This window comes from Amphibalanus amphitrite, unplaced genomic scaffold (genome assembly GCF_019059575.1).
Source record: "Amphibalanus amphitrite isolate SeventyFive unplaced genomic scaffold, NRLGWU_Aamphi_draft 001359F_arrow, whole genome shotgun sequence".
Lineage (NCBI taxonomy): Eukaryota > Metazoa > Arthropoda > Thecostraca > Balanomorpha > Balanidae > Amphibalanus > Amphibalanus amphitrite.
In genome coordinates this window covers 3,872-145,833 of record NW_024882852.1, presented here as the reverse complement: position 1 = coordinate 145,833, position 141,962 = coordinate 3,872, and the positions used below count along the sequence as shown (strand labels likewise).

The 141,962-nt window shown below is 50.3% G+C and overlaps 8 protein-coding genes and 1 long non-coding RNA gene across 13 annotated transcripts in view; 5 read left to right on the top strand and 4 right to left on the bottom strand.

Moving 5' to 3' along the window:
- The window catches only part of LOC122372426 (proline-rich protein 36-like), an 8,165-nt gene extending 1,211 nt beyond the window's left edge, over nt 1-6,954 (top strand). Inside the window, exon 2 of the mRNA XM_043349579.1 lies at nt 5,217-6,954. Within this exon, the coding sequence (XP_043205514.1) occupies nt 5,348-6,205 (858 nt within the window). The 5' untranslated portion in view covers nt 5,217-5,347 and the 3' untranslated portion in view covers nt 6,206-6,954. The remainder of the gene's footprint in view (nt 1-5,216) is intronic.
- Nucleotides 6,955-11,293: 4,339 nt separating this feature from the next.
- LOC122372431 (cell surface glycoprotein 1-like) lies at nt 11,294-31,198 on the top strand. Of its 2 annotated transcripts, none has more exons than XR_006254875.1 (2): nt 11,294-11,576; nt 26,837-31,198. XR_006254875.1 is itself a non-coding variant. In XM_043349582.1 (2 exons), the coding sequence occupies exons 1-2, from the start codon at nt 13,945-13,947 to the stop codon at nt 30,158-30,160; spliced, it is 3,357 nt and encodes a 1,118-aa protein (XP_043205517.1). In that variant the 5' UTR covers nt 13,872-13,944; the 3' UTR covers nt 30,161-31,198. The 2 variants fall into 2 exon arrangements, 1 of the variants encoding a protein (XP_043205517.1); XM_043349582.1 differs by lacking the exon at nt 11,294-11,576 and adding an exon at nt 13,872-13,977.
- Nucleotides 31,199-33,378: 2,180 nt separating this feature from the next.
- On the top strand, nt 33,379-41,431 carry LOC122372429 (eukaryotic translation initiation factor 3 subunit K-like). Its single transcript, XM_043349581.1, has 5 exons — nt 33,379-33,754; nt 34,711-34,930; nt 39,396-39,512; nt 40,162-40,261; nt 41,217-41,431. The coding sequence occupies exons 1-5, from the start codon at nt 33,702-33,704 to the stop codon at nt 41,369-41,371; spliced, it is 645 nt and encodes a 214-aa protein (XP_043205516.1). The 5' UTR covers nt 33,379-33,701; the 3' UTR covers nt 41,372-41,431.
- On the bottom strand, nt 36,199-39,021 carry LOC122372430. The gene is made up of 2 exons (XR_006254874.1): nt 38,499-39,021; nt 36,199-37,194 (listed from the first exon to the last, which is right to left on the bottom strand). It is a non-coding gene; the product is annotated as an uncharacterized LOC122372430 (long non-coding RNA).
- Nucleotides 41,432-42,170: 739 nt separating the features above from the next.
- Nucleotides 42,171-45,241, bottom strand: LOC122372421 (proton myo-inositol cotransporter-like). Its single transcript, XM_043349570.1, has one exon. The coding sequence runs from the start codon at nt 44,830-44,832 to the stop codon at nt 42,997-42,999; it is 1,836 nt and encodes a 611-aa protein (XP_043205505.1). The 5' UTR covers nt 44,833-45,241; the 3' UTR covers nt 42,171-42,996.
- A 1,511-nt stretch (nt 45,242-46,752) lies between these two features.
- Nucleotides 46,753-54,777, top strand: LOC122372423 (mitochondrial import receptor subunit TOM70-like). The gene is made up of 11 exons (XM_043349573.1): nt 46,753-47,185; nt 48,197-48,370; nt 49,294-49,501; nt 49,967-50,126; nt 50,594-50,798; nt 51,193-51,327; nt 51,690-51,821; nt 52,115-52,207; nt 52,603-52,699; nt 53,207-53,330; nt 53,640-54,777. Exons 1-11 carry the CDS (start codon nt 46,958-46,960, stop codon nt 53,800-53,802), a joined length of 1,719 nt encoding a protein of 572 aa, XP_043205508.1. The 5' UTR covers nt 46,753-46,957; the 3' UTR covers nt 53,803-54,777.
- Nucleotides 54,778-54,817: 40 nt separating this feature from the next.
- On the bottom strand, nt 54,818-60,063 carry LOC122372424 (DNA excision repair protein ERCC-1-like). 4 transcript variants are annotated; one of them, XM_043349574.1, is made up of 3 exons: nt 60,033-60,063; nt 56,117-56,498; nt 54,818-55,819 (listed from the first exon to the last, which is right to left on the bottom strand). In XM_043349574.1, exons 2-3 carry the CDS (start codon nt 56,486-56,488, stop codon nt 55,424-55,426), a joined length of 768 nt encoding a protein of 255 aa, XP_043205509.1. In that variant the 5' UTR covers nt 56,489-56,498; nt 60,033-60,063; the 3' UTR covers nt 54,818-55,423. The 4 variants fall into 4 exon arrangements, with proteins under 4 accessions (XP_043205509.1, XP_043205510.1, XP_043205511.1 ...); XM_043349575.1 differs by lacking the exon at nt 60,033-60,063 and adding an exon at nt 59,834-60,025; XM_043349576.1 differs by lacking the exon at nt 60,033-60,063 and adding an exon at nt 59,875-59,914.
- Nucleotides 60,064-61,187: 1,124 nt separating this feature from the next.
- LOC122372432 (inactive tyrosine-protein kinase 7-like) lies at nt 61,188-113,922 on the top strand. Its single transcript, XM_043349584.1, has 17 exons — nt 61,188-61,324; nt 65,447-65,755; nt 97,147-97,434; nt 101,931-102,072; nt 104,969-105,108; nt 105,582-105,754; nt 106,096-106,210; nt 106,874-107,022; nt 107,589-107,718; nt 108,414-108,692; nt 109,024-109,171; nt 109,593-109,720; nt 110,110-110,319; nt 111,011-111,277; nt 111,610-111,866; nt 112,226-112,377; nt 112,531-113,922. Exons 1-17 carry the CDS (start codon nt 61,291-61,293, stop codon nt 112,943-112,945), a joined length of 3,336 nt encoding a protein of 1,111 aa, XP_043205519.1. The 5' UTR covers nt 61,188-61,290; the 3' UTR covers nt 112,946-113,922.
- Nucleotides 113,923-122,703: 8,781 nt separating this feature from the next.
- On the bottom strand, nt 122,704-129,442 carry LOC122372427 (proline-rich receptor-like protein kinase PERK9). The gene is made up of 4 exons (XM_043349580.1): nt 129,341-129,442; nt 126,829-127,733; nt 123,872-124,080; nt 122,704-123,494 (listed from the first exon to the last, which is right to left on the bottom strand). The coding sequence occupies exons 1-3, from the start codon at nt 129,368-129,370 to the stop codon at nt 124,074-124,076; spliced, it is 942 nt and encodes a 313-aa protein (XP_043205515.1). The 5' UTR covers nt 129,371-129,442; the 3' UTR covers nt 122,704-123,494; nt 123,872-124,073.
- Between the last annotated feature and the right edge of the window lie 12,520 nt (nt 129,443-141,962).

Genomic DNA, 141,962 nt, shown 5'->3' with positions numbered 1-141,962 from the left:
ACATGAAAGTAACTACTTCGTAATTGCATGGTACGGCCCCCGTAAAACCGAGTTCTCATCTGCCGAGATGATAATTGAATTAACTTAGTGCAGTCCACTTCTCACGAATTAGGTTTCTAGGCTAGAATAATTTAGTTAGGTACATACGCTGGGTGGAATAGCGGAAGCCGACTGAATGAAACACATAGGTATAATTACATTTTTTTACAATTAGGGGAGAGTGGGGAAAGATGCCCAGGGTTTTACTATGTCATATATTATTCGAAAATGACGATCGGAAAGCAAAAACTTCGAGTTTCAACGGAAGCCAACATCATTTTTCTCCAAAAATATCACACTTTCGTGCCTGAAATATGATAACTTTTTTTGCTATTAACCCTCGCACGACCAGGCCATTTCTCATAACACGAACGGCCAGGGGGGGGGGGGTTGTTACGACCCCCCCCCTGGCGTTTCGAAACGGAAGGTCGTAGAGCTTAGCGGAAAAAACCAACAGATTGCTCTCAACGAGATCTCGCGATTGGTGGTATATTTTTTGGTCCTAGGTCAACATTTGACCTACTTTTGACCGGTCAAAGGTCAAATGTTCGGAAAAATAGATTTTTTTCAACTTTCGGCGGCGATTGCGGCAAAACGGTGGGAGATATCGACTTGAAACCTTCACTATCGTGTTCCTTGATCAATTCTCTATCGTTTGGTATGTATTTCGTTTCCCTAGCTCTAAAAATGGCGCGTTGGGAGCGCCGGAAGTCGGCAAGGTCACAGTCGGCGGCAGAAATTCGAAAAATCAAAATTTAAATTTTTGAAATCTGATTGTATTTTTGGATTTGGGAGGTCCATTTGCTCCCTATTGAAGCTAATATTGCTGCATATTCCCATTGAGGTGACAAGAATTAGCAAAATAGTGGTTCGGGCGCTTTTCAAAAATAGTACCGGACGCTGTTCCTCTTGTGACGTCATAGCTCCGTGACCTGACCTGACCCGGTCAAATTTCTTATACCATATGATAGCCAATACTTGCCCCAACATGCATGGGAAGTTTCATCACGATCCATCAACCGATGTCCGTACCACCGGCAGGAAACCTCGGGCGTTGGCACTCAGTTTGTGAAAATCCGGCCGGAGGCTGTACCTCTTATGACGTCATAACTCCGTGACCTGACATGACCCGATCAATTTTTTTTCGGCAAAAGATGCGCAAAGGTTGCCCCAGAGGGTATTGAAAATTTCAGCCCGCTACGACAAGCCGTTTAGCGTGCACTTCGAAAAAACCTCAGGGGGGGGTTGATACAACCCCCCCCCCCCTAGGCGTTCTAGGGTTAATTAAGCATTTTCCTGAAGAAGTGAAAGGGGGCATCTTACCCCACAGGGTGGGAAAGACGCCCCCTGGCGTTGGGGAAGATGCCCCCCTGCACTATAAGTGACATAAATGGGCACGTGAATCGCCTGAACGAATCAGTAGTCCCTTCGAGCCTGCAGTAGACACCAAACGTCATCGTAAGGGCCCTCAAAAGTAGTCGTAAGGGGCTTCAGAGGTCATCGTTAGGGCCATCATAGTCCAGAGCGGCCAAACAAGCCTCCGTGGTGGCGTTCGGAGACCACTGTGGGGCCGTTATAGGTCTTCATGATGCTTGAGGGCCCTCGAGCCCATCGTGGGGACCTCAGATGCCAGCGCGGCCCGTGGAGCCAACGTGGCAGCCCTCAAAGAATGTCGTGAGGGGCCCTGGAGTCAATAATGGGGCCCACAGAGGCCGTCGTGAGGGCTCTCAGAGTCAGATGCCGGCCAAAAAGTCGCTGTGTGGGCCGAGAGACCGGCATGGGGAGCACCCGACCGTACTGGCCTCTCAATAGTCCCAGATCGGCTTTTGTCTCTCATCACAAGTAGGTATGTAATAAATGATTTGACGGGCTGCTTGAAGGACAGCCTACGGATTTAGGGGGCGTCTTTCCCCATCAGGACAGGGGGCATCTTACCCCAAGGTACCGAAGTAACATTAAATCAGTACAATTTGTTAGCCATAAAACTACACCCTGAAACAAACTGTTTGGGGCACAGTACACGCATGTTAATGTATCATGACTATAGCAAGGGACGCAAAAATTATCTACCTTCTTTGATATTTACAATGTTTTGACACCAAAATATTTTTTGAAAGCAGCAAATAAAAAATATGCAATCACCAGCCAGCCGTTGCCCAAATGAGCTTCGCAAATTTTTGTGCAGTTAACAAGGCAGGCTTCCGCTTTACGCTAAGAACATTAATTTCCAGGTTCGATTCTTTGTTTCGCCGCTTAGAGGGGGTGGGGCGTCTTTCCCACCCTGGGCATCTTACCCCACTCTCCCCTACATTAAATGTTGTCGGCAATCAGACCCGGGGTAGACATGCATATAGCATGTTCAGTGTTCACCTGTGCTTACCCATGCCTAAACGATCGATTATAAACTATCTGGCTATTCGTGGCTTTCTTATCGGTTTACCAAAGTCAAGTCATGTCCCAGTCCACATAGGCGCGGGAACCGGGGGGGGGGAGGGGTGACAGTGGGGGCAGCTTGTCCCCCCCCCAACTCTAGGGCCGGGGGGGGCGGTGCCCCCACAACTTTGAGACGGAATATCGCATTTGTTTGCAAACGTTTTCTTTTTTTGTTGAAAAGGCCATGGGAGGAAAAATAAGTGGCCTAAATCCGGTATGAAAACTAGATTTTGGGGTACCATAGGTTGATTTCTAATGGTATGCCCCCCCCCCCCCCCCCGTCTGAAAGTAGTTCCCGCGCCCCCGCCAGTCCAGTCAATAAGCTGTTCTGTTCAAGTCTTTGTCTCAAGAACATTAATCAGTGGTTAGAGGCCGATACGAGCATACGTACTGATACATAAAAGCCTGATATGCATAAATGGTAGCGCTTTTACTTTACCTACCTTTAGTAATGTACCGTCAGTCATGGACTTTCTCACCATGAACTTTCCTGACCAAAAACCTATACGACTCATTTTCGACGCGTAGTCCTTGTATTTATTACATCCTACACTGCACAGAACTTTCGCCTATAAAGCTTATACCATTCGAAGGCTCTCTTTTTGCCGTTTAGCACCGACCCGCCATATCACTGCCCGATCACGACTCACGTCACCTCATCGGTATGTGCTGAGCACCGCCTATGACGTCACACGTTTGTGAGCTGTGACGTCATACATCCGGCGCCTCCGTTCCGGAGTGTTCACCGCGGACAGTGTCCAGCCACGGATTAAATAAACTGTGCATGATCCAGCCATGCTTTGCATAAATGTATACAAATGACATCATGGTGGCGAGTGGTGCTGCTCATGCGATAGTCGAAGGACAATCCCGCGTCCCCCCCCCCTCCTCCTCCTCCTCCGCAATAAAGCACAAAATCCATAAATGTTACCTATGCTGTTTTCATAAAAGGGCAAAGGCAAGAGATTGGGTTACAATAAAATCACCTTTAGACTTAAAGGTGCTGCAAATTATTTTCCCACCACTTTTCTGGACTTCCTACTCCCATGACTTGCTGATTGTTCCATACAAGCGGAATGTAGCTCTGGGAAACCTCAGTGGCCACAGACATCAGTATTGCATGCGGGGGCTTCGGGACGACAATGGACCAAGCCGATCAGAGGGGAACTGGGAAGTGGGAAGGGCCGTCTGCCCTAGGGCGGAGACGGCACGGCGGCCTGGGAATTTTGCAACAATCCCAAGGACAATCCTATGTAGCGAAATATCTGATGAATCGACGAACTTTGAGCATCCAATCCACAATATATAACTTATGAGGGGGATGAACTTGACTTGTTTACTGAGTTTGATATTTGCTCAAAGTAGGTAGGTAACTGATTGAATCATAAATACTAGCATGGGGCGTCTTGCATATACCTGCGTCGGCTAAGACGGTTATCCCCGGCGGCCTACACATACCTACCTATATCCATAGTGTAATAAATAACCATAGTTATCCATAGTTATTATCCATATTTATAATCCATAGTTATTTATTACACTATGCTATATCTATGGATTTATAGATGGATGATTGTCAGATCTTATATTATAATTATAATTTATAGATATGATATATCTTATCTTTGTTCTTATAAGAGAAGAAACCATTAAGATTGAAGGTGAAAATATAGGTAGGCATCTTTTATGCGTAGGCAGTAAATAAAAATTAGGTATTCAAAATTTACAAATGCTTCATTCATCGTTCTAAACACGCGAAGGTCTTCTAAGAAGATAAGTTAAAACATGAATTATCATTATCTTTTGTCAGCCTTATCCTATTCACACGCATCTTTTACCTTCCGGAACATTTCATATAAACCATGACATCCAAAAGAAACACACAGTCCGCCACGTTCTACCTACCTTGAATGTCATAAATACCACTTGACCTTTAGTCCCAAAGTGCGAGATCAAGGAGACGGCTTGCCCAGGGTATATTGACGGCTTGCCACCCCTCGCCTGACACTGTCACACACGCGTGTCTGTCCATATGTGCGACTACTGCAGGCTGAATTCGAGCGGCCAGTTTCCCGGTGGACCAAGCCCCACAATGGAGTGTATCGCGGTTTAAAACCGGTTCTGGAAGGGATGCACGGTGCACAGTGCACACTGAACCATTCACCATGATACGGCAGGGCGCGGTGCAGGCTGAACCAGAGCGGCGCCAGTGCGGCCGAAGGAAAAAGTGGCACTCGTAAAATGGTTGGAGTTTTGGCGTTCTGTTCTCTCAGTCCCGTCTAGCCGGCAGGGCACGGCCATGTGGCCATTCACCCCACTTGCGTCCCATTTGTAGCCGTGCTGTGGCGAGCAGCTCGAGACCGAAACCTTCAGCTGTCATACGACTGTGATCCGAGTCGCCACTTGCCACAGAGAGGACCCGACCGACATCCTCCTGGCACTAAATGAATACGTGTTAGCCGACAACGGCGAGTGTCGAAAACCGAAAGGAACTCGAACAGAAACAAGTTTCCACATTGCAGAAACGAATACCTATGCCTATATTTGAATATATTCATGCTAAATGCATTTTACCCCGACTTACGTTTCGTACCTACATACACAGACGTAAATCCAGTAAGCTCGTCAATTTGTAAGTCAGTCTTAGACCTTCAGATAAGCCGTTTTTTATATGTTTCCGGATTTAAAAGGGCGTCAATGTGATCGCCCCCGTTGCTGACCTGATCTCGTCCTCTGGCCCACAGTCTCACGGTAGCTGACAGTGAGCTGCCCTGCTGTAGCTGCGGCAGGCGCTGTGCCTTGTGCAACGAGCAGCGCTGCCATAGTCGGCGGCAGTCCTGTGGTAGCCTCGGTCTGCACTGAGCCCCGAGCAGCCATGTCCGCCATGGAGACCACGTTCACCGTGCGCACCGACACCGACAACGACGCCATGCAGGTGCCGGACGGCATCGAGACAGTCGTCGTCAACGACGACGCCGAGCAGGTGATCGTGCCGCCGGGCGTCCAGATCATCCGCCTGCAGGTGTCAGGCAACCGCGGCGGCCACAGCCAGCCCAGCTCCAGCTCACTCCGCGACCTGCTCGACGATTACACGCGCGCGGATCACTCTGTCAGCACCGACACGACGCGCGTCAAACGGTCGACGGCGACGGGCACCGCACGCGCTCCGGCGATGGCCGAGAAGTCGCTCTCGCTGCCCAGCTGTCCGCCGACGCCGCCCGGCTCTCGATCCGCCGGAACCGACGCGCCCGACTTCCGCGCGGCTGTGAGACGTCCTCCGACGGCCGAGACCATTTCAGAGCCGGTCAGCCCGGTGACCGCCCCGGCGACGAGCCCAGTGACCGCTACTACCGCCAGTCCGGTGACCTCTCCTCCAACCAGTCCGGTGAGCGCCCCTCCGGCCAGCCCGCCGATGGCTCCGTCAGCACCCGCAGAGGAGGCGCCCCCGACAGACATTTTCAACGACAGCACACTGAAGGTTGACCGCGAGCGGGTCATCAACCAGCAGCCAGCGTCGGCGTCCGTGCCTAACGGTCGTCTGGTCCGGTACGCCGGCGAGACGGAACAGGAAATGAGGGACCCGCTGGTCGGTCACGGCTCGACCAAGATGAGGAAACTCGACTCATTCGGCTGGAGAGAGGAGTTCGAGAGGGGAGAGAAAGAGAGCAAGCCGACCATTCAGAAGTTTGGCCGAGCCGTGGCGGACATCATGTGCTGCTGGCTCGGAGTGTGAACTGGAGGCTAGCCTGGCTCTGACAGGAGTAGGACCAGAGCCATGCTGCGGGAGCGCTGGTCCCGTCGTTTGTTATTTATGGACTTGCAGACGCGGGGGCGGGGAGGTGACGAGGGACAGTGCAGGAGGGGAGACGAGCAGAGCCAGCGCGGACGGATGGGCGCTCTGCCGCGCCGCGGGCTCCTGCGGTGGGCGGCGCGACCGCCTGGACCGGGTCGTGACGTCACGGGCGAGGCGCTCCGCTCGCCGTACGAGCTGTTCAGGGCCCTGCCCAGTAGGGTTGTTCAAAAAAACCGAATTTTGGAAAAGTATATGGGCTCATAGCTCATGTGGTGCGGTATTCTTTTCTGAGTCCAATGATACCCCTTTTTTCGAAAAGTATTACTGCTAGGCGCTGCTCAAACGGCTTAAAGAGGACCATGTTACGCCCGCCGACCGGCCGGTGTCAATAAGGGCGAGAATTCGACGCCGCACGGCGGCGGCAGCGCCTTATCGGCACCGCGCGCCACGACATCTGCCGGGCGGCCGGCTGGGCGGTGGGAAGTTATAAGTGCGTGGTCTTATTGCACACGATCGGGGTGAACTATCCCATGTTTTCGGGGCGGACAGTTTCAGTCCAGCATCGGTGCGTCTGCCACGGTGGTCTTTGTCGATGGTATAGAAAATAACTCAAGCAGAGCTCAGAAAAGACTGAATGATTCCGGGTACTTGCCTCGAAACAATCCGTTTCAAGAATACAGCTGCCTTCTTATCGTACTGTATCACTTGTTAATTCTTCAAAAAGCAAGCTCTGAGCAATAACAGACTTCTTTGCATTGCTGTTGACAATTTAAGTTGCTTTTGGACGGTGGCTCGCAGCCCCAATATGCTGCCGCGTAACTCTATTCCAACGACGAAACGACAACGTAGCGAGAATCGAAAATTTAACGAAGTAGGTACAACAGGAGCTGGCAAGGCTCCTGCATTGGTCTATCCGTCATGAGTGACACACCGGGGTAATGTGTCACGTCAGGGCAGAGCTGTGTTCTATGCCGGGTCTGGATTCGGGTCTTGATCGGCATCGGTGGGCACGGCCGCCCTGGCCGGACTGCCGGCGTCGCTTATGCTCGAAGGATTGGATAAACGGCGCTTGATTTATATGAGTAGGTACTCCGGCGAATGTCTCTACTCATGTCTCACTTCGTCACACTGTCAGGGTGGCCACCCTGTCATTCCCAGACATGTTATGTTTTCTTTCGACCCGCTAATCTAAGCTACACCTGGCGTCGATTCTGTTGCCCCAGCATCTGACATCAACGTATCTGAATAATGACATTGGTGACGCCTATGCTCGTCAAAGCCACCCCCAAACTTGGGCCGATGACTGTCGGGTCTCCTCCATATTCTGTCCTTGTGCATATTGCATTGCCAGCCCCTGCTGTACGTATATCGTGAATTTTCGATTCTCGCGAAGTTGCCGTTTCGCCGTTGGAATAAAGTTGCGCGGCAGCATATTGGGGGTGCGAGCCACCGTCAAAAACTAACGTAAATTGTCAACAGCAATGCAAAGAGGTGTGTTATTGCTCAGAGTTTGTTTTTTTGAAGAATTAACAAGTGATACGGTACGTTAAGAAGGCAGCTGTATTCTTAAAACGGATTGTTTCGAGGCAACTACCCAGAATCACTCACTCTTTTTTTGAGCTCTGCTTGAGTTATTTTCTATACCATCGACACAGACCACCGTGGCAGACGCACCGATGCTGCACTGAAACTTTCCGCCCCGAAAACATGGGATAGCTCACCCCGATCGTGTGCAATAAGACCACGCACTTATAACTTCCCACCGCCCAGCCGGCCGCCCGGCAGATGTCGTGGCGCGCGGTGCCGATAAGGCGCTGCCGCCGGCGCGCGGCGTCGAGTTCACGCCCTTATTGACACCGGCCGGTCTGCGGGCGTAGCATGGTCCTCTTTAAGCCGTTTGAGGAGCCCCTAACAGTTGATACTTTTCAGAAAAAAGGGCATCATTGGTCTCAGAAAATGATACCGCACCACATGAGCCATGAGCCCATATACTTTTCCAAAATTCGTTTTTTTTTTTAACAACCCTACTGCCCAGGACGGAATTTGGACGCAGAGCCTCGTGTGACCTTGCGATTGGTGCACCTTTCGCATAGTGAATGGGCGGTCCGACCGAGGATTGCATACGATGGATTCAATTATTTTTCGCTTATAGGTCAATGCCGGTCCCGTAGCTCAGTTGGTTAGAGCGTTGGACTCCGCGTGGTGAGAGCACGCGTTCCCGGTTATGACAGTCCGGGTTCGAAGCGCGACGGGCGCTCGACATTTATGGGCCTCCTGACAGGTATGGTTGCGGTTGGTGGCAGGCCGTAGCCAGGTGAAGTCAGCGAGGGGACCGGCCGTGCGCGGCTATGTGCGCACGTTAAACTTTGGGCTCTAAATTCTGCCATAGAATCGGAATTGCGCGATCGGAGGGTAGAGGGCAGGGTCATCGCAACAAGCTTCGCTTAGCGGTGGCTCTGTCCTTGTGAATCCTTCCCATCAAAAGGTTCGGACTAAATTTATAAAAAAAATCTCATTTTTATATAACTCGACTTAAACGTTAAAAAGTTCTATTTTTGTAATATTTCTTTAAACAGAAGATGCTATAAAAATGATGGATATTGTAATTTTGATATGCACGACGTTTGTTACCGCAGTAAGATCAATGCTTAAGAATTGCAAGGAAGTTATTTGTCGCTGGCAACCGATAGACGCTGAACTATTTCGACTTCAAAACAATTATTTAAAATGGAACTTTGGCCAAATTATGGTTAAATAAAATTGAATCGAAATTGGCCTCCCACCCCACACGATCAGTTGTTTAGGATCGTCATTGCCAGCATTTGCCCCGCTCCACTTCAAACGTTTTGCTGATCATTAAAATATTGCTCTTTTCGGTGCAAAATTCAAGGGTTGTAGCCTGTATGTACGATTTATAACTCATTCGGCTCATAACTTATCCAATGATCGTCCTGTCAATTTCTGTTGTCGCCTGGGTCTTGTGTCATGTGCATACAAACAGTTTTCTGCGTTTTTTCTACGTTATAGGCTGATCGTATCGGTATTACCTATTTGACTCGAGCGCTGCATCATTCATTGTTGCTGATTACGTCCTTAGGCTAAGAATACCTAGGCCCGTTTACGGGTTAGCAATGTGTCTTTAACTGGACCACCTTTGTAAATCGTGTGGTGTTATTCTTAACTTCCATGTGCGTTGACCGTTGTCCGTAATATGTGCTCGCAATGGGCGATAATGTTGGCACAAAATGATTAACGCTTCTGAATGTCACAAATGGTTCCGACACCAAAACGGCAGTCTTGATGAGTGGACACAGTGTGAATGAAGCAAAACAAGTAACAACCCAAAGTTCGAACCCAGCCTCATTGTTGCAATGTGCTGGCAAGCCTATTGCCTATTGCCTACAGCAGTAGCGGCGGAACATCTTCAATTAAGGGGAGGGGGCACTGCCGACTTTTGGTCCCATTCTTTCCATGCAACGCCAATAAGGCTAATGTAAAATGCCCAAATAAAATGGGGCACGGTGCCCCGGTGCCCCCCCCCCCCTTCCGCCGCCTATGGCCTATAGCTACGTTGTACAGTTGACTGCAAAATGATCATGTCCCACTTTCCACAGGCAATCAGTTGCCTGGAGGCCTGGAGTGATAGGCTGTGCCGCATCAAACGGGCTGAATGACACAGTTTGATGCTGTGACCTAACGCTCACCATTTATACGCTGAACTGCAAAATAAGCGGAACAACTTAGCGTTCAAGTTAACTGATGGCTTCTGAAGAGTGGAACATCATTCTGTAGTCAACTTTGCAGTGTTTGCTTCACTCAGTTGAGCTAAACGCGACGCCACAGACCGTACTGATGAGTTCATATAGGTTTGTGTTCGTTTTAGAAATGACGGCATTTATGTTTTTCCTTTGTCGGGCTGCCTTTACACAGCTTTGTCGATTACTTTGTATTCGTATGTAATATGTAGGTATGTCAGCTCTGCTGCAACTTTTTAACGCTTTATCTCGCTTTTCGGGTAGATTTTTCAGGAAACGTCTCATATCGCTCGTGACTCGGACTCGTGATCGGCATGATTTCGATTCGTTCGTAATCTGTTTATTTTTTAAAGGAAAATAAAATAATTGAATTTGTATCACATCTTTCAGACAAAATAAGAAGTACAATGGGATTAAAAAAACGCATAAAAGCATCGATACCTACATAAATATCATATTTACTCGCTTGTTTACGTTACACTCACATTGCCAGTGACATAGAGCGATAATCCAATCCCTCTCATTAAAAAAGTGCGTCTGTGAAAGAACGATATTGGCTCAGGGAGGCAGAGACGATTGCAGATGTCTCGTCATGCTTGGACGTCGTTCTTCCAGGCACCAGACGTCCAATCCGATCCTCGCGTTTGTGACATTAAAATAAACAAAAACACTGCAAGCGGCCTTCGGTCTGACTTATGGCCAGTCCAAACAGTGTGTGTTAATGTCACAGTCAATGTCTTCCTTTTCAACCTTGATTATGCCACCAGCGCAGTTTTAGTGATACGTTTTTTAGCCAAGATACCTTTTAACTACTTTAGGTACGTTTTAGCGGTTGAGTTCACCGGCTGTGGCTGTAGTCTCACAGGTATAACTTTATAGACTACCGACTACGTAGTTCTGAGTTGTCGTCTCCGGCTAGTCAACACCAGAACTCCATTCGCGAGGCCCCCGTCCATGATATCGTGTGTCCTGCGACTGAACCAGACTGCCCTCGGCCGCTGATGTTCGCTCATATCCATTCGGCCCAGTTTGTGACTGTCAGACCAGTGGCGACGTCAGTGTCGAAAAACAAGGGACGCCACATCAAACCCTTAACAAATATCGCGACTACTGTGTACAAACTACAAGCGGCTTCCCCTCTGTAATTCTATGGAATCTAGGTAAAATTAACCATGTTGTTAAATAAGTGCCGCCTCCCGAGTCCCGACCTCTCGGGCCCCTCGACTGCTGCCGCCCCTGACGGCGTGCGCTCCACGCGGTGGGGCCCGTCGCCACATTCGTGTAAACCGTCTGGGCCAACACGGCGGGGCGGCCGGCACACGCCACGGCTCGACGCACCACGCCGGCTTCTCGTAGTAGTGCCGTACGCTGTGGACGAGAGATGGTGAACTAGACGTGTGCGCTGCCGAGAGATCGCGACGGAGTGGGACTGGAAGTGAGCTGGTTCCGGTGCGACTCAACTCGTCACGTGGAGCGTCTACCCGCCATCTGAGACTACGTAGGCAGGAGCTGAGGTCGACAACGGTGGTCCATCGGATACAGGAGTGAGTTTCAAGGTAAGAAGTTCCGAAATGGACACCTTCCGTCAACCTGCAATAAGGCTGATAAGTGATAACGTACCGGAATGCACACATTTTCCAATGTTACCTGTTAGATGTACATATAATTGCAATACACATCGAAGCACGCATTTTACATCCCCGAGTGACACCGTCTCGGTTACCGAAGCTGGTTGAGCTGTTGGCACGGGTGGTCTGCAGTAACGTAACGTAACTACTCTGTTTACTGACGTGACGGCCGAGGTGTCACTCTGACAGCGTTGGGCTCACTTCCACTGGTGGTAGTGACAGCAGAGCCGTGACAAGACGACACAACGGGGCTGGGCCGTGCCGTTGTATGTGACAGTTCAGGTTATATGGCTGCAGGTGACCGCAACGGCCAAAGAAGGACCTACCTTCTGTTATAACATTGTCGAAACGGTCCTTTGCTGTGCACGTCTTTGGTTTCAAATCAAAATGACGGTAGGGAGAAATGATGCAAAGCACGCGCGGTATAAATTACGGATCAACGTCGTGTACTTCCGGAAGAATGCTTTGCCCTTTGTCCACCGGCCAGATACCGTGCCCAGATCAGGCTCGTCCAAGTGATTTATTTCACTGTAAAATAACTATCCATTCACTGCAGTGGCCAGACGCTGCGTCGGGCGTCCGTCCATGCGTGTCCGAACAGTGTTTATTTCCCCTGTTACGTCTCTGCCGCATCAATCGGACGCCGAGAGCGTGTCTGTCAGCGCGGGTGTCGGACTGACACGCCCTGCTGGGAGATCTGTCACCTGTCATCGGAGGCAAGGCCATGTGACCGAGATCACACCATCCGTCCCACTTCGGTCTCGGCTGGCGGTCCACGCCGGGCACATACGGCCCAAACAAGGGGCACAGCGTCGTCAATAGACTCACCACTTTTTAGTTTTATAGGCGCAGAGCAACGAGGTAACTTTATGAAGGATCATATTTCATATGCATTGCAATTTCCCACGTTGAGTTAGCAAAGCACCTTAACAACCTTATACCCACGAGGGTTGTGCTATATGGTTTCGTCAATCGTCATACTCACCTAAAGGCTTTACAAAATAAATGCCGTCATTGACCAGCTGCTTGAATTAATCAGACAAATGAGCATTAGGCATATATTATTCTGTTCCCATGCTGAATACCGAGGCAATCACAAAAAGCCCACAGGATTGAATAATTATTGATACTAATCTCCCATGACATGTTTGATCGTCTTTGGACGAAGATAACGTATGTTCATTGTATAGTCGACTACAGAATGATGTTCCACTTTTCACAGGCAATTATTTGCCTGGAGTGGTAGGCTGTGCCGCATCACACGGGCTGCGTTCACAAATTATAGCTTTGTCCCAATGCCCACAATCGACACGCTAAATTGCGTGATAAACGGCACAACTTAGCGCTCCGGTCAACTGATAGCTTTTGAGGAGTGGAACATCATTCTGTAGTCGACTATACAGCTACGGACATTCACTTCGTCGCGCGAACGTCTCATCGCGGGCAACCAATAAGACCCAATAGAAAATCGCCTATCCGGCCAAGTTCCCAGACGCTCGACTGCGACTTCCATTCCCCGGTGAGTCTGCACCTCCAGTATCAAGTCTGCACCTCCACATTCACTATCCGCGCGGAGCTGTATCGGCCGTCGCCATCGCTCCATTCAATCTGCCAGTCAGATCAGCACCACTTCTCTGCACTTCAGCATTCAGGTGCGGGATGACGCAACAGCTCGGCGTCTGCGGTCGGTGCTGGTGCCTGTCCGGCCGCCCTGTCCAGTCGGTCCAGCGTCGTGCGGCGTCAGAGCCGTGCCGTGTCCAGTGCCGTTTCCAACCCCGCGGCAGGTCTGTTCGGCAAGGTGTCCGGTGGCCACTGGTCAGAAATTGATCCAGCTGCAGCGGCAAGTCTGTTCAATATCCACTTATCCAGGCTGTTCAGTGCCGCTGCCGGCCGTTCACGATCCACTGTTCAATGTTCAGTCTGTTTAGACTGTCCGGTCCCGTGTTCGTACTGTCCAGCGCCTCGGCCGGTCCGTCCATTGCCCACTGTCCAGTCTGCTCAGACTGTCCAGCAACGTGTCCGTACGACTGCCCAGCGCCGCGGCAGGTCCGTCCGGCGTCACCGATCCTGACGTCACGCGGTGACCGTCCCCGTGCCGAGGAGGCGCCGCCAATCCAGTGATGCAGCCCCACCGGCCGTCGGCCAGCCAAATAAACGGCGGCAGTGTAGCCGCGAAGGCCGCCGCGAGGGGCGTCGGGCCGGCGCCGACGCTCAGGGGCAGCGCTAGTGGCCGCCGCGGCCGACGCGAGTGCGGTGTGGACTTGGGGTACGCCCGCGGTACAGGAGGTACTTGAACATGCAGACGGTTCCAGAGACGGCCCGTGGTACGGTGAGTGACGTAGGGAGGGGGGGGGGGGGGAGGGTGCTGCGTCGTCACACAGCTGCTACGCGATCTTTTCTTACGTGATACCTGCTCGAGACAGGGGCAGAAGCTGATGCAACTGCAGACATTGCAACATGCTGGTTTATGGGACCGTCGGGGGCGACCCGAGCAAATTTATTTATCTTTCTGAGCATGCATGTCCTAGATATATTGAAGTAGGTAAGTCGTACAACGGTAGGTACAGTACCTACTTCTGAATTTCATCGGTATTCTCAACCAGTTTTCAACGTTCCAGTCCAGTTGTCATTATATTTTCTTAATAGAATAAATCCGATGTAGGTTATGTAGGATTTAAAGCGAATAAGTTTCCTTATGCGTGTGCTGTTAATTACCATAAGAGATTTGGAAGCGATTACAATAAATAAGGCAGTGCCATTGAATAATACCTACCTACCTAACCTAAGGAGGGCTATCCTCAGAGGCGGATCCAGCTCAGAGTTTTTTTTTGGGGGGGGGGGGCAAACCATAACAATTTAACGATTCTTTCCATGCATCGTCCATAGGCGTAATGTTAAAATCATGCCGTTTGGAGGGGGGGGGGGCAAATGCCCATTTTGCCCCCCCCCCCTGGATCCGCCACTGGCTATCCTCATCAACTTACATCACATCTTGCCCAGCACTCGTCAAAATGCATCTTTTGCGCCGTTCTATCTCAGAATATCACAGATCAGACGACATTCGTTCGGTAGGTATTTAGCTATCATGTTCAATGCACCTCTGCAGCCGGCCCCTTGTTAAACCGTTTAGTGTGTTCAACAACCACGGATTGAGTTTGTCATGTCCATGTTATGCCTATAGATTATTGATTCAGGAAGGGTGCTACTTAAATAGGTAGGCATTGAAGATGCAGCGTGCCATGGATGGTGGCGGGAGAACACGGTCTAACAGCTGGGACCTGCAGGATATACATATTGCTACGACTCACGCCCCTACAGCTGTGCAATGCCACGGCACCTAAACGCTGTTGATGTTATGCAGGTGCATCGAGTCCTCACTGAAAATTCACGCATTACGATACAGCACAGCACGCACCAATTGAGCCGGTGCATCGTGTGTTGCATACTGCATACAGAGTAGCAAATAAGTAGAGCTAGAGTCCGGACTCACAAGGCTGAAAATTTTTAGGATGAATTAAAAGTTGGTTTGGGTTTAGAAATGCTTGTGACAAATGACAATCTCCCTGCCAGTTTGCATGCTTTTAAAACAATATGTTCCGCAATTTTCAAATCGTCTCATTTCGGTACTGGGACGGCAGCGTCCATATCCGTCTGCTCATCGTCCGCTCATTAGTTCTCGTATCTTCTCTGGTGCTACGGAATAATTATTGTGTGCCTATATGTTCGGAACACGCATTCTCGGGTAAACACCACGGCTCAGTTAACTAATGTATTAATCTATGTACATCGGCTCATTACACGCTAATACCCTAGCTGCCCATCAGGCCGGACCAACGTCCGCCAGCTCATCCCTGAGCTCCTCTTGGCGAGCCAACCGCTCAGCCCGAGCTCCACCCGCCGAGCAACCCGCCCAGCGTCTGCCGCCGCCGGCGATGCGCCGCATTATATAGGGGGGCTGGGCGCCCGCCGACCAATCAGCGGCCGCCACGTCACCTACGTCACTGGCCGGCCGAGACTGCAGGCTGCAGCGTCGGCGCACGCTGCCGGCGGCCGATACGAACGGCCGCCGCTCCCCAACATATATACGCGGGGGCTCCATTCTTGCTTTTAGATAAATGTCCCTTTTTGCACTATGCAGAGGTGTGCTTGAGTTGACTTCGCCTTGAACTTTGAAGACATCTGGGACCTCGAAAAAACGTCCAGTGTAGGTGTATAAATAAGCAACGTCGAAGGTCGCCATCAAGTCACACAAACATCAACATTCCCCCGAGCATAGCTGAGTGCCTCCAGGCTCCAATGTAGCAGTGCTTCGCAGTTCGCTGTATGGAGAACATATTCGTTTTGCCAGCTTGATAATACTAAACTAACCTGCAATGGCGCCTGGAGATGTAATGTTGATGATCACTAGGGTGGCACTTAATTTCGACATTTTTAATTTCGACCGGGACGGGTAGCCATATTGTTCTACCTCACGAAAAAATACTCTGTATGAAATTTTACCAAAAAATATTTATATTTAGAGGTAGCTCAATGGGGTCATAATTGGTACATATTGACCAAACGTACATTGTGAACGGGGATTCAGATATGTGTCGCACCTTTCCAAGCATTGCCATATTTGAGCCATAACACGTTTAAATGAATGATAGATGCCTTCCTATTTGTTTCATATCCACAGTGTTTCTTGCCGCAAGCGCGCTGTGACGCAATGCGTGATTCAACCAATGGCCGTTCAGGGTAGTTAAGCTTATTTTGTTCGGTGACGGTAGCCCGCTGCCAGGCGTGTAACTTCAGCTCTTCTCTCGTATTACGATGGCTGGGAAGGGTCACGAGATTGCTAGCACTTACCGGGGTTACATGAGCAAGTAAATGCGTATCAGGAATGTTTTTCTTCGCTGAGTATTGTGATCCGTTTGTAATACGCATTTACTCTGCTCATGTATCATAGGCGTAGGAACAGGGGGGGCCGGGGGGGCCATGGCCCCCCCACTTTCGGAGGTGGGGGGGCCAGCAATGTTAACTGGCCCCCCCACTTTTTGCTGACTTAAGTGTCTGTCTGTACCTATAGGTACCAGTGCTACCACCCGGTAACTTGACAACAATTCAGCTTGCCCTTTAATGAAGATTCCCTTTTGTTTCTACAGCGTTATTGACCGCAATTTCCTTCACTCAATGAAGGAAACCATATCAGAGACAAGACTGTGGGTCCTGGTGACAGCATTTTGTTTAATACGAGGCACGGGACAGCGAGCACTGAAAAGGTATAAGACAATACTAGCACGGTGCAGGAGAATGCGTATACAAACGACCAACGCTTGACCGGATCTGCTTGGGGTCGGCATAGTTCGTCAAAGGCGTACTAGCTGGGGGCCAGGGTGACCATGCCCCCGCCTCGGCTCAAACAGGCTGGGGGCCAGCAATGTCTGTATCTGCCCCTTCCCTTCCACTTTCAGTGCAGTGGCGGTCGCAGAGGGGGGATCAGGGCCATGCCCTTCCCCCCTCCAAAGGCTAATCAAGGGGCCATCATATCATTTGCCCCCCCCCCCCCCCAAACAACCAACGGGCCCCCATGGGCGTATGGGGCTCTGGCCCTTATTCGATTGTCACGAGGCTCAAGAATCCCACGCTAGCTATTAACAGCTCCCAAGCCAGTCTTTCAGGGTCCTACACTGATCTTGGAGGGCACTTCAGTGGCGGTCAAGCGCCGACATTGACCGCTGAGAACCCACATTGACCTCATTTGAGGGCCCCTAAACCGGCCTCAAGGGCCCAGTCGGCGTCTGAGGGCCTCACACCGGCCTCTGGTGGCCTCATTTCTGTCTCTGGGGTCCCAAGACTAACCTTTAGGTGCCTCTGAGGGTCCTGCACTGAATTCTGATTTCTGAAGACCCGATGCCGGCCTCTAAGGTCCGCATCGGCCTCTGAGGGTCCATCTTGGCCTTAGAGGTCCAACGCCGGCCCATGCCGGTCTTTTAGGGCCCCATACTGACCTCTAAGGGCCCATGCTGGCCTGTAAGGACCCGTCATTAGCCTATGAGGGCATTGTACGGGATTCTGAAGACCTGATGCCAGCCTCTGAGGCCCATCTTTGTTTTTGACGGTCTTCTGCTGGTCTCTGGGGTCCAACACCGGCCCATGCTAGTATTTTAGGGTCCCACATTGACCTCTAAGGGCCCGCACTGGATCCTGAAGATCCTATGCCGGTCTCTAAGGGTCCGCATCGGCCTCTGAGGGCCCATTTTGGCCTATGACGGCCTTCCGCTGATCTCTAGGTTCCAGGTCCCGCCCATGCCGGTCTGTTACGGCCCCACACTGACCTCTAAGGGCCCATGCTGGCCTGTAAGGACCCGCATTAGCCTCTGAGGGCCTTGCACTGGATTCTGAAGACCCGATGCTGGCCTCTGAGGCCCATCTTGGTTTTTGAGGGCCTTCTGCTGGTCTCTGGGGTCCAACACCGGCCCATGCCGGCATTTTAGGGTCCCACACTAACCTGTGAGGGCCCATGCTGGCCTGTAAGGGCCCACATTAGCCTCTGATGGCCCAAGTCGGCATCAAAATGTCTCATCCTGCCCTTTGCAGGCCCTGTACTGGTCTCTGAGGGCCTCAACCCTCACCGGCCGATGGGGGGGGGGGGGGCGGGTGCCGCCCCTCCATAGTTTTTTTTCGCGATAGCTCCGAACACGCCGGTGATAGAGAGCTGAAGCTTTGCATACCTGACCTTTGAATCAAGCCGGATCTTTTGACACCAACCGCATTTTCGGGTCAGATCAGGTCACTGACCCATGAGGTCATAAGTGAACCTCTGCACGGTCTTCAGATGTCGCAACTTCGCAACGCCCTCACTGCCAGAGGAGATTTCACAGGGAAATAAACCTTGGAGGACCTAGTACCCATTAGGAGTCTCACAACTTGTACGATCGGATTTTTCCTACACTGTAAAAAAAGTTTAGCACCCATGTCAAAAACCAGCACCCTATACCTGCTTATTTTAAGCAGGCTAAATGGGTACTACATTTTAGCACCCTTTTCGAAAAATAGCTCCCTGTGCCGGCTTATTTTAAGCACCCTAAATGGCTGCAACCATTTAGGGTGCTTAAAATAAGCCGGCACAGGGAGCTATTTTTCGAAAAGGGGCTAAAATTTAGCACCCAGTTAGCCTACTTAAAATAAGCAGGTACAGGGTGCTGGTTTTTGACATGGGTTTTTACAGTGTAAGGTCATTTTCGTGACCTCACCATTAGGTATAAGTCAATGGGGATAAACTGAAAACTTTTTCTGGCGCCGTAAACGATCTTCAACTATCTCAAGCACACTGAATCTTTCATGCACTCCTTGCAAGGTTCTATGCGTCACTTTTGCAATGTTGACCTTGCGCGACGTCATTTATGAAGTTATAAGGGTCATATAAGTTTGTCGTCAATAACTACCGATCAAATTGAGCTAGCGAGTCGGGGAAGCCATCAATGGACTCAGGAAGACCTGCCTAATCGAATGATATGCGACATGACCTCCTTCGACCAATTTCGTGACCTGGGGGCGCTGACCTGACCGTGACCCGTGGTCAACACCCTCAGTTTACCTCACCCAAACAAAAAGTACATCATTCGACGCGCCTGAGAGAGGCGAACACGATGCTGGCAAAATCGCGGCTCTGCGGCCGTTTTTTGCGAAGTTATTCACCAAAAACGGAACCGTGCCTTGAGGCACTTGACCTGACCTCAGAGGTCACCGGTTGACCTAGAACCTTAAAATCGGGTATAGATATCTGCGTCTTGTAACGGCGCACACGCTCGTTTTTCCGCGACGCGCTAGCTCAACCTGGGGCGCAACGGCGAGGGGGGTCGTACCCGCCCCCCGCCCCCTCGGCCGGCGCGTATGTAGAAAACCTATAGGTCCGGTCCGGCGAGGGTTAAACTGGCCTCCGATGGCCCAGACCGACCTCGTAAAGTCCTACACCGGCCTCTGATAGTCAATCAGCCCAGTTGCAGTGGTCGCTGATATAAAACCTCTTAAAAACGTTATAGGTCTGGCTAAGCCTAGCTGGGCCGTTCATGCTGGTTTTTATAGGTATATTGAAAAGACTCGCTTTGCACGTTTCACGCTTGCTCGTAATGAAAAAGTTGCTGGATGCCTCTGGAATTTGCATGGGTGCCAACGGCTGCGGAGGACAGGGGAACGCGTCCATCAGTTTGAGTTTATGGACGGGAGTCTCCCTGAAATTTTTAACCAATTTTGTTTTTGTTTTTGTCTCGATTTTTTTTTATCTCTGATCATGTTTGCGAAAACAAAGTGGCCGAAATCCGAGGAGAAATCGGATTTTGGGGGTAGGTTAGGTTTTGGACCTCTGGGACCTTGGCCCCCCCACTTTCGAAAACGTTCCTACGCCTATGTCATGTATCCCCGGTCACTGATGCGCAGGGGGACACTGCCAGTGTACGGCCACAGGGCAAGTCTCCGTGTCTTCGTGATGTCAGGGAGAAGACGTGCACGTGAAAAAGATAAGTTGTATTTTGCTAAGCCATTTCAGAACATTTTTCGCTAGCCAGGCTCAAACTGACAGGCCGCAGCAAACGCTGTTAAATTCTGGAATCCCTCGATGAGTGAGAGTTGAAGGATTGAGTGAAAACGCTCAGTTTTGACACAAGTGCATCGAACACCGGCCTCAATGCAGGAGCCTGCACGATCATCGAGCAGCGGCTCGAGCAGGACTTGCTCCACCTGACTTGCCACGATATTTACGAGTTTGTTCTAGACATTTTCAGCCTGCCTCGGCCCGTCCAGCGGCCCGCACGTTTTGTTTAAGCGCTTCCATAGAAAGTGGGCGTCTATAGATGGAACGAAGCCATAAACCTTCAAAAACTGTGACATGTCCCACCTCCACAACCCGCGTGATGCTCTTGCACAGTTCGGTCGTATATCCTTGACCGCCAGCACTCACGCGACAACCGTGAGATGCTGGAGCTGGCCATCACTGTCCTCGGTGGTGCTCCGAAACGAGGTATGAAGATCGCTCGCCCCGATATGCTCCGTGTGTGCTGGTTGACCAATGCCATTTACGCTATGAAACTTTACCTCTTCCGAGCACAATCCCGGCTCACTACGTCTAAGAAGAAGAGCTTCCAGCGAATCGTGACCTTTGTGGTAACAACGTACTTTTCGGCTCGATTCAATGCACCGCTTCTGGCGTCTGCACCAGCGCAAGATCTCGACTTCCTCAAGTCCCTTCTGGAGTGCGAATTGGACGAATTGGTGTCCAAGGCGACCGCCATTGTCTTCAGCCGTCACCTCTGGTATCTAAATGAGAAGCTGGTCGCCCTCATCTTCTAATGAAGGAGATAACGATCGCTGCTACTGAACGTTAGATGGCTGCATCGTTACGAGAGACGGAGAGGGCCGAGGACCCCCCCCCCCCCCGTCGAGCCCACGTTGAACTTACTATAGCTTCAGTCTCTAGCAAGTCCACGGCAGACTTCGTCATATCACAGCTGGCTTCACAAGCTTCTTCAGAATCCTCGGTATGGACACCGACTTCCTCTCGAAGGATCCGATTTTTTGGGAGGTCAAGCCATTCTACAACGTCGCCATGCGCTACATGAGGTCTTTTCACGCCTCTACGACTTCGCGGAACGAGGCATTTTGTTGATGGCCAGGAAATCGATCTGACCCCCACGAAGGATAAAGACTAACAGCAGCTCCTTTTGTAGGTCGTCGAGGAGCAAAGACGCAAGCATTCTGACATACGCAAGGCGGTCGTAACTTCTAAGAAGACAAGACTAGCCGACGAATGATGTGTACAAGTGTTGGCTGATTACGGATGATACCGCTTTCTCTTTTTATGGAGTTATGCAGTAAGTTATGCATACCTTCAAAAGAATTATGTACTCATATGTACCTAAATATCTGAGCTTTAGGTGCTGAAACGTTTCGATAAAGTCTTGACAACGTCAAATGTCATTGTGAACGTCAGAAATACACGTGGAAATTAAAATTTCGGCAAAGTTGTGTTTTTCACAAAAATGTGAACTTTGACCTGGTTGAGCTACCTCTAAATAAACATACTTTCCAAAAATATTTTACACACAACGTTTTCTCGGGTGGTAGAACAGATTGGCTGCCCGTCCCGTTGAAAATTCTCAAAACGAAATTTTAGCCCCGTTTTAGTGCCACCCTAATGATCACATGCATCAGCGGTGATCGCATGCATGCAAGTCACCAAAGGTGCGTAAAATCAAAACCGAAAGGTGAAAACTCCCCACTCTTCTTGACATAAGGTGGTTGATTACGAGCGAGCGAGCGAAGCGAGTCTTTTCAATATAACGGAAAAATCTCAGTATGAGCGGCCCGGCCCGGTCCGGCCCGGCCCGGCCTGTAACGCTTTTGAGAGGCTTATATCTCAGCAACCGCTGGACCGATTGGCCTACGGTCTTTTTTGCTGGGTAGCCCCATCCCTTCTACCCCGTAATTGACTACTTTTGATACATCTCAGTGACCGTCGTGGCACGTGCCACGTGAAAAGTCAAGGGTGTTCAAGCTGTTTTGCAAAAGTAGTAATTTTGAGAGGCTCATATCTCAGCAGCCGCTTGGGCGATTGACTTGCGGTAATTTTTATAGGGTAGCTGCATCCTTTCTACCAAAAATAGGATACTCTCGATGCATGTGGGTCACCCCCAAAGCACGTGCAAAATACAACAATAAGAGGTGTCAAATTTGTTCCCATTTTAATAACTCGGTAATTACTGGGGCGATTTCGCTGAAACTTGGCATACAGGTAGGCACCCACCAGGCAATGCATTACCATGTGTTGCGGTTAAGGTGCTACTGCACGTGCGCACGTGCAGGGGGCGCTTCCAGATCTCGAGAACGGCTGGGCCGATTGCGCTCAAATTTGGTACACGGTTGGAGACCGGTTAGTAGGGTGCCGTGCAAAAGTCGGTTTGGACCCCGTTTGCACGTGCGCACGTGCAGAATGCCGCTTCCAGATCTCAGGAACGGCTGGGCCGATTGCGTTCAAATTTGGTACACCGCTAGCGACCGGTTAGAGGGGTGCTTTGCGCAAGCCCGTTGGAAGTACCCTCTCGCCCTTCCGCATGTGCAGGGCTCACTATCTCGCTCGCTCGTTCTTCGCCCAAAAGGCGTTTTACTGGTAATATCTTCTTCAACGTTTATGTTGAAATGACAATAAACGGACCACACAACTTGAGTTCTCACGATTTCGAACCGGGTTGGTGGTGGTTAAAACATTTGGAATGTCCTTTGGCACGATATGTTTTTATGTTTCGGATGATCGGCGACGTCAAAATATGTTCCTCCTACCAGCCACAACAGAAATTTCAGACACCGGATCGCCCAGCTGATTCGGCACTGAAGAAGGGGCTCAGAGGTCGAACCGTCCACCGGCCGCCACATCAGCTGAGGCCCTATGCACCAGATCAGCACTATTCCGCCTACAGCCCGGGGCGGATATGCCCCGGCTGTGGGCTAGTGTTGCACATAGCCGGGGTTCGGAGTAGAAACCCGAGCCGTCTCCGGCGGCGGACATGCACGGTGGAGGCCCAGTGGAGGCACAGTTGGTGCCGACTGCCGGTCATAGGGAGACGATGCGAGAGCTATGTCCGCAGAATCTTGCGCAGAAAAGACCGAAAGGTGGTTTTTATAGCTAGTTATCGAAATCAAAACACTGCGAGTGCACAACCCGTCTGCAGCCTCAAACCCGTCTAAAGCCGAAAATTCAACAATGGGCGGAAAATGCCAGAAAAGCTTCACTCAGAGGTACAGATCTTGGCGTGTGCGTGTGTGATTAGACACTACTCAGCTTCTGGGATGAAATCGATCGCTGACTGTCTCTGAGATCAATGCCGATCTCTGAGATCGATGCTGGGATGTAATGGAGCATGTCCCTGCCGGGGGCTGTTTACCGAAGCGGCACACGGGTGCTGGAGCCGGTCCCGAGGTATACCGTCTGCACAGTGCACGGCTGAGATAACGGTCCCGCCCGCCGACTCATGCTGCACTGGACAGGAGGGCAGCCGGCAGGCCAGTCACGGCCAGGGGCCCGGTCGGCCAGACCCAGACCAGACCCAGACTAGACCAGGCACGGTCCGATAGCCAGGATAGACCAGAGAGCAGACCTGGTCACAACCAGCGGAGCAGGGGCAGGCTCGGATTACAGTCATGGGAAGCAGAGCAGGGACGGTCAGGCGTCTGGGTAAACCGAACATGGTCTCAGCCACGGTCGAAAAGTCGTAAGCCTCAATTTGGACAACAATTCTTAAAATATACTATTCACCAAGTAAACTAGGTTTTGGCATAGGTACACGTTTTTACCTTAATATATCCAGTGAGGTACCTGTCCATTACCTACGAGTATACTCAGAGTAGGACGAGTTATAATGCAACGTCACCATTCCGCGAGTAAATGTTATACCTACACTAAATGGAGACTACACGGACAATGGGATCATGACGCCGAATCGCGTGACCCACGTGCGACCATGTCAGGTGAGCCGGCCGCGCCGCATAAGCAGCCCTTGTCCGGCACAAGGTCGACTGCTTTCAGCACCAAAGGCGAAGGAAATCAGCAAACGGTGCAGTTCGATTGGCTGGCCGAGGCGTCGATTTTGAAGTCAAATGCCGGAGAAATATGTAATTTGCAATGAACAGCTGGTCGTATAAGACCAACCGTTTCGGATAGGTAGGTATAGGTAACGGGGCTGCACAACAGGGAGTCTGGACTGCTAATATACTCAACGATCAGTAATCATCTTATTGATCCGTACAGACAGGATGGGGAAATGACAGTCGTGAGAGTCGGAATTCGGACGTCAGCTGCGGCGTCACACATGGAAATTCACGACTGCAAGGAGCGTCACCATGCCTTTCCACTCACGGAACAGTCTGTGTATGTAGGTACACTGATACATGTATCATAAATTATCAAATCAATCCGACACGGCGCTCGACACAAACTGTAGCATTGAGATTAGATGATGGTCTTGATTTCGGGCTAAAAAAAATAAATAAAATAAAGGCAACTTATATATCATTATCGTCAATAATGGACTTGCCGCGTTTTTAAGATAACAAAAACGTTATACGCTCCGCGCAAACGGTCTTCACGACTAAACGCACGTTTGAGTGATATGATATGACTGTTTACTGTACGGACAATCATAGGCAGCAGTGTGCAGTTAGGACACGATTCAACTTTGTCAAATTCGTAATCAAAATAGTATAAGAAGGGCAGGGGCGCGGGAACTACTTTCCGACTGGGGGGGGGGGGGGCACACCATAATAGAGATTAACCTAGGGTACCCCCAAATCTAGTTTTCTCACCGGTTTTAGGCCATTTATTTTTCACCCCTCGGCTTTTTCAACAACAAAAAAAGAAAACATTTGCAAAACAAGTGTGGTATTCCGTCTCAAAGCTGTGGGGGCACCGCCCCCACGGCCCCAGAGTTGGGGGGGCAAGCTGCCCCCACTGCCCCCCCCGGCTCCCGCGCCTATGAAGAAGGGCGATAAGAAATGGGACATGCTGCTTACAACTGGATAAATATTACTCGTAATGTGTACCGTGCTCTTATGTGAATTAAAGTGACCATCCCAGTTTTGACCATAGGCGCGGGAGCCGGGGGGGCAGTGGGGGCAGCTTGCCCCCCCAACTCTGGGGCCGTGGGGGCGGTGCCCCCACAGCTTTGAGACGGAATACCACACTTTTTTTGCAAATGTTTTCTTTTTTTGTTGAAAAATCCGAGGGGTGAAAAATAAGTGGCCTAAAACCGGTGAGAAACCTAGATTTGGGGGTACCCTAGGTTAATCTCTATTATGGTGTGCCCCCCCCAGTCGGAAAGTAGTTCCCGCGCCCCTGGTTTTGACTCGAGGTAGCCAAATTGGGGTCCCTGGCTTGCATTTACCGGTTTGGGCACTCACAACATCGATAATTACTTTAATTCGGAGATATTTAATTTCAAACTTGCAGTTTTCAGATTCCAAGGGTTTGAATGTTCCCTTAGAATTTGTGACGTCATCGCAGATCCAACGGTTTTTTATCTTATCGGTAAAACCATCGGTAAAACGTGGTGGTATATAGGTACTGCTTTGCGCGCAACATCTGCCGCACTTTTAGGATGCCAAATTATTGCTTCTAAATGACGTCGTAGGAACAGCGGAGGTCCCAAAAATAAACAAAAGTAAAAGTTTAATATCTTGAAAACCAGGGAATATATTTTGGTGAAAATTGGTAGATATTCATTTTTGATATTTTGGAACGACGGGACATCGTTTTTATGCCAATTCATGAACTTTAACAATGTGGGAGGGTCCCTTCAAGTCGCAACATTATTGTACCGTTCCGAACTTAGGCGAAACATTAATTTCCCGAACGCCACAACTGAATTAAACTGCTACGTCAGTTTTGCTGTTTGCAAAGTAGTAATTCTTTCTCGATTTTAGTGTCTTGTGGACTTTAAGCAGGCAATTTGAATCGGTCAAGCGTATCCTTTTCTAAAAGGTTTTTCTTTGCAACTGAGAAAGATTTATTTTAGACAATGGTAATTTCATGATGTCAGGACACACGAACTTCTTCCATTGCTTCTTTAATCCATCACATCTCTCCTTTCCATTTCTTTGTTGAGTTTTTCTAAAATTATTAATCGATTTCAAGGAAGAGGAATGAATCTTCCAGCCATGACTCACGAGAAATAACATTTACGTTGATTGGTCCACCATTGTCTTCTTGGTCTTTCATGATGTTGAATGGAAACATCAATGTTTACCGGACGGTCCAAACAGATAATCCAAATCGGTGAACGGTAAAAGACCTGGTAAACTGCTCAGCGACTGCTTTACGGACGAACGACGTTGCGATGAAGACGGTGCACGTGACAAGTATCATGAGAACGAATGTAAACAAATCATCCACCGGGACTGTAAGCAGATTGCTTCCTTCCCATTAATCTTCTTTGCAGCGATGAATTGCAACATCCATCATAGTCACCCAGCACCCCTCCCCGGTCACTGCCATCAACCAACCAACCCTCCCTCTACCCTCACAGACACCCCTCGGCCCTCGCTTCCCCACGCCCCCCCCCCCCCAGACGTCCCTCCACGAGCTCCCACCTTCACTGTGCACACCCCATGCTCGCTTTCCCCGTGCACTGCTGAACTATGACGTGCTTCTCATTCTGTTTCAGGGGACGATGGCGCGGGGCGGCAGCGGCTCGGCGGCGCCGGCCGCCGGTGCTGCCACCTTCCGGCTGACAGAGGGCGCCACCATGACGCTGCCCGACGGCTGCACGGCCACCGTTCGCCAGGGGGCGCTGGAGCTCTCGGACGGCCAGCGACTGGCGCTGCCGGAGGCCGGCGGCAGCGTCACCATCGAGCGCAGGGTGGTGAGACCGGACGGACGCGCCGCCCTGGTCCGGCATACCATCCGCGTGGGCGAGGTATCCGCCGCGAAATCAGATGGAGACTCAACGCCACCGGGCGACAAGGGTACCGCTGAGGTATCGGAAAAGGACAACAAGGAGACCGCTGAGGTACCAGTACCGGACGACAAGGTCATCGCTCAAGGACCGGAGCAGGACAAGAACACCGCTGAGGGACCAGCACAAGACTACACAACATCTTCCGAGGCACCGGCAGAGAACAAGGGCACCGTTGAAGGACCAGTACAGGACAACGCAACGTCTCCTGAGGTACCGGCACAAGACGATAAAGAGACCGCCGAGGTACCCCCACAGGAAAACACAGCAACCGCCGAAGTACCCACACCGGAAGATAAGGGAACCGCTGAGGCATCAGCACAGAATGACACAGTAGCCAGTGAGGAACCGGTACTGGTACCGGGCAGTGCAGCGGCCGCTGAGGTGCCAGTAGAAGCTGGTGACGTACCAACCGATATCCCGGTGTCGGAAGATGAAAAAGCGACTGAAGTACTGGAGAACAGCAATAAGGCTTTACCCGAGGAGCCGATACTGACAAATGCGGCACCAATCGAGGTACCGGTACCAGCCAATGATATACCGGCCCGGAAACAAGCATCAACCGATAATACGCCATCTGAGCTACCGGAAGCGCAAACCGAAGAACCAGAGTCAACCAATGATGCATCGTCTAAGGAACCAGTAAAGAACGATGTTACACCGGCTGAGCAGCCGGTTCCCGCCAATGAGACACAAGCTGAAGAACCAGTTTCGACCAATGAGAGTTCAGATGAGGTGAAGGAACTGATCGACCAGGACTCGACCGAGGCACCTGCACCGTCTCATGGAAAGTCGCAGGAGGTCCCAGTACCGGCAGAATCCGACGTAATCTTACCAGCAAACGTAATCACAACAGCGACAGAGGACGCCGCCAGTTCCAAGGAAGCGCCGAATGAAGAGCAGACTGAAAGTGCTAATGTGCCAGACGAAAGCCTGACAGAATCACCGTCGGAGGAATCGACTGCGCCATCCACAAACAGTTCCAAGGAAACGCCATCAGACGTATCGGAAATAGCTGAGAAACTGTCGCCAGCCGAGGCCAAAAATAATCGTCCAAGTGAATCAGCAACGCTTAGCTCAGCCAAGGATTCCACCTGTATGCCTGTCGAAGAACCAAGCGAAGCACTGATGCAGGACCAGACAGGGTCACCAGCTGAGACTAGATGTGAAACAACGGAAGAGGTAAAAGATACAACACCTGAAAAAGCGGATGAAACTCAGCGTGACGAAGTACCTAAGCTACCAGCCCAAATACTACTCGAAGAAAAACGGGGAAACGACGCCGAGAGCGTCGATGCAAATGATAGCCGCTGCAAAACGGATATACCTTCAGAAAATCAATCTCAAGGTATGCAACCATCGGCCTCAGGGAGCTCTTCGTCGCCTTTAAGGTCATCATTGAAAGAGTGTCTTACTCCAGTGGCGGAAGACCAGGAACCTTCCTTCGACAACAATGCAGCGAAGCTCAGTGATAGCAAGCAACCATTCTGTGAATGGACCAGCAACAATTCGATCGAGACAAACGAGCCGGATGCCGCTGCTCAGGTTGACAAGTCAGACGCTGATAAAACATCAAGTCAAGGTGAGAGAAGCGAAGAATGCGATACCACCAAAAAGACTGAAGCTGAAACCGAGGACGAAAAAGAACCTGTCATAGAACACCGTCTGGCCCATCACGATAGCCTACGACTGCCAACGCACGTGCCACGCCTTCGGAGACGCAGCGAAGACGAGGGTGGCCAGATCGACAGACACAGCCCTTGTGGCAGGAAAGCCGTCGCGCACCTCAAGGATCCATTCAAGAAACGTGAAGAGGACGAGGCGATGCGTAATAAGCTTAACTCTATTCTGCATAAACTGGGGTACGGTATTTATGGCAGTGAAGGCGATGACAAAGAGCGTGCTTCAGGGGAAGGCGGAGGAACTGAAGCTGCAGGGCCTAAGCAGCACGGCCCCTCAGGTGAAAGTGTAGAAGGTCCGGAGGAGCCAGAGCCCGTCTCGGTGCCGAAAGTTATCAGCTACTTTGAGTCCATCACGCCTCAAAGAATGGAGAGTCCGGTAGAGAAGCGGAAGTGGCGAAGCTCCGACCGTTCACCCTCAGCGCTACGAGCTCAGAGAAGTGCGCGGTCCCCTGAGCCGTCACGCTCCATGGAGAAGTCTCCAGGAAAACAGTCCCCGTCACTGCGCCGAGTCAACTTTGCACACTCGGCGCAGAGGGTGTTGATCAGCAGCACATCTGAGCCCGATGAAATGGAACACATTCCCATCCCTCATCATGAGGACTCCAGTCCAGAAATAATTCAGCCTTGCCAAAGGGAAGTGCAACCCGTTGTTACATCACAACCAACTAGACTGAATACGATCCTCGCTCAGAGCCCACCAGATAATAACTCAGAAGATCCTTTGACAGCCTCAGATACAACAGGAGATCGCACAAAGGATGAAGACCTGCCTAAAATACCTGCAACGCCTGAAAAAGATACCGGAGAACCAAGTGATATCCAAAAGAGGGAAGCCTCACCACAAGCGTTGGTAAGCAGCGTCACGGAAGTAAACCGGGGTGAGACGGAACCGTCTAAATCAACACCAAACGAATCCCCAGCCACACAAAGCAAAGACAGCGTTGACAGTCCAGGACCAGATGAGACCGCGGAAGCCTCGGAAACCACTCCATTAATAACCTCGTCTACCGCAGAGGAACTCAACCAGCCCACATCTGGCGGAGACAGCAAGGCTGACAGTGGAGTCACCCCCCTCCAGGCGGAGCCATTGCCCCGGCCCTCGTCCGTGGTGATCCAAGGTGAACTGCCTCTCAGGGACTTCACCACGTCACGGACAGGGGACCCCACAGAACTGGAGGAAGGCGCCTCTCCAGTGCTGCTGATTGACGAGGGGACCGAGGAGGCTGTCGATGGCGGAGCCAGGGACCCGTTCCTCCCGGATGGCGTGGCGGATCGTCGCGATACCGTCAGCAAGTCTTCTAGCTGGTTCGAAGACTGCTTGTCATTCTGCTGCTGTTGCTGGGGACCTTGAGCCACCAAATGCTCCTGGGGTTTAAGGTGCCGACCAGTGAGATATGTGATGTAGGTAGTATAGGTGTACGTTTACTGAATGTGTGCATTGTGCAATGAATCTTCAGCTTCTTACGTGTACGTCTACTGAATGTGTGCATTGTGCAATGAATCTTCTGGCCAAAGCTGCGCAATGGAAACGTTCGACCTATTAAATGTATTCATATGACGCCAGCCTGGGGTTATTTGAAGTCGTCATGAGCTAAGGTAGGCTGGAATCCGAATAACATGCAGTTTAATTCAGACGGTATCAGACCGTCAGTCATCAAATATAGGAAATGTACCTACATGAACAGTAGGTACACGTATTATGAGCTTGTATGCCGCGGCCCGCCCGTGGGTAGTGCATGGTTTTAGGCGTGCGAAACAGAAATATATTTGGGTAACAATGCAGTTGTGCCGAGATGTGGATTGCAGTGTCACTGCTAACTAATCAAAGGATTGTTGAATTTGGTTGTGCGAGTGTGCGAACATGCGTTACTGGTGGAAAGGTAGCCTAGTAGTCCATTCGGTTCTTCTTTAGGCTATCGATGCTGATAGCTGATGTTAATACATCAGATATGCCTTAGTACCAATTCAAGATAGTTGCTGACGACAGTCATTCACAAGATAGTCATTCACAAATCACAAGTGCTCGATATAGCTATGCAATATGTTTATCGATATGTCGGCCGGTGGGAGAATGTTTCGTCTTGTGCCACGCATTGCAATCGAGGTAAGGTATATACTCATCCACCGAATCGAAAGCGACAGCTTTGCGCGGCAACCCTCCAATACAAGCATGTGCCTATCCATACTGTATGGCCTATCCATACCGTATGGCGTATAGCAGACCCGTATGGCGTATAGGTAGGTACCTATAATGCCTGCAAAGTGTTGTAAAAAGAGCAATAGTCGAGAAGTTGCATGTATTCATTGTCATGCCTCGTTTGTAAATATCTTGAGCGTGTGTCATTGCGAGCTAAGAAAACATATGCATAAATACAGAACTAACTGGTGATTATCTGACCCGTGGGTGCGGATGTTTTGGATCCATTCTCTGACGCATCCATCCATTTTCACGTGTATGCAGCGGTTGTTGACGGATAAATAAAGCAACGTACCGAAGTAGATGATTCAAGGAGAATGGACCCGCCGAAAACAGATAAGAAGCTATGACTTCGAGTAATCGCTATCGTAATCGCTTTCCAACAGACACACCACTAATAATGTTCAGAGGAACCAGTTGTATTCGCTCGTGGCGGACCTGCTGATCCACTCCGGAGCCATCTACGTTCCGGCCGGCTGTGCCGTCCCTACCTATAGCCTTGGTCCCTACCACACCGCATGTATTAGGGGCCAAGGTATGGCTATAGGCGATAGCGGCTATAGGTATAGGGCCAAGGCTAGGGGTCATCTCAGTGAATATAAATAGGGGTCATGATGACCCATCCCGGCCGCTCAGAAGTGATCAGTCACGTGACCGGCCGGCAGCTCCCGGCAAGGTCGGCTGCATAAAGTAATCTTGGGCTGCATCGCCCGAATATCAACCGAAACTCTGGCATTCGGAACCATAAACGGCGTAACTCCAAAGCTGCTTGCCTGATCAAACCAAAGGAGGTACAAAACGATTCCGCGTCACAAGGCGAGGGACAGCAACTAAAAATGACTCCCTATGGCATGACCTTCAAGATCAAAGTCAAGATCAAGGCTAAGTATGTCATGATCAAAGGAAGGGTTACCCCAGCCAGCAAACTCGTTTGGCTCAAATCCGTTTTGCCTCGGCAACTACGACATTCCAGGATTGGGCCGGTGTACATAAACGGAACGCCGTCGAAACAAAGGTTGCCGTAGTGCTCCGGAGTTGGTGTGGTTTCGGACCGCTAAGTCCGGCTCCCTGCCACGGCGTGCTACGGCCGGGTCCGGCTGTCTCGTAGCTAGCAGCTGCCTGAGCTGTTCTGGCTCTGTGGCTGAAGTACGGTTGAGGTACGGCACGGCTGATACGGCATAAGTCCAGCCGTGGTGCGGGTGAGCTCTGGGATCACGTGTCAGCTCCATTAGAAATAGAGCCCCAGACCTTGCCCGTACCTCGGCCTGTGTAAAGGGCCGGGGCTAGCCAGAGTAAAATCAGACACAGCCCTGGATCAATTTTGCTGACTGGGACGCTGCAAAAATGTAGTCTCTTGATTATCGGATACTATGGGAAAGTACCGGATACTTACCACGTCACGGCGCAGCTGGGCGCAGCGATGACATCAAGCCCAAGGCTGCATAACAGATCAAGCCCGACCGAAGGAGGGCTGCAAAAATAGAGTCACAGACTTGACCAAGACCGACCAAGACAAAGAGGGTAGACGAAGGTGACGGAAAGGAAGAGGATTTGGTTATATAAAACATCTACTATGAACGTCAAACCCCTTGAGACCCCACTTTTTTGCGATAATTTTTAAATGCGTCAACTTTCGTTGACAATATTCTGGCAATGTATGTTTCAGAACCTGCCGAAACTTTTATTACTAAGGTATTTTGACGCCAAACGATTATGGAAGGTACTTCTCATTCACTCGTAATGCTAAGGTCAATTCAGGCCCGGGCAGAGGCTTGCGCTCGGCCACACTCGAGCCCCGCCACCAGCGCCATCTGCTCTACATGCCATCTACCAGCGCCCGCTACCGCTACCAGCTACCGCCCACCATCAAGCCTGAATGGAGCGAGAGACGCGAGTGACCGGTCGCCGGGCAAGGAGCGCCGGAGGGGTAGGGCGGAGCTTAGCGCTGACGTCATTACGTCGCTCCGCCCCATGAGCGCGTAGCCTCTACCCAAGCAGCAGATTCGTTCCGTGAAATTTAACATTACGAGTGAATGAGAAGTACCTTTCATACTCGTTTGGCGTCAAAATACCTTAGTAATAAAAGTTTCGGCAGGTTCTGAAACACACATTGCCAGAATATTGTCAACGAGAGTTGACGCATTTAAAAATTATCGCAAAAAAGTGGGGTCTCAAGGGGTTTGACGTCCATAGTAGGTAGGCATCCGACTGACGAGAGGGCTGAACCGATTTTAGCCCCTTCGGTTCTCAACGGCTAAATAGGTCCCTTCCGCGTGGCGTGTTGTGTTACTTTCAATAGATTGAAATTTTAAGTAAGTGACGATAGTATCTGTAAGAATTTTGAGTGACGATAAGCCACCGATAAGCATAAAACAACAGTAAAGGTTGAGTAAAAAACAACCACTTGTAGCAATGATAGACTATTTTTGGTAAAATAAATTATTTGATGACGTCACAAGTTCTGATGGTGATTGTCCATCCATAATATGTAAGCACTGCTAGAAAAGCCATGATTTTAAATAAATTCTATGACGTAATTTTATTATAAAACTAACTCTTTCAAGACATTGAGTGGCGCACACCAATTGCCTCCCACGCGTTCTTTTATACAAAACACCTTCGCCGGATTGTTCAAGGGTTGCTGTGGTGTGCTGTTCTTCATTTAAGATCGAAAAGTAATTAATAGGATAATAAAATGGCTGAAGACATGAAAGCTGCGGTTAGCGCTCTGCTAAAAGGAATAGATCGGTAAGTTGTTAGAGCTCCGGGATTGACTAAGCCAGCCTACTAGTTGGCACCCCAAAGTTGGGGAAGCTACGAGGCGGAGATCCAAGAATGGATCAGTCAATAAATAGACTTTTGATGACCATAAATGGGATTAAATGCAGCCGCTGGTACTAAGGGTGAAAAGTGGTTAACAAGCCGGTACTTGCGGTATCGCATCCACTTATCGCAGAGAAAAAGCTTCCATTTTCCTCTAGGAATCAACACGATTTGATCAAATTCAGTGAATTCACTCGAAAATGGCGATAGAAAACGGCCTTTCTACAGGTTCCAGGCGTCACAATCCGCTGGCCATTCCATAGGTATATAGATAGGTATTTTGAAATAAAATTGTTTAAAAGATCTAATTTGATTACAATAAATAAAGATATAGAAATTTAAGATAATTATTTAATTACACTTGGAAAAAAAACATGTACAAAATAATAGAAATAATGACAATTCAAACCTTGGTGCTGCTTACATTTTTTGGCGCGTCTGTTTCAATCCGCCATATTTGCCAATCACTGTTTGACCTTGTATTGTAACTCTGCGATTTAGATCCGCCAGTGCATCGTTCACCGAGTGAGTGTAGGCCTTCACCTTGTGTGGTTAAAAAACATTCTTATGCCTTATTTTTTCATTTGAATGCAATGCCAGGATGCATGGAAAAGATGAAGTTTTCTGATTTTATGATCATATATGGTCATCGCCCCGCCCACTCCAGCCGTTGATTGGCTGATCCAATTTTAGTTCTGCGCCTTGTAGTTTCCTCAACTGAACCCGTGTCCCGTACCCCAAGGCCCAAATTGAAATCGCACGAGAATGAAATGAAAGTAGCGGTAAATTGATATGAATCAATAGGTACCCAATACCCATTGAAGTGATTTAGATAGCTGTCGATCCTTTTCCATCTTTTGATATTGTCTTTGTTTCTTCAGGTACAACCCGAACAATGTTGTGATGTTTGAGCAGTATGTGGACCGCCAATGCCAGGACAACACATATGACCTGGAGGCCAACCTAGCCCTACTAAAGCTGTACCAGTTCAATCCGGACAGCTATAACCAGGAGATCACCCAGCGCATTCTGCTGAAGGCCATCACCAACCTGCCACATACAGACATCATCCTCTGCAAGTGCCTGCTGGCATCAGAAAATGTGAGTGATATGGTATTTTCTGTGGGATTTAGAGGGGCTTGTATTGGAGGTATGTAACATGGCCCGGCTATTTGAACCTATATTGACATTATTGAGCCATATGCTTAATGTTTGATGTCCCATGTCAATGAATAATCACTCCCATGTCTGACAGCTGCATTGCTTTATTTTAACTTCCTTAATATGGATTGGAGTAGGAGGGTATGTCAATCCACTTTTCAATGACATACCTACATACTCATTTGCATGCCAAAGTACCTACATATTGTCCAAATACGTAGGGAAAAATGTAGGGCAAAAGTATTCAAGGAATAATATGCAAGTACAAAATTATGTATGGCGAAAAACCCCAATATCAGTTGGGCAAACTAGGCGGTGGGAATCAAAATATGGAGGCATCAAAATATTGATTCTCTTTGACCATATATGGGCATACGTGCAGACCATCACAGGAACGTCAATTCTTCAGCAACCGGCTATAATTTCAAGATAGCTTCTTCACAAAATGAAGAACAACGTTGAAGCTACCCGCCAGGCACGAAACAATAGCCCTAACCTCTTTGGTTAGTTAAGGAAAGCGTCTTAAAAATAATCAAGATATTGATTCATCACGGCGGCTAATCCCGGCGAGAATCAATATTTTGATTCCGCAAACAGCTGGCTAATCATTATTTTGATTCTGAAATCAGCTGGTTTATCAATATATTGATTCTGCAAACTGACTTTCTGCAGGCGTACTTAACTCTTCAAATTGATTTATGGAATGTTTCTTGTGTGCAAATAATGCAAATTCAATAAATTCATGAAGATATTATCAGCACAGGATCGTGTAATTTTTTTCTAGACCTTATTCCCACGGTAGACCAGGGATTTTCAGCACTCGCCCTGGCTCCCTGCTCAAAGCTGCAAGCCTTCGAGGGAATGCGTGAAGGGAGCCGTGCTGACCTTTGTATAGGGGTTGTACTGAGTCGGAGCCGGAACCGAAGCCCGACCATTTTACTCGGAGCCGGAGCCGGAGCTGGAGCCGATTTTTTTCCTCCGGAGCCGAAGCCGTCTGACATTTTCACGGCCCCACATCCCTGCTTTGTAGTATTGATTTTGAGTAAAAAAAAGTTAACATATCGTCTTTCACGTGTTCATGAATGTGTTTCTACGCATCTGTATCCCGTCCCATTTCTGTGGAGTACAGTAAGAGATATTTCGCCGAACGATACACTCAGCCCGTTGCACAAATTGCACAATTTGAATGAAAATATGATACACGGATGTACTTGCAGTCGCAAATAATACGATGATATTCATAACACATTTCACAACGATCCCTGCAATTGCCACACATTTGCCATCACAAAGCCCTGTCGTTGATGCTCACATCCTATGCAAAGCAATACTCACTTTTAGGACACGTCTCTTATTCAATATGGCTACGTATTTGCAAAACATGCAGTTAATAATATTTGAAACAGACCTAACCAATAAGACATACCGTGGACAGGTAAGAAAAAACAAATAAACGTCTGGAGAATGACCTCAACGTCTCGATGTTGCCTAATTACTGAGAGCAATTTTCGGTTTCGAACCAAATACATGAAATAAATATAAACAAAATTTGTACAGATACACTCAATATAGGGTTTATGATTAGCACGGCTACCTAAAACATCAATCCTGTCAGGTTGAGCCACTTATGTCCACACCCAAAGCAGGTCGCTTTGGAACACCACAAGATCCCATAGTACCACCGAAAACGGTCACCAATTGGTCTACTGATCAGCATCTTCAGAACATTCTCGACCGAAAAGCTATCAGTCCTGTCTGTGTTTTGGTTCGCTTCATTTGGGCTTTGCGCACGTTTTTCTACTCCGGTTCTAGGGACGAGATAGCAGTCATCACGCGCTGCACCAGCTCGTTCTTTGACAGGTTGGTGACGCTGTCGTCATCCGGCAGGATAAACACGTGGCGCATTTCACCCTCGGCCCCGCCAGCCACATACACACTTCCTTACGTCATATTGTTTCTCGCCACGAGATCAAAGTTCAAAAGGTCGTGATGTAGGTAGTCTCCGCCCAGCCCGAGTCAGGTACTCCACCGGTTGGTCGGGTGCGGCCAGGTCCGCGCAACGCCGCCCTACTTCGGTCGACGCTCTGGTTGACAAGGATGGCGTTGTCATACAGTTGCCTGTCGACTGAACAGCGATTCAAGACGCCATCCTTGACCCTCTGAAGCCGATCCCCGCAACGACCAGTGTTTGATCCTTGGTTGACCTGCAGCAAACAGTCAACAGAACACAATAATTAGGACATTTGTGGACAATATTAAGGAAACTATATGTGTCATTATTCTACTTGTTCAGCAACTATTAATTTTAGAATATATTCAATAAAAAATTACAGTGTCCCAAAATTGAGTTTTGTCTTGGGTGTCAGAGGGGAAAATTACCCACCAAAAAGAGGGGAGAGAGTGGAAAACTGCTGATTCGATTAGATCAAAAAGGAGTGAGAAATGACAAAAAGCATGCATTTTATTATAGGGTGTAGAATGTTTGATGCTAACTGGGCATCCACACAACTGTCTTTCTATAGGTAAAAAATCTATGTTTTCTTGGTTGGGACTTGGGAGTGGAAAATTGTTCTTAAAAATGGTGGTGAGAGTGGAAAATGAATTTCATTTGGATGTCGTTTCCCACCCAAATAGACAAATTTTGGGACATTGAAAAATTAAAGACTTAATGTCACTTAAATTTCCACTGAACGCCACCAGTTGCGCCAACAACTGTCATCTCATGCAGTTATATAAATTCTGCCAAAAAAGTAGATCTGAGGCCAGTTGTACCAACAGAAAAATAGGTGGCTGCTGGATTTTTTTTTTGGTCTAAAAGTTACTTCACATACAGAGCATGAACGGTACAGCCCTATCCGTTTACGTGCCCATCATGTTAACGCTCCATATGTGAAGCAGTCTTTAGGCAAAAAAATTCCAGCAGGCAGCTATTTGTGTTGATAAAACTGGCTTCTAAAATTAACTTTGGCATGGACAATCCTGAAAATTAACTATCCAGCATTCCCTGGACTGACGTACATTAGACACATAATTTTCTTGAAGATCACGCATAATGTAAATATGGCTTACACCATTCAGCAACTTGCTTTTGTTACACTTACAAATTAAAGTTGTAGCAACAATTGGGTGAGTGAGACACAAGCAGAGGCTAAAACATCCAAATTATGTAAAATACTGGACATGCACTGCCCCCATTTCATGAGTCCACCCAACAATTCTATCATGTGAGACAAAACATTAGGCTTCTTGTAACTAATTTATACCGTAACTTTTAAAGGACATCATGTTTCACTGAAATACTACACCTAAGACATCATTTGCAAAAAAATATAGCTTAAAAAGACAATAGAAGAGTGAGAAGGCGTCCCGCGCCGCTGACGTCGCTACCGCGCCATGTTCCTAAAACCATCTCTTAAAACGAGTTTTCGGTAAGAAACGTTAAGATCACATGCCTGAAATTGAAAAACACACTTCAAAGTATCTTAAAATATGATCCATTGTTACTTACACTTCAGAAAAGGTCCCTTAAACAAAATAAAACCGGGAGCACTACGTTGCATCCAAACACCCACGACGCCGGCGCGAAATGGCGGGAACCGGAAATCGTGGCTAGATACAAAGAAAAAGAATATTTCTTATAAATGAATTATACAACTTAATAACGCATTTTTTATTTTCTTTTAGACAAAATTATGAAAAAATTACAAAGGCTCGTCGTTGATGATAAACAGAGCAAGTTTTAACAGCACGTTTTTGTTGAATTATGGCGGCGAAAACTTTATGCCATTCGTAAAGGTACGCGCGACAAACGGCTGATAGCCATGCAGCGAAAAATTGAAGCGGGGAAGTTTTTTGTATTGATTTGTCGAAAAATCTCGCCGTCATGGGGGTTATTTCCGCCGTAACGGGTCGTCTGAAGGTGGGAATGTCCCAAATTGAATCAAAATATTGATTCTATGCCCATATATGGTCAAAGCTCCGCCCACTAGAATCAATATTTTGATGCCTCCATATTTTGATTCCCGCCGCCTAGTTTGCCCAACTGATATGACCTGACAAGACCTAACCTTACAAAACCAAACCCAACCTAGTCCTAATCTACCATACAGTCACCCAAGCCTAACAACTCAACATTACCTAACCTGACCTAGCCTAACATATTTTTGTATCTGTGTACTTTCTGACATCTATTAACATTTGCAATGCATACTTTATGACTGTCCTGTATACATTTGCTGTCGTTGACATATTTACATCTGCCATATGAGCATTTGTGATGCCTACTTAATTTGTCCACAACCCATTTTTCCGTTTTTTCTCATGTTTCAATGCTGCTCCACTGCGTTTGGTGGGGGGAGGGGGAGCATCTGGTGTCTGTTCTGAGGTCATGTTGTGGTACTGGCAGATGGAGAAGCCAGAGATCAGGGTCATTCTGCGGCTGTCGACCCTGCTGGAGCTGTGCCAGTTCCAGACCTTCTGGGAGCAGATCGAGGACCAGCAGGAGCTCATCTCCGACATCACGGTACGGCACGGGGTCAGCGACGCCAATATCAACGCCAGCGGCCCCGATACAGGGTCATGGGCACGGCACGGGGTCGATGACACCAGAACGGAGTCAGCGGCTCCGGTACGGGCTTTCTGACTCCGGTATGGGGTGACGGTCTCCGGTACGGAATTAGTTACTCCGGTACGGGGTCAGTGACTTCGTTATGGAGTGATGGGACAAGTTCACAGGGCTCATTACGGGGTCAGCGGCTTCAGTACGAGATCACAGGCTCCGGTACGGATCATAGACTTCGGTACGGGGCCAGCGACTCCCATACAGAGTCAGTGACTGTGGTACGAGCTCAGAGACGCCAGTGCGGGTCAGGGCTCTTTTGTGACTTACCAGTTACCATGTTACCCAATCTCCGTTTTGGATTAGAACAAGTTATAGGCATTGACAGTAATGATTTTCAAGCAATATTGTGGAGAAATTAAGGAAGCATAATTTGGGACGAAATTGGTTGTTTTTATGTGAGTTTATGAATAAATCTTGGAAGAGCTAAGATAGCAATGGTAAACGAACTGGTAAGTAAGGCTGTTCTATGCTCTCTACAACCACAACCCTGATTCAGAATGATCGCTGGCACATAGTATGTATGTCACAGCTGTGCCGCTCTCGTGGGCAGGGTTTCGAGGACTCTGTGCGGCGATACGTGTGCCATGTTCTGAACATCACCTACCAGAGGATCGGCAAGGAGCTGGTCCAGTCGGCACTCAACGTCACCGGTGAGCACGCGCACTCCGGTCCCGGCTTAGGCACGGTACTGCCCGGCCGGCTGGGATGTTTGTCAACCTGTCGACGGTGTGCAATGTGCATTTCACAACAGTGTCCCAAACTGTGTTGATTTGGGTGGAAAACGACATCCAAATAAAAATCATTTTGCACTGTCATCTCAAATTTTAAAAAGTAATTTTCCACTCCCAACTTTACCTAGAAAAAGCATTTGTATGGATGATCGTTTTACATCCTACATTTTACCACCTTTTTATATAAATTTATACCATTGATCCCTTTTTCACTCCTTTTATGCCTTATCTGACTGACAATTTTCCACTCCAATGCCCATTTTCAGAGAGGATTTCTCTCTGACACCATAGCCAAAAAAACAATTTTGGGACACTGTCTCACAATATGAACTGCTTACATAGGATAACGCACATATTTCCGTACAAGTCTGGTTTAATATGTTTTTGGCTCGATCCGTCAGTGAAAGCTAGATAAGACCTGAAGACCTCAGTCAGTGGCGCTTGGCGGAATGTTTCGTCAAGTGAGCGGTGACAATGTCTTAACAGAGGTCAATTGGGTCAATCTACTAACCAAACGAACGCTTGGTAATGAAGAACCAAACATAAAGCTACTTGTGTCTTTCAGTCTTCATTCTGTTGAGTTACAGGCAAACGTTCTTTAGGATACCATAACCGAAGGTTCGTGTTCAATATGGTTAAACACACGATTCGTTAGAGCTGTGTTTTTCTATTAAAAAACAAGCCTGAGTTCTCGGACAATTTTGCGCACTTAACACTCGGCAGGCGGCAACCTACAGGCTACCGTCTAATGTCCAGTGCCCCATGCACGAATTGCATGACCCCCCCCCCCCCTACACATGCACGAACTCACTATCCAGACCCGTGTGAAAGCCGTTGTTCTGGTTTCTGAGTGACCGCTGCCCGCGTTCCTCAGCCTCGGAGCTGTCCGCCTGGGTGACTAAGTATGGATGGTCCGACGAGGGTGAAACCATCTTCATCCGCAACCAGGACGAGAGCGTCAAGACCAAAAACATTCGGGAAAAGATCGACTTCGAGACGGTGGCCGGCCTGATGGCTACGTCAAAGTGAGACGTCCTGTTCAATTTTCTGTCGGTTGGGGGATATGGTTTAATACATATGTGACGCTCGTTCCCTGTTTTGTATGATTTAGGGTATGCAGTGACCAGTGCTGTGATTCGGTCAGGTGCTTTCACGGTGACTGCATTTACCTAGATGTTATGCAATCTTTAATCCCGACACGACTGTTCATAAGTCATTAAGGAATCATGTGTATTTGATCCAAGACTGACGTACATACCTAGTCGTCTTGTCGTGTCGGGTAGAATAACAGGTGTTATACGGTTGTATGCAGGCGCGGATACAAGGGGGGGGGGGCATGGGGGCCATGGCCCCCCCCTTGGCCGATTTTTTCAAAAATAAAATAAAAAGTTAAAAAGTTAAAAAGCTGAAAAGGGGGCCTCCTGAAAATAAAGTGGCCGAAATCCGATGAGTTTTTTTTTAACCTACCCACTTAGTTATTTCTTAGAAGACTAGCTGAGAAGACTTCTTTGTTAGAAGATTGGTAAAGCTTTTCATAACTTGGAGGTCTCTTATACTCACAGAGATGACCACTTTTACAGGGCCTCCTAACCTGCACAGAGGGCCTCCCAAGCCTGCACAGATGTTGAGATGTTGCCTGAACAGCTAGATAAGCTCAATAGACGCAGTTTTTTTTTTGGGGGGGGGGGGGGCCCAACAAGTGGGAAGATGGGGCCTCCAACAGGTGGGATTATGGGGGGGGGGCCTCCTGGTTTCTAATGGCCCCTCCCTTGGAGATTTTCTGGATCCGCCCCTGGTTGTATGGTACCACCGTGAAAATGTTTGTGAACACTCGTCACACTATTTTTATTTAGACACTCCCGTCGAAATTTTTCCACACTTCACACCGATAACGTGAGGTGGGTGGGTCGCCAGATGTTATATGCTAAGGTTCCCAGCCGTGAGTGCTCTCGTGATCGCATTGATACGCTATCATCGTGCGACGCACACCGAAAGATTAAGTGGTGGTCAATCAATGATACTTCTGTACTAACGAATCGAAACAAAAGGCTCATATTAAGTCAACCACAATGAGGGGATTCAGTCCATCAACAATTATAAAGACGTTCCATTTCTCTTAACTGATATGATCCATAACAGGTAATGCAACTCAGAGACGCTGATTTGAACAGATTTTCATTAAGACGCATTTGCTTGATTCTTCCGAAATTGGGAAGTTTTTTATCGGTGTTCTTGAGGAAAGATCAACATGAAACACGACTATTACCACTTACCAGTGTCCGTTGCTTCGAATGACCAGTTTGCGTTGCATTCATCCCAACGTAACAATACAGCTACATAACAGCACAATATGTGCATAACATATTTACAAATGCTGCAGTATTAGCATTTGTTCGGAACTTCCTTCATGGTCCTTCATATGACAGTGACAGCGTCTGTCAAATGACAGCAGCACTGCTCTTTGCTCATGTCGCGAACACTTCGCCAATGGAGCACACAGTTCTCCGCTTCTCCATTGTCACATACTCTCCTTTTGCTCTCTCATATATGTAACGAGCAGCCGACTGTCATAGACACTGTTTTATTCCAAAGTATATGGTTCGAGACGCTCCAAACGTAGTCCAAGAGTGTATTCCGTGGCTCTGCTATACCCACTACGCTCCGTCGTCACCGACGAAGGCGGGGTTCGAGTACTGCTGGACCGACACACTGCCTGCGCGGCTGCCCTCCGGTTTCTCCTCCACTGCGTCCGGCGCCAGTCGGGCCGGCGGGTGCAGGCCCCAGGGCTTCTCAAACAGCTCCCCGATCCTCTCCAAGGAGACACCCTTCGTCTCCGGCACGGTCAGGTAGAAGAACACCAGGCCGAGCGACGCCAGGCCGGCGTACATGTAGAACGTACCGTGCTTCGTCATGGCCGTGGTCAGCGTCAGAAACGTGAGCGACACGAGCAGGTTGAAGAACCAGTTACAGGACGTGGCGATGGCGTTGCACGTGCCGCGTGCCCACAGCGGATAGATCTCCGAGTTGATGGTCCAAGGCATCGGGCCCATGCCGGAGGCAAAGCAGACCAGGTAGAGCGAGAGGCCGAGGATAGGCATCCAGGAGTAGTCGGAAGGACACCAGTCAGGCGCCCAAGTGAAAGTGTCTCCGGCGGCGGCGGACAGACCGACGCATCGTCCCACCGCCGCTGAGGTGTTCTGCCGAGACACGAACGGCACGCACGAGCCGTTGAGCGCGCCACCGTCGGCCGCCTCCAGGAAGCAGAAGCCGCAGTCGGCCGAGACGACACAGTCGTCACATATGGAGTAGTGGCAACTGTCGGACGGCCACAGCTGCACCGGAGCCGAGTGCTGGTAGCTGATGTGGAAGCTGGCAGCTAGCACCACCAGGCTGAGCGCTGAGCCAGCCATGCTGCTGAGCGTCAGCGGACGCCGGCCCAGCCGCTCCACCAGCGCCATACTCACGAACGTGAAGCTGAAGTTGATGGCGGAGAGCGCTGCTGCCAGCCAGATGGCTGTGGTTGGGTCGCGCACGCCTGCCAGTGTGATGATGCTGGCGCTGTAGTACATGACGGTGTTGATGCCGGCCAGCTGTTGGAACACCTGAAGGCCGCAACCGACGGCCAGCGCGCGCCGCGTGCCCGCCGCCGACAGCACCGCCAGCAGCACGTTGGACGGGCGCGAGGAGCGTTCCTCGTGCTCCTGCGCGATGTCGCGCTCGACGTCGCGCAGCTCGCCTTCGGCGGTGTCGGGCGCGCCGCGCAGTCGCAGCAGCACATGTAGCGCGGCGTCGCGCCGGCCGCGGGTGGCCAGGTAGCGCGGCGTCTCCGGCATGGCGAGGAAGCCGAGCGTCTGCAGCGCGGCCGGCACGGCGGCCAGGCCGAGCATGTAGCGCCAGCCGTGGTCCACCCCTGAAAACGCCCCGCAGATCAGTGAGGCCGCCAGCTGGCCGCCCGTGATGAACGCCACATTCACGGTGACGAGCCGGCCGCGCACCGCCGCCGGCGCCGCCTCCGAGATGTATATCGGCACCGACATGCTCGACAGGCCGATGCCGACGCCGATGATGATCCTGCCGACCAGGAGCACCTCCTTGTTTCCGGAAACGGCCATCAGCACGCTGCCGGCGACGAACACCACGCTGGCGGCCAGGATCACGGGTTTGCGTCCGAACCGGTCGGCCGCGTCGCCGCCCACCAGCGCGAACACGCCTGCCGTGCCGATGGTGGCCGACACGATCAGCTCGTGCCAGAGGTCGTCGAGCGCCATGTCCTCGCGCACCAGCAGCATGGCGCCCGACACGACGCCTGTGTCGTAGCCGAACAAGAAGCCGCCGATCGCCGAGAGAGCCGTCAGGGCGTACAGCAGCCGACGCGACGACGACGTCGGAGCGACGGCGCCCAACGACGGCCTGGCTTCCGGGCCGTCCATAACTGGCGACTTGGCTTCATGACTGTCCAAAACCGACGGCTTAACTTCCGGGCCGTCCATAGTTGTCGGTTCTGAGGTGGAGCGGCTATCGTGTTGTGCGCAACCTTAGAGTTGAAGGGACAGACAGGTGATAGACTGCTGCCAACTCAAAAGACGAACAATCCTGGACCCTGATGTCGCAATGTCGGGAAGATCCCGCGACGAGCCAACCTGAGGGGAGCTGAATTCACGGTGCTTCAATTGGAGACCTACAGCGGCGAGTTCGAGCGAGGGGTGCCCACTTCTGCTCGGTAGTTCGAGCGGACCGTGCGCCGCGGACTGCGGTAGCTCTCGAGCACCTGCCTGGTCGCCACCGGCGCGGAAACTGAGAGGTGTGACAAGTTCTGAGTCGATCGTCCGCTATCGGGCCCTCCCGGAGTGACCGTCAATGGTCATATGACTTCTGAGACTGATAAGGTCCTACCTAGGTCAGATACTGCGATGTGCTGACCCTTTGACCTAAATTCGTGACAATCATCGTACCGATCATATTTGCGCTCAGCGGCATTGCGGGGTGTGGGTAAAAGGGCTGTGAACATAGGTAAGCTTTTTATATTTGGGCTTTCATAATTCATATTGGTGCTGATTTTGGGAAACAACAATTGATTAATGAAATGAAACATCCCACTATCTATGTTGGCCGCCCCACGGTGGACGCCCCCCCCCCTCCCCGGCTAGACGGCTGCGTCCTTGTCATGACGGCACTTTTCAAATTCATGGGGTGCGCGATGGCCAGATGAGACAAGTGAAACTTTAAATTCCCGGCCAGCTTAACCCGCGCCGGGCCGGGGGGGGGGGTGTTTGAACACCCCCCCTGCGGTTTTTCGCAGATATCTCAAAAACGCCGGCGCGGAGCGCCGCCGTTTTTGGCACACCTGTTTGTGCATCTTTTCCACACATGTTGTGAAAATTTCAGACCCAGGTCACCTTAGGTCAGGTCACCAGGTCACGCCAAGTGACCTCACCTCAGAAAAAATAAGAATGCTTGTCATAGCTACACCGATTGATCGATTGCCTTGAAACTTTCAGCGATTGATTAGAGCAACATTATCTATAAAATGTATATCTCGGAATTTTGATATCGGTGACCTAAGGTCAGGTCAATTTTGCGACCACTCCATTATAAGTCAATGGAAGAAAATTGAAAAGCGTCTGTTTTGCACGAACGCTATTCTAGACACTCTCAAACATCGAGATGTAAGCAAAATGGACACACTGAACCGGAAAATGGCAACTGTGACCCCTCGTTATGTCCCCGAGGTCATCTCAGGTCACGAACAGAATCTAACAGTTTTTCGCTAATAACTTCTGATAGAGACGTGCTAGAGCGCTGAAAACGCCTTAGATGTGTTCGGCTCGACGTTGCGGATCGACTGATATGCAACATGACCTTTTCCGGTCAGGTCATGACCTTGACCTGAGGTCAAATTTTCAAGTTGACCTTTCAAGGTCAAATTATAGTTCATTCGACGCGTCTCGACGAGAGGAACACTATGGTGGCAAAAGTAATGTCATGGCTCTTTTGAGTCAAAAGTTATTGCCGAAAAACGTCTTTCGTAAAAACGGCTATTTTTGGAGTTTTTGCCCTCTGGAGGCTAAACCGTTGACCTGAGGTCAAATCTGAGAACATAAGTCAGAAAGGTCTGTAAAAGGGCTATCGAATGCGCTTTTCTGCGGCGCTGTAGCCTGTAGCTCTATCGGTTCCCGAGATAGCCGTTGGCAGTTTCCAAAATGTTGAAATAGTGAACATTTGACCTTTGGTGACCTCTGGGGTCGGGGACCTGACCTTTGACCTGACCCAAAAAATGACCGAAGTGTTTTCGTCCTTATTTTGGACGTTCTTTCGATTGCCGCTTACCGCGTGTCGCTACGTGGCCCAGGAGCCGAGTTAGAAGGGGGGGGGGGTGTTCAGACACCCCCCCCCCCCCGGCCCGGCGCGGAATCTCAGAGCACCGGCCCGGCGCGGGTTAACCACTTCTGGCTTGCGTACTCCCTCCGCTTCATGCCGATTATCAGTTATACCTACCGTGACAACATCTTTCTGGTCCTCTGTCCCAGTCCGCGCGGTACTGTGAATAAAAGCTTGCATGTTGTGAAAGCGGAACGAAAATGATGGGGGAAATTTGGTAGCAAATTCTCTTCAAACATGGCGGCGTCCAGTGGAGCAGTGTCTGAGTCTGGTGCGATACCGAAATGGCAAATTGCGCTAGCAGTAGGAACGCCAGTGGTACTTGGAGTTGGTTATTATTTGTATAAGTCATCCAAGACCGAGGATAAAGGCAAAAAATCCTCTGAAAAGAAAGATCTAGTGGAGAAAACGGCATCCAGTGAAAGCGCCGCTAATGCCGCAACACCGCCAGATCCAGTCCCAGAGGTAAAATACACGTGTTTATGAAATTCTAATGATCATTCTGTTGGTTTGATGTATTGTAATTTTGAAATCCTTAGTCTGAGCTCAGAAATTGTTTATAACTTTATTTCATAATAGTTAGAAATGTTGGTATCGCAACATGCGAGACACGAGTGGACAATTAGTAGTTAGTAGTCAATTCCTTTCATATTGCATTACCTATTATAAATCAATCATTTTGTATCATCTTTACCATGCTAATGCTATCTTTGATCTGAAAGTTAAACACTTTCAAATGTTTTTCAAATGTGTGATATATTATGCTTTTAAATGTGGTGATACAAAGGCAGTATAATTTGCAATTATGATCCTTACTTGTTAAGAAAAAGTGCTAAAAAAGCTGCCAAGAAGTTGTGTAGTTTATGATAAATGTATCTGCTAGCAGAAAAGAGATATAATCCAATTATATCAAAAGTGCATTATCGCCATTACCTAACATCAGAACTCAGAAGATGCATCATAATATATTTGCCATTTATAAATTGTTAGGATCAATATGACTAAAGGATTCTATGAGTTATGCTAGTAAGTGTATGCCTTATCTGGATATGGAGCAATGTAAAAGACAAACTGTTTGTAATTCTTATTTTCATTTTTACTTCTCAACATTTTACAAATATTGCAAAGGTAAATGATAGGTAATGCAAAATGATAATGCAAAGCTAAATTCACTTTATGTTCCTATTTTGATTATTTGATTATTTGATACTTTTTTATTGTGAATGCCAGGAACAGCTCACTGTGTATAGTGTGTAGATAATCCAGTTCAAGAAAAGGAGCCATAATTAGAGAAAAGCTCAAAACAGTCAACAGCTTTTTGATGTCAATATTTTTTCATGCTTATTTTTAGAAAATTGCATAAGGCTTTGACCATCAATGTTTTGCTCCTCTGCTTAATAAACATCAACATTGATATTTGTTGTAGATATTTGATTTGTTATCCTTGCAATTGTACCTTCATTTATTATTTTGCAGACACCACTTGACAAAGCTCGTGCATCAAAGAATAAGGGAAACAAGTACTTCAAGGCGCAGAAATACAATGAGGCAATCAAATGCTATGACTCAGCTATTGAGCTGTGTCCACCAGACCAGGCCCAGGACCTGTCTACCTTCCACCAGAACCGCGCTGCTGCCCATGAACAGCTGGTAAGTGGTGACTGGCATTTTCCAGTTCCTGACTGGTTGCATGGCAAGTGGGTAAACACCCACTTGCCACACACAGTGGGTGTGGCACTTGTGGGTGTGCACACAGTGGGTGTGCACACTTGACACACACACACACTGAGTGCATGCAATCATTATTAAATGGGATTCACATTTATGTGTAGGATTTTTGTAGCTCTATGTGTTATAATACCAACGTGTTTGTTGGCGCTTAAAAGGAAAATCTTGAAAGATGCAAAACCTTTGATGTCATGCTTACACTTCATTTGTTCATTTGCCCATCTCTGCATGCATGAATCCATTTATCAGAAATTCATCACACTTTGTTTTCAGACTGGTTCCAGATTGGGGTATGTGTTTTTGCCAGGCCAGGAGGACACTAGCCTTCTTAGAGCTGCTTTAGCATGTAAAGTTCAAGCATGTGTGCTCAGTGCTCACATTTGACTCATTTGTTGATCAAAACTAGGAAAGTTCTTTCATATTTTTGCACCATTCTGTACCTGTGCAGTGTGCACTGTGTGGCATTCTTCGAGGTACTGCTGTGGTGACAGTCCCCCCGCGTCTCCAGGGTAACCGCGCAGTTTCCCGTCACGACTGACCCATGTTTAGTGACCATGTCCCCCTCCCTCACACCAGGGTAACCACGCGGCGTCCCGCCACGACTGACCATGTCCCCTCCCCCACACCAGGGTAACCACGCGGCGTCCCGCCACGACTGACCATGTCCCCCTCCCCCACACCAGGGTAACCACGCGGCGTCCCGCCACGACTGACCATGTCCCCCTCCCCCACACCAGGGTAACCACGCGGCGTCCCGCCACGACTGACAATGTCCCCCTCCCTCACACCAGGGTAACCACGCAGCTTCCCGCCACGACTGACCATGTCCCCCTCCCTCACACCAGGGTAACCACGCGGCGTCCCGCCACGACTGTGACCGCGCGCTGCAGCTGGCGCCGCGCTACGCCAAGGCGCTGCACCGTCGCGCCAAGGCGTGCGAGGCGCTGGGCGAGCTGTCACAGGCGCTGCGGGATGTGACGGCCGTCTGTATCCTGGAGGGCTTCCAGAACCAGGCCACCCTGATGATGGCCGACCGCGTGCTCAAGGAGCTCGGTAGGTGGCCGACGGTGCGGCTGGGAGACGCTGGGGACGAGTCAGAGATAGGGGGGCTGATATCAGAGGCATGAGCATCCGATGGATGCCAGCCGCATTGGTCTGAGTTGGGTATAGTCTTCTTTGGTAGACTATTAGTCATTGCTTTGGTAGAATACGATTTTTGGTGTTTACCTACCGTTTATTGCATGGATGCTTCAATTTTTGTGGTAGTCGTTACATGCTGTGGTCCAATCAAAGCAATAGTTAAGTGGTTGTCTGATAATTGTTTGAGATAAGAACACACGATTTAATTCAAAAGTAGTCTGCATTTACGTCCTTTTACACATGTTGGATTTTTTTCTTCAAATATCTCTTCAGCAGTCAGCACTTCGTCGTAATTCGTATATCGCTTGAGCTGTCCCTGGCGTTCCAAACGTTCATAGTGGGAGTTATGTACTAGCATGTGTTCGCTCATCTCTCCAGGTAAGAGGCACGCCAAGGAGGCGCTGCAGAACCGTCAGCCGGTGATGCCGTCCAAACACTTTGTGCAGACGTTCCTCTCGTCATTCGCCGAGGATCCACTGTCCGACTGCTGGAGGAAGGAGGACACCAGCGCTCCGACCGCCGACGACGCCGACCTCAGGTCAGTGGGGGGGGGGGGGGATGGTGCGGCCTGCGGACTGACATTGAGCCATTGTTTGGTTACTAGAGGGGAAATATTCTTGTCACCCTTGGTGTACTCGAGAAGGCGCTTTTTCAAAACAACCGCAAACCATTGCTAAATTTTAGGATTGTGCTAAAGGTGCGAAATCTGCCTTTTGACAGCATTGGCTCATGTGTGTTGCAACTTGCAACTGCTAAGGCTGCACAATGCACATGCGGTCTGGCTATTGATGCTAGGTCGATAGTTTTGCCGTGACCACTAATCACTATTGGGACTCTTTGCGTCACTGCTGATGTAAAAGTGATCTTATTTTCTATTTAGCCACACTCCTAGGGACTGTGGAGCTTCTGCGTGTTTGACCTCAAATCAGCACTGAGCCAAACAGGTCACAGACGTGTCTTGTTCTGCACCCGTCCACCCCGCCTACTGACGCTGTTCATCCGCAGGGGCTGGGCGCGCGCGTGCCGGGCCATCCAGACGAGCAGCTACGAGGATGTGGTGCCGGCCTGCTCTGAGGAGATCGAGTCTGCCGGCCCACGCCGCCTGGAGGCCACTCTGCTGCGCGGCACTCTGCACCAGCTGACCGGCCAGAACCGGGCCGCCCGAGACGACTACACGGTCGTCATCGAGGACAACGCCTCATCGTCCAAGGTGGGCATGGATCGGGGCTCGAACCGGATAAATTTTTGCCCTGTGACGTTGGCGGCCAATGTTTATTGTTTTGCCGTAATCACCTTTCCCGGCTCCCCCTACTTATTCTGTTGCAAGCGTTCCAAGCCGATCGCGGTGCATGACGTGCGAGGGTCAAAACTGATCTTGTCAACTAAGTAGCTGCTTTGTCCCATTAAGACTACTCCAGTGACTCCTTTGTGCTCAGTGTGCTGCTTTGGGCTTTGTATACTCCAGTGACTGTTGAAGTCTGTGCCTTGCTAGGTGACTGTTGTGTCGTGTGGCTGGTCAACTGACTTAAATGCTCATTTGGCTACTCCAGTGACTATGTAACCCTTTGACTTGCGTACTGACTGTTGTGCCCCTATGCCTGCAGCTCCGTGTGAACGCGCTCATCAAGCGGGGCTCGATCCACCTCCAGCTGGACGCCCCCGAGGCCAGCGTGGCCGACTTCAAGAAGGCCATCGACATCGACGAGAAGAACTCGGACATCTATCATCACCGCGGACAGGTTTGTGAATGGACCTCATAGCAATGTTCATTCTAAATTCGCTTCCATCACGGGCCCTGAGCCCCTGAGATCACCATCACTACAATGGACCTGCTTAGAGACAACCCTGTAGGATTTTAAGCGTTTTTTTAGGGTGCCCTGACATTGAGCTAACAGCATCAGTTTTATCTGGCCTCTGAGTGGGCTATTTATCGGTTTTCTTGAGAAAATGGCAAAAGCGCAGAGTGTTTGAAGCCGGAAAAGTGACGTTGAATATAAAACGTTTTGGTATGGTTCTAGACCTAGAGGTTGTGCCTTAGTGTTGCTGCTCACTTGATCACATGCCTCATCGTCACGGTCTGTCCACGTTTCTCTTTCAACAGATCAACCTGCTGATGGAGATGACGGACCAGGCCATGGCAGACTTCGAGACGGCCGTGAAGCTGAAGCCGGACTTCCCGATCGCTTGCGTGCAGAAGACGTACACCGACTACCGACACGCCTGTGCCACCGAGGTAGGAGTCGTGACACGGTGACGGGGAGCGACTGGTTAGTGGTTAGGGGTCGGTCGGTGACGGTTCTGTAAAAGGGCAGAGTGGTTTGGAGTTTGGAGGAAAAGGTAAGGTTGGGGTAACAACATTTTGCTAGTTGCTGTCTGACTGGTAAATGATGCTTTATCATGTGATTTGTAAGGCAAACTGTTTCTAACATCTTGTATGATTCTAAAGTCCTCCATGCGTTGGGTAGAATGAGCCTCATATATGACTGGTATTGGTTACCTCCAATTAACTCTGATTTTGTGTTTCAGAATCGTGCCAAAATTGCCAAAGTGAACGAAGAGTTCAAGTCTCTGATATCTCGCTTCCCCAACTGCTCGGAGTGTTACGTTCTGTACGCCCAGGTAAGAGAGGGCGGGATGCGAACACTGCCAAACGAGTCAGGTGATAGGCCGGGCTGGTCTTTGTTTTCTGGACGGCGTCCGCTGTTGATTGCAGGTCCAAAAAATGATGACTGGCAAACCGGGTTGTAATTTTCTACGTCAGATTTGTGTTCTAAAAGTTGGCATATTTACACACTTTGTATTATGAAATCGACCCATGTCACATAGGTAACCGAAATGCTTGTCTTTATGCCTTATATCTCGGCTCATACCTGTCGATTGTCAGCGGGATCGATCGGTATTTGGTCATTTATTCACGTAAGAACTGCCTCTGTACAATTCGGTCAGAGGTGATTGTATCCTGCTGTATCTGTGCCGGTCAGCGGTGACAGCGTTCCGTCGTGTCTGTGCCGCAGGTAATGGCCGACCAGGAGAAGTTCCAAGAGGCCGACGAACTGTTCAAACAGGCCATCCAGGTGGACCCGGACAGGGCCACCGTCTACGTACACAGAGGTGAGTCTTCGTGCACGCTGGTGAGCTGTGCTTGTCGTCAGAGGTGCTCGGCGACCTGGTGGCCTATCTGTAGCGCCACCCACATTTTTAAAAGCATACCCCATCACAAAACATTTCTCGAATGGCATTTCTTATCGCAAATCATCATTGTTTTCCTGACACCCTGTGCTTTCCCTTTCAAAGCTACTTAACTTAGGTAACTAATACGCCGATGACCACAGCTGTAGTCCGGGCGCCCAAAAACCCCTTAGGTAACTAATAACTATGAAGTGTTTAGTGTGCTTGCCTGCTGTCTGCCTTATAATGTGTGAAGGCATGTCCAGGACTGGATAGTATCTACGAATGCCGTAATGGCAAATGGATGACACTCCATACTGACTTCTGCTTGCGCCTATTACTGAAGTTCCTTCGGTCTCTTAGTCGCGTTTTCTTTGTATTTGTTCGCTGTCACAGCTCTGCAGCTGCCCGCCCCGCTATGCCTGACTCGTACGTCCGGCTCCTTGCCAGGCCTGCTGCAGCTGCAGTGGAAGGGAGACGTTACCGAGGCCACCAAGCTCATCTCTCGCTCCCTGGAGCTCGATGACAAGGGCGAGTTCGCCTACGAGACGCTCGGCACCATCGAAGTACAACGGTCAGTGCAGCTACGATGGCGCTAAGTTCGCGGTCTGTATCGGCTAGGACAGCTGACAGCCGCGTGTATCGTGAGGGCTAACGTGCAACGTCCCAGACTGGCTTTCGACATGTGTACCCAAAGGAAAAATTCAGAATCATGAATATCAGCAAAATATGTGGATGGGTGTTTTGGTGCTTACTAGTTACTACCCATTTACTCATTTAATTATTTTAACTCAACACTGGGAGCCTTACTGTGTTACTGTGAGGCTACTACGTTAACCGTTCATCTATCTGTGCAGTAGCTGACGCCGCTGTCTTATTGCAGCGGTAACCTGAGGCGGGCCATGGAGCTGTTCGACAAGGCCATTCCGTTCGCCAAGACGGAGGCCGAGTTGTCTCACCTGTTCTCGCTGCGGGACGCCGCCCAGGCACAGGCCGAGGTGGCCCAGCAGCTCGGTATCAGCGTGCCCACGCCGCCCGGACTGTAGGGGCGCCGAGCGACCGACTCCCGGCGGGGGGTCGAATCAAGGACCCTCCGGCCCGGACTGTGCTGTACCGGGCAGCCCGCAGGACCGGGCACAGCGGGCAGCCGCCGCGGCCCGTGACCGGACAGTCACCTGACAGTGCGGTGCTGCTCTGCTGGGAAGGAGACATTGGTTGGAGGGGAGCGGTTACATCAGGATTACTCAGAGGAGTATGTGGAGGGAAAGGTAAACAATGCAGCGTCATGCAATGTAGAGCTTCCGCTTATGGCGGTCGGTAATCGGTTCGTTTTTTATAGCTTTGTATTTGGTGCTGGTCATTTCTGATGCCCCTTACTGGTTACGTGGGCGGAAACTGTTGGTCGGTATGGTCTAAAACCAAGAAGCAGAAGAGGGACGCTTAATTTTTAGTTTTGGATGAAATTCTCGTACGATTTTATCGTATTGCTCTTGTGATTTTATCACCTAAAGGTTCTTGCCGGGTCCAAAGTAAAACTAAACTTGCCACGAAAACTTGTATTCCCCAGTGATTGTGATATGCCGCTGCTATTCTTGCTTTGAACGATACGGGCTCGCGTGCCATGTTGGTGCAGTATGTCTCGGGAATCAGGATCCGGTCAGTCACTGGCTCCAGCCTCGTGACTTCATTGCGACAGCAGGGAATCCCCATTGGATGCGGGGCTCAGTCGCGTTGTGCGTATGCGTGATGTGTGATTGGTTCAGCTGTGCGTTCAGGTACGATCGTCTGCTGTACAGGTCCAGCGGGTGTGGATGTGGCTTGTTATATCCATCATAGCGCGACTGAGATGGTGCTGTTTGTTCGCCTGCCAGCCGACACGTTGCAATTTCTGCTGTGATCGCGGTCTTTGCGCCCGACCAACGGTGGACTTCGATATAATCCAAGCTGTGGCATTAGTTGTCCGTTTTCCATGGGGTCGCCCAGGCCCGGTTTCCGTAGACAATATATCGATGATTCCATAACCATGTTGTATGTACTTCGCCGAGACGGGGAAAAGCAAACTATGTGCAAAAGTTTATGTACGATTCGACGAGAAATATGATTTTACATGGGCTAATAACACATTATACGACAGACAGGCCGAGGTGGACACATTACAAAAGCGCTAAAATTGAAGGAGCGTTGGCAGTAGACGGGTACTGTGCTACTGACCACTTCACACTCGCAGTTACACGAAAACGCTCGTTCATTTACACTAACATGACGCGACAACTGGCATGGGGCAGTTGATGAATAACAAACGTTACAAAAAGATCAGGTACTGCGCGAGAACGACGGCAGATGTTCGTTACAGTCGCCCCAGAGGTAGGGCATAATCCTGCCAGTTCGCGTGGGGATTGCCTCATGGAGCAGCCGGAGATAATATCAACCAGCAGGCCAGAGAATATCTTCCTAGTCCGAAAAGGAGAAGGGGCAAGGAACGCCACCTACCGGACTCTGGGAGCCGCAGCTCAGGCATGGACCTCAGCCATCACGGGTTAGAGAACTGCGAGTCACTGAGCTATCGATCTACAAAAATAATCGATTCGCCGGGCGTCCGGTCAACCCCAGCGTCCTCCCCATTCCCCGCCCCTCACCACTTCCACGGTCCCTGCCGCCATCTTTGGCTCACTTTCGTTTTGTGGGACTGCCGGTCCGTCTGACGGGCATGTGAAGCACCTCGTAGAGCCGTTTGGCCTTGCTGGGTCCAATACCCGGACAGAGAGCCAGCTCCTCCTCTGTGGCCCGTATCACGTGCGCCAGCGAGCCAAAGGCGTTGAGCAGCGCGGCGGCGTCACTGCGGTTCACCGAACGCACTGAGGTGAGCGCGTCAGTGACCTGCGCCAGCGCTCCGCCCGACTGCGGCTCGCGGATCAGCTCGGCAGACTTGTGCTCGTACGCCTTGTAGGTGTCCAGGATGCGGCCGGCCTCGTCGGCGCTCCAGGCGAGCATTAGTGTCATGTCACAGCGCAGACACAGCCGGGTGAGCTCCTTGAGCGCGTGGTGCGGCTCTCGGACGTCCACCTGAGGAGCATTAGTGACACCGTCAACTTTAGGAGGCACCATGGCATGGGTATGGATATGACAGTGTTAGCCTGCGGTGCGGTAACGTGTGGTAAGGCCCATTTTCTGACGAACTTGGCCATGAAGACAACGTCGAGCAAAGCCAGGACAGCCTTACAAATCGCGACATCCAAATTTCATTCATCAAATGTCTATTTCATGCGATCGAATATCGATCGAATTCAATACATTATTTCATGCGTTCGAACACACCAGTGCTCGCCTTTCGGACCACAATCCCACACTCGCCCGTCTAACCTGTACGAGCAGGACGCGCAGCTCGAACGCCGAGCCCAGTGCCTGGACGCGCTCAGCCGCGTATCCGGGGTTCAGCTGGTGGTAACGCAGGCTCAGGAAGAGGGCGCACGTCTTGGCGCCGAGCACATAGTCGGGCTGGATGTCGCTGAACTCCCAGGGCACGCTGCAGATGGCCTTCAGCACGGGGTTGCCGCGCTGCCGGTGGTTCACCAGGATGCTGTACCCGGAGCCGATCGAGCGGGCGGTACCGGTACCAGTACCGCTCCCAGTACCGGACCCCGCGGTCCCCGCCGGTGGACCCGTGGGAGGCGGCTCGTAAAATTCTGAGCTCTTCAGGCCCTCAAAGGCCTGTCCAAACTCAGAGCTCGCCATGTCCGATATCCTGTGCACAGATGTTTGTTAAATTATTATAGTCTCAGAAGGTAAAATCTGGTGATACAACTGGCCTGGGTTTTCCAAAGTAAGGCCAGATAGTCTGTCCATACATCAGATTGCCCTCTGAATCAGAGTCTAATGTGATAGGTACTGCTTCTTTGTGCACCAGTCATCAGGCACCTTCCACTAAACCTGAACTATTAGTTACTAGCATCATACACATCTTTTTGATGGAGTCAACATAGCTTAATCAATATAAAATATCAACCTGTCAACAGTCAACACTCAGGTCAAAACTTGATATGTTCCAATTCAAGGTATGTCCTATACAGATGAAGGCAGTCCTGATATAAATAGGTACCAATGACTTTGGAACCCATCCTGCCATGCAAAGGCAAAAGCCACTGTGTGAGGTCAGCGTCTGACCTTGTGTAATGTACTGTAAAGTGGGGCTACGAGGGACGTTCAAAAAGTTCTCGGCCCGACCATTAAGGAGCAGAGATACGATGTCGACTTATTAGACAAAAAATGTTCAGTTAGTCAAATAACCAGCGTTAAGGCAAAAATATTTCGCGCAGCGCTTCGCGAGAGGCCCCTGGGTCTCCATAGCCAAGTGGGTTTTGGACGCATCTGGCACGTCCAAGACGGCTGCTTTTGTCTCCTTGCTGTCAGAGGGGTGTTCACGGGCACCGCACACTGCTGCGTGCGCTGTGTGCGGTGCGTCCAGCAGGCGTGGGGGTAGGGGATGGGTAGGCGGTTCTGACGTCACGGCTGCGTGCGGTGGACGGTCCGCTGTGGCCAGTCCCGACCGGCCACAGCGATCGCTGTGTGCGGTGACGGAAGGCTGACGTAGGGACGCAGTGGGCGGAGCTTGGAGGCTGTGTGCGGTCCGACCGCACACAGGGCCCGTGAACAGCCCTCAGCGAAGTTGCCGCTGCTTAGCACTTTCCTTATGTTGGGGAAGAGGTGGCAACCTGAGGGTGCAAGGTACAGAGAAAAAAGTGTCTGTGACAACAACTCGAAGCCACAGCTCACTGCTTCGCTGATCGTCACCCTGCTCATGTGTGCTGGTGCGTGGTCCTGGATCAGGCGCACACTTTTAGTCAGCTTCCCTGGTCTCTCCTTGATATCTGCTGCTCGCTACTGTTATCGAAGGGAGGTGTAGCATTCATCATTAATTGTGCACCCCTGTTTTAGAAAGTTGACGAGCAGAGCCCCGCCATCATCCAAAAATGCAACCACTGTCACCTTGCCGTCTGACTTAAACACGTCGCACACATTTGGTGGCCTTTACTCAGTGTGCTTCCACTTGTGCAACTCGGTCACGCCCTGAGGGTCAACGTGTGACACCCACAATCCCTCCACGGTAACAAGTAGTTCAATGAACTCTTTTGGATCTTCGATATAGGGGCCAAAATTTTCGCGTTACGCCTCCTTTCGAGTTTCCCTTTCCTCTGGTGTCAGCAAACGGGGGATGCATCTTGCAGAGATCTTAAACATATTAATACGCTGTCGAAGAATGGCTTTGAAGAGCCTGATAGACACCTCCGCTTCTGCTGCGTTGTTTCAGACCAGAACATTTGTCATTTTTCACAAAGAAGTGCTTATTTTTCATATTTTCTTGAGTCAATGCTGTTGATGGCTGGCCACTGCGGGGGTGACCATTAATGATCTGTTGACCAAAATTGAACAGAGATGCTCACTTTTTGACGCTACAGTAAGAAAGACAAACCTCAACATGTGTTGGCACTAGCTTTTCGTGAATAACGTTTGGTGCATTTTTCTGCAATACATGAACCAAATCATTGTTCTCTTCTAGGCGTCGCCCATTCTGACCGGGAATAGCAAACTATGTTACGATTAATTGGCAGCCTGAACCAATCACAGGGCAGATTGGTTAATGGCTACGTAAGTGGACATCCCAATAGCACATCATTGAACACACCGCGTTGCAGGCCGAAATACCAACTCCTTCATGGTTGGGCCGAGAACTTTTTGAACACCCCTCGTATTTGAGACAGTGGGGCTATTTGAGACAGTATTTAAAATCGCTATAAAATGAAGATCGTTTGATTTTTGTGTGATATTTTTGCTCAGGGAGGTGTGGAATCGAGCAGTAAATCGCCTGAGCAAAAAAGTAAGCATAAATTTTCAGTGGTTTTTATTTTATAGCAATTTTAAATACTGTCTCAAATAGCCCCACTGTCTCAAATAGCCCCACCTTACGGTATAGTAGTTTTTGCCTTTGCACAGCAGCATGTCACATGAGGCTTAAGCAGAGTGACAATTGATGCTGCCATGAACTGAGCCATTTCCCTCTTTTGCACTCTTTTAAAACTGAAGAAATTCACAAAACAAAATCATGAAAAGAAAGAACACATCCTCCTAAGGTAGAAAAGAGAGGTCACACATAAATACTTAATACTTATGATACTTTTTACACAAAAAATTTATAAGTTACAACCAACCACTCATTGGGTCAGGCTTGGTTATTTGGTATACCTTTAGGTTGTAGGTTAGGTTGTAGGGTAGGTTGTAGAATTAAGGTTGGTACCTATGTTGTAGGTTGGCAGGTGTAAGCTGGTAGGTTGTAAGTTGTTAGGTGTTAGGTTGTAAGTTGGTAGGTTGTAGGTTAGTAGGTTGGTAGGTTGTAGGTTAGTAGGTTGGTAGGTTGTAGGTTAGTAGGTTGGTAGGTTGTAGCCTGTAGGTTGGTAGGTTGTGGGTTGTAGGTGTAGGTTGTAGGTTGTAGGTTGGTAAGTAAGTAGGTAAGGTTAGGTCAAGAAAGATTAGTTTTTTTTTGTTTCTGCTTGAATTGTAGGTACCTGATTTTTAAAGCAATATTTTTTTTTTTATAAATTTAGTCCGAACCTTTTGATGGGAAGGATTCACAAGGACAGAGCCACCGCTAAGCGAAGCTTGTTGCGATGACCCTGCCCTCTACCCTCCGATCGCGCAATTCCGATTCTATGGCAGAATTTAGAGTCCAAAGTTTAACGTGCGCACAAAGCCGCGCACGGCCGGTCCCCTCGCTGACTTCGCCTGGCTACGGCCTGCCACCAACCGCAACCATACCTGTCACTTGTCAGGAGGCCCATAAATGTCGAGCGCACGTCGCGCTTCGAACCCGGACTGTCATAACCGGGAAAGGGTACTCTCACCACGCGGAGTCCAACGCTCTACCAACTGAGCTACGGGACCGGCTGTATAAATGATTGTATGAACAATTTTCTAGGTTTATACAAGGTTTGTGAAAATATGGTATGGTTTTTATTCAATTTTGAGCCCAGGGTGCAAAAGAGGGATTTGACCGTGAACTGTGTTTTGCAAGTGACATTCACTCACCACACAGTGTACTGGAAAATTATAAAATAATACCTATAGACCTTATTCCACAAAAGCTGATTCAATACAGATTGATTGAGGACTATTCCGAGAATATTGATATAGGGCCTTGGCCATTCTATGTCATCAAACTCTGTTCAGAGGGAATCTACCAATGCCGGAAGGAAACATACAAAAACACAAAATTACGACAACTCTCCTTGGATATTAGCCATCATCAGCAAATATATTAGTAATTTTGAACAAAACTGAACGGCTGAGCTGCGTGCTATATGTATCATATTTATTCGCTACCAGATTAAAGTAAAAACTTCACGCAGGGAAAACTCTCTTTTGTCAGGCGGTACAGCATACATTCAGGCGTCCGCTTAGCGAGACATCTATTGGCGAAAAGAAGAAACACGCTAGTCTCGACTGGCGCTCCCAGTTGATAAGGTTTGTTCTAGAGGTGGCAAAAGATGAAAATTTTGGGAACCAGACTCGAACCAGACCCGGCTGAACATTTCTGGAACCAGTCGGACCCGGTCTTAGTTGGAATCGGAACCATTTGGACCCGTTCCCCAAAAGTCAATTGATGCAAACTACTTGCAGGTGTCATTAGTTGCATCATGTAAAACAGCCTATTTCCCTCTGGGAATACTCATGAGCTACTGTGTGCAAAGGAAAATTCACTTCATTCACTTCATATTTTGCAATAATGTGTAGTGTGCCAGATGTATGTTTATGGTAGGACCCGGTTGGACCCGTCATAAAATTTCCAGGAACCGGTCTGGACCCATATGGGTCCAGACTGGTTCTTTAAACCGGGTCCTCGGGTCCACATTTTGCCACCTCTAGTTTGTTCGCAGCTTTAAACATGAATTTAAGGAAAGTGTAATATTTGTGTGGTAGGATAAGAGTACATTGTGAATAGATTAGTCAATAGTCATCGCTTTGAAGAGGGCAAGGGTGGGGGTCGAACGGCCCTTTTCTCTTTTCCAGGAAAAATTCGCGAAGTAGTGGATCGCAAGAAAACTTTTAGTTTTCCCGAGACTAATAACTTTTACGCATTTCCTGAGATTTTTACCCAAACTCCAACTCTGACCCAAATGACCCGTGAGTGTGACCCTTTTCTCGAGAAATGTCAGGCCAGAGGGATTGGGTAATGGGTGCACTACCCTTCTCATCTTTGGGTCAGCATTCAGCAATCTGCACTGCCACTGCACTTGGCCCGCCTACGGCAAGGGGTTGCCGTCTATCCAATCCAAGCGTCTATCGAGAGGAGCGTCGAGCGCCAATGTCCAGCCCAGCCGGCTGTCGAGAGGCCGCGCATGCGCGTTACGGTCGTCGGTCGGAGGCGGTCGGCGGCCCCGGCAGTTGTGAGTCGTGAGTGGCGGTGTGGGGTGCTGCTCGGGGCTGCTGGTGTCTGACGGCACGCGCCCAGTCTTAGCTCGAGCAGTCTTCCGACAGCGGTCAACATGCCTCCCTGGCTGGCCGTCGTGGCGCTTATGGGTAGGTGACCAACACTGATGGAGGGGGAAGGGACGGTCACCGGGCATCGATTTGAGCCGCGGCCTGCTGAAGGACGATGGGTTGCCAGATTCGCGGGAAAAGCTTCAGCATGGGCTGAAAAAGAGTGAAATACATCCATGGCATGTACGAGTTACTTTAGGATTTTTTTTTTTTGTCAGAACTCTGATTGACATAACTCCTGCGGGCTGCGACATGTCCCAAATAGCTTCACCGTCTACATTTTCGCCCTTCCCATTCCTGGAAAGAAAAGAAAAAACCTGAGCCAGGCACCGTTTTGCATCGCTTTAGATGCCTACCTACATTGTTAAAAGTTCCTTTTTTGGTGATAAGTATTTATTATGTAAATATTGGCGGTATGGATCAATGACATTAGTCATTAAAATGCTAAAAAAATCCTGCGTGTAAAAATTCTATCCGTTCATTAAACGAGATTGCAAGGAAAAGGATGTTGGTGTTGGTAACATGTTTTTAGAATGATTTCGATATAAGCATAACAACAAATACCTAATGCCTTTTTTGCTTAACCCGCGCCCCACTGGGGTCTGCGTATAACACGCCCTACTGGGGGGGGGGGGGGCTATTCATAGCCCCCCCCCCTCCTAACTCCGAAACTACTGGGCCGATCGTCAAAATTCAAACGGCGTCTGATAGCCCCGGAAAAACTGTCGAGCGAAACCTAATTTCATTGACCTCGAGGTCACCGATGACGTCTCAGATCAGGTCAAAGTGAAAATTATTAGCATTTTGGCTTCGTCACGTTTTGGGCTCTGGCCGCCGTCTTACAAGTCAGATCAGGCTCATTTTTGGTTCACACACTCGTGAACAGATGCTCTAGATACTCTGAGGGTACCAAACTTGTACTTTGATTTTCAGGTCAAGGTCAGGTCATCACAGGTCACGAAAATATTATATCATCCGTCGGTCACGTGACACATGTTTTATGGTCTATTTAGGCCAAACATTTCGAATTTGATGTCGTCTGTGTCATTCGAGGTCATTTTGAGTCAAATTTAGCTTAGGTCAGGTCACTTTTAGGTCAAAAAAGGTCAAATTTTCAAGTTAAATTTTTCAACAAAAAAGGTGTCTATTGGATGCAGTTTGAGCTCAGGAACACGATGGTGCTATTTATATTGGCGTACGATGTCAAATTCGTGCTGAAAAATTGATTTGAAAAATTAATAATTGTTAATTTTTTGCAATAATGCGTATAACTTGACCATTTGTGAAGATATTTAGCTAAAACTTGCTAGAGTTAGTCATAATAATGCGTTCTATCACATATATTCCGTTTTTTTCGAAAAGTCAAAAACTTTTTGAAAAAAATGTAAAAATATAAATTTTGAATTTTATTATGTTAAATTTTCAAAATTTTCAAAATGTTGAAAATCCGAGATAAGAGTTTGATAGCGCAGTCGATTCTGAGTCCTCTCATGCAAAGAAATTGGTTCTAGCTTAAAAACTGAGCTCTTGGGAGCGATTGCCATGGTTCAATGTTTTGCGTCGAAATCGGCCGAACATGACGTCACTCTGACGTCATTTCCGGCCGACCTATGGTAGGTACGAAGTTCAAATTTTGACACAAGGTGTCAAATTGATGCAGCCGAAGGTACTGAAAGTTTGGCGTCGATACGTCAAGCGGTTTGGAAGTTATTGCAGAAAAACGGGAGGGGGGGCTATAAATAGCCCCCCCCAGTGGGGCGCGGGTTAATAACCATCTTGTGATGCACGGGAATGTCTCTAAATGAAAAACACCACACGCATCCAGCTTGCATCGTGATTTCAGGGGCGACACAATCATTGCCGGCTGATGCTACAGCAATACCTAAATTCAGAAGAAAGGAACTGCGGTACCCAGCTGGAGCACTTTTGAATTTTTAATGTAGGTATAATAATGATTTTCAGCCGGACGGTCCGTTCAAAATTACTATATTTAATTACAATTGGTGTCAATTGATAATGTTGGTCGGCCTGTCGGATAATTCGGTTGGTCGCTCCATCAGTCGACCGGTCGGTCCGTCGGTCGGTCGGACGGTCAACTGCCAGCGGAGTGTTGTTTAATGACGCCTGCCGAGGGGCGTTGACGCGGCCGTGCCATTCTGGGCCCGGATGTGACGCCGTATTTTTAATATAGCGCTCCACTCGCCATCCAAGAAGGTGTATTGTGATTAATGAAGCTGTGAATTGGTATCAAGGCGCTGATAAACAAATCATTTGGCTGAGACAGTGAGACGCTCTCACTCACTTCAAGGGTTTCCTTTCACATAATGAGGCTGCTTTCCTTCGCATTCTTTGATTTCTTTGAAGGAGGTCTATTTTATAATCTAATGATGATCACACCGATTTTGGTAGGTCTGAGACTGCGGCACACAGAGCTTCATTTAACTTACAGGGTCCGAACTTCATTTTACTTCAGCAAAAGAAAAAAATAGTCTCATAATGCTGTCAAACCCGTACATTTGCAAAGCTCAGCAGACCCCGTCATCCGCAAACAGCACGAGGACAATAAGGGGGAAGGTGGCGGGTTTTGGGTGGCCGCGTGACTACTGAGACCTTACTGAAACTACACGGCGTGCAGACTTTATGGAACAATGTCACCAGGGACTGACCGGCTACACGGGCTGCCGATTCAGTTCGTGTCTACCGACTGCATCCATCAGCCAACCACAGTCAGTCCGAGCCCATTGGAATACGAAGGCGTAGTCCTCTCAGGTCACGTGTCGGCGCGTTTCAATGTCACGTGCCTTGTGTCATATGTCGGCCAAGTCACAGTACACGTGCCGGGCGTTTGCGGCGCGTGCGGGTCGATTGTAGAATACCCTACGCCTCCCATTACCACCCCTCCCGGTCCCGCCCACTAATCTCTTCATTAGCTGGGGGGGGGGGGGATAATGAGGGCCGGTGGGTTCGGGCGGGCGGCGATGGGCCGACGCGCGCAGAAGCCGTGACACGTGCCACTTCTACAACTGGAAGCATAGGGTGGCCGAGATGGTACTGGTTGCAATAGAATAAAAATATATGAAAAGGAAGGATATGACCCTCCATGATAATTACAAAGTGAGTTACGAGACAGCGCTCTTATTTGATTTGTCTGAAGTTTCATCTGTTCTGATGGCAGCTTCTGTCGCTGTTCGGAAAAAATGCGACTTAAAATTAAAATTATAAACGAAGTTCTAAACGCTTTGTTGGAGTCACCCTGATTCGATAAGCATTCGCCTTTTCTCGTTTTCGCTGCTACCGAACTTTAGACTGGGGAGAGGCCTGGTGGCCACAAATGCAAATGCTAGCTCCAGCTGCCCAACAACTGCCCAACAGACCACAGCTCACTGGTATGATTGTTTTCTACAATTCCTCCCGTTGTATTTGCTAATTGTACGACACAAAGCTGGTTAGCATACCTCACGGCCTCGGCAGTTTCTTTGTTGTATGGTCTAACCCGCGCGATGCCGGGATCTACACTCAGCATTGATCCTCTGGGCCCAACCCTCCGCGCTCTCTGGGCCCTCCTCTGCCTCCCCCAGCCTCCCCACTGGGCTCCCCAGCCGACTGAATCGCTGACATGGCGCATCATTCTCCTCTCGGAGCGCGCTCCATACAAACGACATGAATAATTCAGCCCGACTCCCGCTGGGAGGCCGGGTTTCGGCGGGGCGTCTCGCCATGGGGGGACGAGCTGCACTCCGGGCACGGATTCTGATGCTGAGACGGTCAGGGGTCCGAGCTTTACTGCCCTGTGCTGTGTGAAGCAGATTGTCAATGTGAAAATACGGATGCTCAAAGTTCTTACTGGTGTTATGATTATCTGGTCCGTCGGCATTTTGGATACAGATTAAAGATGTTATCTATTTTATTGGAGATCTGCTCATGTGAAACTGAATAGTTCTACATTATTTGCTATTTTATTGAGCTTCTGCCAAATAGAAACGTCAGCCGAGCCGATTTTGTCTATCAAGTGTCGGTCAAATGTATCCAGAGACAAAATAGATCCACGTGACTGGGCGTTGCTGGCTATCTTGGGAGGCAGCGGACTGATATTTTTAGGGCCGTTCGCTCGTGGTCCTGTTTGGAGACCAGCCTCGTCTAATCGATCCCCATCTCCTTCAGCGCTGCTGCGGCCGGCGCCTGCCACGCTGGATGATTTCTACTTCTCTCGTCACCCGGAGAACCTGGTGGTACGGGAGGGCGGCAGCGTCGACCTCGAGTGCATGGTCTCCAACACGAGCTTCATCAGGTTCTACTGGCAGCTCGACGGCGACATGGTCATGAACACGAGCCGGCGATTCCAGCGCGGCAGCGATCTGCACATCGCGCGCGTGGACCGTCGGCTGGACGGCGGACACTTCACCTGCATCGCCATGAATGTGACGACCGGCTTCAGCCTGACCAGCCTGGCGGCCTCGCTCAACATCCAGTGTGAGTACCCGCCGCGGCGCCGACCACTGACTCGTATTTTGATCCTATTCCTACCAACCAGCAATTGAACCCGAAATATTTGCCTGAAAGGCATGCCTACTGATGTTTTAATTTTTTTTCGGTGTGAATGATTCCAACTTTTTTAGTGTTTTCATCCATGCCATTCATTACTGACATCGAAAAATGGCTGCTTAGTCCTGTGCAATTATCAACACAGCACGCGATTATTCTTACAGCCTATTCAACTCGCCGGCACTTGAACGTGACTTCCCTCAACGGCGGATTATACGTGCCATGCCACGATAAGGAAGGCAAAAATAGAAAATAAATGTAATACAATGCCAAAGGCATGTTGGACACTAATCCACATTCCTTGAGCCTTTGACCGTCTCGGTGAATTATGTAGGGGAGAGTGGGGCAAAGCGGCCACCTTAACGCTTCTTACGATGCCGACGCTTGATTTTGAAACTTAGAAAGATTATTTTTATACCAATGTGATCCCTATTAAATTGCCTTTTATGTCAACTGCGTTTCATTTCCAAAGGCGTTCACATATGGAAGATATTAACAAAACTTTGAACCTATGCATATTGGCCGCTTTGCCCCATACCCTGGGGCAAAGCGGCCACCGGCGACTTCTCAAGTCTCGATATGAGAAACAGAAATGTTGCCTCATGTACGACTAGGGTATTTAATGGTGACAAGGTTAAGCGAGGATGGATGTTTACTTTATCATCTTCCACCTGTAGGTAAACAAAGAAAGGATTTTCATGAAAATAAACATTTAATTGCATTATTTGGTAACTCATGCAACTGGAAAGTGGCCAAGATGAATGCATAACGACACATTTGAATATAAATAATGTTTTTTTATCCAGCTGGAAGCAACTTATGACCAATTGGGGGGTGGCCACTTTGCCCCGGCCACTTTGCCCCGCGCATACCGTCCGAGACAAAAATATTCCAGCTTAGCTATTAGTGGGGTAAAAAACATTAACATTGGTAGAATACATGTACGATAACCACGCAATGCATGAACAAGAACGCTTATAAAAAATTCTTAACAGTTTTGGAATAAAACATCATTTAAAAAGTGTTTACATAGTTGGTAACCTGGCAAGAAATGCTTTTCCGTGTTTCACTAAACAATGGCGATGGGCCTAAACCCCCGGTCTGGCTCATTCGAACGACCGTAAAGAGAAGCATAATTGGAAACCATAAATTGGAACTGAAGCCAGCTGTGGAGGGCTAAAACGATGGGTGGCCGCTTTGCCCCGGGTGGCCGCTTTGCCCCACTCTCCCCTACACCTCGTGAGCTAATTATTCACACTACATTCGGTGTGTCCTTTTCTGATAAGGAGCGGCTTTTGGCCGGCACATTGCTGGGTTTGGTTTTGATTTAGCGCGGGCTTAGGCGTGTCGCTGCACGGCTGTGCCAACATTAGCGAGTCGCACTGCAGGGCGCTCTGCGGCGAGCGACTGTCGCAGTCTAACCCCCGTCCGCACCCTGCAATTGTCGCATGGACGCTGCGCGACAGGCCACTGAGCCGTCCTTCCTCCAGCGATCTTCAAATACTCCCTCGAGCCTGTTTCTCGTGGCTGAGCATTCTTTTTTTTACGAAACTTTCACACCCCATCCCATCCTCCCATTCATTATAACCCCTTTCGAATCTTCCTTCACGCCACTGGCTTATGTCCGGCAGTCTAGCCAGCGGTAATTCTCTGGCGCGCGGGGCGGTAGCCAGTGTCGACGGCACTCGGCCATGTTTCGGAGGGAGAGCGAAGGGACGCGCAGCGTCTGAGTGACACGTAACCCTCCCTCTCTTCCTCTCCCCTCGAGAGGCGTCGAAGCGCCACCAGATGGCGTTGGGTCGGACAGGGGAGGGACGGGAGGGAGGGGAGTCACAATCCGACACACATGGCGATCACGTGGCTCGGGACCGGGGGAGGCGATGGACGGTATTGTTGGGGAAGGGAAGGGACGGACGGAGCGGATGGACTGACTGACAGGCAGATGGACCGACAGTGGATGCGAGGGGAAGTGCGTCGCCTTTGTTGGCTTTGTGTCGCTGTTTTGGAGAAACGCAGTGCGCAGATGCGTGAGATTTCCCTCGATACTTCCTACAACAAGAGAGTCGACACTCTGAAAACTTTTGCTTGCGCTCCTACCTGCATAGCAACCACTGGTGTAAAAAAACGACATTACCTATATTCGATGAAGAAAGCAGTTGGTCTACACCTTTGGAAACGTCTGTCAAATCCGTCTAAACTCCCTTCCATCTAGCGAACTGAGTCTGAAGCCGCGCCGCGGTTTCCAACGCACAGACGCACTCAAAGGCAACCGCTCTCGGCGGATGTACGAGTGTTGACTGTGGGCCGGTCCACCTCCACTCCAGCGAGGTCCTGCAGTGCGAAGGTGACGGTTCGAGCAGCACAGGGCCCGTCACCGGCCCCTGTTGTACTTGGCACCCCGCTGCCAGTTGACGGAGTGGCGGGCGCCATTTCCGCCGCCCCTGCTGCCGCCGCTGACGCCTGTACAGTGTCAGTCACTTCGACCGCAATGACTTGGCACTGATTAATTTTTGATTTGGCAACGCCGAACACTGCTAAGGTCGGAATAGTGTCAGAAGTAGGTCACTAGGGCCTCTCGCAACCAGGAATGTCTTGTATTCTTTTAGGCTCATTTGTGTTTTTGGGAGCAGAGAACAATCCATTCCATTTATATATCAACTCATTTTTCATTGACGATCTATTCGTACAATCAATGCTTATTCAGATAAAATAGACTTCTTCAGGCATTGTTAAGTAATCTGAAACTACACTCAACACTTTTTATTTGATACATCTTCAGCACAATTTACAAATGTCCGGCCGACTTGTATCAGCCTCTTCATCACTCAGTCTCTGCAGCCTCCCTCACTCTGACGCCGCTCAGAACGATCATATATCTGTATACGACGGCGTGGCGACAAGCTCAGCCCGCCTAGCAGCCTACAGAACGGCGCGGTAACGACGTGCCCAACGAGGCTACTTCGTCGAAGGCGACAGCCGTCTCCGGCCGGCCGGAGGCGGCGATCGCGCCCAGTTCGAGCCATTTGTTCGCTCCGGCCGCCCGGACACATGGGGAGACGGCCGGCGCCGTAAAACGGGACGAGAAGCGTCCGGCCGTGCCCTGGCGCGGTAGAGGAGGAGTTACTGGTTCAGTGCCGAATTGATGGTCAGAAGGCGCTGTGGGCGGAGAGGTTATGGTGACATGGGCCAAAAGAAGAGTCGTACGAAGTTTTTATCATGGCGCCGGGAGCTTCCGCTCACGCCTCGTAAATTTTCTTTCCAGTTGTCTGAAGACTGGAAATTTTCGTCAGTGTTTCGCGTCTGAAATATTCACGCCATTGACCTGCATTTGTAGTCGAAAATGACTGCGAGTTGAAGCCTACACACTTTTCCAGACAGCTACTCCATGAATCATGCACATCACAGCTGGTTAAACACACACTTATTCGTGTGTGCGTGCCGCCCTCAAACACGAAATCTAGCAATTCGCGCCATGGTTTGCATTTTGCATATCTCCACGGCACCCCTCTAGCCTTTCCGATCTTTCGGCCGTGCACTCGCCGACCGGTCGGGGTTTCCGCCGGCACTCTGTGCCTCTGACTGATCTCCCGCGGTGGCCAAATCAGGGGAGGGGGTCGACTGGGGGACACGGTACCGCCCGAGGCAGGTCGGTCCAACTCGACAGAACGCGGCGCCGCGGGCAAACAGCCGCCGCGCCGCTTGGTTATTTGGACAGCGGCGCCGCCTGGAGCCATAATGGCTGCGGCGGCGACTGATTGAAACTACCCCCCCCCCCTCCCTCCTCGCACACACACACACACACACACACATCGGTCCACGACTCAAATATCCCCCCGCATCAGACTTCGGCGGAATCGCGCGGGGCGGGCTAACAGGGCGGGTGGCTTGTTTGGCGATAGCGGGCGTCGAACCCGAAATCGATCTCTGTGGCCCCGCTGTGAGAAGTGCCACTGAAGATGTTTGGGAAGGGATCGGTTACGCCGATGATTGATGGCACATGACAGAAACTGCTCAGCGAGTCTGAGGGAAGGTATCATATCATATATTGTATAGTTAAGTGTCGTGCTTGGAAAGGGCACCGCTTTGTTAGTTACTTAGGTATTTATAATTTATGAATGTAAACGTGCATTGTGGAATGTCTTAGAATTTGAGTCAAAGCATCCATTTGTGAGATGAGACGTGTTTACAGGTATGCTGAAGCTTACAACAATCTATTTTGGTTTTACGATTTGCTTCGTTAAAACCTTCCCGGCGTCCGAATTCTTTCCGATTTGATTCGCTTGTTTGGGCCCGTTTGCCAACCCAGCCAGTCCAGAAAGCGAACTCGTCACAAATACCGCGCTCCGCTGGTGTGCAAATAATTAATCCGCGCTGAAATGTCACAGTCGGATGTGCAGGCGTCGGTGCCGGCGGCGGCGGCGGCCGGCTCGTTTCCCGCTCGACAGCGGTAAACAGGACCGAGGTCGTTACCTGGTGCCCGGGTAACACCAATAAACTCTGACGGGGCCTCGGCTCTGCCGCTCGGGACGACCCGGCCCGGCCAGGGGGAGCGCAGACCACCCGCGGCGTCCGTCCCTCGCGCTCAGCGCTGACCGACAGGCCGAGGTCAGAAGAGGACAACTCTGTTCTTCTTGGTGGCTGCGCTCAGTCACTTATCTACCTAATCATTCTTATGCGGCCAATTTAAATGTGTATTTCTCGTCTTCCCTTAAAAGGGGCCGCGTCGGACGGTTTTCTTTACGCTAAACCTTCCTCATAATTTGATGATTGGTTTCAACGGCAATCTGCTTTCTCTCAAGCAAATTACATATTAAACAAATTGATTGATTGGACTAACCAATATTTGGAACTTATCGTCCAACGTCACCGAAAGTCATTCAGTCATTGGCTGATTTGTGATGAGCTGGCAGACATAACTGCTTGCTTTTTTATCAAAATCAAACCCCATTTTGAAAGACGAACTCTGTTGCATTGCCGCGTAGTAACAACACCCACCCAGACTGGACTGCTGATACACTAGCGTTGAACTCCGCCTCCTCCGCTCAGCCGACCCCCTCCCGCAACCATTACCTACACTGAAAGAAAAAATGACACCCTGTACGGGGTATTGACGGTCATGTCAAAAATAACACCCGAGTGGGGTGTTTTGAGGGGAGTCGCTGAGCTATTATAAATGGGGTGTTTGGCGTACACCCCAGGAGGGTTTCGACGCATAGTGGGGAGTCGCAGCCGCTAAAGGGGGGTCAGCGCCGGCCCACATGGGGTTCCGTTAGACTGCAGGTGACACCCCTCAAATATCAGCCGAGCACCCCTTTTTGGTCCCTAAGCACCCGACAGGGTGTCAAACTCCCAAATTAGGGTGTAAAATACAGCAGCTCGACTCCCCTGTTCTTCTTATATAACTCCTCACATTGTTCCTGACCCCCACGCGGGGAACCACGGGCATTCAGCAGGGAGTCGCTCAGAGCAGCTCTACTCCCCTATACTTCCAAAAAACTCCCGGCGAGGATTTAATGTCTTTCCGAATTTTGTTTGTTTGTTTTGTTGGGTTAGGCCCTTTCGGTCGACAAGACCATTGCAGAGCCGGAAGGATGATAGGAATTAGGGGGAGACATTGGTCTGGGCAGGCACCCTAGTGAGTCGCCGGGGCTGAGCCCGTCCAGAGGACAGGCCACCCAGCCCCAAGGCACTCACTGCACCCGGCTACGGGGTGCGCTCCCTCGGGAGCAACGGTACCGCTCCAAGGGAGCAGCCCGCATGAGATAAAGTTGCCTGTCCAGCCCGGAAGGCGGTTGTGGCGTGGAGGAGACGGATTTCAGTATCCTGAGGATAGAAGCACGGATAGGTGTCTTTCCGAATTGTTGTTTGTTTGTTTTGTTTTGTTGGGTTAGGCCCTTTCGGTCGACAAGACCATTGCAGAGCCGGAAGGATGATAGGAATTAGGGGGAGACATTGGTCTGGGCAGGCACCCTAGTGAGTCGCCGGGGCTGAGCCCGTCCAGAGGACAGGCCACCCAGCCCAGGCACTCACTGCACCCGGCTACGGGGTGCGCTCCCTCGGGAGCAGCGGTGCCGCTCCAAGGGAGCAGCCCGCATGAGATAAAGTTGCCTGTCCAGCCCGGAGGGGGGTTGTGGCGTGGAGGAGAAGGATTTCAGTATCCTGAGGATAGAAGCACGGATAGGTGTCTTTCCGAACGATTTTTGTTTGTTTTGTTGGGTTAGGCCCTTTCGGTCGACAAGACCATTGCAGAGCCGGAAGGATGATAGGAATTAGGGGGAGACATTGGTCTGGGCAGGCACCCTAATGAGTCGCCGGGGCTGAGCCCGTCCAGAGGACAGGCCACCCAGCCCCAAGGCACTCACTGCACCCGGCTACGGGGTGCGCTCCCTCAGGAGCAGCGGCGCCGCTCCAAGGGAGCAGCCCGCATGAGATAAAGTTGCCTGTCCAGCCCGGAGGGGGGTTGCGGCGTGGAGGAGAAGGATTTCAGCATCCTGAGGATAGAAGCACGGATAGGTGTTTCCGAACGAGAATCTCAGACTATATTTATAACCGGGTGAGGAGTTACTCTTTCCGTTCGCGGCCTTGCGGCGCCCTGTAGTGTGCACGACCAACGTATGACACGGTAACTTTTTTAACCAAGAACTTTTGTAGGTTGGAACAGATTTTTTGCGTATATCTCAACTTCCAGACGTCCAATCGGCTCAGGCAAAACATCCACGCGAATTCAAATTTTTTCGCCAACCATATATATCATTTCCATGCGCATGGATAGCGAGCAAAGATTCCCTCGCGGGCCTTTGGCCCGCGAGGGCACTTTCCATTTTTTTTTGCCCAAGGGGGCCCCCTGGTCACGTCGCAGCCAGCCATACAGCATTTGCGGTATTTGCGGTATGGGCGGCACGCCCCTGACTGAGGGTCGCAGCGACACTTTGGAATGCAACACGGGGTGTCACTCCAGGATAATGACACCCCAGAGGGGTTTCAACGGGGGTGTCTCAGCGACACTCCAATTTTTTTGGCCTGCAATTTTTGGGGAGTTCGCTAGCCGAACCTCTCCCAAGGGGGTCATGTACATTTTTTGGGGCGTCAAAAGGTAATGGGGCTCCCGTGTCGGGTGTCACAACACCCATGACATCCTAAAATAATGAAAACGGAGCCTAATTTAGGAGTATTTTGGAGTATGGGGTGTCAGATTGTAAGAAATGGGGTTCCCCGATTTTTTCAGTTACAAGCTGCTACCGTTTCTCCGACCGCGCTGTGCCGATCTGTCGCCCTCAGCCGGCCTAACAAGCCCGCTTTGATTAGCGAGGCACCTACATCAGCGGTCTGTCATCAGACGAGTTTTGCGCTACCGGCGACGGATGATCTGGATGTGCGGAAACAGCACAATGCCGCACTGCGACGGCTGTGAAGGGCGTAAAACATCGCTTAAACGTAAATGTCAAAATGATAAAACTTGTCGGATGAGTGTAGCTTCGCCAATGATGGTCGTCAATTGTTTTCTGATAAAATAATGTTTATCTAAAGCCTGGAATCTTGCTTTTGACTGCGCTTTGTCACGTTTTTAGCGTCTGGCTTTGTCTGAACGAGACATGGTGTCATCGTTCCATTCAAAGCGGCTCAAGTCAGGAGATCTGCAGGGGCGTCTGGTTCACTGCAAACTTGTGGCCATGTGAACTTTTATTAATTTGGAGTTTGGTGTCCCGCTGGCCTTTTAATCGCATGGCAAACGGAGTTTCAGATTTATGGAGCTCTAAAGCCGGGAGTCTACCTTGTTAGCGTGGAGCGACGGTCGCACTGACTGTCGATAACATTGTAAAAATTCCTCCGGCTGACTCGTAAATTACTCCGGCTGGCGGCGCGGACGGCCCTGCCCTCGGTGCTCCCCGGAAAAGGCAGGGCGGCCGGACTGCCGCAGTCGCCTGGTCCCCTGATACGTAGGACGCGGAGCTGGGACCATATAGTGGTCCGGTTCTTACGGTACTGCGGGGCCCACAGTGGGCCTCGGCGCAGCTCTGTTGGTCGGACGGAGCTCGGAAATAAAACAGCAATCGCATTGTGGATGGGCTATGCTCTTTTTCCCATGGAGCTGTGAGTATGGAAAGGTCCACTCATAAACAGGCTTGCGCCATTGATGTACAACTATACAGTAAAGTGTTCTTCTCTCATTCTGCCACTTGCACGGATATGGTAAAAATACATATTGGATAGTTTCACGTACTCGCCCATAAGCACGTCGCATTCCATTACGCGTCAACAGAAAATGTAAACCGGTTTGTCGAGCTCTTTTCCACGGTCTTGCTTAACCACACCACACCACACCATACCGAAGCGTGACACATGAGCAGCCGGGGTGTTACATTTCTGACCAGATGGCTACACTTAATTAGGGACGATAAAGCTGCGGATACCGCATTGATAACCCGTTTGAGACCCCGCCAAGGGTGCTCACAATGTTAACGGCGCACTAAAGCTGCAGATGACGGCTTGGCCTGTGGCGGTCCCTTGCCAGGGCCTGTGTGGTGTGCTGCTGTCTGCATCAGCGGACTGCAACGAAAAACAACACTTATTTCCAATGGTGATGCGAACCAACTGCTCTTGCCGGCGTTAAAGCGAGGTTATGTTTCGCTAGTTACGTCAGTGTCACGGCGGTGGTTTGAAGTGACTGCTTTTTAGCTCCGTCTGTTTCCTCTCAATGTTAGCTGAGATATTTGTTGTGGGTATGTGACATATTTGGACGGACATGCAACGCTTTTGAAACTCTGCATGTTTTCATTTTTACAAATCCTTTATTCCGCGGAAATGGCCAATGACGCTGACTTCAACGCAGCACAACTCTGGGATGGAGAGCGCCGGCCGCGGCCGCCGCGCTGGTCTGGTCGGTTGCATTGTCTGTTCGGCGCCGTTCGTCGCCGCCACTGCGCCACTGCCGCCGCCGCGCCACGTCTACCGCTCTGCAGCGGCGTCAGCGGCGCGCGGCGCGGCCACTCATTGCGGCGCGGCGGCGACGAATGGACGCATTGTCCGGCCGGCGGACCGTGCCGAAAAACAAGTGGCAGCGCGGCGCGGCATTCAGCGCCGCACCGGGCGGGGTCTCCGTCTGTCGAACGTGTGGGAGGCGGCCGCGTGACCTTGCGCTTTGCATTCAGTGCTGGCCCCCCGGCGGTGCCACGGCGGAGGACAACTGAGGCAGCGGCCAGTCACCGCCACGGCACAGTGACAAACGGAGAAACGCGCCGGGGTGTCCGACCGCGGCATCCGGGTGCCGGTCTGCAGCACACCCCGCGGCCCGGCCCGGCGTGAGATCGAGCTTCACGGATCGGCATGAGTGCAAATTGGCAGTGGGGGCTGATTGGTTTGTCTGTTTTCTCATGTACTCTCTTATCTTGACGGCATTTTAGTGCTCGGATCTGGACTTATTTCGAATTTTTCGTACGATGAAAATAATAAGTATATCGGTGCTTTCAGGTGAATGCATTTATTACTGCGGTAGGGATGCATAATTCCATGTTCCTTGCTGAAGAATACGATCTACCATGCATCGATAAGAGATGCCATTCTAATATGCACCGGTCTGAGATCAACTGGAGCCCTCAGAGACCTCGCCTATCGCGGCTCCGCTTTGTCGCCGCCTCCGCTGCCAATGAAGCACAAACTCCGCGTGACAAATGCCGCCAATTAGCATTCAGCTGCCGACCGAAACGGAAATCGTGTCGTCGATTCGATACGTCAGAATCCCATCGGGTGAGTCGGCGACATTCGGCTCACGACTGGCGGCGGGCGGCGGCCGTGAGAGGTCGGCGGGAGGTAGCCCCGCGGGGGATGGTGGATGGACTGGACAGTGGACGCCCCACTGTGAGCTCCCGGATCAGGATTCGATTGGTGTGCCGCGTCCGGCACGGGCTGGTGATCTGCCACATCACCCTGCAGATGCCGCATTAATGTCCTCCAAAATCTGCTTCAATAGCTTCAGTTACTAACTTCAATGGCTTCCAGGCGCTCTCGCTGGACGGACATGGTTCTATGCTAGGACTGCTGCCTGTTCGACCCCCGCTGGGTCATGTAGCTCCCAATCTGCGCCCTCCGCTGCACAATGTGCTGCAAGCCGAGAAGCGCTTTGGCAGGGGTCAGGGCGGCTCCGGGCTCTGGCTTCGGCTCCAGCAGCAAGGCTGACACGCTGACACAGCCGACAGAGACTGATTGCCGGCAATTTGAGGGGTCAGCGCCACACGAGCCGGCAGGCAATTTGAGGGGTCAGCGCCTCACCATGCTGCGTGAGCCGAGCTCGGGATAACCTCTCAGCTGGGCGGATGGTTCAATAGTTCGCTTCATTAAAATGTTTTATTCAAACTTGATTTGCTACTGTCTTTTAAGAATGTTGTTTGAAGACATGATACGTTCTTTTTCACAAATCATGTTCGGACTTCAATGTAAACTTCAAGTATCACATGATGTGCACCAACGCCTAAGGTTTATGAACTTCAGCTGTAGCAGTCCGATTCGGACCAAACAGAGATAAGTGGAGGACCTTTGACACATACCAATGCCACCCTCGGGTACCACCAGATCCCTTTTATCTACATTAGGCTCTGCAGGGTCAGTGAATCAGCCCCATGAGTTGGTGTCAGCTTCAGCGCTAAGGTCAAACAAACTCACATGGCCCCAGGAGGATGCTCCTATTTGCATTATGTATTGACAGACGTCCACAATTTAGATACGACGGTTGCTCTGTCCCTCGTTTTCGGCCTCCCCCGCTCCGCTGACCGTTATCACAGAGGGGTGTGAGGGTATCGGAGGCAGATCTAAGAGCAGCTCCGGGGTGATGATACATCTCTCTGTGGAGCGACTTCCTGCCGACTGGGGTCCATTCATCAGCCAGTGGTGCGCCTCCGGGCGCCAGGAGCCCCCTAATGGAGCATCGACCGGCGGCGATGTACCGTGACTGACCGACGCGGGGCGGCCGAGTGAGAGGAGGCCCTCGTCTCCTCCCGGGGCAGGCCGGGATCGTCTCCTCCCCGGGGCAGACCGGGGCTCCTCTTCTCCCCTAACCGTCAGCTCTCCTTTCCTGCCCAGGGCGGGCCGAAGGCCTGCATCACCCTCCTGCCATCTCCCTCTGACCAACCTACTACACCTTTTTGCGTTGTTCGATGGCCAATCGTCATAACCATTTCGGCACCAGTTTGGACAAGCGTCATTCAGAATAACCCATCGGCGATGTGCATCACTGTTAGACGGTCGGCAAAACAGGCTGGACTCCATTTAACCATTCTGCATAACTCTTTGTCATTGAGCACAATGTTCGTCATAGGCAAAACACTTTGTCAGATTGTCATAATGCTTCGACATTTCACAAAATGGTTAGTCGATGTGCAAAATTCATCGGTACTGTGCGTAAACAATGACTGTTTATTTAAAACTTTCGTCAATGATCAAAATGTCAATGATGTAGTGCTTATCTAGCCATATTCAATGTTTAACGTTAATCACGCATTCAGGGATGAGGCTTATGACAGTTCCAGCGCAATTTGCAACCAATTAACCATTGAATTCCGAAAAAGGCAGTTATACCATAGCTACGAGGAGACTGCCGGCGCCATACCGAGTAGGCATGTAGATTCTTGAGCGTCGGACTCCTAAACGCTTCGATACAAACCACGAAGTCGGCCGTCATTATCGCGTCACTGCCCGTGCGATGTCATGGGACAACGCCTCGGGCGGCCGCGCCGGTCGGACTCGCGAGGGAATGGCTGACAGATGGCAAGCCGGGCCCTGCCGGCCGGACACCTTGTTTTTTGGGGCGGGGCTGACTTATCCAGCCTGTTGCCTGTTCTTTGGTGTATGACTATGAGGCGGGGTTAACTTATCCAGCCTGTTGCTCTGTTGCCTGTCCATTTTTCAATCAGCCGATAACATGTCAGCTATAGTCTGTTCCATATCAAGCTTGCAGTTGGAGTTTCTTCGGCAGATCACTCCTCCGCTCAAGAATTTACGTCTTAACATGTAAGAGCTGTATTTAAAGAAATCACGCACTGTTTTCAGCAGGGCACTTCGGCTGCAAACTTGAAACGGAACAGAGTATACGTCCATCTACATTGTACCTATGGCGCTCATGAACGCTACCGATTTTTATGTAGATCAATGGTCTACGAGTTTCGCCACCTATGCCTCGCACTGCACTGTATAAACCCGGTCATATTTATACTTCTCTGTAAAGGGGCGATCTGTTTTTAGTTTTGACGAAATGTTATGAGGAATGCCGAAATTAGCATGGGGATGTTTTGGTGAACGACGAAGGGATATTAACGAAAGACGAAGCATTTATCCAAATCGTCAAAGGTTTTGCCGGAACTCAATCAGTTATGGCGAATAGCGAAGGTAATACCAACTGACGAACTGTGGAGTGAGATCAGCATTCCGTTTTGCCCATATGCTGAAGGTTTTGCCGGAATGCCTCTCACTGGCGCCACCTATGTGCTGATCGGACGAATGGGTTTTGCTGATTGGCCATCGAACAACGCAAAAAGGTACCTTACCTAACCTAACCTAACCTAACCTATGTACTCTCTTTCTCTCCGCTAATCGACAGCTCTTCCATATGCATCCAGCCGGCGTTTACCTTCTTTCTTTTCACTTCTTTAGTTGACTGAAAGCTATTCTCTCTAGTTTTCTTGCTTTGAAAATATAATGCATTCGTGCATTGCCCAATGCCTCTTCTTGTTACCCACTCAATGCTCATGGGCCCCATCAGCCTCACTTCACTGAAAGAAAAAATGACACCAAATGGGGGGTAGGGTGACTCTGCCAAAAAGTCCGCCCCACAGGGGTGTCAAAACAACTCCCTTTTGGAGCATCATAACACTGCAATATGGTGTCCATAAACGCCGTTTCTTGGCGCACGTGGACTCCATATTTCGGAGTTCGGATGCCCAAAAAAAGTTTTTTTGACACCCCTGTGGGGCGGACTTTTTGGCATGTTCCCGTAAATAGAGTCAAGACTCCCTTAGGACTCTTTCTTTTTGGGGTTATATGATGCCCCAAAAGAGACTCTTTTGATACCCCTGTGGGGCGGACTTTTTGGCATATCACTTTACATGGAGTCACGACATAACCGAGAGATACTCCAAACGTTTTATTTTCTCGGAAGTTCCCAGGTGAGACTTCAATGCCTCCATCCGGTTTTAGATTCGACTCCAAGATTGGAGTCAAATCCATATGGCCACGCGTCTGAAAATCTTAGGCTTTATTATTTACAGCATGAGTCTTTCCACATAGTTTTAGCCGCTAAAGCATTATCACACAATCACCTTACATCATACAGAAGTTGTGATGGCCCTGGTTTATACCACAAGCTGCCAAACTCGTAAAAATTATTAAAGAAAGACAAGATTCCTCAAACCTTCATAGAAAGAGCGGAAAGTTTGACCCGAAAAAAGGCTGTGACAGTTAACGACATCTATGAGAAAAGTTAAAACTAGCAGTACCAGCCGATGCCAGCGCCACCTTTATGACATCCGTTTAAGGGAGTCATAGAGGAGTCCGAAACTTTACTTAGGGGGTATACTTTTTCCGTTTAGACGGTTAAACATTCCCGTGATGAGGCGTAACACTTTAGTTAGAAAGGCGTATATTTTCAGCGATGTATTAAGTAGCAGATCTTCAAAAGAATGCCGTATCATCAAAGGTAATTTTCAAAAGGGAGTCGTAGGTCATTGGGGATCATTCAACAGGGAGTCGTATGCACCAAAAGGAGACCTTGAAAAGGAATTCATACATTTGAACTAAGGCGTCCTGTATTATTTAAGACGAAACGTACTTTTTTAAAGGGATTCGCACATTTCCAATAGGGAATCGAACATCTTTAAAAGGGAATTGCACATTTTTAAAGAGACTCGCACATGTTCAAAAGGGAGTCGCTCATTTTCAATAGATTCCCACAGTTTCAAAAGAGAGTCACTTATTTTCAAAGGAAAGTCATATATTTTTAAAAGAGAGTCATCTTTCTTTGATCATGAGTCGAACATTTTGACAAGAGAGTAAAACACCGTTTCTGGGAGTCAAATGTGTAAAAGGAGTCTCGACTCCATGTTAAATGAGTGTATAATGTGGAGTCGAGACACCTCATTTCCAACGTGACTCTCATAAAAAGGTTTCTTACTCCCTTGCCAAAATGCACGACTCCTTTTTTGAGATAGACACTCCCCAACAAAGGCGTCAAGTATCCCTCTTTTGGTGTCGAACACCCTCGCAGAACTCACTGATCCGATTTAAGGGTATCATGACCCTCTCAGGAGGACACCATATTTTGACGTCGTCGGAAACTGACGCCAAAAGATGGGGCGATGACCATACATTTTGGAGTCGGACACCAAAATTTAAGCACTCAGACTCCGAAATATGGAGTCGTCGTGGAGGTGGGGTGTCAAAATTTTTATCAGTGTTTCATAGCTTGCCTGCCCAGTCCCACCCCTCTGCTCCGTGTCTAACCACACCTCCAATGCAGCCCCTCACTCACCACCGGTATCTGCTCTGGAGAGACGCGTCTGGCTCGTTAATCATCCCGAGCTCCGATTGCACGACACACTGGCCTGACAGGTGGCCGTTGCGACCGTCCGCAGAGTGTCGCACCGTCCGCGAACCTTCGCACCGTCGCGGAGTGTTGCAGTGTCGCGGAGTGTCGCATCGTCGCGGAACGTTGCCCGGTCACGGCTGCCGCGCTGAGCCGCAGCTCAATTAGGAGACTGCCCCGTTGACACAGGCATCGGAGCTGAATGGCAACAACTGGTGATCAACTCTTTGAAATGGATTAGATAAGATCAACCAACTTATGAAAGAAGAGCCTACGAAATGCGACGTATACCGAACCAATGTTGCATATATTAAAAACACATTTGCTTAAAAACAACTGCTACATGTAATACCTACCTACATATTCTCTACATGTGATCAATTCGTTGGTCATGTTCATCGGTCTTCGGCCTCTTTCCTTTCGGAAAATATTTCACTAAGCGCACACCTCGGCTCACCATCGGCTATCTCCTGCTGATGCAAAGCGAGCGCCAATGACGGCCACAAGGCTGCACCGTGTCATTGCTATGAATAACATACGGTGTCCTGACACGATAATTTGTCCTGCTCCCACCACCACTACGTCTACGTCACTTGCATGCTAATGACGCAGTTCGAACTACTCTCTGGCTCGGCATGCGTCATGTCGTCCGTTTCATGCAAATCCTGCTCGACATTCGGCACCGTCCCGAAATGTCGAGCAAGATTGAAATACTACAGTCTCAGCACAGTGCGCCGGTTAGCACTCCTGTTCTTTCTGTAGACTATGTTCTTATAGCGCTCTCACACCAGTTCGTTCGCACCTTTCTCTGCCGAGTCCCGCTGCAGTCCGGTGTTCTCCCCGTTATCAGCTCGGTCTGGAGCCGAGAGTGCGGACCGCTAATCCGGTCGGGCACCTCCGGCTCGGCGGCTGCGCTCAAAGGCCGCGGTGTCGTGTCGCCCTGTTCTGCTCCGTCGCCCGGTCGGTGTCTGGGCGACGCGACAGGGCCGGTCGGCCGGTGCGGAGGGACCTTGGACGGGGTGACGGCCGCCGACCACACAGTGCAGCGGGACGGTGGAGCGGGTCGGCGGGGCGGGCAGGGAGGCGGCCGGAGGGATCATTCTACATACATTCAACTGACTCTACATCTGCGGGATTATAGCTAACCTATTACAATGGCATGAATGACAGTTTGGGTTTTATTTAGTTACTTCTTATTTTTTAGTTATTCTATTTATTTGTGTGCATCTGGCAATTTTGCCCAGTATTTTAAATACAAAGACTTATTACAAACTCCGCATACCTTCTGTCAGTTCCTCTTCTCGCATTCTTGTTGGGCTCCAGGTCGACTGATCTGCAATACAGTGGTATTCGGGACTTCCAGCATCTCGTCTGGTGTGGTGCTTACGATGTTTATTGAGGTCCTCCCACGAAGAAACACGAGAACCTGCTGCTACCTCCCCATTCGTTCACAGTTGTCAGACATGCGGCGTGCTAACTCCCTGGTAACCCCCTTCCTCGACTGGGCCTCGTAGATCCCACTGCGTCCAGTAACTCTCTTAGTTCCAGATGATCTGCCAAATAATTCATTTCGCTGCCGTGTGCAAGGGAGTCGCGAGTCCGGCAGCGTAGCCAACTCGTAAATTTCAGACAAAAATTGCCACATAAATAACGCTGATGGCCGCCGGCAAATGAGCTGGTCTGCCCGTGCCTGCCTGGCCGGCGGGAGGTCGGCTGATCAGAGGAGCCCCCGTACCAGTCCTGACGCGCCGAATGGGCTGCTCCGCTGGGGACCTGTACCCCGGCTTATTGCAGCCACTGACACGCCAAAAGAGGTGCTCCACTGGGTAGCTACGAGCTACCGTGGACCGATGAAAGCCAGTATCGGCCGGTGGTACACTGAGTAAATAGTGACCTGCTGAGCGCCTTTCTGTGAACGGTTTTGGCCGCTTCTGTCAGCGGTCGATAAGCCCCTTAGAAATATGCTGACTAAGTAGTAGAGGTAAAAAATAAAAGGAGGCATCTTAAGGTAAAGGCTCTTATCGCCCATTGCTTATTATTGGGGGCATGCAGGCTTCGGTAACATCTGCCCCTTATAATTGCCGTTAGATGCGCGGCGTCATAGTTGAAATTATAAATATTGATTCTCTCGGGATTGTATATGATCACCATTGACCGCTGCCCATGCGTATACATACGTGGTCTTTGCATATGGGACTTATAATAACACATGTTTCTAGCCGACCATTAAGTGGGCATCTGGAAATCTAAGGCGCTTATAACAAAATGCACAGTAAAATGTACCTAACTACAGCTGTTAAACTATGTAGCTGTAGCTGTTGCAACGGAACTGGGCCATACATGAATTTAGACGAGATTTTCTGGGCAAAAACATCATCATTGCTCAATTTAGTTCCATGCCATTGGTACCTTTGTGTCCTCTTGTAAATTTGCCCTGTAAAATGAAACTAAATGCATGAAAGACAGTTCCAGTGTTCTGTGAAGCTGCTCTGTTAGTGCAAAGAATGACATTGGAATCCTCACTGCGCTGAGCATCATAGCGGTGTTCTTGGGTAGCACAGTATTCTAGGTGGAACACAGACACTAACAGCTGTTTCCGGGATTCTGTAGAATCCAACAACAAAGCACACACGGCCGCCCCCGTTCCTCTCAGGGTTGGGTATATACGGCGGGGTCGAATCGCCGTGGTGCTGTGGGGGGCGTCCTAATCAAGCTCCACCCCTTTGCCGACTGTCAGGAATTGTATATCACACCGCCGCGCCGCATGGAATGGGAATAACATATATTCGCTGTCCCTATAGAAAGGGAGCACCCCGGCGCCCTGGCCCGCTCCCCGCGCTCTGCTGATGACGTGTAGCCGAGTTTCCAGCGTGTTCATTACGTTATGTGCTTCATCCTGCCACTCTGCTAATGGTGTGCGCTGTAGTGGGAATCGACATGGCTCGCGAAGATCAGCCTGAGATATCCTCGGGATTCCTGCTATCTTCTGGCCCTCGGCAGTTGGTGCTGACATCCAGCGCTCTTGGTTGCGACGTTTTAAAAGCCTGAATGTAAATATGGAAATTATTGAATGCTGAGTCATCAGCGGCTAAGGTACTTTCCCGGAAAATATATCGGTGTTCTTAATTGAAGATTCGCCGTGTTCAGCGTAGCTACATTTTTCATTCGCATTTTTCGTTATATGTATTTCAGTTTCCTGATTATCAGCTTGTTTACTAAGTGATCAATTACATTTTAGATGAATATTCTCGGTTCCTTTCGTTTTCAGAAATCTTCATCCATAAAATGGTAGGGTTCTCATTCGAAATAATTTTAGTATGTCGAACTGCCTAGTGGCTAGTGCATGTAACAGAGCATAATAGTAATTGCATAATCCATTATAATCTCTCGACTCCACTCTCCGTATGCCTCTATCCCCAACGACGAAATACTGTCTACTGTCTGGCTTGGCTACCGAGAGCACTATCTCCACTTGCAACGCATTCAGAGGGAGTGATTTACGTTACATTAGAATACAATCACACACAGCGGTGCATGACTGACACAAACTACTATCGCTGAATTAATCACGACAAGATAATGCGATTACTATGCGATTAACCTCATGCACATTTTGCAGGAAAATGCAACAGACGGTGCAAGTGGTGACTTTCGTATCAATGTCATGGTCCCACTTTCATCATGCAGTTTCAGGTATCCAGGAATCACGTTTGATTCCGGAGTCGTTAGATCAGGCGGGTTTCTCGGCTGCCCACTGTCACGTGCGTCCACATACCATTGACGCTGAGACCGACACCGCTGTCGCCCGTCGCGATTTTGACGTCATCGATTCCGCCTTATTTGGCGAGCGTCGGCCCTGCATGAGAACGATCGTTATAGTGCTTTGTGAAATGGGTGCCGTAGCATTACTGTCTCTGAGAGGGGCCGGTTCAGGTCTCAGACGACAGGGGACCATCATACGTCGTTGGCCGTCAGGGGGAGACACTACTACAATCAATCACGTGCGCTTTAGATCGCCGATCCTAAATGGATGAAGGTGCTCCATGCACGAGTGCACCGTCGTAAAGGACAAGTGGTGTGTGGGTCGAATCTTGTTCAGAACAGCAGAGAGGGGCTCACACTCGTGTTCAACTTATTGAAATGGAATGTTGTCAGCGAATTGCAGCTTGCAGTTGCAAGAATTATGAATGCGGGGGCGATAAATAGGGATTTGTTAAAACAGGATTATCCGTATAAATAAAACGCGTTTATACCCAAATCTTTGTAATTAAACCTGCAGCGCATTGTTAGCATGCCATCCAATTTTGTACCGGTAGCACTATATCGTTTATTGCAAGTAGAACACTTGATATGCTAAGGTAGCCCAGTTGACTTGGCTGCGTTGTTATTTGTCCGGCTGCCGACTGGGCTGCTCCAGCTGTTGAGACTGGGGGCCACCCGCGACCGTTCAGCCTTGAGGGCCAATCAAACCCGATTGGCGGTAACAACACAGCCGCTCACTCAATCAATCCACATAATCTGACCCTTAGAGCGGTGGCTGTGAAAAGAAGTGACGCTCTTATACATACCGTCTTTAGTTTGTACTGGGCTAGAAGGGCGTGTAAGGACTGATGCTTTTTGCGCGACATAGGAATAGGTGAGCTGTGATTCACGGGCGTGCGCAAGTTCCAGTCTGCAGCCTATTCTGCTCTCATTTTTCTTTTTTAAAGAATTTAGTCGTCACTTTCTTTGTCGGTAGAACCAGTACTATTTATCAGCAGATAAACCATGCATGTTGTTCATGTTCTTCAGCTTAACAATGCCTCAATCTACGAACTTTTAAAGTCAAACATTCTGCATTTTCACGGACTAACAAGATTAAACACCTGTCTAGCTGTCTTGGTAATATACACATGGTGTCAAATCAGGATAGTTTTCCTGGTTAGAGCGTCCCTCCAAAACCTGCCAAATCATTTTCGAGAGACCGTCAACGCGGGAATTTTTACAGAAGCACGTTCATTAGCGCAGGCGCGCGCTGATCATGTTTTCTGTCTCCACCATATCATAAACAACCTTCCGCGGTTTGGAGTCGTAGCCGTTTAGGTGGCAGCGGGAATTCTGCGATAAATGGCGTCTGTCGGACTACCCCTGTGCCAGACAAGGCCACCTGTCGAACGCTGCGCTCCTTATTAATGGCCGGTGTCGAGCCGTGCACTGCCCGGCGAGCGGGAACTCCTCTGTGTGGACCGTGGAGGGACGTCGACTGCAGACCATGAAGGGATGTCCCTTCACGACCGCGGACTCGGCAGGAGCTTCCCTTTGGCCCCTCCACGACTGAGGACCATAAAAGCACGCTCCTTCTCGTCTGAGGAGTCGAGGACCATGAAGCGACACAATTCTCTGTGTTTGTTGAGAAGGAAACGCGTTACTTGCAGCATACAACACAGAATACAAATGCTTATTTACTTGAATCATCTTATTATCACTCCCAAAACATTTGAATTTAACAAGCGCTTGATAAGAGGTTCATTTTCTTACCAAATACCAAAACGGATCAGACGCTCGAGTTTTGACACTCGTCTCACTCATTAGCAAGAGTTAGCTCCGTCGATACTGATTTCTACTTGCAACCGACTGGTACCCAATCACATTTATTACATACCTACGCTGAAGTTCAGAGTTGAGGAGTGTTAGTGCCACCGTGCCCGCAGTGCTCAGCTCACGGACGCCCCAGTCCCTCTCACAGTTACCACAGTGATCACGGCTATCGTCCGACGGTGATAAATGGAGCGCGCTCAAATCCCGCCGATCCGCCGCCGCCCCGACAGTCTCCGCCGCCGACAGACGCGAAAAATGCCCGCCGTGCAAAAGACGACATTGAGCCGGGCCGCGGTGCAGAGCGCCCGGCGCCGCCTGCAGTAAACCACTTCACCGCGGGTGGAATCCACCGCATTAATGGCAAAAAAACGATATCAGATTGTTGACGCTGCAGCGCTCGTTGATTCATTGCGTGTCAATGATGGTGACGTCAGCGGAGGTGGAGGCTCCGTGACAAAGTGTCCGCCTCCGACCGGCGCCGCGTATCATAAATTGCTGCGGCGACTTAGCGCGCCGGATTGGCCGTGGCGACATCTGCCAGGCGATGTGAGTGCGAATAACCGATCTTTCGACGAGCCACCTCCTTCGTGAGATCTCTCTGTCACCTCACTATCTCCTCTCTTCTCTCTCATCTTTCTCCCTCTCTCCTTCCTCATATCTTATCAGTCATCTCTCGGCCTATCTCTCATCACTTGGCTCTCTCTTTCTCTCGCTCTATCTCTCTCTTTCTCTCTCTCTCTCTCTCTCTCTCTCTCTCTCTCTCTCTCTCTCTCTCTCTCTCTCTCTCTCTCTCTCTCTCTCTCTCTCTCTCTCTCTCTCTCTCTCTCCCTCTCTCTCTCTTTCTCTCTCGTCTGCCCCCTCTATTCTTCCCCGGCTGTATTTTTATTTTTGTGGGTGAATCATTGCACCACATCTCACCGGGTCCGGCTCTAAACCCCGCCGCGTCGACGCGTCCACTTTCATATCGTCTGGACCGACATTTCGTCGGCGGCGACGTTTGCGGTCGGCCTTCGACGCTTGTGGCGCGTCTCCGTCGACGCGCGGCAGCTGCAACGCACTGCTTCACGCCGCGTGGCATTTTAATGGCGCCGCGGCACGCCGCCGGTGCGCCATCATTAGCCGCGGCGTGGCGGCGCGTCGCTTTTGTCTCATGTGCGTCTGTTTGTGCGCGGCGCCGTCACGTGCGCTGTCTGACCGAGTGTGCGCGCGAGGGGAAGGCTGCGACGGCTGACAGGCAGGACACGGCGCGCCTGTCAATTTCGTGACAATGGTGACGCATCGGTGACGCTGAGCGACGCACCGTCTGTCTCGACTGCGGCGCTTGCGGTGCGTGTGTCAGACTCGTGACAATCGTGACGCATGGGTGACACTTGCTGTATATTCTCCGCTCTTGAAAGCATACTGCATACCTTCTGCTGTGAATACCAGCGAATAACTCTTGACGTGGATTCAGCCGGAGTTCACAACGGGCACTATCCCTTAGCTGCAATGGCCATGCCCACTGAGCCGTGTTTAAATACATCCCTATACCTGGGCGGAATGGGCGCGTATTGTAATTATGCATTAGGTCGGGCTACTTGCACTGCATTGCCCACCCCCCATGAATTGATCGCTGATAGATGTAAATGAGGTGTGAGACGGGGATGTGGCTTGGATCATCGTTGTAATGCGTATTGCACATGAATTGCAGATTGCATAATTAAGGATAAGCAGATTGCACCTGTTCAATGTTCATGTTTGCATAGCTCATAAGTGAACCATAGAGTCTAGCAATTACCTACCAGCTGAGTTTATGTTTGTGTCACGACGCTACGCCACGAATCGGTATGGATTTCAACATGACTAGCCGTCGGGTAACGGTTCGATGTCAACATTTTGTCGCCAAGCACGTAACATCGCATTCCTGTCTGTGTTTGGGCGATAATTTCTCTTTGGAATACCTACCTAATACAGCAAACAAATCCATCAAACATTTGGTGATGTCACTCGAGACGCATCAAAGGCATCGTTATATATTCAAGATGAAAATAAAATTTATAACGGTTTTGAACGTTCGCTGTTTTGTTATGCGGGAAGGGCATCATTAATGTACATACAAAGGTCTGTGAGGTCGTACTGCTTATTTTAAATTCCCATTTGGTTATTTCCGGATTCAGTAAGCCACTCAGATGGAGATCAAGATTGGACAGATGTTCTCTAATCTCAGAAGTGTTTTTTCAACAGGCCAAAGATCGTACCATGTTCGACTATGTCATTCATCCTCACCAATCAGAGCAAGGATTTGTAGAGCTTTCATATCGTATACGCATTCTAAAGCGACATCCGTCGACTCGAAAACAAATGGATTCGAAGCGAAAGCTAAATATTGTGGCCGTTTGGACAGATCTAAAAATTGTTGGTCCATGGTCCACCGTATTGATTGTTGATCTTCGTATAGGAGACAATCATTGATATCTGAAGCAGTTCGAAGTGCCTGCGGAGACAGAGTGCATACTGGCGGTAGCGGCACCTTCAATTAAGGGGGGTACTGCCGACTGTTGGTCCCATTCTTTCCATGCAACGCCCATAGGGCTAATGTTAAAATGCCAAAATCAAAGGGGGGCACGGTGCCCCGGTGCCCTCCCCGTTCCGCCGCCTATGCATACTGAAGAGAAAAAAGTTAGGATCGGGAGACAAACTAGCAGTTGTGAGAACGCCCTGTGAGGCAAGAGGCAGCCGGGCGCGTCGGGACACAACCCAGCGTCGGAAGACATCCCAGCGACGTCGCCCGTCGGAAGACACCCCAGCGAGCAGACGGCCACTTCATCTGTAAACAGAGCCGCGGGCGACGCTCGAAAAACGGCCCCCCGACGCGGCCTGCGGCGCCGCCGAGCGCCGACGTCCTGGGAGCGACAGAGCGCGCGATAAATTGTCGTTAGTGTTCCGAGACGGTCCAGACGAGGGACAGAGCTCGTCGCCTTGGCCGCGTGTTTGGAGAGGACGAGATAGCCGGCGTGCTGCAGCGGGGGCTGGCCTGCCCGCCGAGGTCCTGGGCGCGCTGGCATGTTCCTTATCTCGGGGACACGCCGATGGCCGTGGCAGAGCGATGCGCTGGGGACCGTGCCGTGAGTCAGAGGTGGCCAACCGTTCACAGGAGTGATGTCAGCGTGTTAGTTCGCTGATGAAATGGTGTTGGGGTGGTGGGATATCATTTGTTTGGTGGAAGGGTATGACCGAAGGGAATGTTTTCTGATTGCTTTTACATGGCATGACTGTTGCAAAAACCTAAATCACGTAGGCATCGAAGGAGCCTCAATGTTAACGCCAGCAACGTGGTTCATTTGTATCGATCGATTAATCGATCGCCATTTTGATGTATCGACAAAGCACGGAACTTGGGCGTGACGGAAAAAATGAGTTGGAGTTCTTTGTGCCCCCCAGCTCCACCTCTGGCCTCTCTATTTTCAACCCGGCCTCTGGTCTCACCCCGTTCTTCCTTTTCTCACCTCCTGCCGCCATGCTCTCACCCCGGCCTCTCTGTTCTCACCGGGCGCGTCCACTTTCCTGGCGGTCGGCCGCTTTGTTGTCCAGTTGTCCGGCTGTCTGGGCGCGCCGAGCGGCCGATGGCGTCGCGATACTGACCGGTCCCGGGAGCGAGTTACCTAAGTGTGGAACTACCCAGCGCCGAGCCGGCCGGATGACGTCACACCACGGCCAGTGCCGGCGCGGCGGCAGACTGGCCGAGATTGGCATGGTCTTAACTTGGCGAAGAGGCATCGGACGCCAAACTTCTGCTGCAGCTATTAATCACATTTCATGCGTTTCTTCCATGTGTATGAGCTATCAAGTCCTTCGAATACCTAATGTGTAGGTGAGCGTACCTGCATTTAGCAGTGTGTGCTATGCTATGTGGATGGGCACATCCGACAGTCGACACACTGCGCAATGGATTCCGATATTGCTTGGCTGATTCTGGCTTTGTGTCTTCGAACGAACCATTGAAAGGGAGGACGTCATTTTTAAAGGTTGTTAGGTGCACTCAAACGTTTTAAGATAAGCAACTGCTGATTGAATTTCTGGCGAGGGTTGGTGGAACGCTCTGTTTACAAAAGAGTATCTACCTACCTAGTACCTACCTGCAGTGGCAAATAACTGGGTCGCGGTCAGTTAGGCATGATTCACGAAGTCCCTTATCTTTTATTAGACTTATTAAGCCCAATGTGCAACATTTGCGTCTTTTCGCGTTGTATCGGGTAGCAAATGAGAAAATCTGCTTCTTCTCCACAGCCCTCAATTCAAGAAACCGTCCTTTTCCTTATCGCATCATTCCAGCACATAATTTTCAAACATGGGTATCTTCCCCACAAAAAAAACTGAAGCAGTTTCCTTCGGCTCCAATGCGCCGCTCGCCCAGGGAGACGGAAGTGTTATATTCTCGGCGGTCCAGTCTGCATTCTGCAGCACACTCAAACTTGGCGGACCCCCAGCGCACGACTGAACGATTCGTATTGTTGTGAGTGACTGTGACAATTCACTGGTGGTGTCGGAATAATTAACAGGCGGCGCAGCCCAGTGCCTCTTACAATGAATTACAGTGGCGAATGCACTATTGCAGAGAAGAAATGGATTGAGCAGATGCCCAACCTCGCTGTATTATCAACTAAACATTAGGTACGCTTTACATTTTAATCAGGCAATCATGTAAACAAACGACTTGCGAGTTGCGACCCTTCCGCCTTACATAACTCGGCAGAATGCCCCTGAGTCGGCTAAACTACACTGCATCTCTTCAAACCTTAAGTATTTTACAATTTACCACTCAGCTATGCAACAGGCTTATAATTCACTGCTCAAGTCTCAACCCCTTTTTTCCCTATCATCTTTTTGGCACCGTCAATCGCCATCTGCGCTGCCCACTGTCCAGCAAATAATCCGGCCGTCTCCAGTTCTCTGGCAGGGGCTTCCAAACTCAAGCGAACTCGCCGAAGTTTCGCCATTCAATGCGCAGGATCTGTACAATTGAGTTTGAGAGCCTCTGGGTTGGCTCGGCGCGCCTGCGCCGCGCCGTTGGTCCGGCCAAGTACGCGAGTGACGTCATGCTATAAGCGTCATCCCCCGACCAAAGTCACCAATCAGAGCCCTAGAATCGACTTGTAGTTCCACACTTAGGTAACCCGCGTCCCGGGAGGCGCCGGTGTGACCGTCTTCTCTGAACGCGCCGACCGACCGGACGGCCTCCAGCCGATGACGCTGACGTCATCGACCGAAGTGACACTGCGGCTCGGTGTGTTCTGAGGTGCGGGTTGTCCGCGCTGTGCGGCTCCTTTAGCTGTGGTGAGGCGACTGGTTGTCATTTGTCGCCGAGTGGAACTGGATGGGTGTGATTGCTGTAAACTCGTTTGGGAAACAGCGTGAAGGAATGTCGAAATCAGGTGATGGTATCGTTTGACTCGGACATTGTTTGTTCTGAGAGACCAGCGTGTAAAACCTGAACGCATCGTGTGATAAGCTGTTACAACGCTGTTTGTTGTTATATAGCTTTAGGCTAAAGCGTGCCGACTGCAGGATTCAATTTGTGCGCATTATGTTGGACGTGGAACGCTCTCTTTTCCTCGCCCTACCTCCCGGCTCCTTCCCTTTGTGTTCAGTGGTCCCCAATCCGCGACTGCGCCAGATCCACCCCAGTCCTCTCTCCCCTCCCCTCTCCCTCCTCCTCCATCGGCCAGAGCCGCGCCGGTGCACCGTGTGTGTCGCATTAGCGCCACATTAGCCGTCGGTTGGCGCGTAAACGGCCGTCGCGCCATTTGTTGCCGCGACTGAGCCGCGCCAGGTGATAACGAGGCACCTTGTTTACCGGTGACGACGGGCGGAGAAGAGCCACCCGATCGGCTCAGGAAGGGGGGTCAGGGGTCTCTGGCGCGTCACAGGCCGTGACGACAGGTCACCGATCAAAGAGATGTCGTCAGTGACATGTGACAGCCGGGAGGAACTCGCATGACCTAATTCCCGCTTGATCACTTGCAGTGGAGATGACCTCACAAACGCATTGCACTGCTCGATCTGTGCAGTGTTAATCGCGCACGGCCATGGGTGTTGTCAACTTTGCCGTTGCCTTTGTTATCTGCATGGAGGTGTGGGTGACTCATAGAAGGATACATACACTTCTTTTGAAGCGGAGCACCCTGGCGTTCCTCTGCCAAAGCCCACTTTCAAGATTAACGTCGTCGTATTTCCTTTAAAATGTAATTGATGCCGTGAATTTAAGGTGGCCTTCAGCAAAGTTCAAAGGCAACAGGTGTTCAGTTTAATAAGGTCAATCTGTTCGGGGTGTGGGGCCAGCGGCGCGGCTCAAAGTGTTCCGCGTCACCCGCGCCTCCGCAGCCGACCCTCGGGCTCGTCCAATTTGCATTTTCACCCACCGGCCGTAACAAGTGCGGCCGTATGTCCAATTTGCGCCCATATCTGTCCCCATTTCTCAGGCGGCCCTTCTGTGACGCATCTCACCGAGGGTGTAACTGGCGCGCCGAATTGGCCGCCTCCGCTCTGACCGCGCCCCGATAAACCCGGCCCCGGGCGGTGCTAACAGTCTGGCACGAGCTGCACCTGCTCTCTGGACAGACAACTCTGCGAGCCCTGTTAGCGGTACCGCCTAAAGTTCACCCCGCTGCAGTTAGCGGGACGTCTGCGCTCGGTGAGTGCGCCAAAACAGTGCGCCAGGAGGGCCGTGAGCCGACGCGATGGGCGCTTTCCTTCTCACGCGGGGTGGATCGAGGTGCGCGGGTGGTCCGCCGCACTGAGGCGCGTGCCTGACAGCTCGAGGAATGCTGGCGAGACAGCGAGCTGGCCCAGCTGCCGGCGAACTATGCGGACTGTCAGACGGCACCCGGTTCACATGGCATGCACATTGCACAGTGGCAGCTGCACGCGTCCGCTGTCGGGTTTGCGCGCGCGACGTCCAGTATGGACCGCCCTTTACTTCCCTCACGTCAACCAACGTCTGGCGAATCAACAGCAAACGGCGAGGCCCTGCTGTTCTATTCACACTGAACATCCTGGTGTATGTGTGCCGCGAATTAATATTGTTCTCTTTGATGTTGCCGCCGATCGGATCCGCCCCAATCGCTGATGTGCGCGGCCGATGGTTCCTTTCTGCCAGTTCCGCCGGCTCGCAGCGGTCGGCCGCCTCGGCCGGCTCTCCCGCTGTGGCGGCTAGTCTGAACAGGCGGGCGTATGCGGCTCTGGTTGTGGGCCCAGCAGGTCGTCCAGTGGGCCCGCTGGGACCCCGCCGGGGCCCTGGGGCGGCCAGCGGGGGTCGCCGGGCGGGGTGGATGACCGCCACTCCCCCGGAGGACGGTGATTGCCGCCCACCCAGCCGGCAGCGCGCCGGATCAGTCTGCTGGCGTTCCATCCTCAGCATTTCCGGCAGACACCATGCCGCGTTCTTTTATCATCGGTCGTGGTGACTGTTATTATCTGATGACACTGCCAATAGTTATAGATTTATTGCAAATCTTTAGCTTTGTGAAGAGACGACTTTGGCAAGGGCAAAAGGTTCCCTCAACAACATCCTTGAGATTTGTAATTGACATTGAATCTGGGCTTCATTGACTTTATTTTTATTACATTTTTTTTATTTCCCAAGAATCTGAACTTCCCGTAATCCATTAACTCTCATCAAGAACTGAGTCACACTTACGAATCAAATTTTCGGCAAAGGCTTCTGTTTTCAGAAGCCCATCTAATCAGCGATGTATTTGCATAAACTGATGACATTTGGTCCAGCATTTTCTGGCAGATCTTCTGAGGACGAAATGGGACCGGATTTATTTTCATTTGACGATACCGCGATATATGACTTCCTTCTGCTTTGGAATGCATAAAAGCACCATTGCATTTCTGGTACGGCGGGTCGGAAATTTTTCATCAAAACAGGTGAACACAGGATTTGATCATGTGCCGTATGGAGTGCGCTGTCAGTGGACTGGTCGCGGCGAAGAGAGTTACACCATGTCGCATGTTTGCATTTGAAGCCCATGCCTCTCGCCGTTCGACAGATGTTGCCTCTGCCACTCCGCATCTTCTAACACCACGATTCATGATACACTTATCTGAGTTTAGCACCACCGCACTGCAGACGTTTGTTCCGTCGCTGGCATTAACACTCGGCTTTGTCCAAGTGCACTTTAGCATTGCGCTGCACTCTATCGGGAGTGTCAGACACTCTGAGTACGACCCTGTACGACACTCAGTCCGGCACCCATTACGCTAAGGGCCGTTACCGGCCGTTTAACGACGGCGCATCTCTGGGTCTGCAGCGGCGGCCGCCGTCCGCAGATGCTAATCGGCTCGTCTGTAACTGGCGCGGCTGTTTCACTGAGCTGTAGCCGCCTCGGCCCGGTGGGGTGCCGGCTGTCCCTCTGCAGCTGGTGAGCGCGCTGCGCGCAGCCCGCGGCATTATTTGCGGAGCCGGCGAGCTCCCGCTGCCGAGCGGCGAGAAATAAATTGGATTAGGTTTCAGCCGCGCCAATCTGTGATGGATTCGCCGGGCCCATCGGGGTGCCGCGATTAAAGAGGCCATCGCAGCCCGAGCGAGCGCGGTCGGTGGCAAGCGATGGTATGCGTCTGCCTGGCTGTGCTGCTAGCAGGGGGAGCCGTACCATGGTATGTGGTGCATGTGCTGTGATATGTGTGATGTGATGTAACGCACCGCCTTGTACTGAAGGATCGGGGCTAGCTGCACTGTGCGTAGCTCTGTGTAATTTATTTGCCACCGCGCCGACAGACGCCGGCGAACAAAAACGGTCGGGTGGGCGCTCGACGAGCTGTCAGCGGGGAGGGGAGGGGTATCTGTCGACGGGGGAGTGCTCGCCGGAGCGTGTTCTGACGGCCGACCACCCTGAGACAGACGAGGAGCGACAGGGAAGGTCGCACGCAGCGAAGACAAGTCCCTAAAATAGAGGGCCTAAAGGAGAGGACCGAAAAGAGAGGGGTCCAGCGATTGAGGTGGTTAACTAGGAGTGGTCTCTTGGGTAGGTATACGAGGGTATACGAACTCTGACTGATGACGATCGCGTATGGGGCAGTCTCTTTTCTTCGTTTACCAAAATTCATCGTCTGATGCTTCTGCATGCAATTATTTCGGACAATACGGACCGAATTTGCTTTGAAAAACCATCCGCTCCACTAGAATTGATCTAATGATCACGCACCGTTTTGAGCGAGATCTGTGCCGGCCTTTTCTACTTGCACGAGTATAATGCTAGGCTGCGCCTAGCGAGCCCCCTCCGCTCGTCGCACTGTCTCACTGCATCCGATATCGCTATTTGTAAGGCATTTATGTGATAGTAAATCGACCAGTCATCACTATCATTGGCCATCGCGTATTCAAGCAGGTGATATGCCAACGCGAAACGGTCGCATGCACAATGCGCAATGCAATGCACATGTGTCCGGCTTTGCGAATGTAAGTACGTGCACATATATAATCAAATCGTTTGGGTGGCCGTTTGTCTATGCTCCTGCAATGCAAAACCGTTTACAGTTGATACATTTAGCTCACAGTATTAGCACATTTGTATTTATTTACGAGGAAATTACGATGTTTTCCCCTAACCATCCGAAGATACCGCGAGCACCTGAACACATTCAGCCGTCTCTTGGCTCTATACCGTCTGGCTGTGCGTCTCACAGGTGGCCACTGTTGAAGAGCTGACTCATGTGCAAAGGTCCAATGGTGGGCCCAGCACTGAACCCTGTGGACAAACCGACGCTGGCCTATGCGGGCCGGGTGATGCACTGGTGGGGTCGACAGTCGCCCCTGTGGCCGTCTAATACTATCACCGTGCCCAGCACAGCTGGCCGAGCCATGTATACTTTTTATTGCCGTTTTACTATCCGCCGCTAGTTAATGAAAACCGCGCCGTTCTGTGGCTTTCCGGACCGTGTGCCTTATTTACGACTACCCGCTAATGAAATTTGCATGAATCATTTGACTGCCCCGCCGTGCTGCCGGGAACGCTAGTGTCCCCCCGCTGTGCTCGGGCTATTGGGAACCGCCGCCTTTGGTCTTCTGGCTGCTTTCGGCGACAACCATTTACAAGTGCACACATTGCAAACACCGCAGTTATCGAATGTGGACAGGCTCTTGATAAAGGCTCGTTCACACCGTTTATCGCCGGTGTGATTTCGGCGGCGCCGTTTGATCCAATGACGTCAAACAGTGATTCCATTTGGGCCATAAATTGGTGGCCGAGATACGGCGGCGGTCGTCATTGGAGGCCACTTCTTGGCGCTGTGTACTCAGCTGAGCCCTAATGGCGCACGGTGGGGTTCGATACCGGCCGGCTGTGAGTGTTTGTTGACCCAGCACCTGTGCGCTGCGATCAAAGAGCCAGAGTGCACCGCAGGGACACTTATGCGGGGACAGCATAGGGTGTAACAGACGGCCATTTGAGCTGTCCGCCCGTGTAATGGAGCCTGCTGAAGCTATCGTTTCATAGCGTGGGAGTATAAAGCGATTGAGCCAAATGCAGCAAATTCGGCAGCCCCGGATTCTGATCCTGATATCAGCACCGATAGTCTGGTTTTCTGAGTTTTCGGAGGCGGTGATTTAATGTTTCCATTAGATTCCAGACATCTGCAATGGAGTCTATCCAGATTAGAAATCGTCGTCGCTTTTGCACCGGAACCCCGGCCTGACAGCAACGCCATCCAGTCACAACCCGGGATTGCTTCCAATCCACATCACACCGGGACGGCTAGTGCCATTTCCTGTTTGGGGGCGGACCTCGCAACTTTTCAATCTCCGCCAGCGGCGGGGTGCCTTCAAAGGCCCGCACCGTCGCCCCTCCCCTGTACCGTCCCGCACCATGGCTGACCCCCGACCCCGTGACCCGTGTCAGCTGAATGCCTCCCTCTGGTCCGGCAAACCCGTGTCACCAAGGGCCGTGATTAGATGAAAGTGCGATTTAGGTTTTTTTAAGGAATGAGTACCTTAGCAGTTAGGTGTTTGTCGACCGTCGTTATTCCGTCGTTTTGAACCGCTCAAATGAAGCGAATGCATTCATAAAGCTACTATCAGAATACAGAGTTCTACCTTTGCTTTTATTGAGTGTTCCGGTGGTCGCTGACCTCGGTGACCGCTCGCTCACCATCAGGGTCACGCCTCTCACACCGCTGCCACCGTCTCTTCCCTCAGGGATGGACCCGTCGACCCGCGTCCAGCTGCAGTCGCCCTCCTCGCCGGCGGCCATCGTGCCCGGCGCTGACGTCACACTGCGCTGCCGCGCCGACGGATCCGGTGACGTCACTTACCAGTGGTTCCGCAACGGCGTGCGACTGACACGAGCACCGCGCCGTGCGCTGCGCAACAAACGTCTTCAGCTGAGCGCCGTCCGGCCGGCCGACAACGGCGTCTACTCGTGCCGCGCCACAAACGTCGCTGGCAGCGCGCACAGTGACGTCACTTTCCCGCTCATCGTGCCCGGTGAGTATGACGTCATCAAATGAAGGTCCTCACTGGGAAAGCACTGCCCAGTGAAGTTTATATGGTATTTAAGCAACCAAATAATACTGCTCTTGGGTAATGGGTATGACATTTTTTTTAGCTTCTTGCTCTTTTTCGATTCAATACATGCACTCAGGTAAGAACTGATTCTACGAACAGAGAACGGATCCGATGAACTTCCCTGGCATTGCATTATTCATCAACCAAATCCCTAACTAAACGTTAAATGTTGAACGCAGCCATCAAATTGTAATTATATACAGCACCGACATCCGTCGTTTTGTAACGGGTGCCAATCGTCTGCCAATGAATGCACGCCGCTTTGATCCAATGCACGCCTCCTAAAGACGTTCAAATGCCTCAGCCTCTCATCGATAATCCGCCACTGTAGGCCCACTAAATGCAGAACATGTCAGTGCATGGAGGGCGTATCGGGCCGTCGAAGGGCGCGCTACAAGACGGGTGTCGGTGCCACTCATGTTCTGCCCGATGGATGAGCTAGCCCCGGCCACGAGCAGCCGTAAGCTCTGCCCTGTCGCGGGCGGGGTTCGCGGAACGGCCTGCCTTTGGGGCGGCTCGAACACGCGTCGTCGTGTTATAGGCAGGTCTGACAGGACGGCGTTTAGAAACCGATCCAACGGCCGTGTCGCTGGCCGCAGGTAATGAATCTTCGATGAGCTGAATGTCTTTAACAAAGTAAGGCTCGATATGCCAACGTGAACAAAGTAGCGTTTTATGTGAATGATTAAGATATCGGTTTGCGAATAATTTCACCCCAATTGCGTGCTACTCGATGAACTCTTAAATATAAAATATTACACCTTTTCTTGTTCATGAGGTGCTTTGGTTGCCAATCAATGCAGGTGGCATCTATCTACGGTCAATTGATCTGCAGTGCGGCAAAGTGCCGCCTCGGAATCTATTTAGGACTTTGTCAAAATATTCCGTCCCCACAGAGCTGACAAATGAACCAAAGGCTAAGCGGGCGCACGGATCTGTGACAATTCACACACAGCTTTGGTGTCACTGACCGACGTGACGTGTGTCAAAGGTGACAGTAACAGTCTTTCAATATCAGTTTCTTGACAACAGAACAGTCGCCCGGTGACAATCATGCATGATGGCAATCGACAGTCTCGCGACGAAGTCGCTCTACGAGTATGACATAACCGCTAACAATATGTGACCGTCACTCGGTGACAGTCTGTGACGACAGAGTGTTAGTCGCTCGGTCAGACTGTCACAGTCGCTCAGTGACAGTCTGTGACAGTCTAACCGACTGTAAAAGTCGCTCGGCGCCGTACTCCGTTCTGTCGTCGGCCGGTGCTGGCGGCGTGATTAACTGCCTCGTGACACAGTGGCGCGCCGCTCCTCCCGGTAATTAATGCACCGGATGGGCTGACGACCGCGACTGCCCACGTCGCCACCTAACGAACCGACACGACTCAACACGGCAGCGGCGCCAAACGCCACCTGCGGACCGGGCTGTCCGCCGCCCGCCGGGCAGCCCAAACCATCGCCCATTGTCCACTCGGCCCGTTACCAATGAACGATAAATCTCGGTCATGTTTTCACTTATGAAGCGTTTTCTGTCAGAGTTTGAGGGTGACGGTATGCTCATGTAGCAAGGCGCTCTGCACGTATCGTGCAGGCCAAGGGAATGTCCGTGCAGTCATCCGATCAGATAATGACAGGTGCTTGTGATTAGCATTTTGTGGATTATTCAGGTGAACTAAAAATGCTTTGTATGCCACTGTTCTGACGCGTACTTTTGTCTTGTCGCGTGCTGTAGATCGGCTTGTCAGATTTTTACGACTTATGAAATCCGTAGGTGTGCACTTAGAAGGTTCGGTGAGCGGAATATAAAATATAAAAGCGACGTTTTCAAGCCATGTTCCGGAAATTTGGTTTGAATTTCCTAAGCATAAGTCAAATACCGCACCATTCCGCACCATTCCGCACCAATTCGTAGTGTGCATATACCTTTATGTATATGTTTTTCGGTGTTGACGTACGATGAGAGTGCGTCTACTCATCGATTGGTGCTTAACGATACATAATAGGTAATGTGCTAACTATCTGTTTGGCATCGTTGATCAGCTACGAAGGTCAACAATCTTATTTGCGCGATAGCCGAGCAAACAAGATGATATTATCAAACATCTCCACTCATCAGCATGTGGTGGAGCATATCACACATTGGCAGCTGATGGCTCAGTCACGGTCCACTGAGAAGCTCGGCGGTGTCGCCGAACTCTGTTGAGCTGGGTTTGCGCCTTGCGGTGAGCTGAGCTGAGATCTTAGTGAGCAAATGACTCAGATTAAATGGTATAGTACATTAGAGTTGTCGGTCAGCAGGGCGGCGTTTCTGGTCAGCACTGTTTCCGCTGGCCGTCGCTGGTTTCTGGCCGTCGCCATGTCCCCGCTGACCCTGCTGACAGTCATTGCTATTTGCTCCCTATTTGTATTTGTATTGTATTTGTATTTACATTTAAGAGCGATCCACATACAAAGTGCGTGGCGATTACTGCTCAGAATCCGTATCCGCGGTTGCTAATCTAATCATTCAAAACAGTTGCACATTCACTCACGTCAAAACAAGGACAAAACACTCTCAGGACAGCCTCATCGCTTTTACCCACCCCTATCCTATTGGTCAGCGACGATGTGCTGATTCATCGTCCACGATTGCGGCTTTAACAGCGCGGGCGAAGCGGGCGGGAGGCTGGTCTCTGACAGTCGCTGTCCCTCCTGGTCCCTGACAGCCTCTATCTCCGCTGGTCCCTGGTCACGCTGTCCCCGCTAGTCCTTGGTCCCGCTGGTCTCTGGTCCCGCTGGTCTCTGGTTACGGAGCGAGCGAAGCGAGCGGAGTCTCATACTGGGAAAATCCTGAGTATGAGCGGCCGGCCGGCCGGCCGTGGGGACGCTCTTCAAAAGCTAATATCTTAGGAACGGGACACCCGATTGACAAGCGGTCTTCTTTACTGAATGTCACTTGGACGTAAAAGTTCTGTGGTGTGATGGCCACCATGCGTTCTTGCCAACCACCGCACGTGGCGCGTGGTAAAGTTGGACATTTTATAAGAACCCCCAAAATTGCAACCTCAATAACGGCACAACGGTTGGGCCGATTGAATTGAAACTCGGTACACAGTTAGGTCTCCATCAGATAATTCATCTGCATGTGTTAATGTTGGGGTGCTACAGCACGTGCGCACGTGCAGGGGGCGCTCCCAGATCTCGAGAACGGCTGGGCCGATTGCGCTCAAATTTGGTACACGGTTGGGGACCAGGTAGGGTGCCGTGCAAAAGTCAGTTTGGACCCCGCCTGCACGTGCGCACGTGCAGTGTGCCGCTTCCAGATCTCGAGAACGGCTAGGCCGAATGCGCTGAAATTTGGCACATCGCTAAAGACCGGTTAGTAGGGTGCAGTGCACAAATTAGTTGGAGGTACCCCCTCGCAATTTCGCACGTGCAAGGCCCATCCTCTCGCTCGCTCCGTTGGTCGCCCAAAAGGCGTTTTACTGGTTACGTTATCCCTGCTGGTCGCTGTTCCCGCCGTCCCGCTGGTCCTTGGCCCCGCTGGTCTCTGGTTACATTGTCCCTGCTGGTCTCTATGTCCCGCCGTCCCGCTGGTCTCAGTCACGCTGTCCCCGATCTGAGACCGACCAGGCGCCCCTCCACCCACCGAGCGGGGGCTGCCTCATCAATCACCACCGCCCAGCGCTGCGGGAAGCCGGGCGCTCACTCTGGAACCAGAAGACTGACAATGGAACCAGGCACAGTGGAACCGGCATAGTGGAACTGCAGGCACAGTAGATTCAGGCATGAAATCAGACGGCTCATTACTCGTATTCTCCTCGATGACGACAGCGTTCTTTAAGTTCACTTATGCCGTGATCGTATAGATATTATATGAATTTCACACCCTCCGGGAAGGGGCGATGACCGGGGTCAGAGGTCACACTGGTGGCAGCGACCGTCACGGAACAGACGCTACCGCTACTATCAACAGTCGTTGCGTGAATAAATAAACGAGCTCCCTGACACGCATTCACAAGTCATGGTACTGTGGGCGTCCGTTAGTTATTTGTTATCTTTTCGAGCTTTCGAATTTTGTCATCGAAATACACGCAAGTTTAGGTATTGAACTATGCTTATGCGAGAACATTGACATTTCGTTACTTTTGTCCTATTGCATTGCCACCTACCAGCCCTGCAGCAGGTGTGCAACTGCATACGACACAATGATGTTATTTCTTTTTGGTCGCTCTGTGATTTTTTAGGTGTCGTCTTATAATTACGACGCCTACATATGGGACATGATGTGTGGACAAATGTGACGCCAGACCATTGTTGGGTTGGCCCCACCTTTGGCAACTCGGGTCTCCCCCTTTTCAGCCGCGGCTGGACCTGCCAGTGGCCATGCTTTGCAATTTGCCCCCTCGCTGATGGTCCGCCGGTCCCTGCCGCAGGTCCTGACGCGCCGCAGGTGACCACGGTCCCGCGGGACCAGCTGGTCCGCCGCGGGACCACGGCCACCTTCAGATGCCAGTACCGGAACGCCGAGACCACCGAGTGGTTCTTCGGGGACCGAGGACCACTGACGTCATCGGGGTGAGTGCGTGGTGACGTCATTATTTTGTTGTGCTCATGCATCAATCTTTTTTCAATTGTGATATGCCTTTTTTATTTTTGGGTAGGAGAATCATAACTTAGCTTATCAGTAAACGCGCCCTCGGCACAATTAATACGCCCCTTGTTGTAATCCTGCGCTAGGTCAACAGTAATACAAATTATTACTTTATTATCAAAGACTCAGATTTTCGGCATAAACTTTGTCGATAGTACATCAAAGAACAGTGTTTGTGTATAGATGATGTTCTACTACCACCGATCACACAGCCCCGACATCTGATTAATGTCAGCAAATGGTGTGGGACATTTCATCGAACAGAAAAACATTCACTCATGGGCGTACATGTGACAGCTTCAGACACCGACATCTGTCCAGCTTTCCGAGAATCAGTACCGGGTAAAGGTTTGTAAGTCTGCGCGATTAAGGCCGATAACAGGCGATAACGCCGACTGGAATTGGATTGGGCTCCACGGAATCAGATCATAAATGTTTATGTCACGAAATGCTCTTCATACGGTGTGCGATCGTGCGGCATTTTAGATATGACGCTTTGTAAGGAGCATGGACTTTGCGGACTTGTTTCGTTTATTTGCCTTTGATGATGCCCTCGCATTTACAAGAGCGGTCGTCTTCGAATTTATCCCGCCCACTTCACTTCTTACCCTGCTCCCTGAGGCTGGATATGATTGATTACATCATCTTATAGTGATTGCTAGACTTCCAAACTCAATTGCAGGCATTGGACCTCACTTGGCGCTTCTCCCCTTTAAATCCATCGAACTTCAGGCGTGAGCCAGGCTAGGCTAGAACACTCAGGCCTGAACACTGCCTGAGTGGTATTAGCCGTTTTCACGACGGCCATCTGGTACGCATTTGGTGCAGATTAGCTGCAGATTTGGTCAAATTAGGTTCAGTGTATCTCTTAGTAGCTATCAGCTAGGGTTGCACTAATTGCTTATATGCCTGTTTTGTCATATTATCAGAGAGTATCATCGATTAAAACGCTGAAATAAATTCATAAAATAAAGATATTTGCAGTAAAAGATATTAGATGCAGATTTGGTCAAATTAGGCGCACTCGCCGGATAGCCCGTCGTGAAAACGGCTAATTAGAACCGTATTGATTTTGCATCTCCTATACGCCACTATAAAATCGCATCTGAATGAAGCAGGCTGCTGCAGCGTTGAATTGATCAAAAGAGTTCGGTATTCGTATCACGTTCGTGACATTTCGTTTGTCTAATTGACCTGCCTCAGGCATGGTCTCAACAGAAGCACTGCGTGTTCAGTTTAGAACGCTTTTACGTGGAACAGCGGTATGCTATGTGCGCAGCCCACGTCCCGCAGTGCAAAAGGACATGTTTCCTCATGCCAGGGCATTGTGAGCTTCGAGTTGAAATGGAGCTTGGCACGGACGGCTGCCAAGCTCAGTCGTCCGTGTCAGGAGCCTCTGCCATAGGATCCTGGCAGTCTATGGCAGAGACTGACTCTCGTTATACATTTAGGAATTAGGCCTAACACGATTATGTAGTTTAGGTTCTGTCATGCGTTAAACGTATGTCTTACTCATTACATCTCACATCAGCCTGTGTATGCTCCGATTGAGAAACGTTCTAAGTTTTATCTCTAAGGATCGCATTTGCGTTTATCGTTCAGAACTACTGCTTTTGCTGCGCGTGAGGACCGCTCTTGGGTATGCTAAAACAGAGCAGATGAACCTCAACAACATCGTGTTCTGATCGCTACCAATTGTTGTACTCACCCAGCTCAGCTCAGCTACCCCAAGTCTCAACCATTCTGTGATGTTGTTGATGCAGGCCAAGTCAGTTAGCCTTGCAGTGGCCGGAAGCATTTCCTTACCTGACCTAACTACCTCGTTTCGAATAGCTAAGTGCGTTGGGGTTGGACGCGATCGTTGCTAAGACCGTGAGTCAGTCTACAGCGTCTGCAGAATGACGACAGCTCAAGCTGTTTGCGCGCAGCAGCGAGCGAAAACAGCTTGAGCAAAGGACAGCTGAAGTAAAAGATGACTAGAGCAATAAGCAAGAGGCAGCATCGAGACAGCTTCAGTCAACAGTTGACGCCTTAGTTAAATGATATTGGACGGGAGCAGCTCACCGGGGGCTCACAGCTCCGTCTGGCTCGATGGACGGACGGGGGCCTCGCGTGCGGCGGCCTCCCGCATGCCGGGGACATGGGTGTCACCACAGCGGGAAATACGAGGGACGCGGACTGGGCTGCCGTGCTCTGGTCTGTTCCCCTGCAGCACGGGTCACTGGTCGGTATCAGGGGTCAGCAGTCACTGCTAGCGGTCACCGGTCACTGCCCCGGCCGGCAGTGGTGGTCACTGGCTTTACCCAGTGCTTTAACCGGCATCAACAGTCACTGGTCGGCACAGTGGTCACTGTACCTTCAAGAACAGAGAAACCCTATCGACACGCTGTCTACGCTCAGTCTGCAGTCGGATGAACCTGTTGATATACCACTTATCACTAGTTATCGCCCATTGGAACCAATCGAGACTGATAACTCTCAATGAGCCGGAACCCATCAGTTGAGGAGGAAGCAGATGTAAAGGAGAGAAACTATCATCGAGGAAACATTCCGACTCGCAAGATGTCCTGTACATAGTTCTGGTCGACCCCCATACCCTGTCTGTACCCTTCGAGAAGAAGTAAACAGTGCTATCTAATGGCACTCTGCTCTGACGTTCTCTGTACCCCACTCTGTGTCGTACCCACGTACTCCTGTCTGACCTCTGTACCCCCTGTACCGCCGGCAGGAAGTAGTTACAGGGTGCTGTCCAACTGTGCTCTGTTCTGATGTACCCCAGTACCCTCGTCTGACCGCTGTACCCCCATGTACCGCCGGCAGGAAGTACACGGTACTGTCCAACGGTACGCTGCTGGTGTCGGACGTCTCTGAGGCAGACGTCGGTTGGTACCACTGCGTCGGGCGACAGTCGGCGAACGAGGCCAACCCGCAGACCTACAGCGCGCAGCTCGTACTGGCCTGTGAGTGACCAGGACCCCTGTGAGTGACCCTGGGGGGGGGGGGGGACGGACAGTGAACGAGGCCAACCCACAGACCTACAGCACCCAGCTCATACTGGCCTGTGAGTGACCCGCACACAGAGGGGAGTGGGCAGCTGATTGAACATTTGCCCCTGGGGCTGGACGACCTGACCCTTGTCGGTATGCCCGCGCCATCGGGACTGTTTAATTTGATATTGCCTTACCATCTGATCTCACCAACCGTGATCCAACCTGCCATGATCTTACCAGCCGTGACCTGACCTTCCATGACCTCACCAGCGTGACCTGGCCTACAATGACCTCACCAGCCATGACCTGACCAGCCATGACCTCATCAGCTGTGACTTCTCGCTCCGTGGTCTAATCAGACATGACCTGACCTATACAATGACCCAATCAGCTGTGCTCTAACAGGCCGTGACTAAACTGACCTGCCCTCCGCCCTCCGGCAGACCTGGAGCCGCTGACTGCCCGCTCGGTGGAGCCGCCGCCGCCGCTGCCCCAGCTGTACGTGGTGCCGGCGGGCCGCCCGTTCCAGCTGAGCTGTCTGCCGCCCGAGGGCCGGCCCCCGACTGCCGTCTGGTGGGAGGCTCCCGACGGAGCCGTGCTCGGAAAACCGCGCAAGGTAGGCAGGGGATAAGGCTGAACGGGGTCACACAGGGCTCAACATGTGACCAACGGGGCAGGGATATTGATGTTTTATCCGCAGGTTGATTTTTCCTCGACATATTTAGAGTCCTTTGGCTATCGGTGTTATTGAATGTATTTAGTCTAGCGGAGTTCCTGCTGCAACCGTAAGTAAGGACTGAATCAACTTGTGTTTTTGTCCTCTTTTATGTCGCTGTCATTTGCACTCGTCCTTTTCGGATCCCTGGCCTTCCTCATAATGGCTAACGCTATAGCGTTAGTCAGAATTTATTCAGAATATTCAGAATATATTCTGACCGGACGTGTGCTCATCGGCAGGAGCCGGCCGTTCTGTCCCTGGACCTGGCCCGTCAGAGCCACTCGGGAAACTACAGCTGCGTGGCCGAGAACCTGTCCGGCACCAGCAGCCTGCAGGTTCAGGTGCTCGTCACAGGTCAGTGGTGACAAGGTCGAAGAATCGTCCATCATCTAGGGCTAATACTTCTCCCAGTGAAGCGGATCTAGAGAGATGGCTGGGTAAGTGACGGGGACTGGGGAAGACGGTTGGGTGCGGTGCACTCCATGAGAGATCGTTGAGGGCTGTGGATGTCGTCACTGTGTGGGATCTGTCCTGTGGCCTTCACAAGGCAAAGGCTTGGTGGCGACGGTGGCGACGGTACTTGACCCAGTTCTTGGTAGGTATGTGATGTATGCCATATGTCTGTCGTGTGACTGTGCAGCTTTTTATATGCTTCTTTTGTACCATGTTTTGTCAGATTGCTGGGAAACGTGCTTGCAGGCAAGAGGGTAAATGTTTAGTGCTATAGTGCAGTTGTATACAATGCTTTGGATTTTCCACAAACAGTCGCATTGGATGGCGATCGTAGAAGCCACGTGTTGGCGACTCTTTGGCATCCCAAGACTTCCACGATAGAATACCTGTATCTTTGGGTATCAACGAAACGCAATCATCGATCACTCGAACCAAATGCGTCCCCAACTGGTCTGTAGATCCTCACATGCTGAATCGACCCTTATCCAGGGTTTCTGGGCCATGAATTTCTGTCTGTGGCCGCCTACTTCCCCTACTAAGTAATGTGTTCTGACTGTCTCACAGCTCCCCCGGAACTGGCGGCGGGGCCGTCTAACGTCATCACCGAGGAGGGTCGTCCTGCTGAACTCAGCTGCCTATTCAGGGACCTGCAGCGACGCTTCGCCACCGTCACCTGGCTGAAGGACGGCCAACCGGTCAGCACGCCCAGCAAGGTATGGGGAGAGGACTCAGTGGGCTGACCTGGTGGTCCATTATCAGCCAGACAGACCTCAGGTGCCCTGACTGATCTATGGTACCCTCTCTGGCCTTAACCTTTATCTAGACTGACCCTGACTGACCCAGGTGCCTTGTCTGAACTCTGCGATACTCTAAGTGACCTCTGTTACCCAGACTGGCCTCTTCTACCCTGGCTGTCTTCGGGTGCCCTGGCTGACCTCAGATACCTTGACTGACCTCAGATACCTTGACTGACCTCAGATACCCTGACTGACCTCAGATACCCTGACTGACCTCAGGTACCCTGACTGACCTCAGGTACCCTGACTGACCTCTGTGATACTTTGATTGACCGCTGTGATACCCTGACTGATCCCTGGTACCTTGACGGATCTCAGGTGCCCTCACAGACATCTGGCACTCTGACTGACCTGTGAGTTGTGACTCTCTGACTGACCATCATGCTTTGCCATCCTGGACCACTTACAGAAGCACATAGCTACCATCCCTCCATGGTCCCCGTCGGCGGTGCTTAGATGACCAGTCTCTCTCCTCCCCTCAGGTGACTGAGGACAGCGACACACTGGTGATCCCAGTGTCGGAGCTCTCTGACGCCGGCCAATATCAGTGTGTGGTCAACGCCACCGGGTTCCAGCCAGTCGTCTCCCCGGAGGCAACTCTCACCGTCCGAGGTAAGTAGGGGACATTTGAACAACATAAGATGTTCGTCCTGCTTGATACTCGATATCTGTTAAACACGACTGGTAATTACATTTGCCAAATATTCGCTTGTTTTCGTGATGGGAGGAAAGAACTGCTAGTGTTTCTAAACAGAGACAAAACGTGTCGGAGTTCGCTCTTTGTATGCTTAAAATTGCCACTTTTGTGTCGTGCGTGTTTGCCGCAATGTACAGCCCTCAGCAGACTGCGTGGTAACTGGTAGGTATTCTTTTTTCGAAAAAAAACGGTAATAGCTCAAAGACTATGTTACCAGTCGGTCGGAACTCATTGCACATAGATGCGCCATGCTACACTCCTTCGATTGGGTCTATCACTAAACAATGTATATGCTTTGCGTGGCAACAAAATGCAAAAGTTTGTTTTGGGGGCAAATATAAACTTTTGGGTTTTGTTGCCAAACTGGATTGAAAATGAATACGATGGTAATGCCAATCTAAGGTGCGGTGTCTCGCGTGTCTTGCTGTTACGATTTCCGAGTGACCGATAGCATAGTATCCGCGTTATTCTCGGTTTTGTCGAAAACAGAATACCTACCACGCAGTTTGCAGAGGGCTGTACCTCTACAAAGTAAAAAAATGAACAAAGAACGTTGACCACCACCCGGCCTCCACCGTGCTGACCTGCCCGACCTCTGCTGGCGCTACAGAGAAGCTCAAGTTCTCTCCGCGGCCGGTGAGCCAGGCGCTGGAGCTGGACAAGCCGGGCCGGCTGCACTGTCGCGCGGCCGGCAGCTCGAAGCCTACCGTGGGCTGGGTGCGAATCCTGCCCTCCGGCCGGCCGCAGTTCGAGTGGCCCCCGCACGTGACAGACGTGAACGGGACGCTGCAGTTCAACCCCGTGCGGGAGTCGGATGGTGGAGAGTACAGCTGCGTGGCTACCAACGCGCAGGGCTTCATCAACGCCACCGTCAACCTCACCGTGGTCGGTGAGTCAGCTGCAGCGGGAGGCGGGTGGAGAGAGGCAGGCCGGAGAGGCGTTTTGGGTAGAGGAGCTGAAGATTAGCGAGGGATCGAGAAGCCAGAGTGGGACTCGTTTCGGCCACTTGCTGAATCACACGGTTTTCCTAAAGTCGTTAATGACCATGGTGACCAATGAGGCTTTGATAAGTGGTCGACTTTTTCGCGAAATAACCTAGCTTTCTTGTGGACTTTGATACCCTGCAGACTAAGACTCCTATGTACAGTATTAATCGATCGCATCCCACGCAGCAGTACCCTCCTTCCCTCTCTGACGGCTCGTGCTGGCCTTATCTCCAGTGACGCCCAAGTTCCTGACGCCGGCCCGCACTCCGCTGGAGGCGGTGGTTGGTCGGTCGGTCCTCATCGACTGTCAGGTGTACGGCCGGCCGGAGCCCAGCGTTCAATGGGACAAGGACTCCAAACTGACCGGCCTCGACGACTCCAGGTCAGTTCGGAAGGAATGGGGGCGGGGGGGGGGGGCTGGAGATCCGCGGTTAGTCGGTCCCGTCCCGACCGAATGGAAATAGTGCCGCGTACTATTCTATCTTTCTCGCCGATTTATTTGCAAATCGGTTTGGGACGAGTGAGGCAACCAGCTCCGAATATACTTGGTATAACAATAACAGATCAAGATAGTTATATCTATGTAGGCTGCCTTTTTTGATGTGCCAATGGTCCTCTCTGTTTAAACACCCAAAACCCGACCAATTTTCATCAGCTTCATTAACACGTTTAGTAAATGTCCAAACGCGGGTCTTGCGAATGTTCAGTGTGTCCTCTCCCCGGCAAGTGTTTTTCTCGTCTCGTGTCAAGTCTAAGTGACTCGCCATGGTCTCGTTGTAACATGTCTGGTTGTATGTCGACAGGGTGGTGGTGCTGAAGAACGGCAGTCTGTACATCAAGGAGCTGCGCTACGAGGACGAGGCACGCTACGGATGTATCGCCGGGAACAGCGGCGGGTTCTCCCGGCAGGAAACCCAGCTGCTGGTCAGGTGTAAGTGATTACGCGAACACATAGCTATTTTAAGGATCAATTGGAAATTCCTGATTCATTCATGTGTTGCTTTACCAAGTTATATACAATTTATCGGCATTCATCACTTTTCAAAATCGGTATTCGACCAGTGCAGTCCATCGCTGTCCCACTTCTACATAAGTTCTAAACATGAGACAGCATTGTTACAACTCCTGCTATCCGCTGACGCCTATAACCCAGCTGAGGTCACTCCCTGCCACCGACTGGCCCTCCTCCTCCACCAGTGATGACCCAGCCTAGGTCAACCCTGCCGCCCACTGACCCTTCTCCACCGGTGGTGACCCAGTTGAGGTCACCACCACCCCTGCCGCCCACTAACCTCCCCTCCCCCTCCCTTCCGGCCGCAGCCTCCGAGTCGGACCTCACCCAGCGCGCGATGACGCCCGGCGTGGCTTCCGATGACGGCGGTCTGATGACGCGCACGGTGCTGATCACGGTGTCGGCCGCTGCCGCCTACCTGGTGCTGGTGGCCGGGCTGATGGCCTGGTGTCGCTACCGGCGCATCAAGAGGAAGCAGCAGTATCTGCGGACGGCTGCAGAGGGCACCAGCGTGCTCCGTGAGTGGACACCTGGCGTGCGAGCGTGTGAGATGGGTGGGAGAAGGTGTGGAGACATTCTGCTGGTAATTGGGTGATAGGTGAGATGGGAGAGAGTGAATGGATATGTAATTTGCCTCCAAAAATGTTTTTTTTTATAACGTTATTCATGTTGCCCAATGAACATATTTCGCGCTCAAACATTACCACGAAGCTGTACCAGACCGCTGAATGTTGCTTCTGAATAGTATGCCAAACACAAAAGAAAAAAAGCCAATCAAACTCTTGTAGCCTATCCACCACCTATCCGTGCTTCTATCCTCAGGATACTGAAATCCTTCTCCTCCACACCGCCACCCCCTTCCGGGCTGGACAGGCAACTTTATCTCATGCGGGCTGCTCCCTTGGAGCGGCACCGCTGCTCCCGAGGGAGCGCACCCCGTAACCGTGTGCAGTGAGTGCCTTGGGGCTGGGTGGCCTGTCTTCGGACGGGCTCAGCCCCGGCGACTCACTAGGATGCCTGCCCAGACCAATGTCTCCCCCTAATTCCTATCATCCTTCCGGCTCTGCAATGGTCTTGTCGACCGAAAGGGCCTAACCCAACAAAACAAACAAAAACAAACTCTTGTAGCCCTACCCCCGCTTTAGCCGTAAACTTTCTGGCACCGAACCGACTGTATGGTTTCTGACGCCCTGTTCATTCTGCCCGCAGTGGATAAGACTGACGGCGGCGGCAGTAGCGGTGGCGGCGGCGGCTGTCCCCGGGCGCGGTACATCCAGTACCCGGGCGACCTGGCTCCGTCAGACAGCGCCTCGTGCGGCTACCACAGCCCCTCGGTTCAGACAGCAGGTTACCATAGCTACCAGAGTATCCGGTCCGACTGCGAGGCGCCGCCCAGCTGTGGGCGCACCTCCGCGGCGGGCGCCTCTGACCGGTCCCGGCCCGAGAGACACCAGCTGCAGCCCGTCATGCCGCTCGGTGAGGCTCCGGGAGGGGCGGGGAGGTGGGGAGGAGGGGAGGAGGATACTGGTGAGTGAGTGAGGATAGTGGAGCGACTGAGAGGCGAAGTGAAGAAGAACAGAATAGAAAAAGAGGATATACCTTTGTGTTTACTTGAACGTTGATTTAGCAGACTCATCTCCCTTTGATACCTAATTCCTCTGGTTCACCAGCTCACAACACTTGTTATTCGCCTAGTTCTACAGCAAAATAAGAATTTTTCTACAAAAAAAAAAATACCTCGTCTTCTGCCTCTTTCGCATTCGAGCATTTGCACTGCCCAGCTCTAACACTGTGTCCCCCTCCCGCAGGTCACGGCGATTTCGGCGAGGTGTACCTGGCGCGGGTGAAGCGTCGGAAGCGCTCTGAGCGCGGCGGCACGTCCGACTCGGACCATCCCATCGTCATGGTGAAAACCCTGCAGAACCGTCAGTCGCACCTGGAGACGGAGTTCGCGCGCGAGGCGGAGCTGCACGGCCTGGTACCGGGCCACCGGGCCGTGGCCGCGCTGCTGGCCCACTGTCACGAGCAGCTGCCTCACCTGATGGTCGTCGAGTACACCGACTGGGTGAGCCGGCTGAGGGTATAGACTAAACGGAGACCCTGGCTGTCCTGTCTCTCTTCTTGTCCTGTCTCTTCTTGTGTCTTTTCTTGCAAAGCTGGAAAGCTTTGCTGCTGGCTGGTCCTCTGGCGCAGAGCGGGGCACAGTGAAGCAGAAGGCGAATCTTTCCGAGCTAAGTGAGGGCTGTGCTATGACTGGGTAATGCTGAAGCTAATTTAGCGGTGTTTGAGTGATCTATTTTCTGGTGTTTATCTGTTTAGCCGTATTACAAGAAAAACAATGGTATATCACTTTTATTTCGGCACGCGATCGACAAGCTTTCATAGATGCCCGACTTTATCTGAACTTCATCTTCGTTTCGGCAGGGTGACCTGAAGCAGTTCCTGCTGGCGACTCGGCCCGACTCGAGCCGGGGCGGTCCGCGACCTCCTCCACTGAGCGCAGCCCAGGCTACCAGCGTGTGTCACCAGGTGGCCGCTGGACTGGCGCACATCCACAGCCACGGCTTCATCCACAGGTAAGTTAATGTGAATGACTTACGCAATCGCACAATCTTAGTACACTTAGTACACACAGCCATACACGCTTACATTACCAGCTCTCTGCTATGTGTTGCACATTACCAGCTCTCTCGCCGGTCTGTATCTGACGCCACACCGCTCCCCCGTAGGGACGTGGCCACACGCAACTGTCTAATCACCAGCGGTCTGGGTGTGAAGCTGAGCTGCGGCAGGCTCTCGCACGACACGTACAGCGCCGAGTACTGCCTGCTGCGCGGCCGGCGGCTGCCGCTGCGCTGGCTGCCCGCCGAGGCCGTGCTGCGCGACCAGATGACCAGCCGCGCCGACTGCTGGGCCTGGGCCGTGCTCTGTTGGGAGGTGCTACGACGTGCAGAGCTGCCCCACGCCGGCCTCTCGGATGAGCAGCTGGCCCGCGCCGGGCCGCCGCCGCTCTCTGTGCCGGCCGAGGCGCCGGTGGACCTCGCCGCGGCCATGCACCGCTGCTGGGCGCCGGCCGTGGCGGACCGGCCCGACATGGGACACGTGCTAGACATGCTGGCTGGACCGCCGGACGGTGAACCGTGAACAGGGTACGCAGACAGGGGATGGAAGGACCGGCGGAGGGACTGCAGTGGTCCTCCGACAGGGTGATTTGGTGGACCGCTGAGGAGGAACAGTGGTCCGCAGTGTTTTGCTAGTGTGTCTACCAGTAGCAATGTCAGGACTAAACACATGCGGGCTCGTGGGTGCGATTGTGGAAGTGCAGCCATTTAATATCTATGTAGTATGATTATGTGGTTATAGGAAGTGAATGTTAACTTGTCATTACTGTCTTAAATGTTTGTTAGATCCGTATTACAGCGCTGTCATTATAAAATGGCGGCTTATATGTGCGTCAAGAGCGGTTAGCCAGGGTAACAGTGGTTTTATTTTTCGCCAACTTGGACAGAGGCAGCCCACAATCTGCCAAGGAGTCCGAGGTGGAATCAGTTTGCGCCAGGCAGAGTGTCTATTGGAGCCAGGCAGTGAGTCACTGCTGGAGTCGGGTGGATTTAATTGGAACGTTAGTTAGGTGGATTTGGAAATCGTCTATCCTCCAACCGCTGTGCAGTGCTGCCTCAATGGCAGCCGAGCGGTATGCTCTCAGAGGACTCAGTGTTCCACGGGGTAGTCCTGAGGACACGTCCTGTCCTGTACGTGTCCTAAGGACACTAGCGGCTTTGGACTCGGCTAAGCCGTCACGTCTCTCTGGTGAACTGTTCACTATTCGTATTCGCCGGGTCAGTTGCCTTGTCGTCTCACTATTGGGCGAACGTATGCGACATGATGCGCTAACACTCGTGATCAGCGCTCCCGTTCACGTGCAATGTGAGCTTGCTTCAGCGGGATTCCGCACTATGCGATTATGTGTTCTCGTGTATTTTCATGGTTATTGCTAGTCGTGCCACGCATGTGCCACTTGATTTGCCATACGACGTTTGGAGGAATGGATGTTTATTTGTTTTGCATTCTTATACTGCTGATCTACAATCGAGAGTCTAACAATGAACGTGCTGAGCAGATTGATGTCTTTATATTTATTATCGACGAAAGTGGGCTGCAATTAAATTCATACTCGTAAACCGATCGTATATAAGGAAATACGGACGTCTTCATTCACTTCATTCACGGATATTTCCACTTAATTCCACTCTCGAGTACCGAGCTTCATTAGGTATAGTGAAGCGGGAGGGAGAGATACGGTCACTTAATATGTAGTCCGAAATAACTACTGAACAGAACTTGAATTTGAAACACGTAAGTATCGTGAGAAGATTACGATTTAGTTTACACTATTTATACCTACTGTTGAAACGTTCACGCTCATCGTTGCAAGAGTAACCGCGGTAATACAATTGTGTATTTAAACTTGTGCAGGTCAGAGCGTTAACGCTATACAACGATCTATTCAGAATGCATGCTGGGAAACGGGGACTTGGCCCGCGCAAAAGTGGAACATACCTGGATGACTGTTCAGTTTTATTGCGCAATTGATGAGAAAAGGACATGCAGCAGCGAAAGGGTGAAGCCGCAGGAAGAAGAAGCAGCAAGCGTTCGAGATACGGCACCGGTAAAGCGTTCCATAGGGCTACATCTGACTGACGGAAAGCCGGCTCGGAGCTACCGTTGGATTGAAGGTGTGGTCCGGCGCTGCCATTGCCGTCTACCTACCAACCGGCGTGACCGGTCACCCTTCCTACGCCAAATTCTCCCTCTTTCTCCTCCAATTCAGATCCAACTATCCACCACCCAGCCGGGATACCTAACGGTGATACCTCCACGCTTGGGGCCTAAGAACCTGACTTCGGTCGGGTTCGTCAAGCCAGGGCGTAACAGGCTGCGTCTTCTATGAGCAGCTGGAGCTTAACGAACGGCTTTCCAAAACTCACTATCTCTCATCAACCTACCGACCTTGAAATTGCCAAATACAACCACTAAAATTACATCTGTTTAATTTTTAATTCTTTTTGCGCCTGATTCTCCACTCTACAAATAACTCTTAACAGACATGGACTCATACACCACCACAACACAAGACATCGAACTGCACCACCTCGGCTCCTACGTCGTCGGCCAATACACGGACCCTCGGCTGGATATGGCCAAGGAGTCCGCATTCAAAATAAATCGCACACTCACAGACATCACAAAAAGCACTACGCTACGCATCACACCCCAGCACAAATGCATCCTCATCAAGACATCCAACGAGACACAGACAAAAACACTTCTGTCCGCCACCACCTTCGCCAATCACGACGCATCCTTCACACTACACCGCACCCTCAACACGACCCAGGGGCGGCGCCACGGGTTTTCGATAGGGGGGGACGGGGACCGAAAATCGAAAATCCCAAAAGTAGATACTGATCGTGTATGCCAAAAAAAAAAAACGAGGCACGTAACGCCGCGAAACTTGGCAAGGCCCAAAACACATCGAATGGTGCATCCCGTTTCCAAACTTATCCTAGGACACCTAAGATCGATCACCTTTTCAAGCATCCTTGCCTCTAAATCAAAATTTGCAGTCTTGCCAACTCAAAGCTGGTTTCCTACAAGCTGCGAATTGCTTAGGTATGAGTAGCAGTGCCAGCTATTCTTACGTTTCGCACTTTCAAATTTTCGATCTTACGTCTGGTCAGCTTCAGGGCTTCACCATCATACACATATTCATGGAGGAAAAGTGGGAATGTTTTCTGCTCTGACTAGTGCGTCAAAACTGCAATATAATTTCAGAATCATGACATCACCACCTGATCCATATGCAACGGGCAGGGTGCAGCTAATGGCTAGCCGTCAGTGGTCATGTCATCGGTGGTCACTCAAAAGGCCATGCTAGGTCATGGAAGGTCACCAGCCGTTATTTGGTCACACTTTCTGATGGATTTTACTTGCCAAGAGCTTCGCGGGAAAAACGAGCGCATGCACCGTTGAAAAAAATTGAGTGAAAGGGTCTCAGGTCCGGCGACCTCTGCAGGTGAAATGCCCCAGGGTAGGATTCCGGTCCCTGTTGATTAACTTCGTCAAAAATGGCAGTAGAGCTGTGATGTCGGCACCATTGTGTTCGTCATGATCGAGCTGGCACGACCTGCATCGTTCTCATATTCACCCTCCAATCGTAACAACTACAGCAGGGATTGGCAAATGGCGGGGCACCCCCTTTGGGAGGTAATGAAGGTCTCTGGAAACCTGATCCCACATCTCTTTAGCATTAGTGGCTCTCTTTATGGAACAGGTTTCTTGACTGGTCTGTTTCACCCCAGAATTCAAAGACTAGTCGAGGTAAAACCGAGCGCACCACAGTGAGCACAATTTGATAAGCTGGTGTATCTCAATTTTCATGTAGAACCTTTCACGTATCACGGACCTAAAACCCTTTCGTGCACTCATGCAAAAGCAACTGCCATGTTTCAACAGCTGGTAATGGCATTTTCACAGCCGCTGACGTAAGAAGGGGAGGGATGGGGGCTCGATTAGACCCCCAGCCGTTCGGCCGCCGACCGAACTTAGTTTTGCAGAAAAAAACGAGTGCTATCGAACCCCTTGACGAGAGGGAGCCGATGCTATATCCAATTATAAGGTCTTGGGCTACTGCGTGCTTTTTTGGGTCCTGCCTGTGATCTATCCGAACACTTCTCCCCACAAGTGCTGGGGTTAAATGGCATAGATTTCGAATGGTTCCTGTGGTAGAACTGCCATGCTTGAATTTGACTAATTAGTAATGGAAAATTTTCATATAGTAACGGAAATCTATGGAATTTCAGTGAACTTGGGTTTATCGGCAATGGGGTCTGGCAGTGGGGTGGGGAGGTAATAAGTAATAACCCTGCCTGGCGCCCCAAAAAGGGTGCACGATCCCCGAGGCCCTGCCGATCACCTTATAACTACAGGCATCACAGCTCCACACCTTTTGCAGATGGCCAGGACCCCCTGCGATGCATCCCAACAGCAATCTTTATTCAGAACCTGCCTTGATTAACCAACGATGCATTAAATGCGACGGATAGCTCTATAATGCATTATTATCAACTACTGAACGGGCCTCGCCGATAGGGGGGTACTGTACCCCCCTAACTTTCGATAGCGGGGGACCTGTCCCCCCCGTCCCCCCCGGTGGCGCCGCCCATGACACGACCCGAGCCACTATCCGCACGAACCCACTAGACACACCACTAGCAGTCATCGGAGACGAGTTGGCGTCCCAGGGCGTCAGCTCAATTCGTCGACTGGCTTCCACCCACCACTACACCATCCTGCAACTCACCTTTAACACCACGATCCTACCTCCTCACGTTACACTACAACACTGCCGATACAGCACACGTCTTCACGCGCCACTGCCCCTTCGCTGCAAGAAGTGTCAGCGCTACGGTCACGGAGAACGTGCTTGCACCTCCCGTACTGCACGCTGTGCACGTTGTGGCGAGGGGCATCCGTCAGAGGGGTGCACTCGTCCCTTTCGATGCGCTGCCTGTGACGGATCGCACCCGGTCACTGACTCCAAATGCCCTAAGTGGCTATTTGAGCGGGAAGTGACCAGGTACGCGGCGAGCATGCATGTACCACCAGCCCTTTCACGCACCCTGGTCTCCAAGGCACCACCAGTACATCTAGCCGAAACATTTAAACACGCAAACGTAACAGGAAGCACCTACGCCTCAGTCGCTTCACGCACCACCGCAAAACTCCAGCCACTAGCACAGCACCCACCGAGCTGTCGCCGACCTGCCCTCATCCCAACACCTCCTCACCCACCTCGCTGGATCCCCACCAGGGAGGCCCTCCTTCCTACACCGCCCTATCCGCCTCACCCCAGACCGCCACAGGGATGGAGAGTGCCCGGTCCGCTGCCGGGACCCCCGTTCTTGAGGCGGGACTTCCCGCTCCTACCTCCACCTCCACACTGTATACCTCCCACCCACCCTAACCAGCCTCCGCCCACCCGACCCAAGCCTCCAACCCGCACCACTGCAACCTCCACCGGCCCCACACCAATCACCCAGACCGTCTCCACTTCCACAGACCCTCCTCCTCCACCCACTCTGCGGTCTGTTTACACGCAGACTGACCCTGATCCCCATCCATGCTCTCAGAGCAGCTCCAGCCTATACATCACTCCCTCCAACCCCTCAACCCGATCATCCGCTTCGAACCCAAGTTCAGGCCCAGCCTCAAACACACGGATCCCTCGTCCCATCTCGCCTCCAAAACACGTCCGCTCACGCTCTTTATCTCCCGTTCAGCGAAACATCGAATCCCTCCACCAACCTCTTCCCTCCCCTCTCATGACACGCGCCTCCCGCAAACGAAAGGCGAGGGATCTGGCTGACCAATCCAACCCTACTCCAGTCTCGCACTATGTGTCAGAGACTACTCATATCAACCGCGCAGTTCCCTCTAAATGACGCACTTGCTACAATGGAACACACGCGGGCTGCTTACCAAGTGGCCGGAGTTCAAAGGTGAAATTCTCCGAACGAACCCGGTCCTGGCTGCACTCCAAGAGACCCATTTTCGAGATTCAGACCAATGGTTTAAAATCCCAGGGTACACTTGGCATACACATAACGTTAACGAACAAAACAGACGAGGAGGAGCGGCCATCCTCATAGCCAACAGCGTCCCGCACAATAGAGTAGCTATCAACACACCACTAAATTGCGTTGCTATACGTTTAAGGATAGGCTACACACAAGTCACCACACTGTCAATACCTATACATACCACCTTGCCATGCCAACCCAACACCACAGGAGCTGGATGACTTAATCAGCCAGCTCCCAGCACCCTTACTTCTCATGGGCGACGTCAATGCACAACACCCAGCATGGGGAAGCCCATGCAGCGACTCCCGCGGTAACACCATCGAAGCAGCCATAAACAAACACAACCTTACTGTACTCAACACAGGCGAAGGCACCAGGCTTAACCTAAGGGGCATCGACCGAGCCATAGACCTAACGTGCTGCACAAGTTCAATCCATCACCTATTTGATTGGGCAATATCGTCAGACCCAGGGCCCAGTGACCACTACCAAATTAAACTTACACTTAGTCCGAGGTCAATTCGCCACGTTAAAACCTTTACTCCAGGCTGGAATTTAAAAAGGGCTGACTGGTCGAAATTTGAGGAAATGGTGAACCTCTCACTGGGTGACACAGATCATCCAGACATTTCAGTAATTCTAAGAGCCATCGGCTCCGCAGCACAAGCCAGTGTGCCCAAAAGTAAGCAACCACCCAAAAAGGCATCAGCGCCATGGTGGACTCCAGCCTGCAGCCGAGCAGTAGCAATCAGGAAAAGAGCACTAAAACAATTTAAACGTTGCATATGCGAAGCGCACCGCCTAGCGTACAAACAAGCTGCTGCATCTTGCAAAACTATCTTTAAAACAGAGCGCACTAACTCTTGGCAATCATTTGCATCCAAATTCAATCGCTTCACACCAACAGCAAAAATCTGGAAGCTTCTTAAAGCTTTCCACCTCAAACGCGCACCCCCAGGGCCATTCCCTTCGCTTAAAGTAAGAGGGCAGGAAATTACTGACCCAGAGCAAGTCATGATGGAATTTGCGAAACATTACCATTCAGTGTCAGCTAACAGCTCATACCCACCACAACTCAGGTCACGACTAGGAAATCTTGCCAATAGCTGCGACTTCACCTCCAACAACTACGAAATTTATAACAAACCATTCACACTACACGAGTTATCACATGCCATCAGCAAGTGCGGAAACACGTCGGTTGGGCCGGACGACATACATTACGAATTTTTCCGACGCCTCAGTAAACAATCATTAACGTACCTCTTAGCGGCCATTAATAACCTCTTCATAAACCACTCCTACCCGACCACTTGGCGGGAAAGCACTATCATACCAATTTCAAAACCAAACAAAGACAAGCAACATCCCGGTGGCTATCGCCCCATCTCACTCACTAGCTGCGCCAGTAAGGTAGTCGAGCGCATGGTCAACACACGCCTCATACACCACCTGGAAACAAATGACCTGCTCGACGAACACCAATGCGGCTTCAGGCGCGGGAAGTCAACAACAGACAACATCATTAGACTCATCTCAGACATTAGCACAGGATTTTATCGCAAACGGACAACAGTAGCAGTATTTCTAGATATCACAGCAGCTTTCGATCGAGTACAAAAACCGGCAATTATTTACAAGCTTCACCAACTAGGACTGCGCGGACACCTCGCTCACTTCATCAACTTTCTTGCGGACCGAACCTTCCAAGCTAGGTGCGGCACAACACTCTCACCAGCAACATCCCAGGATCAAGGTCTCCCTCAAGGTAGTGTTCTGTCACCAACGCTCTTCCTTATTATGATCAACGACATGTTCACCACAGCAAAGTACTATGTAAAATACTCACTTTTTGCGGACGACGTGGCCATTTGGGCTACACACCACGACCTCTTCAAGGTCGAAAAAGACGTCCAACTTGGCCTGAACAAAATTGCATTATGGTGCAAAGAATGGGGCTTCACCATATCAACCGAGAAGTCCGCCTCTGTAACCTTCACTAGAAACCGGAAAACCACTAACACTAGGTTAAACCTTAACGGCAAAGCAGTTAAGGAAGCCAAAGATTTCAAATTCTTAGGAGTCCGCATAGATCGAAATTTAACATTTTCTAAGCACATCAAAGACATCAAAAACAAGTGCGCAAAGCGCATGAACCTCCTCCGAGCGCTCACAGGCACAGACTGGGGCGGCGACCGGAAAACCATTTTGCAACTATACAAGGCCATCATCAGACCCATTTTAGAGTACTGCAGTATAGCTTATCACGGAAGCCTAACAGATCACCAGATAAAACAAATAGAAGCCATCCAGAACACATGTCTGCGCATTGCAACCGGAGCCATACCCAGTACACGAAACGCGACACTTCTGGCTGACGTCAACATGTTGAATTGCCAGGAAAGACGTATGCAACAACTTTGCCGATATGCCATTAACGTTAAAACAACTCCGAACCACCCAGTGCAACACTGCTTCCGGCCGATAAGCAGACTCTGATGTCATAGACATTCCCGATTACGACACCCATCACTAAATGATCAGTTGAGCACCTGCTTATCTAAACTGCAATTTACTTTACCGGATCTGGCACCCAGGCCTCGAGCAAAACCCTTCTGGCTAAAGGCACCACCCAAAATCGAATATCTTTTCTCTGGAAACAAATCAGACATCACACCAACAGAAATGCAGTCGAAATTTAACGAATACAAAGCACAGCGCCCAAACAAAACATTCATGTACACTGACGGCTCAAAACAGGAACACAAAGTAGCTTTTGCACTGACGACTCCACACTTTGAATTAAGCAGACGTTTACCGGATAACTTCTCCATTTTCACAGCTGAGGCCATGGCCCTCTTATTCGCCGTCAAATTATGTACCCATGAAAAGCTTAGTAACGTAGTAATCTGCACAGACTCAAAATCAGTCTTACAAGCCCTGAGTAACACCACAAGCCCAACACATTTTATCATTTCTAGCATTCAAAATTCTATCCCTGAAAAACGAAATATTAAATTTCTTTGGATTCCTGGACATGCTTCTATCTCTGGAAACGAAAAGGCAGACAAACTAGCAAAGCAAGCATTGCATCTAGCAGAACCACTTGCAATACAGTACCCGGCAGACGACTGCAAGGCCATCCTCGAACTTCACATACAACAACTACGACAAACGACATGGGACGAGATAGGACCAGCACACATGCACTCAATCAAACCCCGATTAGGCTTCTGGACGACCTCAAAACAAAACACAAGGCAAAAGGAAGTAATGCTCACCAGACTTAGAACCGGACGCACCAGACTCAACGCACCATGGCTAGAACCACAACAATATAACATTTGTGCCTTCTGCAATGTCAACACAGTGCCTACAGTTCAACACATCCTGCTAGAGTGCTCTCACTTCAACCTCCACCGACAACACATCATTGCCTTCTGTCGGCAGGAGAACGTAACGTTGAGCTTAGATCAGCTTTTAGGTGACAGACACCCAGAGCTATTAGCACTTCTCTTCAGATATTTACAAGACACTAAGCTAACAGGAGCACTCTAAAGCACACATAAACGAACAGTTAAGTGCCGTGCCCAACATCTCAACAGTAGACTTAGCGGTAATCACACTCGAGAATTCTCCTGGCTCCGCTGTGCGCTGGTCCAAGCTTGGTGCCAGTTACGCCGGCTGACACCCAGTACACCACTCAACCGTGCGCTGGTCCAAGCTTGGTGCTAGATACGCCGGCTGATACTCACTACACCACTCAGCCGGGCGCTAGTCCAAGCTTGGTGCCAGTTTCGCCGGCCGACATTCACCACACCACTCAGCCGTGCGCTGGTCCAAGCTTGGTGCCAGTCGCGCGCAGACAGGAGAGATTCAAAATTAAGAGAGGCCAACTGGTCTTCACCTCTTCAAAGTTGTTAAATGGCCATGCAGTCTTGTCCCTCAGACAATAATTATTTAGGCCCATGCACCACCCGGCATTGTAGGGTGAACGCGACCCCCGGCGTGAGAGGGGGTGTGGGGATTGCCTCCTAACCCGCACGATAAAGAACCCATGGTGTAGTTCGTGAAGAGTAGGCCATGTGCCGGCACCATGGCAAAATTAATCCCAAATCGAATTTATTGTCTTGATGGAGGACAAAATGGTATCTTAACAACCCTTTAAAGTAACTATAACGTAAAACTAATTCTAACAGTAGGTAAAGTACCTAAGTCCCAGGATCCCACTCACCTCCCAAGAAACCCACAACGCGTTACCGAACACTTTAAAGGTCAAAATTTTAGAACTCACACACTTAATTGAAGTAAATGAGCACTTGCAATATCAAAATTCAAGCAATTCGATATTTATCTAGCAAACAGATTCTTTACAGGCGGCCGAATGTCCAATGGACAGGGACGCCTTAAAACCTCATTTTCACTCACTCACTCACTGAGAAAAGGATGGCACGCATGCAATCAGTCTTGAGCATTTTCAGTGATGAGCACAATGCCTACAAATGTCAAAAATCATGCGCACGTAAAAGCGTTGTTACTTATTTGGCTGTAAATAATTCACCTCAGCAGAACAAAGAGAGGACAGACAGATTGTCTGTTAGGTCAAAAAAAAGACGTCACATCATGAAAGAGGCACTAATGGCTGTTACAGGCTTGGATATGTGTAATCGCAATGCAAAACCCCATACAATTGCTTGCCTACACAAATGCTGCGAACTCGCGCCTGCTACTCGACAGTTTCACTGGCCGGGTAGGCTGTACCGCATTACATGCCTGACCGGGTAGGCTAGCCCGCAATACAGCTGCACGTTTTTTCCTGCCGGGTGGACGTTCGAAATGGTTATTGCCGCTTCATCTGTCACTGATGATGCCTGGTGATGCAATGTTTGCTGAGTTCGACACATTGCTGGTGTATGGTCAAGAGTTTGAACTCTACACGTCATGCGGTGTCCGGTCGTTTTGTAGAGTTGACTAAGCCCGTCCGTCGCAAGCTCTCGTTGAAAACCGCCCGCCATGTCATTCAGAATTCAGTTATCATCGTTCAGTCCCTGTAACAACAGATTGCACATTTCATGATAATTAAAAAAATGGATACAAATTAATCTCAAATAGGACACAAATAATGAACCGATTTTTATTTATTGAAATGACAGTGTTGTTGATTAGCCATTACATTACAAGGAATTGCAAAAGTAAATCAATTTTATTTACAGTAATCAGTGTTCATGGCAAAATGAAATCAATTAAAAATATTCTTAATTGTAGATGGAGCAGATGGAGCAGCAGATAGAGGAACATCAATGCTGTGCATTTTTATCAGAAGGTCTACGCCTTGTTTTTACGAGTGCACCTTGCATCACACTAGACCATCAACCGCTGGTACGCCGTCCATCACTGCACGCACTGCATCACTGCAGGGACCTACCGCGACCGACGTGTCTTTCTGAGCAGTCCCGTGGCCTCTGATTCGTTGTCCCTGACGAATGCCGAGCGGATGTCGGGCAGCTGAATCTCGGGGTCGTCACTGGGCGGCTGCAGCAGGTGGCTGAACGGACCAGTGATCGTGTCGCATTTGTGGAGAATCTCGTTGTCGAGCAGGTTAACCCACACCTCCCGGACGGAGGCGTTCAAGGTCTGGAGAGGTAGAGACTCAACTTAGTGTTACTGTTAACCCGCGCCCCACTGGGGTCTGTGTATAACACGCCCTACTGGGGGGGGGGGGGGGCTATTCATAGCCCCCCTCCTAACTCCGAAACTACTGGGCCGATCGTCAAAATTCAAACGGCGTCTGATAGCCCCGGAAAAACTGTCGAGCGAAACCTAATTTCATTGACCTCGAGGTCACCGATGACGTCACAGGTCAGGTCAAAGTAAAAATTATTAGCACTTTGGCTTGTTCACATTTTGGGCTCTGGCCGCCGTCTTACAAGTCAGATCAGGCTCATTTTTGGTTTCCACACTCGTGAATAGATGCTCTAGATACCTTGAGGGTACCAAACTTGTACTTTGATTTTCAGGTCAGGGTCAGGTCATCACAGGTCACGAAAATATTATAGGACGCCATTTAATTGCGTCCCAGAAAAGCTATTTCTGGCACCTAAAAGCTGACTCGCCCCAAAATTGGTCCTCAGCACCTATTTGGTGGATACCAGCACCAATCATGGAAAATGACCTTAATTAGCTGTTTCTGGCACCTATTCATCGGTACGCCTTGCTCTTTTTTCTGAATCTGGCACAATGCTGAGCGTAGCACCAATCTAGTAGAAAAATGAACTACTGGCTGGTAGAATCATGTTGTTCTGGTATAATGACCCCTGGAGTCTAGCCTAAAGGTTGCCAGTGCAGCTACACTCTAAGACAGCCCCGTAGTGATCTCAGCATTGTATATGACGTTTAAGTAAGCAAATAATATTGATTTGTTTGAAAAAACAATGTCATTTAAATATTTAAAAGTATTTATTTGTAATGCTTAAATGGAAACATTTTTGTGAGTAATTGTCTCGATTTTGACCATTAAAACGGGTATTGTATTTTTTGACGTCATCAAATAGCTCCAAAAAAGAAATGTAATGTTTTCATTCCGTTCAAGGCCGCTGAAGAAACGCGGGATCTTGCGTGGGACATTGTCCGTTGTTAGCCGCGCAGAGTTGTGCCGTGGTTGTGCCTTTTTCATCCGTTTCTTACTTATGTCATATGTGTGCATGAAGCTTTGATTTTGTTTTTGGTTATTGTGTGGCCGGTCAGTCAAACGCCCCTGTAGAAACCGGATGCTGCGTTTGATCGAGATGGAGTCAGGCGATGATCATGCAGAAAGCTAATAATATTGAAAAGAGGGCCGGTTGCGTGGCATGTCTGTTCAGAGTTGACATTTTGCTTTACTCCAGTTTATGACCTGAGAGCCTGGCTGGAAGTGACGGATCCAAACTTTTCACGTTAAAATGGCTGAGGGTGCAATAATCTCTAGTCTCTTCTCTACATAGCGGGCTGGTATAGGAGCGTCTTGCTATGCTGCACCATAGCTGGCTAGTGATTTTCTTTTGGCTAGAAATGGCATTAATCATTATCTCCACTGGCGAAAATGGCACTTGACATCACCGAATGCAACGTTCATGTTGTTAGGATACATAAAATCAGGAAGATTACGCGAATTAGGTAAGCAAACGTGGAATAAAATAGGTGCTGGATGTTTTGGTTTTGGTGCTGAATCAGCAAAAAGCAAATACGGAGTTCAACTAGACGATCTGGCAACTTTAGGCTGTGTGGAAGCATTTAGGTGCCAGATTCAGATATTAGGGTCGAATAAGCATTTTGGGGCTGATCAGCAATTAGGTGCCAGAAACAGCTTTTTAGGGACCAGAAACAAATATTCCCCAATATTATATCATGCGTCGGTCACGTGACACATGTTTTATGGTCCATTTAGGCCATAGATTTCGAATTTGATGTCGTCTGTGTCATTCGAGGTCATTTTGAGTCGAATTTAGCTTAGGTCAGGTCACTTTCAGGTCAAAAAAGGTCAAATTTTGAAGTTAAATTTTTTCAACAAAAAAGGTGTTTATTGGATGCAGTTTGAGCTCAGTAACACGATGGTGCCATTTATATTGGTGTACGATGTCAAATACGTACTGAAAAAGTGATTTGAAAAATTAATAATTGTGAATTTTTTGCAATAATGCGTATAACTTGGCCATTTTTGATGATATTTAGCTAAAACTTGCAAGAGTTAGTCATAATCATGCGTTCTGTCACATATATTCCGGTTTTTTCCGAAAAAGTCAAAAACTTTTTGAAAAAATATAAAAGTATAAATTTTGAATACTATTATATAAAATTTTCGACATTTTCAAAATTTTGAAAATCCGAGATAGCAGTTCGATAGCGCGGTCAATTTTGAGTCCTTTCATGCAAAGAAATTGGATCTAGCTTAAAAACTGAGCTCTTGGGAGCGATTGCCGTGGTTCAATGTTTTGCGTCGAAATCGGACGAACATGACGTCACTCTGACGTCATTTCCGGCCGACCTATGGTAGCTACGAAGTTCAAATTTTGACACAAGGTGTCAAATTGATGCAGCCGAAGGTACTGAAAGTTTGGCGTCGATACGTCAAGCGGTTTGGAAGTTATTGCAGAAAAACGGGAGGGGGGGGGGGCTATAAATAGCCCCCCCCCAGTGGGGCGCGGGTTAAGGGCTGGATTGGATTAGACACGCATACGAAAATAGAATAAAGACGGAACATCTAAGTCTCATCCAGTTATCATCAGTGAAAGGAAGGGCATTTTACGGTATACCCATGCTTTTGCAACGCGGTCCACAGATCGGGTACCTAAGGTAAGCAACTCATATTGAAGCTATGCAAAGTTAGCCATGACTCTAGTTACTCACGTAAACGTCGAATTATCCACACAGACGACTTCGAGTCGGGTGTCACTCCGGTCGTACCGGAGCCTGTCAATCCGGTGGAAGGGCACGGCCAGTTGGCGGTGCGGCTGGTCATAATACACTCTAAACAGGCGACAGGTAGTGAGGTGGACCGTGCCTCCGGCCACTGCCTCCGTCCGTAGACGCTCCTCACCCTGCCACAGTCGCAGACGGACCGGCGCCACCACCTCGAACGAACTCTCCGTTCCGTCACCTCCGTTCAGTAGTTCCGGTGAGCTGTCCCCGCCACCGCCGTCTCCGTTAACGCCGCGGAGGTCATCGTCGAGAACGACGGGAGGAGCGCGGGCGGCGGCTTTCGACGAAACGTCCGGCGAGGGGATGAGCTCGATGGAAGAGTCGTCTGATTGCTTGTTGGTGTCGACAGCGAAATGGTCCCATTTTGGTTCTAAGTCGTTTGATTTTGGTGATGTTACGTCTGCTGTAGGGTTAGCCGTGTTCGACTCTTCCATCTCGCTCGGTGGAATGAAGGGCGGGGAAAGTGAGGGAGTGAGAGGGTCATACTTGGGGTCAGACGAAGAGTTAAGTCGGTGATGCTCAGTACTGGTCACCGGCTTGGGCTGGATGGCAATAGGTGACCGGAGGCTTGGGATTGAATTCTTGACATCCACTGGTGGACTGGACGAGTATATTTCAGATCCAAATTGATGAGGTGCGCACACAGGCAGGGGCAGAGGGGGAAAGGGAGGGACCAGGCTGCCGGGGTCTGAGATGGCCATTCGGCGACACTCCTCAGAGAGCTGCAGGTTGTCAATGTCGTCATCAGTCAGCTGCAGGGGTGGAGCTCTGGCCGGTCCGGTGCCGCCGGGCTGGACGGATTCGTCGGCCCCGTCGGACGCTGGATGGCAACCCTGGTATGGCGAGAGGATGAATGGCATTAGCAGCATGACACCATCAGGCAGAAACAATGACATTTACGATTAGCATAATAAGCTTCTGCTGTCGATGGGGTCCATAAAGAAAATTTTGGCCAATGCTGCTTTCCTGGGATTCGACAAATACATATGCAGCCCGCAGCCGCATAAGTAACAACGTTTGCACAGTGATGCAAATGGGGTTCACGAGTGGCCATAAATACCCAAAAGTCAAGTTTACCAAATCGAGTTAATTGCGATATGGCCGAGTAGACAAATGTTTGGGGCATCTGAAATCACATGGTTTTCATGCTTTTGTCAAAACCGGCCTCGTGTATAATCGTCAGAAGTCGTGACATTTTCTAGGTCGTAAAATGACGGTCAGACTTTTGCAAGTTCAAACGCCGCTGGTTTGCGTTCATTTCGAACAAATTGAAAAAATTATGCATGGGAATGATCCCCAACGCCTTCTGCTTCTAATGCCGGGTCACAAAAAGCCGTATCTCATTTGCTTTGGCGGTAATCTGACTATTTGTTATCATGTTGCAATCGCAGTTTTTTTACTAAGAAAAAATGCTTTCGTTTCACCTACAGCACTTAACACAGTATGTGCCCGTTAGTGCACCATACCATAGCCTTCCCTAATCATTTCTGAGTCGCATCGTGAAAGAATTAAGGCGCTAGCACAGGGCTGACCGGCGCTACAGAGGTTTTTGCCGGGGCGGTCCAGGTCGGGTGCCGCAGTGGGCGCGCAGTGGGCGGGTGGGTGCCGCCGCGCGGCGTCCGGACGGCGCGGCGGCGCGGCCGCCTGGGCCGCCCGCTGCGCCGCAGCACCCGACCGTGCCGGACGAAAACTTCTGTAGCGCCGGTCAGCCCTGTGCTAGCGCCTTAATTCTTTCACTATGCGACTCAGAAATGATTAGGGAATGCTATGATATGGTGCACTAACGGGCACACACTGTGTGAAGTGCTGTAGGTGAATTTGAAAGCAAATATTTTTGGTAAAAAACTGCGGTTGCAACATGATTACAAATAGTTAGCTCACCGCCAAACCGAAATAGATACGGCTTTTTATGACATAACATTAGAAGCAGCAGGTTTCGGGGATCATTTTCATGTATAATTTTTGCAGTTTGTATGACATGAACGCACGCTAGCGGCACTTGAATTTCAAGTACCTGACAGTCATTTTACGACATCGAAAATGTCTCGACTTCTGACAATCCTACACGAGGCCGGTTTTGACAAAAACATTAAAATCATACTTTTTCAGACACCCCAAACATTTGCCTGACTGACCATATCACGATTTATTCGATTAAGTGAACTTGAATTTTGGGCCTTTTTCGTATTTATGGCCACTCGTGAACCCCATTTGCATCACTGTGGTTTGGCTGGTCTCAATAAACAGAAAATTTGACTTCCATTATTTCCTGAAATAGAAAGGCAATCAGCAACTTTTGAAACGTTAACAAAATTGTAAGTTAAGATGCATGTAGGTATTTGGCTTTGAAGTTTGATGCTGGGAAGGTCAGTAGCTTATGCTTTTAATATTGATCACAATAATCCTCGCTACAACGCCCGACAACAGCTCTCAGCCTCACCTTATTCTTGATTCCCGATGATGCGTCCATGATCCGGCCTGTCGAGCGCTGACCTCTCCGCCCCTACCCGGCCCAGACGGCAATTCATCGGCAACTGACCCGCCTCGGGTGACCCAGAACGCGACCCCGTGCCCACCCCGCCGCGCCGGCTGCGCGGTCAAGGTCATTCAGTCCGGAGGTCTCCGACACTGGCTTTTACGAGCCAGAGGTCTTCGATACTAACTGAAACATCGGCCGACTCAAGAGGTCGATTGGAGGCCGAGAAGACTAGCAACTATTTGTAGTGTTTCGCCAAAAACGATATGTTTGTACGGCAGATCTTGCCGCAGATTATGCGATTCCATTCCGTGTGCGCCCTGTCTAGAATTAAAATACACTTGCTCTGAGGAGGCATGTTGACAGGCATTTATGTTTTTTTTTCAGCCTAAAATGAATAGCAAGCACCTATATCTGTCCATCTAAAACAGTGGAATGGTCCAGCCAATCATATTTTATTACAGAAGTGAACATTATTATCAAATCATTCACGCCCACAACAAACCACATATTTAAAGAAAAACTCTTATTCATTATAACCTCATTTACAGAGGTGGAATTTTTAAACCATGCAAACCAAAATAATGTCAAAGCCAGCTACCTCACTCAAGAAAAGGTCGCCTTACATATACCACGCCCAGCATACGCACGAACGGTGAAAACGGGCACATTGACCGGGCAAATGCACCTATATATTTACCATGCTCCACCCTGCTTCAGATTCGTAGAATAGGTACACAAAAAACTACGTACCTACAATAGGTACAAGAATAGATCCATAACGCATTGTCTGGTGAAGGAGTAAAACGCTTCTATAATATTAACCGGATACACAAATTAGGTGTTTTATGAATCTGTTCACGGACATCCCTGTTTGTTCCTTAGACGTTTTGGCCTCGCGTCTAATCGGGCCCAGAGCCGATAACCAATTCACGGTGGAACTAAATGCGACCACAACGGTGTTGAATGTTTATAATTTAGGCTATTAAAATGTGAATGCCATCAATAAACACAAAGTATTTACAAGTGAGCAGCGGCATATGCCCGCTGGGAGGAGGCGGTTACTTATGGAGCCTCCTCGAACTGATGCTCGGGCGGGCCCAGTGCCAAGCCGACTGGGGTCTGGACGGTGGCGCCGCGTAGCGGCCGACCCTGTAAGCCGCCTGCCGTCTGTGTGGGGAACTAAACCGACCGAACTGCCGCTGGGGGAAGCTGGCCGACTGACGGCGCCTAAACTCCCTGCTCAGCACATTGGGCATCTCCCTCACCCCGTCCTCTGTGATAATTGTGGCAGTGTTTGGGTTTGAAATGGGTTTAGAAAAATGTTTGAAACTCCCGTCCGAGCGAGATTGTTTTGCTCCTGTTTTAGACTGAAAGTTGATGGGACCACTCGAGAGGTGTGCTTTGAAAATCGTGCCAGTCACTGGGACGACATTCGTTGAGCTTTTTGTCTCAGAGTTCCAAGCTGTGGGATATGACGTTTTGGTTTTCGGATCCACTCGTTCCACCGTGTATCGTGAGTACTTTCGGCCGGGCGAGCGACTTTCACTGGAGGCTTTCGCTTCCCGATCAACAGGTGACAGGCCGAAGCTCTGCACGTTTTTCGCCTCACGATAGCCCTGTGACCACTGGCCGCCTGTCGGCTGCCACTGCGGCCTGCGGTACGCTCCCGCGGAGGCAGCGTCGGCCGGCCTCACCGTGCGAAGGGTGGAGGGGGAGGAGCGCAATGTGTGGTACAGGTCAGCGGTACCTGGGCGGTACCTCTGGGCTACCAGAGCTGCGGTACTCCCATCCGATCCACCGCCTGGTACTCGCGCTGCGGACCCCGCCGATGCCCTCCGCAAGTCCTCTCGGTAGGCATCACCAGGGGATGGCACTGTAGACACACGGCTGCTGCTATATGTGTCGCTGGCACTGAAGCTGTCCGAATTCACAGGAGCAGCAATAACACTGGCGACATTGGTAGAAGCGGATGCCACCACGGGGTCACTTGATGTGCTGGCTGCGGTGGATGTCTCGGTGGAGGTCTCCCTGGAGTTGGACAGCGCCAGGAGGTTCTGAAACCTGCGCAGGTAGCTGTCCACCGTCTGCTTGTTGTACGGCGTGTACGTGGGCTGCGGCACGTGCGTCGGCGCGTTGATGATGAAGCTGCACCGGCGGCCCTGGCGGCACCCCAGGTTGAAGGTCGGCAGCTTCTTTCCTCCCACCGTCGAGACGGCGTCTGGGGCCGTCTTGCGCGTGACACTGGTTCCAGTGGGAGGTTCCGCCAGGGGCGCAGCGTCAGTCAACTGGGTGTCCTCCCCAGTGGGGCTCTGCTCAGCAGCACCCGCATGTGAGCTGGTGGCTGAAGGTTTGTTGCTGGTCTGCGAGGATGGCACAGGTCGGACAGAGCTGGGCCGGCTGGGACGGGCCCCACTGACCGGCCTGGAGTTGGTCGGGTGTGAGCTGGTCGGTCTCGAAGGCTGGCGGTGGGAGGACGAAGAAGGTCGGCTCTGCGGTCGGCTGGAGAAGATGAAACTCTCGCTGGAAGCCGGGTTGATCCCGGAGGTCCCAGTCGGGCGGGGGTAGCTCGGTCGGACGTAGCTCTGCACCGCTGGCCGCCTCTGACCCTGACCGGATATGTAACCTTGACCCGACGTGGAGTAACTCGCGGTGGAATGCCCCTGACCGGCCGTCGAATAGCTCTGGCCTGCCGTCGAGTAACTATGCTCATCCGCCGGTGGACGCGTCACTGGCCTCCTCTGCGCCTGACCGGACTGCGACGAGCCTTTGAACCCAAACGGCCTCGACGTCACCACGAACGAGGGGAGCTTCACCGGCTTGCCGGCACTCGCCGTCTGCCCGGTGCCCTCCACTCGGTTACTGTGCGTCCAGTCGGGAGAGGTGGTCGCTGCTGGCGGCCGTTTGAGCGACCCGCTGGAGGAGTGTCCCGGGCTACTGGCGGAGTGGACCGGACTACTGGCGGAGGGGACCGGCCCCGCCCCGCCCGGCCGCCGGGTCCGGTCCGAGGCGGTGATGATCCAGGCGCCGGGAGCGCGGTACAGCTGCGTGGGCCGCTCCGGGTCCAGCTGGACATTCAGCAGGGTGCTGGGGGAGGCGGCCGGTAGCGCCAGCAGCCAGCAGGCCAGCAGCGGCAGCGGCAGCCGCATCATTGCTCCGCCGGGAGGTCAGCCTGCCGGAGGAAAAAGGCGTCAGTAGGGGCCAATTAGAACCAGTGTGCGTCAGTATGGGTCACGTTGTGTCACTGTCAGAATGAGTAATTCAGAGTTATTATCTCCCATCTTTGAAGCTTCCTATATCCTCGTATAAGAGAGACTCTGCAGCGGGAAACCTAACATCCGGGGCTAGGAGAGTGGGCTTTCAGAACCCCTCCAGGCATTAATGTTACACATTGTAGCCAAAAATGTTTCCAAAGGCCATGATAGGCTGGACACAAATGACGTCAGAAAGTCGGCAGGTAACTTTCTGAGATCTTAGGGTGGGGGTGGGGTGGTGGTGGGAGGGGCGAAAAGCCCCTTCCCCTCTACGGGAGGCAGGGTTTGCCGATAGACCTACCGGGCGCGGGCACGATACGATACAATACCTTCACTTTTTGTCTGGGTGAGATATATGTAGGATTTGACCTCAGGTCAGGGTAAGGTCAAAGCAAAGCTACTCGCCTCAAGAAGCTGGTTGAATGAGATCATACTTATGGAACATGTCTTACATAGATGACGCATGAAGAGAAAGTATGATGTCAAATGCTAGGTATTATTTATATATTTTTTTTTGTATTAACGATGAAGGTGCGATGCACAAGCCAGCAATTTCGAAAATCGACTTTTTCACGAAGAAGTTATTCAATATTCATGTACGTCCGATTGAAGAATATAGAAGAGGTGCTAGATAAATTTCCAGTTTTATCTCACTAACACTTAAATCGCAGCCTTTTGCCAAAATCTTGCAACACATAGGTATTGTATGGACTGCAGCATGGTTGAAACGACTGAAAGCTCAGACAGTGTGACAAACGAAAAAAAAAATGGTGGAAGGGCCACAAAAGAGCCAACTGATGAAATGATATACGTTCACGAGTGTCGGATAAAATTATCGTCGCATTAAACGCTATGGCATCACGCTGTACAAGCTTCTTGATCTTCTCTCCTTCCTCTCTTTTTCTCTCTGTCCTATATTTCTGGCCGAAGCACTTGATGCCCACGCAAGGAACAAGAACGCCGTCGGAAACGGCACGACATACCAGACACTTAAAAGCAGTAATTAACGTTTATTGAAAGCAGTTATGTTTGAAAGCATGTTTGCTGAAAGCAGCAATAGACCGACTATATAGGTCTGTTCAATAGATGAGCGCACATGGGAGATTCCCAGATTCCAGGTGAGCGAAGATAAGCCTATCTCAAGATGCCGCTATATGTAACGCGGAAGCCGTTCAATGGATAAGATCTTATAATAAAACACACGTAGGACAGATTGCGATGCTGGCCATTCTAGCGGAAGAGACAAGCTTGTACCCCAGGGTAGGTATATTTAATGAGCTTATACCCGACATGGGATGGTATATTGATCTACTTGGGAGAAGCCGCTTGAGATTTGTGTGCTAAGATGTCTATGGAATGGATGTGCGTCATCGACTTCAAACAATATCACGCATCTTATATCGTCCACCGGTAAGTGTCAAGTTCAAAACATACAATTATTGTGCTGTCTGAGAAGAGGAAATATTTTCCAAATCACGCGCAATTGATGCATCGGCATCCTTGCAGGCGGCTGATACCATGCCGCGACCACACCACAGCTCAGACCAGCTGACGACCGCGGGTGCGGCGCGTTTGCCACAAGCCAGCTAGCAGCCCCGGCCGGGCGGCGCACCGGTGGCGAAAGTGGCGCACTCGGTATTGTCGCTGCGCATGCCGGCGTGTCCGGCGCACTGCGGCGTTTGTCTGGCGCTGCCCTCACGACGGCCGTCCAGCCGCTCGTGAAGGCCCGCACCGTGTCGCCTAGGGCAGATCATCCGACTCTGCGATGATGGAGTCGGCGTGACTCGATGTTGTGCGGGCCGTGCCTGACAGTCTACATCCATGCCTCAGAAGACTGGAAGTAGAAAGCAAATGCAGTGGCATGCTCTGAATTAATTTTGATGAGGTACCACATAAAGTCCATGCCTATTTAGGGAAATATTACATACCTACTCGTATAAGCGTCGTCTAGTTCTTTTCAAATCGTTAAAAACACATCAAAATTAAACGATCGGGCGCTTTATTTCAGTGAGCAGGTTCAGTTCTTGGTTCGTCTGGCTGTGGTATCGTTTGATTTGGTCAGTGTCTGATGGGTCACAGAGGGCAAATACCACCGGTTGGGAGCTGCACGGTCGGGCACTGGTTAGCCCGGCGCCCCCGGCAGCAATCAGCGACCGGCAGCCGGCGGCTTATTTGGTAGCCCTGTGACGTCATGGGAGGCGAGCAGCTGATGGTAGGAAAACACTGCCGGTCACCAGAGGTGGCCACCAGATGGGCGGGTGCCGATCCAATTATCGCAGCCAGGGGGAGCGCCGGGCGGCCAGACACCCAAACACACACACACAGACATACCTACAGCCAGACCGACAAACAGAGAGACATACAGAGAGACGGCATCGACAGATAGACACCTACCCAATACTAGGAAATAGGGCACTGAGACTGAGTGGTTAATCGATAGTAGCAGTGTGCTTTGAAAATGTATTTCTACATCGTTTTGTATTGAGATAATATCTTTTTGTTCTAAAAAAAAAACAGGCGGCAAAGGAGCAACAGGCCGAATTTTTGCTCGATCGAATGCCGTATATATTTAACAGATCGGCATCTGATAATTCTTCAGTAGATTTGTAGGCATGCAGGCCTCTGGCTAGCATATGCACCAGCAAAAGACGGCACAGCCGACCCACAGGCCACAGGGTGTGGGCGAAGCTAGGAGATGGACGCAAAGGTGGACGCTCGGCCGAAGCACGCAGTATCCGGTTCAGCTGACGTCAGAGCAAGACAGAATTGTTTACCAGCTGTAAGGCGGATTAGCGAGTTCGGAGTGGCGGCGACACCAGAGCTATTCGTCGACAGGTCTTTGACGCACAGGGAGTCAGAGATGGCATCACCACACCTTTTTACGGGAAATGAGAGCTTCAGCTGCTAATTGTAATCCGCCTTGTATCTCATCAATCGTATGCTCTGAGAAGGTAACATGTGGAATGTGTAGGTTTGTGAGATGATTGTGACGTGCATTAGCCATATACCATCAGATGCACGATTCTAGAAGTTACTTCAGTTTAATGGTTTTTTGTTATGAAAAAAACTTTATAGGCATCCCTACTGCGTCAAATCATGACTGAATACTTATATTGGGACACGACCCATCAGGGATAACAATACTGATGAAAAGAGATAAAGGTACATACACCTAAAACAGTGATGCTGACTGAAGGTAAGATAACAGATGCAGGTCTGACTGGAACCCACAGAATACTGATATCTTGTAGATAGGTAAAAAGCTGACAGGCACGTTCATCTTCATAATAGAAAGTCGGCTTTATCTGTGCTTTGTTCGTAATGGGCTAGCATAACATAACACCCAATGAGCATATGAAAACAGTTGTTTAGCCCTCACATGTGTAGGGGGGGGGGTCAGATGGACCCCCCATGGTTTTTCGCAAATAACTCGCGTAAAAAGCGGCGGATCGCGACGAAACTTTCAGTACCCTCACATTGATCAATTGTACACCTACCCTGAAAATTTCATGACCCTGACCCAAATGACCTTTGACCTGTGACCTCTTTTCCGAGACCATGTTTGGCCGGAATCGCGATTTCGCGTATGTCGGCTCGCATTAGCCGCGCGTATGCAAGCTTTTCGTGGTTTCAAACATTTAAACATGTGATTTGATGTTGCTCGCATACATTAGGGTGGGTGTCAAGGTCACCTGAAGGTCAGGTCAGGTCATTGACCTTTGGTGACCTCGGGTGACCTCAGTTCACTTTTTCGAGTTTTACATGTTTCTAGGCTAGTTTTTGGAGCTGAATTCGAATTTAGCAGCCATTTGAACATTTACGAAGTAGTTTTGGTGACTTCGTAACATGTTACGAAGCTGTCAGAGGCGGTTGACACGTACTACGAATACCCGTCACGACGCCTACTGGTTGACCTGACATGACCTGACCCGACCTGGTCTAAATGCTTAAAGACATCATCTATGATCAAAACTAACACGATATTCGTGATCAGCACCCCGAAAAACCCCTTAGCAGCCACACTTTACGACTTTCTAACAGGTCCCGATTTTCCCGACTTTTTTTTTCATATAGGCTTTATTTACATATACAACACATACAACATACAACAGTCATCATCATGAACATGCAATTGCACAGTCAGGTCAGTTCCAACTCCAAAAAGGAACCCCTCGGAATCCTGCCCCGCCCCGCATCGCCCCGCAAACTACGTGTATAACACATCCTCGTTCTCGCTGGGGCGATGCCCCAGGCCGCCGGCCGGGCCCGCGACCCGTCACCCTGATAGGGTGGCGAGCCGCGCGCCCGGCCGGCCGGCCGACCCTTTATAGGGCCGGCCTCCGGTTAGCCGGGTTGGGTTAGGGGCGGGCAGGGCACGCTATACCAAAGAGGCATCTACTTGAAGTGTATGAGTGTTTGTGTTTGTTTGTGATATGTGTTTGTGTGTGTAGAAGTGTGTGCGTGTGTGTGTGTGTGTGTGTGTGTGTGTGTGTGTTTGTAGGGGTGCATTTGTGAGGGTGTTTGTGAATGTGTGTTTAGTTTCATGTCTTGTTTTATGAACTGCCTTCTATCTCGTACTAGACAAAAGCGTGAGAAACACGGACTATCAGTGTTCTGGCTCAGTGTCTTCATGTGAATTTGGCTCTAAAATGTTTTTTTACGACACCCCACTTATCGTTAAAAGTCGACAATTTACCTTGGATCCTTGCAGATCCCATTTCTTTTTCAGCCTCTATCCGAAGCATATGTAAAAGGTGATCGACGTTTGGTTGCTGACCTTTGCTTCTGGCTATGTATATTACTAACTTAGCAATTGTTATTATTAGCACTTCTATTTTGCTAATCTTTTCTAGCGTCGGGAAGAACCAACTTTTTCTATCAAACATTATTTCTAAGCGAAACGAGTTTTGCAAATTTGCTTTGAACTGCTGAATGAAATCTTGAACTTTAGGACACATCCAGAAAAGATGTATGAGAGTTTCACAATCACTTAAGCAAAATGTGCATGCAGAGTTTTCTATCACGCCTATCCTATGTAAGAATCTGTTTGTTGTGAGTATTCTAGTTATTAATTTGAAATGAAATGATTGCAAATATGTATTTTGTGTTACAATTCTCATGTCATTCGTACTTCCTTCTAGTGCTAAATCAATGTCACGCATCCACTTTCTACTCCAGTTAGCTTGAGAGTCTTTATATTTTTTTCGTAATGACTTGATAAACTCATAATACGCTATCTTTGATATTTTGCTTTTTCTCGCCAATAAAGCTATCTTGTATGGGATAAGAGGTAAATTTAATTGGTGACGAACTGCTAAATTACGTATTTCGGAAGGTAGACTTCTAACTAATGACTGATAACATAAAAATGTCATTCTCACTCCGTATCTTCGTGCTAGTTGTTCTCTCGTTAAAAGTGCTCCCGATTCTAGATCTATTAAGTCCTGAATGAACCTCAGTCCTTTACCGTCCCATTTAGTAACTTTGTCATATGTAAACTTAGTATAGTTAGAACACCATATCCAGTCAGACAACATCCGCTCGGGGTTCACTTGATGCATTTCCATGAAGTCTCCCCATGATCTTGCAACCTCAGCCCAAAACTGATTGGGGATAAGTTTACTCTCTTTATTCACCTTTTTGCAGCCGTATCTTTCAATAAACTCTACATTAGGAATCTCTTTTTTTATCCATCCTGCCCAGCTATTATTTGACCAATGCAGTCTTTGAACCCAACTTACTTTCATACTCTTGATAAAAGACCACAGATCTATCATTTTCAGTCCATCGTGATGATAACCTTGAATCATTTTCGTTCGCTTGACGAGGTCGTTTCGATCATTCCATAAGAATGTATACCAGAGGGATTCTATGTGTTTAACCATCTTGTGAGATGGATTTGGCAGCGCCATTAAAATATGCACCAATTTTGACAATAGTAGCGATTTTATAACCGTTATCTTTCCGAAAACTGATAGATTTCTTCTCTTCCATTGCGCTATTTCTTTCTCAATTGCCGGTAAGATAGCTGATATGTTCCTATCGGTTAATTCAACATTTTTGTCATTGAAAGTAATTCCCAGTATTCTGAGCTCTTCAACGCAACTAATTCCGCAGAAGTTCGCTATCCTCGCATTGCCGCCAATGGACAAACATTTTGTTTTACTGATATTTGTGCGCAGTCCGGAAAAGGAGGAAAAAGTCTCCATCTCTTCGAGAGCGCCCCGTAATGAAGTGTCATTTGCATCTAGGAACATAATAACGTCATCCGCGTACTGAGAGATTTTGATTTCAAAATCATGTATCCTCACTCCGCGTACTTTCTCAGATTGTATTATCATATTTGTAAGGGGCTCCATTGCAAGATTGAACAAATAACCTGACGCCGGGTCACCCTGTCTGATTCCCTGATGCAAATAGATTTTATCTCCCAGGAAGCCACCTAACATGATTCGTGAAAAGTTTGCATCGTTAAGATAAACTAGCTGTATCAGCTTCTTGAAATTAGGTCCAAAGTTATATTGATCTAATGCTTTACGTAAGAAATCCCAGGAAACACTTTCGAACGCGGCTTCAATGTCTGCTGCGAGGAGGAAGCCAGGTTTGTTGGTTCTGTTTAAAAAATCAATAACATCATATACAAGTCTGCTATTTTCTGCTATACATCGCCCTTTTATGTAAGCACTCTGACTAGGTGAAATAAGTTCATGCATTACGCTTTTCAGCCTAGAAGTAATAGCAGCAGATATAATTTTAAAATCAGTGTTTAATAAAGAAATGGGTCTCCAACCTTTTACCGAATCTGCTGGTTTACCCGATTTCGGGATAAGCGTCACTATTCCCTCTCGGAAGGAGTTAATCAAACAACCCTTCAACACATCTTCATTAAAAGCCCTTAACAAAAATACTCCAATGTAAGGCCAAAAATGTTTGAAAAAAGCTGCCGTGAAGCCATTGCTTCCTGGCGATTTTCCTTTCTTCATCGACATCAGTGCGGATGTCAGTTCTCGAAGACTTAGTGGCTCATCAAGAGAACTTTTTTGTAAGTCGTTGAGACGACGCGTAATGTTTTTTTGGAGGTATTCTGAAGCATCCCTGCAATCTGTCTTTGCTGTATACTTTTCAGAGAAATAATTGGTTAGTTCTTGCAGGATGTCTCGTCGCTTACGTATAATTTTGTCATCCACCCTCAGACACTGAATTGTTTTCCGAGTAGCATTTCGCTTCTCAAGTGACAAGAAATAGTGTGAGCTCCTTTCCCCATGATCGTGCCATGCTACCCTCGATCGTGTTATTAGTCCCTGGATCTTAGGGGCTCTCAAAGTTTCAAGTTGATTTTGCAGTTTATCCAGCTCGTGGAAACCTTCCTCAGATAAATTACCTGGCAATGCTTTTCGGAAATCCCCTATTTTATTAATAATGCTAAGTTCCTCTGCTCTTCTTATTCGCGCCTTCCTTTTGGAATATTTCACGGGATTTTCCCGACTTTGGGTCATTGACCTGACCTGGAAGGTCAACCAATGACCTAGGACCTTAAAATTGGGTATCATCGGCTTCCTCTCGTCACGGGCAACACGCTCGTTTTTTTCCGTGAAGCTCTAGCTCGATCAGGGGCCAAACGGCAAGGGGGGTCCAACCGACCCTCCCCCCCCCTACACATTAGAAGCTGGCAAACGCCGCACACATGCAAGGGTTAAAAGTTAACAAGTTCTATCAACATGCTATAACTACCACTGAGAGTGCAATGCACATAGCTTGGACGTGACGTCACTGTTTCTTTTCGACCCGTCCTCGTGACGTCACTAGGTCAACAGAGCGTGACGTCACCGTTGAATCTGTGCCAGCCGTCACGAGCGTGACTGTGGGCGGCGCACAGTGACGGCGGCACGGGTGACGGCCCCCGCGTGTGAAAGTCGCCCCCTCCCGGGCCGCGCGCGCCGGGATCTCACTCTCGACCGGCCGGTGCCGACCCAGTGACGGCTGGCGGGCGGCAGAAGGTGAAACACCGAGCCGGGCCAGCGCCGTGCCGCCCCGCCATTCATCTCACCAGCAGCGGACAGGAACGGAGCCGTGATAAGGAAAGAAGGCCTTGCTCGAAGTCGATGGAAACAGCTCTTTGTGAATGGTTTTGGATAGTTCATTCTGGCATAACTTAGCTTGTTTCATACCCAACGTGACCAAAAAACATGACGTCTAGCATGTTTACTGGTAAGAGCTTCATTTTTTTTTGTGCAGAAATTACTCCGCAACATTTTTGCAGCGGACAGGAAAGGTCACGCTTTGTTACATAAATTTCAGCCAAGGCTGCTTTCCCGTACAAAATGCTGCGCCAGCATACCATACCATACCATTATACTGTGATGTATTTCATGCATCCCAACCTACTTTTTAAACCTGATTGCTCGCTTTGCTTCTGATTTACCATGTATGTCACCACTAGTCTTCTACCCTTCAAAATGCTATCTTCTTTGGAAAATATATATAATTGTCAGCCACCAGGCCTCGCCATTCGGATTTTCTGCTCCAGTATTTCACCGTTTGCCACCAATCACCGCCACCTTCCATCTAGGTCAGCCACCTCACTAATGGGCCGCCGACCGACCGACTGTGCCGTATGCTGCTTTGTGCCGAGTAAATCCGGCATAAACTGAGATGATCGTCCGCGAAAGGCGCCGGCCTAACCCCATTCGTCGCCGTTCGCCGCCTGTGGCGAGCCGCGGGGCACGTCAGATCCTCCATCTGCTGCGTTTGGAGCGACGAACGGCACTCAACAGTCGCCGTGGTGCCAGCAGATCGTCATGAACATATTTAACACAAACGCATCTCACTCAGCAAGATAACGCTTTCCCCAACTTCAACGTAAATATCGAAAACTTTACATGATGCACAGCACAAAGTCCACCTTTATGTCATCATTCGTCAAGGCCGAACAATGTCCGCGCGTTAAACCGGCAGCGGAGGCCTCGATTCCGGTCAGCCGTCCACCGCCGTTGCGGTTGGATGACGCATGGGTGAGCCGTTTTCTGGGAGACGCGCTGCCTCCTCACAGCGGATGATGGCGCAATCGCGACCGGTTCATTGTTCCCGGGCGGTGGTTAGTTGCCTCAGAGGCCGGCGGTGGAACGCGGGTGCATGCAAGGCGCGCCGGCCCGTCTCCGACTAGCACCGCGTCGTTGTTGAGCCGGGTCGTCGCCGTTGTTGAATCGAGGCCTCAGTCACGGGATGGTTCAACAATTCGCATGTGAGGGAAGAAGGGAGGGGGAAGGGTGATGTAACAGCCACAGGCCAGCTCGGATTGCAAGGCGCGCATAATCGCATCTCCAGCTTGAAGG

What these genes read in the sequence shown, in the direction of transcription:
- LOC122372423 (XM_043349573.1), top strand. Translation starts at nt 46,958, where the DNA reads ATGGCGGCGTCCAGTGGAGCAGTGTCTGAGTCTGGTGCGATACCGAAA. An exon ending in CCGCGTGCTCAAGGAGCTCG is followed by an intron (nt 49,502 to 49,966) that starts GTAGGTGGCCGA and finishes TCATCTCTCCAG; the next exon opens with GTAAGAGGCACGCCAAGGAG. An exon ending in GTTACGTTCTGTACGCCCAG is followed by an intron (nt 52,208 to 52,602) that starts GTAAGAGAGGGC and finishes TCTGTGCCGCAG; the next exon opens with GTAATGGCCGACCAGGAGAA.
- LOC122372427 (XM_043349580.1), bottom strand. Translation starts at nt 129,370, where the DNA reads ATGGACGCATCATCGGGAATCAAGAATAAG. An exon ending in CATCGGGAATCAAGAATAAG is followed by an intron (nt 127,734 to 129,340) that starts GTGAGGCTGAGA and finishes TCGCCATACCAG; the next exon opens with GGTTGCCATCCAGCGTCCGA.
- LOC122372432 (XM_043349584.1), top strand. Translation starts at nt 61,291, where the DNA reads ATGCCTCCCTGGCTGGCCGTCGTGGCGCTTATGG. An exon ending in CGCGCAGCTCGTACTGGCCT is followed by an intron (nt 105,109 to 105,581) that starts GTGAGTGACCAG and finishes GCCCTCCGGCAG; the next exon opens with ACCTGGAGCCGCTGACTGCC. An exon ending in TGCTCGGAAAACCGCGCAAG is followed by an intron (nt 105,755 to 106,095) that starts GTAGGCAGGGGA and finishes GCTCATCGGCAG; the next exon opens with GAGCCGGCCGTTCTGTCCCT.
- LOC122372424 (XM_043349574.1), bottom strand. Translation starts at nt 56,488, where the DNA reads ATGGCGAGCTCTGAGTTTGGACAGGCCTTTGAGGGCCTGAAGAGCTCA. An exon ending in TGCGCGTCCTGCTCGTACAG is followed by an intron (nt 55,820 to 56,116) that starts GTTAGACGGGCG and finishes AATGCTCCTCAG; the next exon opens with GTGGACGTCCGAGAGCCGCA.
- LOC122372421 (XM_043349570.1), bottom strand. Translation starts at nt 44,832, where the DNA reads ATGGACGGCCCGGAAGTTAAGCCGTCGGTTTTGGACAGTCATGAAGCC.
- LOC122372431 (XM_043349582.1), top strand. Translation starts at nt 13,945, where the DNA reads ATGCAGACGGTTCCAGAGACGGCCCGTGGTACG. An exon ending in CAGAGACGGCCCGTGGTACG is followed by an intron (nt 13,978 to 26,836) that starts GTGAGTGACGTA and finishes ATTCTGTTTCAG; the next exon opens with GGGACGATGGCGCGGGGCGG.
- LOC122372429 (XM_043349581.1), top strand. Translation starts at nt 33,702, where the DNA reads ATGGCTGAAGACATGAAAGCTGCGGTTAGCGCTCTGCTAAAAGGAATA. An exon ending in GCCTGCTGGCATCAGAAAAT is followed by an intron (nt 34,931 to 39,395) that starts GTGAGTGATATG and finishes TGGTACTGGCAG; the next exon opens with ATGGAGAAGCCAGAGATCAG. An exon ending in GTCGGCACTCAACGTCACCG is followed by an intron (nt 40,262 to 41,216) that starts GTGAGCACGCGC and finishes CGCGTTCCTCAG; the next exon opens with CCTCGGAGCTGTCCGCCTGG.